Source organism: Leucopleurus acutus (genome assembly GCF_964270905.1).
Source record: "Leucopleurus acutus genome assembly, chromosome: 5".
Taxonomy (NCBI): Eukaryota; Metazoa; Chordata; class Mammalia; order Artiodactyla; family Delphinidae; genus Leucopleurus; species Leucopleurus acutus.
The window spans coordinates 129249703-129355871 of NC_139147.1; the positions used below are offsets into that span (position 1 = coordinate 129249703).

The 106169-nt window shown below is 50.1% G+C and overlaps 1 protein-coding gene across 1 annotated transcript; it reads left to right on the top strand.

Moving 5' to 3' along the window:
* The first annotated feature begins 6466 nt into the window (after window positions 1-6466).
* On the top strand, window positions 6467-84558 carry SLCO2A1 (solute carrier organic anion transporter family member 2A1). Its single transcript, XM_082839911.1, has 14 exons — window positions 6467-6915; window positions 42419-42556; window positions 48963-49125; window positions 64607-64834; window positions 65603-65701; window positions 67587-67723; window positions 69550-69628; window positions 70149-70313; window positions 71346-71535; window positions 73130-73295; window positions 75613-75776; window positions 79089-79153; window positions 81632-81755; window positions 82578-84558. The coding sequence occupies exons 1-14, from the start codon at window positions 6820-6822 to the stop codon at window positions 82696-82698; spliced, it is 1935 nt and encodes a 644-aa protein (XP_082696037.1). The 5' UTR covers window positions 6467-6819; the 3' UTR covers window positions 82699-84558.
* Window positions 84559-106169: the final 21611 nt, after the last annotated feature.

Consider the following 106169-nt stretch of genomic DNA (forward strand, 5'->3'; position numbering starts at 1 on the left):
GGGAAGGTGCCCACACAAGGTGCCGACAGTTCCTTCTCCAGAACTGGGGATGGGGGACAGAGTGTTGGATCAAGGCAGCCACACCACCTGGCATCTGGGGATCAGCCCTGAGTTGGCTCTCTGAGTTCCAGGGCTTTGTCTGGGCTACTGGAGACAAGAAAGACCCCAGGAGGTTCCCAGGGCCTGGGTGGACTTTACAGTAGCAAGTCAGGCCATTCCCCTGGGGTGCTGGCTTTCCTCTACAGGGGCCAGTAGGGATGTCACTGGTGAGGAGACAAGACCTAAGGGGTAGAAATGCAGCAGGAGGAATGATTTTGAATATCACAGAGGAAAATATCTAGAGGTGTTTGAATTACACTGCTGGCCAGCAGTCCAAAGGCAAAGAGCTTTCTGCAAAAAGTTATCCATCAAGTCCCTGTGTGTAAAAGACAAAAGTTAGAGACACCCCCAACATTCAACAACAGCGGAGGGCTTAAATAACTCCTGGTTGCCCACTCAGCCATTCAAAGAGATGGTGACAAGCCCCTCTCAACGTGGAAAAATGCTTATTGTAAAAAGTAAGAGCTAAATGCTATACTGTGATCTTTCTAAGTAGAAACATGCTTATTGGAAAGAAACGGGAAAAATAGAAACCTGAGTAAAGTTTTAACAGTGGTGTGGGATGATGGGTGGAGTAGAGTTCAAACACAGTTAAATTAGTTTTGAAAGACTATAATATAAAGATTAACAAACAGTTCAAAAACAAGCGTCATGGCAAAGAGACAAAGCATTGGTTTTCTGGTTACTTGGTAACATCCAAACAACAGGATCCACGGGCCCCAGGCCCTCAGGGGCCAAGGGCACTCCAGATGCTCGTGACAGTGTGTGGCATGACCCCCAGCAGGATCAGGACGGTGAAGTCCGAGCCCTGCAGCGAGGCTGGCTGGTGATCACGCAGGAGGACGGGCTATGATAACACTGCCTGGGGACAACCTGAACCCGGGTTGATGGAGCACAGAGGATGGGGCCTGGCTGGGCTCCTCGCTCACAGGGAGGGGTGCAGGGCCAGCCCTGTTGTGGTCTCTCTTTTTCCTGCGCCTGCTGCATCTCCTGCCATAGCAGTGAGCGACCTGCACTGGGTGAGACCTAGAGCTGGAACAGGACACCAAGGCCTTGAGAAGCCCTTCCCGGAAGAAAGCAAACATCCCATCTGTGTGCCCCACCCTGAGCGAGCACTGGTGTACCCCAGGTAACATGCGACGCAGCTGGGGTCCCAGGAGCAGGACCCCTGCCCCTTCCTCTCTTTGCTGCATTTTCTCATGGGGAGTGGGGAGCTAGGTCAACCCCGGGAGGGGCCCAGTGGCCGAGAGAATGGCGTGCAGCAGGTGCTGCAGGAGGGAAGGTGCCAGGTAGAGGGGAGAGGGATGGAGGGCCCTCAGAGCTGGATCTAGAAGGGTCCCGGAGGCCCTGGGCTGTGCTCAGACCCCCACTCGGGGAGAGCACTCTGGGCTGGGTGTGTTGCTGGCAGCGGAGGTTCTGAGGGGGCAGGGATGGGTGAGGCCCAAGGTGGCTTCGGACCCCTGAAGGTCCATCCGGTGGGGGACTACACTTGTCCTGCCCGAACGCTGCGAGCGGAGGCCCCCAGGAGCTGGGACTCTATACCGAGAGGCCGGGGTTTGAATCCCGGCTCTGCTACCTCCTAGCTGTGTGGCCTTGAGCAAGTTATTTTAACCTCTCAGTGCCTCAGTTTCTCCAAATATAAAATGGCACTAATAAAAGTAATCCCTCTTATTGGGCTGTTTTGAGGATTAAATGAATCAGCATTGTGCCAGCACGGGGCAAGGACTGTCAACACTGCATGTTTGTCCAATAAAAATATAAACTAGTGGCCAGGGCGGCTCACAGGGGACCGGGCCTCCCCACCAGTGTCACTGACAACGTGGTGGAGCACTTGGCTGCAGGGGTGCCCTCCACCTTGGTGATGGGGTGGTCGTTGGGCCCCCCTCACCACAACCCCCCCCAACTTGGCACACAAGGAGCTAGGTGGGCAGAGTTAATGCAAGATCGTAGTTGCGTCCAAATTGTCAACAGACCCCCATTAGTGGCTGCAGGAGTGTTGGGTGTGGCTCGGGGACTGATAAACATACCGAGGGGCCCCTGGCCAGCCTCCAGTGACGACAAGGCTGATGAGGGAGGCCTCCAGGGGGCAGAAGGGAGGGGCCCGGAATGCAGGCAGTAGGGGGTTGACAGAGACAGCAAGGGCTTGGAGGCCTCAGGAGCAATGAGGCCTTTCCCAGTCACTGGGTCTTTTTGGACTTCATTTCAGCTCAGTTCCATTAAATAAACATTTTAAAGCAACGGGATGTGCTCGGCCAAATGGGGGATGCAAAGAGAATGAACACAGAACCGTTGTCTCAAGGAGCTCACAGCTGATTTGCAGCAAGAGAACACCATCAATTCCACCAACCACCAGGCACCGGCAGCTCCCACACCAGCACCAGGAACTCTCGGCACCACCTCACACACTTATAACAGCCCCAGGATGGGCACAGAGAAGCTGAGAGGTTAAGCAGGCCAACTAAGGTAACGCAGCTTGTGAAGGGTAGTGGCATCTATGTCTGACTTTGGGGTCTGTGCCCTCAGCAACACATGTATTGTCTCCACTGGAACCTGTGAAAATAAAGGCAGGAACACATGGTATGTGTTGGGGAAGAGCCCCAAGCCTCAGTTTACTCATCTGTGAAATGGGCATAATGACCTCTAGTTTCCTGAGTGACAGGGGATACTGTATGTGACAGGTTCTATTGTTTTTATGGGGGCCCAGAATAGGCAGTAACAGGAGCTGCCCTTGAAGGGTAGAAGCCCAGTGCTATGAGGCAGGCAGCAGGGCAGGAGGAACAGCATGAGCAAAAGCCTGGAGGCGGGACATGTAACTGCTCCAGTTTCAAGAGGAGAGAAAGCAGGAGGTTTCAGGGCTGAGATGAGAAGCTGCTCAGCTCCTTTATCTTTCTTCTTCCCTCTGCACTCCTGGGGCAAGTTCTGCCGGCCTCCGTTGGCACTTTCTCCCTTCCAGCTCCTCCTCAGCCCACGTAGTCTGGCTTCTGCTCACATCACTCACCGGAAATACTTGCCAAGGTCCTCGGTGCCAGCCTATAGCCAGCCCGATGGCCATCCTTGGGTCTTATCTTCCCTCCTCACCGTCCTAGGCATGCTCCTGACCTCCTCCTCCTCGAAACACTACCCCGGGGCTATATCAACATGTGGACATGCACTCTCGGGTTTACTTCCCTCCATGCTGGACTCTTCCCCTCTGTCTCCTTTGCTGGCTCCATTCCCTGCGTGACCTGGATGTTGCTGTGGCTGGTCCTGGACCTGTTTCTCCAACACATTCTCACCAGGAGACTCATCCTTTCTTGAGGCTTACCCACTGCCTCCATGCGGATGTCCAGGCCACAATCTCTAGCTCAGCGTCCGCCCTGAGCACTGGACCCCTGTACCAGTCTGCCTGCTGGACGCCTTGCCTGCATGTGCTCCAGGCCATCTGAACTCAAAAGGAACCTAGGAGGACGCATCGCATTCCCCCAGTTGCTGCTGCCCCTTCTCGTCCCCTCTGCCAGTAGTTGGTGTCACTGATGCAGGCTGCCCAAGTCAGACCCTGGGAGTCATCCCCGCAGAGCTCCTGAGATGCCTTCTAGACTGCCCCACTGCACTCTGACCCCGCTGCCAGAAAGGCCCATGTAAAATGCCAACAGCCCACGTCACCCCCTGTTCAGAAGCCTTTAAAGGTTGTCCATTATGTTGGGGATAAGACCTACACTTCACTGCATGCTGCTCGTGTCCCAACCTCTTCATCGCACACCTTCCCACGGTCCCCAGGTCTCATGCTCCAGCCAGAGTCAAATCATGGAGCAGATTTACCTTCCTTCACCTTAATCCTCCCAATCCTGGCAGTCCCTAGGGCTCAGCTTGAAAGTCACTTCCTCCAGGAAACCTCCCTGCTGCCCCAGGACGAGTTAGGACCCCTCTTCTGTGTTCCCATAGCAGATGTGCACAACAGCTCTTTTCCTAGGTCACACTGATGTTTCCTCTCCTCACTCCCCACCCTGAGTTCATAGAGTTCACAAGGAACTGTCTTTGTGCTTTGTTTTTCTCGTGCTAAAAAGTATTTGCTGAAATCAAAGGATCTGGGAAGAGTCTTAGAAACAGACCCTCGGGGTGTTCTTTGAGGGAAATGGGTTACCCTATGTGTAGACGCTGAAAGGAAGCAGCTAGAGTATTAACTACAATTCTTAGCCACCTTCTAATGGGTGACCATGTGACCCAGTTTGGGCCAACAAGCCTTAAGGAAAGGTAGCTGAGCGTGCACAGGAGAAATTTGCTTCCCTGATGTGCTCACGGCCCCTTCCTGTTTTCTGTCTTCCACTTCCTCCCTGGAATTAGGAGAGGAGGCTGGCGGTGGAACAGCCATCTTGTGATGATGAGCCAGCCATAAGGACGGGAGTCACACACTAAGGAATCTTGAAGGGACCTAGGTCATGACCCCTAGACTACCTACTAGTGGCTTCTTACTATGAAAGACAAATAAATCTCATTGAGGCCCCAACTTCAGCTGGGTCTCCATTACATTTAGCTGCACTCCCCCATAGAAAAGGCAGATGATGGCAGATAACCATCTGTGGGCATTTCTGAATAGACCTTTTCTTTAAAGATGATGCTAGTCCTGACAGTGGGCAGAGGCAAGATGAATGGATCCGGACAAGGTGAGGGCTAGAGAGGCCGACCCTGCCTAGGATTCTGTCAGAGGACCATGGCAAGGACTCACTCAAGGTTTGAGGAAGAGGCTCCAGTCATGGTGGCCCTAATGTGACCATGACCTTGGCCTGGGCCTTCTCTGGTCTCTGCTTGGTTTCACTTGTGAGATGGGGCTGCTGGGATAGATAGCTTTTCAAAGGGCATAGTGCTGCAAGTCTGGGCTTTGGAGTCAGGAAAGCAGGGTTCAGGTTCCAGCTGCATCGCTTACTGGGGGTATGACTTCCAGTCACTCTTTTTGGTTGACCTCATCATCATCCATAAAATCCAGATTGTGACAGTGCTGATAACCGTTGGGCTAATGCTGGGGTTCTGTGGCATCGTGCCTGGGGGTGCCAGCAGAATGCCTGGCGCAGTCCATCATGGCTGCTACAGCCCAGCGCCCAGCACACATTGAGTGCTCTGTGGGGAAGGCCGTTCTTGTGTTGCAAGTTCTCTGAGATGGCTTACTGGTGACCAGAGTTTCATGCCTACTCTGGATCTGGGGCTGCTGCAGGGCTCTGGAAAGCCTCGCTGATGCCCCTCGATCTGTGGGTGAGTGAAGTGGCCCAAGGCCACCCACTGTCCAGCGGCTTTTCCTCCAGCACTGTGTGTTGTTGTGTCCAGGGTCCTGGGCCACAGGTAGAAAGGAGAAGCCCCTGGACATCGGACAGCCCAGACCAGGCCCAGAAAGGCATCAGGCCTTGGGTAGAAGTAAGAAACCTACATGGTCCATCTGTCCTGTGGCCCCTGTCTTAGCCAAATCTTCCTGGGAGTTGAGGGGCATCTTTTCCTAGGAATAGCTAGGAGGAGGATGTGAGGGTGGGGTCTTGAAGAGGTTGGTTCTGCAGATAACTACAGGAATTAGGGGGTTAGAAAAATACCCCCAGAACTGGATTCCTCACTGCAGCTGCTTTGGGCAGACCCTTCTTACCCTTCTCGTGAAAGTGTCACCTTCTTTCTCTTTTCTGCACTACCTCTCCTGGTGGAAGAGATCTTGGGGAAAAAAAAGTAAGCGTTTGTTCTATTCCAGCCCTGAAAAGGAGATCAGTGGGTGCATCCCATTTGTCCACGACCTCCCCCGCCTCCCCTCAACACTCCAGGCCAGGCGCAGCCATGCTGACACTCGACAGCACCTCCAGTTTACCTTGGCTCCCGTCCAGAGAGTCCAGGCCCAGCTCGGGGCGGCCCCCACCTCTCCACCTTTGTTACCAGGCCCCTCTACAGCGCAAAGAGCAGTTTAAATATAAATCAGTCCTGGACGCAAACAGAGCCTCGGCAAGTCTCAGAGCCATCACCGGAACTGAGAGCCCAGGTTTTCGACGAGTGCAAACAAGCAGAAACCGACTCCGTAAACCTTCCTGAGCGCGTCGGGAGGGGCGCGGAGGCTCCGCTACCCTTCACAAGCGTCGGCGCCTCTCCGACGCCCCTGGCTCCCGCTGGCCCCCCCGGCGCCCCTCGCTCCTCCGCCAGTCTCCTCCGGCCCCCGCAGCCCTGCCGATCCCTTGTCGGGGCCCCTGCAGTCTGCGGGCCCGCGGCATTCACCCCGCCCCGTCAGCGCCCCGGGCGCCCCCCACCCCCACCCCACTCAGCAGCCTCCCGCCCCCTCCCTCAGACTTCCCCCTCCCGGGGCCCGCCACCTCCCGCCCCCACCCTCCAGCGGGCGGGACCTTCTCCCGGGGCGGTCGAGCCTCGCGGGTCCCTGCAGGGCTGCGGGCGCGGAGACAACTCCGGCCGGAACGAGGTCAAGCGCAGCCGGCCACCGCGTCACACCTGTCTGAGGGGGCGGCGGCGGGGCGGGGGCTCGCAGCGCCCTTGACACCCGAGGGAAAGAGGGAGGAGGGAGCGCGCGTTTCATCATCGGCGGTGGCGGCGGCGGCCACTTATAAAACTTCTGGGCGCGCACCCTCGCGCTCAGTCTCCTCCGGCCGCGCCGCGTGCCTCCTCCGGCCACCAACGCCGCAACCGCCACTCGCCGGCCGCCCACCGCAGCCCAGGCGTCCCGGCCCCGCTCGCCCGGCCTCCCGCCCCGGGCCCCGCGCTGCAGCCACCATGGGGCTCCTACCCGAGCCCGGCGCGCGCCAGGGCAGCGGCGCCTCTGCGGGCCGAGCCGGCCGCTGTCCCCGCTCTATCTTCAGCAACGTTAAGGTGAGCGGAGAACCCGGGACGTCCTGGCCCGAGCCGCGCCGGGCGCACCTTCGGCGGGGTCCCGGCGTCAGTGCTGCGGCCGCTCGGGAGGCGCTGGGGGGGCGGGCTCCCTCCCCCGCCGTCCATCCGTCGGTGTCACGCTCCGGGACGCATCCCCGCGGGCCCCGCGCCGCCGGCGAGGGGGCACCTGGCCAGGGAAGCGCGTGCTGGGCGTGTGTGCGTGTGTGCATGTGTTTGTGTGAGTATGTGCTCGCGCGCGTGCTCACACGCCCTCGTCAGGGTAGGAAACAGGGCGATGAAAGTACTTGCTTATTGGGCCAACTATCTATTCAGATAGTCCTGGCACTAGCCGAGGGAATTGTTCTGTTCTTTGAAAAAGAACATCTCCGGGGCACCTTTTTGGGCTCCTGTGGGCAGTTACTTCGTTAAGGGAATGGGCTTGGAGTTTCCCGTGTCTGGCACCTTGTAGGGGACAGGCTGGGGTCCCTCTGAGATGAATATCAGAGCCCATCTCATCCTGGGTGGCTGGCAGAAGGGCTGTTCTCCGCTAGGCTTTCGTCTTCCCCAAGGGCGGCAGTGCGTGAGCTCTGCTACCTGAACGGGCTGCTGCCTGCAATGCTGAGAATTCCCCCGAGGCTGGCAACCAACACTGCAGCTCTTGGACCAGCTTTCCTGGTCCGGAACTGGCCCCAGGAAAGCAGCGGCTTTCGCAGTCTATTCCGTAAAGTCTAGGCAGGTGCCTGGCAAGTTATGGGGAGTAGGTGAAGGGGTGTAGGCAGTAGTGTGGTGAGGACCCCCCCAGGGGGTCAGGAATGCTTTCCACCCCATCACAGGTCCAAGAGGACTGGAATGGTTGAATCCACACTCGGGCTTTTTTGCCTCTTCTGGCAGGGCAGAAGCAACTGAGGAATGCACCTCCGGTGGTGAGGATGTGGGAGGTTGTAAAGCCCAGGTCACAGGCTCCTTGGGGTCAGGGTGGGAATTATGGTGCAGAGAGGTTGTTTCTGGCAATCACACAATCAGATGGGGCTAGGTAATGCCTCCAGTGGCGCAATTAAGGGGAACCCAGAACATACAAATGGAGGATGGGGGTCTCTGTGGGCCAGTTATGTGTGTCCAACAGAAAAGGATCTGGAGGTCACAGTGGAGCCCATCTATGTACTTACTCATATTGTTAGCAGTAGAGCTGGGCTCCCCACTCCTGCTTCTGCTCGTTCCCCACACCACACTAAATAAAGGTTGAATTGATTCCATGGTTGGACATAAATAACACATAGAAATTTTGAGATAGTTTAAAATAATCCTCAAATCTCCTCACCTTTGGCCAGACCCTGATGAGAACACTGTGTGTGGTTTTGGTTCCATCATTTAACGGAGTTTAGAGAAGTTTCAGCAGAGAATTGTGGAAAACTTGGGTTTATAAATTAGGAATTGGGAGGAAAGGGCAGGGGCAACAGTTGGGTGGTCTGAAAAGAGAGAGGCCCAGGAGGGAGCCAGGGTGGGGGCAACTCTCTCTGTTTTCACCACTCTTAGGGTTGGGAGCAGGAGGAACAGCTGACAGCGAGGGTAACGCCAAACGAGACTGATCCATTTAGACCCGCCCTGAGTCCCTAAAATAAATGAGTTTATGGCAGCAGTTTCTTTGAAGATCTATAAAAATAAGATAATGTATCACATGCTGATGATATAGCCACATGTGCCTGAGGCCTGGGCCCAGGCCAATTGGCCTCCGGAAGGCTCATACCAGTTAGGAGTTTTTCTGAACTCTAAAAACCAGATTCCTTTAATCATTGCCTCCGTTGATCCATAGTAATTCTAAGACCAGAGTTAGGAGCAACTTCCACTTAGCTTCACTTATCCGCCTGAAACCAGGTAGGAGACTGGATATCTCAAGGCACATCTGGGGGCTGGAATTCCATTAGTTAAACTCCCTGAAGTCATTTCTTCCAGGGGGTAGGGCTGGCTTCTGGGGGCTTTGCTATTTGATGAGAGATTTCCTTCTCCCAGTGAGAGGTTTGGTGGCTGCCATGCACCCTGCCAGGGGGGTATGGACTGCACATGTCATGACATGTGTGACATGGGAGGAACACAGGACACCCAACCTGAGGACCCATCATTTTTCTAGGTTCCTCGTTGTTGGGACAGACTAACCAATAGGCTTTATGACATTCCTGCAAAACGCCACATACCACATGGTTTAGGGAAAGAAGATGAAGCCAGGGGACTCAGATCCAAGCCCCATGCCATCCCCTTACTAACTAGGTAACACAGGGAAGTATCCCTGAGCCTCGGAGTCCTTATGTGAAAAAAAACTGGGTAACATGAACAGTTCCCTCCTCCCGGAGGCAGGGTAGAGAAGGCCTTCATAAGGATTATGTGGAATGAGGCAGAGGAAATGGCTTTGTAAACCATACCGGGCTTTCTGGGATTGGCATCATTGTGAGGTCAGTTCTCGCCTCAACAAACAAGACTGTGAATTCAAACGTCATTTAGGATCGATTATTCCACCAGTTACGCCTCATTCTATGAGACATAGTTAATAGTTAAGAAAAACTAAAGTTAATAATAATATCCAAAAATAGCAATAGTAGCGAACAGCAACAGATCTGTCTGAATTTACTGGGAACTATGGAAATATCTTACCCATATGCAGTCCTCATTACAGCTCTGTCAACTGGATGCTGTTACTGTCCCCATTAATGATGAGGAAAACAAGGCTTAGTGAGGCTGGTCCTTTGGGCTTGGATACATAACCAGAAAGAGTGGAGTGTAGAGGAACCAGGAACGTGAGCCTCCAGGTCAGAACCCCTAACCCCTGTGCGCCTGGCCCTCTCTGTCGCACGGCACTGGTCAGCTCAGCGTTAGCGCGTGGAGTTTCCTCAGATGTGCTTGTTCCGAGTGGTCAGGGCTTTCTCCAGGCCCTGGTGACACACACATCTCAGCTGTGACCAGGGGCCACTGCCATGGCTGCAGCACAGATCCACGTAAGCAGTAACAGGCTCAGACCCTTTCACTCCTCCCGACCTCATCTCGAGCCTGGTGACTCTCAGGCTCAGGCTGAGTTTTTGGTACTTCCTTCTGCAGGAGTCAATACAATCGTGTTTAATCTAGAGACAGTCTCAATTGCCTCTGGGTTACAGCATTCTTAAGAACTAGAGGACCTGCTTGCCAGTCATGGTTAGAGGGAGCAGTTTGGCACCCAGTACTCCAAAGCTCTAAATTAAAAACAGGTTCATTCAGCAATTATGGGGCAGGGGTGGGGGAGTTAGCGGGGAGCCTTTTGGCTAACTTATCCTGGCAGCCTCAAAGAGATCTGTTTCTTCTGAAAATGAAACTTTTGGGGCCAAACTGAGGTTGTCTTATAGAAGGAGTGGTCGATTGGTAATTGCTGCCCAAAGTTTGGGAACTTAAACACACCCAGGGCCCCAGTGTAGGGAAATAATGGATATCCAGTCAGTGGATGGAAGGCTGGGGAAGAACAGTGGGAAGAAAGGGATAGACGAGTCTCACAGCTTGGCCTGGGTGGCCCTGGTGACCTGTGACCTGTGACCTGGAGGGAGGCCCCCGAATGAGGGAGAGGTGCTTTGTCCTGGCCTGTGTCCGTAACGTCCTGAGGCCTCTGACTCCCAATCATGGGGCAGCAGTTTGGACTTAACTTCTCAGTTTCCAGAGGAAAGTGCTATATCCCAGCAACCTGCAATCCATGCTTGGGGACACACTCTGAAGAGAACCCTCTGGGCCAAAAGAATTCCTTCATCAACCTGGTGGATTAAGATATGCTCCTCCCTCCCCAGGATGTATTTCTCTGACATTGGGGACAGCATATATTATGATCTCCAGGGTGTCTGTCCCCTGAGAGGCCCACCTTGCCCTGCTTGTGTGTGTGTGTTGGGGAGGCAGTTTTGGGGGATGGTTTGGGGGGTGGGGAGGGAGAACCATGGGAATGGGTGGGGTGGTGGTCAAAGGTCACTTAGACCCTTTCCTCCTGTAACTATGCTCAAAGCCCTTCCTAGCTTTCCTCGTGTCTCCTGGTGATGAATTCATGACCTGTGCTGCCACAGAACAAGTGGCAGAGGGATTTATTTTAAATAATTATAGATGCATAGGAAAAACAGTGCTGAGAGGTCCTGTGTTTACCCAGTTCCTCCCAAGGATTTCATCTTACATAATTACAGTGTAATACCAAAAGCAGGAAATTGACATTGCCATGATGTGTGAGTATAGTTCCAGGCCATTCGATCGTGTGTACAGATTCAGGGAGATACCACCCCACTGCTTCAAGACAGAACTATCCCATCTCCACAAAGGTCTCCTTCTGACTCCTATCCTTGATATGTTCTCTAGCACAGTAATTTTATCATTTTGAGAACATTATATAAATGGAGTCATGAAATATGTGTGTGACCTTTTGAGACTGGCTTTTTTCATTAAGCATAATGCCCTTGAGATCGACCCAAGCTGTTCCATGTATCAATAGTTTGTTCCTTTTTTGGGGGGGTACGCGGGCCTCTCACTGTTGTGGCCTCTCCCGTTGCAGAGCACAGGCTCTGGACGCGCAGGTTCAGCGGCCATGGCTCACGGGCCCAGCCGCTCCGCGGCATGTGGGATCCTCCCGGACCAGGGCACGAACCCGTGTCCCCTGCATTGGCAGGTGGACTCCCAACCACTGCGCCACCAGGGAAGCCCTTTGTTCCTTTTTATTGCTGAGTACTATTCCATGGCATGGATGTATCGTGATTTCTCCGGCCATTCACCTATTGAAGGACCTTTGGGTTGTTTCCTGTTTGGGGCTATTACAAATAAAGCTGCTATGAACAATCATGTATAGGTTTCGTGTGGACATAAACTCTCATTTCTCTGGGGTGAATGCCCAGGAGTGCCTTTGCTAGGTCATATGGTAGTTGCACGTTGATTTTTAAAAGAAACTGCCAAACTGTTTTCCAGAGTGGCCATAACATTTTACATTTGCACCAGCAAGCTATGAGAAATTCAGTTTCTCTACATCCTGGCCAGCATTTAGTGTTACTGCTTTTTATTTTAGCTATCCTTTTTTTTTTTTTTTTTTTTTTTTTTAAGAATTCCACCCCTACAGAGAGGCACTGCCTCTGGTGAAAATAAACCAGAGGACCCCATTTTTATGCAACAATAGAATGTAAACACCGGAAGGAACCTCCTCCAGTTAAAGAAATGGGCCCAGGAGGGGAGGTGACCTGTTCAAGGTCTCAGGGAACTGGAAGTAGAGTATTTTAGTTATTCGAATTGGTGTGTAGTGAGATCTCATCATGGTCTTAATTTGCATTTCCCTAATGGCTGGTGATGTTGAACATCTTTTCATGTGCTCACTTGCCATGTGTATATGCTCTTCACTGAAACATCTGTTCATATATTTTGTCCATTTTTCTTTTCCTTTTTCTTTCTTTCTTTTTCTTTCTTTCTTTCTCTCTCTTTCTCTCTCTCTCTCTTTCTTTCTTCCTTCTTTTCTTTATTATTTTTGGCTGCATTGGGTCTTTGTTGCTACGCTCAGGCTTTCTCTAGTTGCAGCGAGCTGGGACTATTCATCGTTGCAGTGCGCAGGCTTCTCCTTGCGATGGCTTCTCTTGTTGCGGAGCACGGGCTCTAGGCGTGTGAGCTTCAGTCGTTGTGGCATGCGGGCTCAGTTGTTGTGGCTCATGGGTTTAGTTGCTCCATGACATGTGGGTTCTTCCCGGACCAGGGATCGAACCCATGTCCCCTGCACTGGCAGGAGGATTCTTAACCACTGTGCCACCAGGGAAGTCCCTCCATTTTCTAATTGTATTTTTAAATTGTTGTTTTGAGAGTTCTTTATATATGTGAGATACAAGTCCTTTGTTGGGCATGTGGTTTGCAAATATTTTCTCCCAGTCTATAGCTTATGTTTTCATCCTCTTAACAGAATCTTTCACAGAGAAAAAGGTTTTGATTGTGATAAAGTCCAATTTATCAATTTTTAATTTTCTGGATACTGCTTTTATTGTCATGTCTAAAAACTCTTCACCAAATCCTAACTCCTGAAGGAGAAATCCTCTGTTTTCTTCTAAAAGTTTTATAATTTTGCATTTAAATCTATAATCCATTTTGAGTTAATTTTTGTAGAGATGTGAGGTTTAGGTAAAGGTTCATTGTTTTGCCTGTGGTTATGCAATTGTTCCTGCACCATTTGTTGACAAGACTCTCCTTTCTCTATTGAATTACCTTTGTATCTTTGTTGAAGATCAGTTGGCCATACTTGGGTGGGTCCATGCTGGGTTTTCTATCATGCTTCATTGATGTATGTGTATATCTCTCTGCCAGTACCACAGTGTCTTGATTACAGTAGCTAAATAGCAAGTCTTGATATCAGGTAAAACTTGATTTTCATTCTGCAATGGAATGATTACCAAACCTTATAACCCATTCAGTTTCTCTTCTACTTTGCCTTTTAGGAAGATTTAAGGACAGATTTAAAGCTTGCTTTTAGTAGGTGGATGGGATCTTACATATTTACATGTTTCCAGCTTTTCTTCTGGCCTTAGCTGAATGGTTGTCTTTTCCCTTGAATTTGATTTTTCAGTCTAAGTTCTTAAGCTTTTTCTATGCGTAATGCCAGCCCTGCAAGGGAGGTGTCAGCATCTCCATTTCATACTTGAAATCGAGGCACATCCAAGACCACATATCCAGTCAATGGCAAAGCAGGATTCCCACCAGGGTCATCTCACTCCCAGCCCCTTTCTTCCCATGGCCCCAGAATGCCTCTCAGTTCTGGATTCTTTCGTCCGTGAACCTTGGGGCCTGAGCGCAGTGATCTCTGAGGTCCTTTCAGGTTCTCAGATTCCCATCTCATGCTAAGTTGCTGATTGAGATGAGACCAGGAGCAGGGCCAGCTGGGTCTGAGCTTTGCCAGGAGACCTGCTCTGAAACCTGGCAAAAGAGGAGGGTGCGGCTGGCCCGGTTGTCTGCGATCAATCCCAGCTCTCTTGGTTTTGTGGACCTTGATTCCCTGGGATGGATTAAATTTGATTGGGGTGAAGGATGAACCCAAGGCCAGGAGTCTCAGACTACACTGTGGACTGGATGGATGGGATGATCCTATCCAGAGAGCAGCCGTCTCCCAGAGCTGTCTTCCCAGCCTCGTTGCCTTGTTGGGTGGAGATGCTATGGAGGCTGTGGCTTGGGGAGAAGGCACCAGCCGGCGCAGTAACCCCAGGACTTGTGACCTGTGGGACACTCAGTCTGGTCAGCATTGGCACTGACCCCCACAGGGCTGACCACTGCCTCTATAAATATGGGCAAACTAACCCTTTCTTTATCATTTAGTGTGCACCAAGTCCTATAGGAATCTGATGACAAGTTTTATTTTGTTTACCCAAACATCAGCCATACCTATTTATGTTCTGAAAGATGTTCCATCCAACACCCTTGAGAGATGCTGGCCTGGAGCACAGAAGGCCTCAGTTAAAATGCAGAGGGCACCAGGGAGGGTATAGCAAGCTAGTGGTTGTCAATCTGCCCACCAAGATGCCCTGAATTCTAGAAGGGAGTGACCGGTCTCCACAATGGAGTAGGATAAGGGGATGAAGGGTGGTGTCGGGAAATGTGGTTTAACTAATCATGGATATTACATTTCTGTAGAATTTTATGTTTCGTCCTAGAATCAAGTGTATTTTATATTTTCCTCCACAATATATCTACATGCTTCCAAACAATATGTTGTATTTCCCCCCAAATCTTGGAGTAACACTGATGCTCCAGGAAGCTATGCCATGTCTAGCTCACGTCTGCCAGATGTGACCCCAGGTGGAGTTTGGGAAACAACACAGCAGGCCTCAAGTCAGAATTAGTTTTTCTAACCCAGCCAGCTTGTTGGGCATAGAGGGAACCTAGGAAATGTAAGTGGGACAGGTGTGGGGTGTGAATAGCAGACAGTTCCTGGGCTGAGCCTGTGGGACACCCCAGGAGAGGAGCCGGCTAGAGAACGCAGTGAGGCCCCTGTTGGCCTGGGGAAAGGGGACAGTGGCAGAGGGGAGGGGGAGGACGGCAGGCTGCCGGAGCCACACTGGTCCTGCCTGACTGGCTGCCAGAGAGATTTCAGGATGGAATTAAACTGACCACATTCTCAGTCTGTTTTACATGTCCTTCCTGCCTGTGCTCCAGGCCCTTCTGAAACTGTGCTGCTTTGCCTTTGATTCACAGTGCATTTGAGGGAAGTGGTGGGGAGCTGAGTGTGGATGTCGGAGCCTGGGCTTCGCTCACTCGTGAGCCTTTACTGCATGTTTGTGGTGGGAGGCTCTTCCCCAGGCTTCGCTGTTTGCACTCAGCTCTCGAAGAGACACCCACGTTTCCAAGAAACAATGGCCCGTAGGGCCCTGCTTCTCAGTGTGACCCACTGCCTCGATTTGCCCAAGACCGAGGGGGTTCCTGGGACACAGGACTTTCCGTTTTAAAACTGAAGACTTCTAGGCAGATTGGGTTAAGTTGGTCACCCCACTGCCATTTTACAAGAATGGACTTCCACCCACTGACTGTGGGGCAGGGGAGGTGCCCATGGAGAGCCAGGGATGGTGCCCAACAATGGAAATAAGCCTCAAGGACTCATGACAGAAGGAACTGGAGGCTTCCAGGGAGAAACCAAGCGGCAGGGCCCACTTCTGCCTCTTGTTAGTACATGGAGGTTCTCCCGCCTGGCCCTGCCTTCATTGCCCGTTGTGATTTGTGCAGCATTTTTTTTTTTTTTTTGCATTACGCGGGCCTCTCTCTGTTGTGGCCTCTCCCGTTGCGGAGCACAGGCTCCGGACGCACAGGCTCAGCGGCCATGGCTCATGGGCCCAGCCACTCCACAGCATGTGGGATCTTCCCAGACTGGGGCATGAACCCGCGTCCCCTGCATCGGCAGGCGGACTCTCAACCACTGCTCCACCAGGGAAGCCCTGTGCACCATTTTTAACCTCTTATTGTATAGAATCCATACGAGTAATGATAAAACTGAGCTATAGAAACATGGTGCCCCTCACTTACAGAATTACTGAATTTCAGAATTGTATACCCCCAGAGTGAAGCTAGCAGAGCCCCCTCTTCCTGGCCACTCTCCTCATTGCTTCTGGTAGAAAGCAGTCTCCCCTCTCCCACAAGTCCTCTAGCTAGGTTGAAACAGAAAGCCACGTGTCCTGGGCTACCCTCCTCTAAAAGCCAGGCCAGGCTCTGAAGGTGGGTGTTGCTGAGGGGCACATGTGACCCTCCGACCCTTGTTGTCCCAGATCACAAAGGTTTCCTCGCTGGCTCTGGTTATCACTCACGAGGGGACCTCAGGCTTTAGGGAGGCTGGTGGGCCCGGGGTTTCCTGGAACCAGCAGAGACCTTCCCATGATTGGGACCCCACAGTTTGTTATGCTTTCAGGAGCCCAAGGCCTGCTCCCGCCCCAGCTCTCACACTCTTCCGTCTTACCCCCATCTTTCTCTCTTCTCACCCCAGCTCTCGCTTCTCCCTGACTTGGAATTTTCATGGAGAGTCCAGCAAGAGCCCTGGACAGGTCACTGGGTCCACCCCCCGGCCTCCAGCTGGGCGACATCTCTCTGGAGCAAGTAGACAAGGACCAGAGTCCCTGACTTGATCATTAGGGGGCCTGACAGAGACCCTTAAGGAGGGCGTCCGGCCTAATGCCAGTGGGAACATTCCTGTGGACCCCCGCCTGTGCCCCAGGCTGTAACGCCCACATCCCACCCACGCAGACTGGCCGAGCCCAAGCGAGGTAGAACCGGCCCTGTCTAGCAGACTGTCTCCAGCCCTGGACCTTGTCACTGACTTGGAAAGTGAGCCTCAGGGCCCTGTGGCTGCCGCTTCATTTCCAAACTGCGCTTGCTGTCAGGAGGCTGCCCTCTCGGGCTCGCTGCCGCTCCAGCCTCCTCCCTCTGTGTCCCGGGAAAGCACAGGCCCACTGAGTCAACATGTGAAGTTAATACATAAACACGTACAGTTAACAAGGAGTGGGGACAGGTGTTAGTCAAGCCTGTATTGGTTTACCTTAAAGTCACAAATATTTAGAATTCCCACCCTCAGCACCAACACATTTTTAGCAGCAATTATGATTTTCTGAGCTATCATCACAAAGACGGACGCGTTTTATTAGGCCACATCTGTGTGATAAAGCATAAGGGGATATGTGGATATTTAGTTGTGAATGCAAATGCTTTGTTGGGGGGCACCCACGTGTGCCAAATTTAGTGAAATAACAAGGGCAGGTCCTTTCAGAAACACTCTCTGTGCCACGAGGTGCATGTTGTCCATGTTGTGTAGTGGAGGAAAGTGGCAGGCAGCTTGTGGACACTGCCACATCACACAGTGACAGAGCTGCAATTCGGGCACTCTGTCTTAAGACCCTGTCCTCTGTGGCTGCTCTCCATTTCCCACCACAAACCCCAACCAGCCGAGCCAGGACTCTGCTACTTCCGTGCCCATACTCACAGACACAGCAGGGCTGCTTGTTCCTATTTATTGTTTTATTTTCCTGAACCAAATCTGACACTGGTGGCCCGGAAAGTCCTTCTTCCTCAGTCTTCCTCTCTTGTGGCACGTTGTCTCACCCACAGCACACAAGCATTGAGACCAGGGACCCGGCGTGGGGTGGGAACAGCGACCAAGTGGCTTAGAAAACCTTCCTGAGCAAATAAATGGAAACTCAGTCTGCTGAACAACGTTTTATCATTTAACTCGTCTGTTCAGAAACTTGTAATGAGGAAATGACTCGTATAGCTAGTTATTGGCAAGGCAATAAATGAATCATGGGACATCCATCTATGAGATATTTACAAGACATGTTTTAAAGTTTTATTGCGAAAAGTTTCAACTCGAGGGAAGGGTTCGTTCTATAATGTTAAGTAGAGGCGGCAGGATGGACAACTGTATGAAGAGATGATCCAGATTTTTAAAAGTCACGAGACTTAAAGAGGGTATACCTAAACAGAGATAGTGCTCTGAGTGGGATCCTATAAATCGTTTCTTCTTCTTTGTGACGCTCTATGTTTTCCATATTTCTACAATAAACATGTCCTGCATTTATAATTAGAAAAAACTACCAATTAAAAGCCCTGAAGTCTGAGGTGACACCCACCTTTGCCTGGTGCCACGAGATCTGTCGTTGTGGTCTATGAAGTGAGACGTAAGGTGGGAGGAGGCTGATCTCCAGGTCCCTGAGGATGCACCAGAGGTGCGGCCAGGAGGGCAGCCAGGGGACAGGATTGTCTATAAGGACCACTCCTGTGCCCATCACTGTTGTCACTGCGTTTTTACATCTATTATTTCACTGGAGTCTTATGGCTCCTCAGTGATGGAGGTGAAGTCAGATAACAATGCCTTAACTCTTAAAGAGAGACAAAACTATGGAACATTTTCTTTTCTGGGAAGATTGAGAAGTGTTTCTGTCCAGGAAGGCCTCTCTGCTCTTCTGGTGCCCCACTCCCAGGGACTGGCTCAGAGTTTGGGAATCCAGCCCTAAGGGTTGGCCAAACATCTTAGGGGAGTGAGTGTACCTGATCAGCTCCGTGCCATGTTAGGAAGAATGGGCCTCAGGGGGAGGTGGTGAGAGCAGAGTCTGGGACAGAATCTGCTAAGGGCTGCCTGGGGTCTGGTCCTGAGCCTGGAGTTTTATACTTGGGATGATGTGATGACATCCCTGGGTTGGCTTTCACACAGTCATTTTGGTGAGTGTTGAGTCAGTTGGTGACCCACTGTTTGCAAGGCAGGACTCTGCTGATGTCATAAACAGCAGGGGTTTTAGAACTCTGAGGCTAGGAATGGTGTCAGGACAGCTGCCTGAGATGCATTCATTTGTTCATTTATTCATGCAACACGTAATTATTGATCACCTACCATCAACCATTGGAGGTACAATGATGAACAAAACAGAGTGGGCCATGCCCTCATGAGAGATGTAAACAGTGGGCAGATGCACAAATAGATGCAAAGTTATAAGATGTGTCAAATAAGAGGGGAAAGAACTGGGTTTTGTGAGGGAGGAGAAGGTAGAAACAGAACTGGGTTCTGCTCAATACATCTGGGACCGCAGACTCTGAACTCTAACATGCGACCTTCATGCTTCTGCTATTTAGCCGCTGCATGGGGAATACAACCATGAATCAGGCAAGGTCCCTGTCTTCCAAAGGCTCTGGTTAGTTGGGATAAGATGGGTCATAAAGAACTATAGTGAATTGTGGTTTTCATCCATATGACAGGTTTACAAAACATGGGACCCTCCTACTACAAATACCTAGAGTTACTGCATAAAATAGAACACCATCAAATATTTAAATGCAGAGCTGAACTTGCAAGAAAGAAAGTGAAATCTTCAGGGGCAAGAAATGATGAATGAGTTGGACACCCAAACAGTGACTGTAACAGCAGGGGTTGAGGGGAAGCTGTGTATAAAGAAACCCTCAAGAAACTCCTGTTGCAGATTGAGTATTAGTAATCCCACAGGCACCAAAGATGACATGGGGAGCCGGCACGAGGACTCACGCATGAAACTGGGTCCCTTGCTCAGAAAGGAACCCGTAAAACTTTGCCCACCACCCTGTTACAGGTTAGAGGTATATCTCTAACAGGACCTCTGGGTAAAATAATTCCGCTGAGAAATCAAAACACCAAGTCCATGCCACATGGACTTGGAAGCAGAATGTATACTATCCACACAGTATGGGAATCTCTAAGCATATAAATTAGGATAAGAAATTCATTCCGGGCTGGTGACAACTCTTTGTCATCTGGTAGACACAAGAGCAAAACCACTCTGGAGGGATACTTCTACAGTCCAGACCAACTGGAATCCCCAAGAGAAGACAATGTCCGTGGAACAGGAGCTTACGATAAACAGTTATACAGGAAATGACCCACCATAAGCCACAGGCAGTACATATATTCAGTGAGGAAGATTAGCACCTCAAGATTTTAAGATAATGGAACATTTTGAAAGAGACTATAAAAATACATTGAAATGTTTAAAGAAGTGTAAGAAGAAATAGAAAACACCAGGAAAGAACAAATGCTGTGAAAAAGGAACAGGCAGATTTGAGAAACAAATGGGAATTCTATACATACAGAAAGTAACAATTCAGCAAATGGTGAAATAGCAGATTAGATACAATGATTGGTTAATTAACAGATTAGATAATTTCCCAATTTGAAGTCCTTAACTTAATGACATCTGCACAAAATGATAATTAGTAAGTGGAAGATAGAGTTGAAGAAGTCACCTGAATGCAGCACAGAGGAATAAAGAAGTAGAAACTGTGACACTCCACAGAGGAGAAACCTGGCAAGCACTGCCTTGGCCAAGTGACCAAGGTTAGCGTTATCAGTGATAAGTCATCTTGAAAATATGTACCCTTTAACTAATGTGGTGAGAAGGGCGGTTTATCTCTGTGGCCTTCCCAAAAATCATCACCTCAGTGTAACCATGAGAAAATCATGGACGAACCCAAACTGGGGAGCATTCTACAAAATACCTGACCAGTACTCCTCCAAACAAGGAATGTCTGAATGTCTGAGAACTGTCACAGCCAAGAGGAGCCTAAGGAGACCTGATAACCAAATGTGGTATGGTGTCCTGGATGGGATCCTGGGACAGAAAAAGAGAAAAGCTAATGAGATCTGAATAAAGTATAGTTTCGTGAGTAAAAAAACAAAACAAAAACAAAAATAGTGGAAACTCTAAAAGGCAGGTTAAGAGACATGAAAACAGTAAAAATAAAGTCCAATATAAGTCTGAAATGAGTCCCCAAGAAAAGAATGAATAGGTGATAGTCAATATTGAAAAAATGACAGAGAATTTCCAGAATTAATAAGACATATGGTACCTCAAAATAAAAAAGCACAGTAAGTTCTGACAGGAATTTACAAAAAAGTACACCTATACATATCATACTGGAACTGCAGAACAGTAAAGACAGAAAAACTTTAAGAGCTACTAGAGCAACATTATAGTTTACGCATAAGACTCAATGATTAGACCAATAACAGTCTTCTCAAAATAAATAGATATACTAGAAAATAATGGAATACTTTTCAATATGCTGAAAGAAAATTACCACCAAATTCAAATGTTATAACTAAATGATAATTCAGGAGGACAAATAGAGATTTTCAAACAAAGGCAGAGAATTTACTAATCGTGAGTCCTACTAAAATAAACTACAAAAGGATGTAATTCATAAAGCAAGAAATCAAACACAGAAAAAGATGATACAGAATGGTAGTAATTATTGATTGTGAATAGACGAAAATAATAATGATTTATGGAGGGCAGAAAAGATGGAAGTAGAATAAGACATACCAATAATATGGAGAATTGGCAGGGAAATTTGGAGTTAAAATCTTAAGTCCTTGGCTTGCTTGGGAGGAGAGTGGAATAATTAATTAACTTCAGTCTTTCTTAAGTCAAACATTAAGTTAAAATGTATGGGTAATCGTTCAGTGTAAAGACATTGAATGCATACCTTCCAAAGCAGAAGAGTGTAAAAAGTAGAAACCTAATCAACCAAAAGAGGGTAGGAAAAGAGGAGAATAAAAGGCAAAAACAAACAGACAAGAAACATTATGGTAAATAGGAGCACAATAAAATGAAGTGGACATAAATCTAGGTTTATCAGAAAGTGGAGTACTCTCACCATTTCAAAGCTAGAGACAGACTGCCTAAAAGAGAGAGAGAGAGAGAATCTAGTTTCATGCTCTTTAAAAGAAACTGTTGAAAATCAAAGGACAAAAGAAGATATATCAGGAGAATACCAACTAAAGAAGGAAGATTTATCTACTTTAATAACAGAAAATAGTGTTTCAGGCAAAAAGAAAGACGGATTGTGAGATGTCTGCAATGTCTAAAACTGACTAGGATATGTGGAACCTAGAAAAATGGTACAGATGAACCAGTTTGCAGGGCAGAAACAGAGACACAGCTGTAGAGAACAAATGTATGGACACCAAGGGGGGAAAGTGGCGGGGCGGGGGTGTGGTGTGATGAATTGGGAGATTGGGATTGACATATATACACTAATATTCATAAAATAGATAACTAATAAGAACCTGCTGTATAAAAAATAGATAAAATAAAATTCAAAAAAAATAAAATTAAATTAAACTCACTAGGGACTAATATCTAGACTATACAAAGATCTCCTGCTAACCAACAAGAAAAAGACAAGAAACACAATAGAAAAATGTGTGAAGGATTTGGGCAGGTGGCCTGGAGTGCCAGCTGGCTCCATCTCCTCTCTCCTCTTAATTCCTCTCGTCATTGTCTTCCATTGTAAACCTCTGTCCTCTTCATGGCTGAGTCATGGTCAGCCACCAGCTTACCTGCTGCCCTTCATTTTGTTCCAACCTGAAAAACTACTGGGGCAGGACTCTCATTGGTTCAGCTGGGTCACGTGCCTTGAGGCAAGGTGGGGTCTCTGGGGGCTTCTCATAGTTGAATAGGTACCTTTTTCTAAAATAAGAGGGAGCCCTGTTCTCAGGAGGGGGGCTGAACAGACAAGACCGTTGAGTCTTCCTGTGGAAAGTTGGAGAACAGACCCCCGGAGATGTCAAAAAAGGGGAGGTGTGGTTCTGCCGAGGGAAAAGAAGTGGCCTGAGTGAGAGCATTGAAGCGGGGGAAGACGGGGAGGGTTGATATGAACCAGGGTTTGTATTAGTGTACTACTGCTGCTGTAACAAATCACCATAAGCCTAGTGGCTTAAAACAACATGGATTTACTCTCCTACAGTTCTGGAAGACAGAAGACCTAAAATCAAGGTGTTGGCAGGGCTGTGCTCCTTCTGAAGGTTTTAGTGAAGAATCTGTTTCCTTGCCTTTCCTAGTTTCTAGAGGCCACCACCATTCCCCGGCTTTTGGCCCCTTCCTGCATCCTCAAAGTTGGGAGTTCAGCATCTTGAAATCTCTCCTTTTCATCTTTCATTCTGACTCTGACCCTCCTGCCTCCTTCTTATAAGGACCTCTGTGATTACACTGGACCCTTTCAGATAATCCAGGATAACCTCCCTATGCTAAGAATCTTAGTTCAATCATATCAGCCAAGTTCTTTTTGCCATGTAAGGCAACGTATTCACAGGTTCTAATATCAGTACACAGGCATTGGGGAGGCCATTATTTTCTCCACTGTAGGGTTTAATCAAACCAGAGCCAATAGAAGATACAAACACACACACGTGTGTGTGTGTGTGTGTGTGTGTGTGTGTATGTGTGTGTGTGTGTATATATATATATAAAGAGATTAATTTCAAGGAATTGGCTTATACAGTTGTGGGGGTGAATAAGCAAATCCAAAAGTCACAGGGCAGGCAGTCAGGAAAGGATGATCACAGGCATTGGGCCAAAGCTCCTATTCAGGGGAATCAATCTCTCTCTCTCTCTCTTTTTCTCTCTACCCTGCTTTTAAGGCCTTCTGATTAATTGAATCAGGCCCAACCAGATTATCAGATTATCTAAAATAATCTTCCTTAAAATTATATATTTTAATTACAGCTGCAAACTCCCTTCATAGCCAACACCTAGATTAGTGTTTGAATAACTGGGGACTGTAGCGTGGCCAAATTGACACGTCAAAAGCACCGCCCCAGGTCAAAGGGCAGTGACATTCAGGACAAGTATGGGGCAGAATATCCTGCAGGAAGGAGAGGTGAGCACCCCTGGGCAATAGCCCTGAAAAAGGAGGGGCGTGGGGGGCCAGAGGTGCTTTGCTGACGTCACTGATGGGAGGAAGCTGTGCTTAGGGGCGAGCTTCCACAAGGAGGCTTGCAATGGGGCATTCCATCCTCTCCTTACCACAGTTTGAAAATTCCATGATCGGGCTGTGCTTCCCTCCCCTACACAGAGCAGATGCCCAGCATATCACCAGCGTCTCAATGACCCTTCCTACGCTGCCCACCAGTATTTGTTCTGTGACCTGCTGCTGAGGTCACAGCCCCCTGGGCTGCAGACATGAATCGCCCGCAGTGTTGGAAAGGTGGGTGAGCTCACGTCTGCTCCTCCCAGGGCTGCGGCTGGTAGGCGTCGAGTATTTGCCCAGCTAATCTTTCCCCATCTGAAGATGGTTACTGATGATTTCATTCAGGAGTCTTGAAACCTGCCAGGAGAGAGGCCAGCAAAACAGAGCAGGTGTGGAAGATGAAATCACATTCCCTTGCCCTTGCTGTCAAGAGCTCCATGCGAGGCAGTTCAAAGGAGTTGGGAGGTGGATGGAAGTTCCTAGTCAGAGCTAATTGTGGGGTGCTCTCGGCCCACACGACAGCGCGGACAGAGCCTCACTGTGCGAGCAGATCCCGTACCCAGATGGGCAGATGGCTAAGGGGAGGGCAGAGACATCAAGGGTGTGTCTCAATGTTACCCCCATTCCTTTGTAAAGGGTTTACACGGACGTTGGGCCTTGTCTCCAGGAAAGGAGTGCCCAGAAGTAAGGATTTGGGTTAGAGTTCAGGGGGACTTACTCGAGTCTGAGGCAGTGGTTCCCAAAGTGTGGTCCCTGCACCAGCAAGCCTCAGCGTCACGTGCGAGCTGGCTAGAAATGTGAATTCTTGTGCCCTATCCCAGATCTACTGAATCCAAAGCTGGAGGTGGGGCATGCTGCTTTAACAAACCCTCTAGGCGACTCTGATGCACCCAAAAGTCGAGAACCTCTGCTCTAAGGCAAGGCACATATCAGAGCACTGATTCACAGGCAGAGGGCACTGAGGTGGCTGTGATATTCTTGTCTCCAAGGTATTCGTTAAAGTGATTGATGGGAAGTAATCGTATTAAACTGAAATGGTTCCCAGGGAACATGAGTCTCTCGTGTGGAGAGGAACTGAAGGGAGGAAGTTTGGGAAGCATTCTAGACTGGCCAGCGAAGGCCTCCCAGAGCTCCCTGTGGAGAAAGGAAGGTGGGTGGGGTGGAGCAGAGCCTTCTTGGCCTTGAGGAGCACTGCGGCCACACGCTGACGTTCAGAGAATCTCCAGGGAGCTCAGGGCACACAGGCGTGCTCTGCTAGGCTGAGTTCCATTTTGCTCTCTTTTTTCCCACAGGTAGTTTGGAAATGGCAGATGTTCTCGGAGGCCGAGGTCAGGGGCATTGTAACTAATGCTATTTATAGCTTAAAGCTTACTGTAGGTAAACAGGGAATTTGAGGAATTGGTTTGCTTTCCCCTTGCTCCCACTCCTGCCCTCATTTCCTGTGTTTAGACTGGCCATTTCATGGCACAGAGAAGACCTTCACAGCCTAAAAGACCTGTCCCGGCAACAGTAGAGACCCCTGTGGCCCACTCCCCTGCTCGGTCCCTGGGGCCCTGGGCAGCGGGGGTTGGAGGGAGCAACGGAGGGTGTGGGTACCAGGAAAGGATGTTCAGTTGCTTTCATCTAAACGTGGCTTTGTGATGGGAAAGAGGCTAGCATGCCTCACTTGGCCCCCTGCCTTGACCTTTCCGTGTTAACAGCTTCCTTTCCTCTCTCAGGCCAAACCTGGGACCTGAGGAAACTTTTCCAAGAAAGGCTTAGGGCATTTTCTGCGGTGCTGACTGAAATCCTCTCCTGTCAGCCGAGGGCTGGATCCCACCCAGTTTCTTCTACGTTCCCCGCAACTGTTTCTCCCTCTTCCCTGCTCCTTGCTGATCTGAAGAGTGGAGTGGGAAGGAAGGCAGACACGGCAGAGGGCAAGGGGAACACCTTGGGAGGCACATAGGAAAGTCCAGGAGGTGAGGCCATGGAAGGAGCAGCCCTCAGCCCAGAAAAGTCCAGAAATACGTTGAAGTGATGGAGAGAGTAGAGCTGGAATAGAGGCTCCTTGGGACAAAGATGTCCCAGGCCACTGTGCTGGCTGGGGGTGACTACAGAAGACCAAGTAGATGCCTTGACCACCCTCATCCTGATGCAGCCTTCGGTGACAAAGCTGCCCACCCCTGGAGAAGGGGACCAGATGGGCAGACTTCTACCCATTTAAAGACTAGACAGAAGACTGGACTTGGACCAAATAATATTAGAAATCAAATAGCCTCTGTCAGGGGCCAGATCCTTTATCTTTCAAGTCAGAATTCACATGTCCCAGAGAGCCTCATCAAAAGCCCCTTTGTCCTCCTGATTCTTCTGCAAATTTAGCAAGTGAAGTTCTGTTAGGAGATATCCTTGGGGCTCCTTGCAGGCAACCTGTCCATCTTACAGACAGTGACTTGCAGCTGTGTGAAGTCTAACAAGGCATGAGGCTCTGACCTCTGGGAGAAGGAACAAAAGGTAACAGAGATAATCGGACAAGACATCTTCCCACAGCTGTGGTCTTGCTCAAAGAGTGCCAACATAAAGCCCTAGGGGGATTTATTTCAAGACCCCAAATAGTAGCTACTGAGTCACCATTTTAATGTAGTGATTAGTCCTTGGATTCCGTTTGGTCCTGAGGGGATCTCCTCCTTTCTTCATGGGGTGTGGGGTTAAAGAGCTGTCAGAAGTGAGGGCATCTTTCCCTAGAGGTACCTGCCGGCTAGCCTGAAACCAAGGATGGCTCCCTGGATGTCCACTTAGGTCTTCCCCTGCCCCACAGCCCACCTCTGCCTCCACCATTCACCTGCTCTGCATTGTCTTTTGAGCTCCTTGCTTCCCTTCCCTTGGTCTTCAGAGGCCCACTCACCATCCCCCACTTCTCCTTAGTCATCAGGTCATGACCTTCTCCCCTGCTGGTGTCCCTGCTGAATGCCACCCCCTGACTAGAGGCTTCTTGGACCTTGTCCCAAGATCTTTCATTGGCCTCCCTGCCTCTACTCTGTTACAGATTAACCTTTCTAAAAATGTTTGACATGCATTATCCCTGCTCAGAAGTTGTCGGTGATAGCCAGAGAGAGAGAAAAGTCTGTGGCTCCTCTCAGGTACCAATCCTCTTACTTGACTTGGTTTTCTCCTCTCACTTAGCCAGAACTTCCTCAGACAAACCAGATCATTTCCTGACCCCTAATCACACTTGTGTTTTTCTACTCTTCATTTTGCCTCCTGGGCCTGGGATGGCCCCTTTTTTCCATTCCACTTTCTGATGTTCTCCTCATCCTCAAAGACCTAAGTCCAGCCTCCCTTTCTCCAGGGGCCTCTCCCTCACCCTCGTGTGTCCTGAGCCCCTTTGGCATCTGCCATATTGCCTTGAGAGTAGTTGCCACTACTGTGTACACATACCTCATCTTATTAACACACTGCCCCAGAGGAGTCTAGCCCTGCTTGGTCTCCCCTGGAATATGCTTGGCCCATAATGATATTCAATAAATATTTGCTTATCACATTACTTCAAATGTTCCTTCTGGGCAAAATTAGCAATAATGTACCCCCTGCCACACACACACACACACACACACACACACACACACAGCCCCCAATAAGAGCTGTCAAAGCTGGCAGACCACAGGAACTGTAAACTGTGCTTGCACCTTTGCCAGAGGGAGGTTCCATTTCAGTCTTCATAGGGAGACACAGCCTCCAGTGAAGGATGTCTTGACTTGTGCGTGTTTTGAAGTAAATAAGGGTCTTCAGGAGCGGATGCCCGAATCACTGCTCTGGAATCACAAGTGTGATGGCGTCGGAGAGAGGGGTCCACAGGTCCCTGTGGGGGTATGTGTCAGCAGCGGAGTAGCCTAAATAAGGGACCAGGAAGCCTTCCTAGGGAAGCGATGTTCAAACAGTGCTTGACAGGGGAGTCAGGCCAGCAAGGAGGCAAGGGAAGGGGCAGGAGAATGTTCTAGGCATAGGGCAGCATGCACGAGGCGTTGTAACCTGGATGAAGAGGGCTGAGTTCAAGTTCAGTGTGACGGGGCTGCACAGCCCTGCAAGGCGAGGAGGTCTCTTTCAGGTACACATGTTGCAGGCTCAGGTTTAGAGCAAGTGTGGAAAAGCCAATCAATCTGGAGTTCTGTCTTTCACAAGGCCTAAAAAAAATGGTGGGTAGACATTCTCTGGCCTGTGGAGAAATGCCTGCAGACTGCCTCTGCTACCTGGGAGAACGTGCTATCAGCCGAGAAGGCAGAGCACCACCCTACAGGACAGCTTCGAAGGGAAGGAAGGAAGCAGTCTCAGCTTGTGGAGAGAAGGAAGGCCCCTCCACTCCACACGGGCTTCCTGTAACGACTTGGCTCCCACAGAGGAGAGGTCTGTGTTGGGGGAAAATCCTCATGGAACGTGAGCTATCAGGCCCCCCCAGGTGTGGACAGAAGGCAGAAGAGCCTGGGAATGAGAGGGGGGCACCCAGGGCAGGGAAGTGGAGCCCAGAGGCAATCAAATCAAGGGTGGGGGAGAGTGAGGCAGGAAAGGAGTGACCAGCGCAGGAGGCCTCAGCTGTCTTGGTGTTTGTCCACAGAGAACAATGATGAGTAATCGCGGACTTAAGAAAATAACTGGGTGAATTTGGAGGGACTCGAACAATTCAAAAATAAGGCAACCTGCTTCCTCAGTCAGCTGGAGAGCAGGTGAGCGCAGACTCTCTCCGAAGCTGGAGGAGGAAGGGTGGTGGGCCCGGGAGAGGTGAACCAGGTTTCTAGTAGGGTCAGCTGGGGACATCTGGGCCAGAGCGACAGGATTTGTTCACTGAACTGAGGGAAGAGGACCAAGGGAGTTGCAGGTGTGCCTCTAAGTGACTGCCAGAAATCCTTGGCTTTTAGCCACATCACTCCATTCTGTGCCTCCAGTGTCTTGTGTCTCTGTACCCAAATTTGCTCTTCTTATAAGGACACCCGTCTTTGGATTAAGGCCCAGCCTAATCCAGTATGACCTCACCGTAACTTGATTATATCTGCAAAGGCCCTATTTCCAAATAATGTCATATTCACAGGTACCAGGGGTTAGGCCTTTGACATCTTTTGGAGGACCCAATTCAGCGCATAATACCCAACAAAGAGGCTGGGGACAGCACAGGTGATAGGGAATGTCCTTAGCAGAGGCAGAGGGAGTAGGGTGGAGAGAGAGGTGAGATCAGTCGTGAGGATCGTAACGAGGATGCTGGGGGACCACCTGGGGGGTTGGAGGGGAGAGGGGCTTGTGGGGAGGTGAAGTGGAGGCCCACAGGGCATGGTGGCGACAGATATCCTGGTTTCCTTGCCAGAGTCACCTGCAGGAGGTGCAGCCATTTGGGTCAACATCCTTGGTATTTTGACTGTCAGTGGTCAGTGGGGAGCCGGGACCACCAGGTTCCATGCCCCTCCAGGGACCTCCAGGAGGGCAGGTGGTGGGATCTGGATTTGTGCTCAGCACTTAGGGAGAGCACGTCATCCTCTTGAGGCATCTGATGGGATAGAGAGGTTTGAATGTTGGACAAAGCCTTTTCCTCCTGCCACCCTTCCACCTGCCGCCAGAAAAGCAGAGGGAGGGCATGCCCACGTTGTGTGGCGATTGTCCTGTGTAGGGACCATCGTCTGGGAACATCTTATCCTGGCTGCCGGGGGCCTCTCCTCTTGGGACGGAGTTTTCAGGGAGCTGCCGTGGCTTTTGGAGTGATGGGGGCGGTCTTGGAAGGAAGCAGGCACCTGTGAGAACAGCCGTGGTTATGAATGTTGGATATCCGGCAGGCAGAGGAATGCCGGGGTGATCAGGCTGGGGTGTGGGAATGCTTCCGTGCAGGAGAGCGTCGCTGCCAGTGACAGCCTATTGAAGGGGAGTCCCCGCCTTTGTGAGCTCAGGCGGTGGCGGCGGCGGCGGCGGCGGGACACGCCTTCTGCGTCCGTGCGGCTCCGGAATGCCACAGCCTCAGGAGGCGCTCTGACACCAGAGCAGCCAGTGAGAGGGCCAGTGGGACGACGAGCCGACCCAGCGTCGTGGCGTCCACGCACGCCTGTGCCTTGGCCTCTCTTTGTGGGCGATGGGCCCACCCTCGTCTCAGGCGTCTGCTGTCTTTGACTCTGTTACAGGTTCTTGAAACTGGGTTCTCAGACCTCCACAGTGGCTTTGAAGGGGCTGGGCGTGCTGTAGTCCATCAGGAGCTTGGCAGCCTCTGAGGGGGTGGGCACAGGCTGCCGGGCAGCGCTTCCCCGGGCGAGGGCTCCTTTCTTGTCCCAGCGGGGCACCCACTGTTCCCGATGGAACCTCAGACTCCCCGTCGGGCAGCCTTGGGGGGACACCCAGACACGCCCTCCCTCACTGCTCAGTATGTCTCCAGTCTCTTTTCTCCTAAAAAATCGGGCAGGGCCAAGAGGTGAACATAAGTCCAGGGGTTCATTTCTCCAAGTGGAGATGTTTGGGAGCTCTGATGCACAGCTGGCTCTGGGTGTCAACCTGATGACAGTGAAAGAATTTACAAGGGTTTGCTAAGAAATTGATTTACCTCCTTGGGAGATAAATGGGCATAGTAGAAGGGGGAAAAAAAGAAAACCTATTTCTTCAAGGAATTCATGATCCACATTGATAATTTTACATCCACTTACTTACGGCTTACAGGTGTCTGTGTAACGGGTGGTGTCATTCCCTGAAATTCATTCTTTCCCGTTGATTTGTTCATCGTCATATTTGCTGAGTGGACTGCCTCTTCCTCATAAAGTAGCAGCAGTGCTTCTGTGGTCATTTTCTTCCTCCGCCCCGCTGGCTGGCAACAGCTATGCTCTGGGTGCCAGGATTGCCACAGGGCACCAAACACTTAAGGTGGTTGTAACTGTAATCTGGGCTCAGGGCCATGAAGTAACAATGGAGAATGTGTAACAGGAGGGACATTCTTTGCCATCATATAGATAGGTGAGTAGAAGCTAAGCAAGGGAGGGGGTGGGAATGAAGAGCCCCTCCCTCCATAGAGAGAATGGGCCCCACCACCAAAGGCTCTGAGGCAACACATCGTCTCACATGGGCCATGAGTTTTCCAAACAGCTTACAAATTTCAACAGCCTGTTACCCCAGACCGAATGTAGGTAGCTTAGTACCCGAGGAGAGGCCATGGTGGTGGGAAGCTCAGCGAGGCTGGAGGTGGATGGGAGCTGGAACAGGGAGGGCCCTGTAGGCTGGGGTGCTCTGCTTGATTTTGATCTGAGCTGGTGGGAATCCATTGGAGGGTTTTTTCACAGTGTCGTGACAGGCTCTGGTCTCCATCTTCAGAAGGTCACGCTGACACACTCACTATATGATCGTATTTCTGTAAAATACAAAACTGGCAAACTAACCTGTGCTGCTAGAGGCCAGGAGAGTCACTCCCCTGGGGGGTGGGGGGTGACCGAGAGGGCACTGGAGGACGTCTGGGAAGCCGGAAATGTTCTGTTTCTCTGTCTGAGTGCTGGTCCCTCACGTGTCCTCGGCATGTGACATTTTTATCAAGCTGTACCCTTGTGACTTCTGCCTTTTTTTGGTGAATGTTATACTTAAATAAAGTTTCTTAAAAGATCACTCTGGCTGCTGGTTAAAGAATAGATTGGGAGGAGGAAGGAGTGGGCTTGGGGAAAGGGTAGGAACTTGTGGTAGTGGCCAGGTGGTGTCTGGACGGGAGGTGGCAGTGGAGGTGGAGTTGCAGCGTGGGCTGGAGCCTTGGTTTGGAGGTCAAAGCAGCAGGGCGAAGACTGGAACCCAGAGGAGGCAGCGCCGGGTAACGATAGTCGATAGTCATTTGGGGCGTGAATTTCAGATACTGATCATTGGGAGTAAAGTTGAACTGCGTGGGAAGCAGGGGGTTGAGGTGGGAGGTCCACAGCCTGGCTGTGGACTGGAGGCTCCAGCACACTGCCAAGGATGACCTCTGGCGTGGACGAGTAGGACCCCCAGGGTGAGTGTGTGCAAAGAGATGGGCAAGGGGGCTGAGGACAGAAGTTCGGGTGGGGTGGCAGGAAAGAGCTCCCACAAGAATTTCTAAGGAGAAACACTTAGAGAGACTGCAAGAGCTCGGGGGTGGCAATGACATCACAGATGGTGAGGGGAAACAGGAGTGTCAGATGCTGCAGGACTTGGGTAAAGCCGTTGTTGGAGAGCCCACTGGATTTGGCAGTTAGGTAACCAGCAATCTTGGTGAAAACAATGTCAGCGATGCCTTCTTTTGCCCAGACTCTCATGCGCTTGGGCTGCTGGGTGGAGCAGAACGAGGGCGTGACATGGCTTCAATCGGTTGCTACAATTTACCAACTGTGTGACATGAGAACTTTGTAAGCTTCCCTGAACCTCAGTTTCCTCAGCCATAAACCAACAGAATCATATTTGCCTCTTAGGGTGGTATGAGGATTCACTTTATGCAGGAGATATTTATTGAACATTTGTTATGTGCCAGATAGGCAGCCAGATGCAGAGGATACAGGGTGACCAACAAACAGGAAGACAGAACAAAGAAGATGAGTGAGGAAAATAGCCCCTCAGTGCTTCCCTGTGGCCATGAGCCAGGCTTCTGGGGCAGTGGGGTTCCTCCTTCCTGGCCGGCTTCCCAGGGATCAGCTCCCAGGGTCCTGGGCTCTTCTGATACCACGTCCCCACACCCCGCCTTCTCTCTCTCTGAAAAACTAAATTCCCCTTCCTTGAGGGCAGGAAGGGAAGAGCTTAATCTGCAAACCCTTCAGGGAGGTGAGGAAAAATATTAACATCCCATCCTGTTACACAAAGAATAGGAAGAATATAAAATAGGTGAAGTTTCTATATTAATACAGTTTGAATGTTCTTTTCCTGCCATAAATGGATTCAAAGCAGTTTCCCTAATGGCTCCTTACTTCACCTAACAAACTGCTCTTGTGCCAACTTCCAGAGAAGACACATGGCACTTGTTTTCTGTGAGGGAAAGCTTTTCCGACTTAAAAAAAAAAAAAAATTTGGAAATTTCTGAAGAAGAATTTGGACACATATTTACATAAATGTCAATGATAATTTTGTTTCAAAGTTTCTATATTTCTGGGAAACTTTGAGCACCATGCTTCTAGCTAATCTGATAAATTCATCTAGTCTCATGCGCTTATGTTTCATCTCTTCCAGAATTTTTTTTTCATCTATGATTTCTAAAGCCCACACTGCAGGTCCCGGTCACCTCAGGCGGTCTCTCGCCCTTTGCTCTTTCATCTTCCCTTGCAAATGCCACCAGGTCAACGCAGCCATCTGCCTTCTTCATCCCTGGGGCTGAGCTTCAGACACGCACCACCAGGAAAAGCAGAGCAAAACAACCACAGCCAAAAGCGTGTGAGAATTTACTGGTATTAGGAGCTAGGAAGCTCGTCTGCCTTGCTTTTCCGTGGCCGTGTCGCTTCCAGCAGGGCCGCTGCCATGGAAATCCATGTGTTTCTTTACAGATAGTGCCCATCTTTGTACTTCCAAGGGCTCTTAGGACTCGGTCTTATCAAAGGCCTTTCCTAGCTCACAATAACAACAAAAACCACAGAATTATGCGGATTGGGACTTCCATTGTCCAGTTAAATTTTCTCTTACCTAGAGGCCCAGGTGAGATTTTTTTCTAAGCTGAGTGGACTAAACTAAAAAATGGCCGAAAGATCCTGGTCTAACCCAATTCCTTGGCCACCTGGCTCCTAGAGGTACTTGGCCAGCCCCACCCCGCCCCCCAGGAGTATGAACGGTGGATTAGGCCACTTCAGCACCGTGGTCCTCTGGGCCTGTTGTGGTTTCTGGTGGCCTCCTGGCCTCCACTGAGGCTCCAGTCCTCCCTGGAGCAGCTCCCACAGACCTCAGAGGAGAACCTGCCGGACAGGAAGGTCACGGTGTGGACAGTAGAGGCTGGCTCGGGGGCCCTGGAAAGGACAATTACACTGAGCAGAGGTACTGTCGGGGCCCTGGCTCAGCTGGCCTCCCTTCCCAGGCAGGATCCCAGTCCCAGCTCTTCAGCCTGGCCACTGCCCTCTTAGGGAACAAGGAAGCTGTGAGGAAAATCTGTGTTTTTCTTTGATTGTTCTGATTTTTATACTTCCAAGGGTCCCCAGGACTGTGTCTTATCAAAACCTTTTTCTAGTTCATAATAACACGAATGATACTAAAGATGCCTTCTATTCCTGCTACTGTGACTACCACCACCTTGGACCCTAGGCTAGCTATTTTGAATATCTGAACTTTATGTTTTTTCCAGCATTCTTGCTACACAGGAACATACTTGATTTTCTGAATCACTTGGAAGAGACATTCCCTTTTGTGGCCACTGGGCCATGGTTCGGATCCAAAGTCACACCCTGCTGAAGGTACAGGAGGGGTGAGTAGGCCGAAGGCCTTTACTCCAGGACACACCTTTGCTTTGCTTCCTTTTTCTTTTGGCAGGATGGGGGAACGATCCCCTCTCTCCTCCAGCTCTGAGGGGCCTCAGAGGAGCCAACCCACAGACCCTCTTCCCCTTTCAGATGCTGCCTCTCTGAGATCTTTGGGAAACAGCCGGAGTCACCGTTTCTGAGTTTCCTTCTCTGTCCCCATTGCATTAGGGCCTCTTGAGCCCTGAGCCTCACCTTCCAGGTCTTACCCATTTGGTGAACTTCCAACCAGGACTGAGCATGGACTATGAGAATAGAGACACTAAAAACATAGAAATATTTAAGCGGAGATGGGGAGACACCCCAAGCAAGCATCACTCTCCAGCCATGTGCCTTCTGTTGGAGACATGCCAACCATTTTGGAAGATTCTAGTCAAATCATGAGGTGTCAGGATGCATGAGTGTCCTGGGGGTGGGGCAGGGAAGGTTGTGGAGAAGGGCCTGGGTACACTTTTTGGTTTGACCACTTAGTCCACTTCTTTTCTTTCCCATTGAAAAAGTGGGGACAGAATTGTTAATTTGTGTCCTGGAGTCCTCATCAGGGGGTAGGTTGGGTTCATAATTCAAGATGGTAGGCTCATCACGTTTGTCTCCCCTCATCTCCAGCACTCTCATTAGGATAAGAGCAATGAATTCAAAAATGGTAAAGACCAACAACAGAAAAAAGAAAGGGAGAGGGATTATGAGTGGATGAAATGGTCCAATAGCTTCAGCAAGATGGAAGTGTTGATGGATGGAACAGAGTGGCGGAGGGTGGGCTCTTAAGTGCGTGGGTGGGGCCGGCAGCGGGGGAGCCTGTGGACCTGGGACTCGGCACAGCCATGGGGAACAGCGCATTCAGAGTGGGCAGACATGGCAGAAGGCAGAGATGACACGTGAAGCTGAACCCGAGGGGCTAGTACGGAGCAGCCCTTTACCCCAGGGAAAGCACAGGTAGCGTTCTCTCCATGAACCAAGGGGCCGTCAGCTGGTGCGGGTGAGCCCCCAGGGCGGAAGCCCTGCTCCTGGCTCCCAGCTTGCTTGCCACACAGTGAAGTGATTCAATAAGGATACAAATACTGATAGAACTATTAAAAGTTGGGGGGAATAGGAAGAGGGGTGGGACCTGAATAAGTGAGCTAAATGCTCTTCTATCATGGCACACAGTCAAAAGTGATAAATCAAGGAATTGCAGAACAAGCATATTATTCTAAGATGCGTGGATGTAATCAACAGAAACACTAAAAACAGAGGTGGTTGATTGTCCTTGCACTGCAGTACTGGCGGTGGGCTCCAGTTGAGCCCAGGGCTGGCCTTATCGTTCTAAGCCCTTCCATATTACTTAATTTTTTTAAACATGCGCATATGATACATTGATTCAAAATAAAAGAAAAAAATGAAAAAGTGAAAATAAATGTAAGTGGATTTATGATTGTAGGAGGGATTCCAGCTGACCGTGAAAAAGAGCTTCTGAAAGCCAGTGTGGCTCAAACCCAGCTGGGTTATCACCATGGCTGGGCAGCTCTGGTGCTGCCCCAGAGACATGGGAGCCTCCAGCTGTTCCTGCCTCTGGACTGCAGTCCGCTCCAGCCCAGAGAGGAGGAACCGCACGGGCCCTGGGGCCAGATTTTGACCCGTAGAAGCTGGAGGAGCTAAAGCAAGCGGCACTTCGGAGTCTCCTCGCTCACTCAGGAGAGCTGCAAGCAGCCCTCAGCGCTCCTCTGAGCCCTCCCTGCACTGCTGGGCAGGGTGAGATTAAGGTTTCCCTGAGCTCTTTTTCATCTCTGTCTCCTTCCCTCCCGTTTCTTCCTTCCTTCCTTCCTTCCCTCCCTTCCTCCCTCCCCTCCTTCCTTCCTTCTGAAGAATAGTTCCATTTAGACTGTTGACACCTGCCATTTATGGATCAGAGCATTGTTCCAAACTGGGAGGTCACAGCCGATGTCCCAGTCCAGCCCCATCTCCTGCTCCTGAATGAGTTTCTTCCCACTCCTGGGCTCCCTAAGTGTATTAAACTATCTCAGAGACATCACATCCTAGTGGACCTAAGGCATCAGCTGAATTTTCTAGAGTTTTGCCTTTATCAGGATGAGTGTGGATGAAATCAGAGTTGGTTAACAACAGAGTCAGTGGTTAAACAGGTAATAACCCTGTGGGGTCCACACTGCAGAACTTCTCCCAGTGTCCCTGTAACTCGAATTAGCTGCCTCAGATCATAGTTCTTATGTCTAGTTTGGAAAAGAGGGTCATGAACGTGTAGAGCAGAGGAAACTACAGCTAGGCTGGACTTTGATCCTTTCTGATTCATCCTGTGCTGTGAGGGTTTCACCCCTTGTCCTAATGGTTTACCCTTATGGTCTGATTACTTACTTATTTACTTACTTAGAGGTCTGAAGTTTGGCTGGGGCCTGGGGCCCCACTCTGAACCTTCACTTGGCATCTCAGCATCTTTTCAACCTTTCTTAGCTCTCTGGCAAAGGTGGTAAAAAGAGTCCTCATTGTTAAAGAAAGATCTTCATGACCATTCCAATCTCCCTGCTTCCTTCCTCGTCGAACTTCCTCTTCATGTTTGTTAAGATTGGAAAAAGAATAGAGCTGTGAACATGAACAGTTAGAAGTTTTAGAGCTTCCTGCCCACCACACCCTACAAGAATGTTGTTCTCCCTGCATTAACTTTCCCTTCGAGCTTTCTTCTATAAGATGTGCCTAAAGACATGTATAGTTTTAACACACGCGCACACACACACACACACACACACAAACCTAGATGTTTATGTTAACACACACACACATAGATATTTACATGGGTTTTGATGGTTTCAAAGTGAACCCCTTAAATAAACAGATATACTCCAATGAAATTGCCCATGCTCATAGTATTTTTTAAAAACTGTTTGTGGAATTCCCTGCAAAGGCTCAGAACGTTATTTTGAATACCTTCCTGGTTGCAGATCTTTTTTAAAAGATCCTTAAATCAACTTTATTAAGGTATGGTTTACATAATAAAGTGCACAGATTTTAAATAATTGATGAGTTTTGACAAATGCATACACCTGTGTAAATACCACCACAATCAAAATATAAAATATTTCTACCACCCTAGAAAGTCTCTTCATACATAAATGCAAATCTTTAACTTTTTAATTTGAGTTTAGAAATATCCAAAAATGATTTCAAGCCGAGCCAAGTGAGTAGGTGGGGCAGCTGAGCTGACAAATGATGTTTTGTACCTTGTAAACTCTGTGGCTTGTAGACTGATTAAAAGCAATGCTGAAGGGGAAATTTATGATTGAGGACAGATCATTGGAACAAATCTGCAGCTTCCCAAATGGGTACTCTGATGGATGTATATTCTGGAAGAGGGTTCATCAGTTAGACTATTTAAAGACATATTCATTCACTTGACAGTGAATGAGCCCCATTTAAGGACCAGGCATTGTTCCAGACAACAGGTATGTGGCATCTTAAAAACACATCATTTTTCCTCTGTGAAGTCTGCATTCTGGTGGGGGTAGATGTCCATAAGTGAGAAGTCAAATGCATGATGTAATTTTAGCAAGCAATAAGTGCTATGAAAAAGGAAAAAAGTAGAGTGAGGAGACAGAAAATGCTGGTGTGCTATTTTTAAAAAGATAATACAGCCCATGTAATATATCTTTATTTTCTTTTCCTTTTGTGAAGAAATCTCAAGACCCAGATTCTACCATAAGCTTCTTTCAAAAGGGACATGGAATCTTTCCCTAAGCTGTATTCTGCAGAATGCTAGAATCTGTTTTATATATATGCAGGGGGTTACATGGCTAAAGAAGCTATGGAGAAAGTTGGGTAAAACAAAGCTAAGACGGTCTTTACCCAAGGTTTCCTTAGAGCCTTTAATATGCTAATGTGAATTGTAAATATTTGCAAGGGAGGATTATAGCATGCAAAGTTTTCCAAACTTTTTTCTCCTGGGAATCCTTTCAACTTGGAGCATCTCAAGCAAGTGGTGATCTGCCTAAGACATTGTGGGAAATTCTATCCTAGAGTTTTCATGCCACGGGAGACGTGAAAGCAACAGAAAGGTTCAATTATTTGGGCAAGAGGAGGGAGTGGAGGAAGCCTGGGCTTATTACATATCCCCCCCAGAATGTGGAGCACTCTCTGTGGGCCAGGCAGGGCGCCAGGCCTTTAAACACAGACTCTCTCGTGCAAGCCTCACAAGGCAGCGGGAACAGGTATTATCACAGCTTCCACTTACTAGCGCGGAAACTGCTGTCAGAGGGTCAAATACGTGGCCGAAGGTCTTGCCGTTCCTTACAGTCAGGATGTGAACTTCGGCTTGTTTGACTCCCAAACCCAAACTGTCAAATTCCACAACACTATGTTGTCTAAATGGTGGTGGCAGGAGGTGGGTTGCAACCCAACGAGCGCACCTTTCCTTCTCCCACCAATCCGTCTGCTTATGCTCATAAGCCCCATGTTCTCGCGAGGGGTGGAGTTCTGCGTCCACGCATGGTGTCCTGCCTGGTGTCGAGTGTTTGCTGCTCCATGTCATGCTGGCCATGGAGTGGGTACTTGGTAAGTTTCAGCAGCCTGGGTCCTGTCCACATAAGCTCAGTAGATGGGACCACATGGCTGTGATTCTGAGCGGCTCAGGCCAGAAAGCTCTGCTGGAACCACCCATCCACTTCTTTCTCTTTACCTGGCATCTTCTGCTGGGGCACCCATAAGGCACCCCGACCTGACAGGACTGCAGTGGCTGAAAGCTGGCCGTGTGGTTGGCTCTTTGGTGTGTGTGTGTGGGGGGATATGGGATGAGGAGGCACCCGCTGGCTCTAGGTGGAGTCTTCCACCTCATATCTGAAGGGATTTTTGTATTTACTGGAAAAAGCAAAGGCTTATCTTTCAGGAAAAGATCTGAGACAGATTTTCCCCCCACTATCTTCACCTTCCTCTCCTGAGACTGCTCGGGAACTGAGGAGAGATTGGTCACTCCTGTTAATTCATTACTAATTTGGTTAGAGGGAGACAGTCTTTTCTGAGCTTTATGCTCAGAACCTCGGGTGTTCCAAACCTGAACTCACTGACCACCCTCTCCATCTACACTCCTCCTCATGGGCCCCCGTCACACACAGCCTTGCCCTGTTCCTGGCCCTCAGGCTGGAAACACTGCCCCTTTTCTTCCACCTGGGATCAGTGACAGCCTTGTCAACTCAACCTCTGCAGGAGCCTCTGATCGGCCCCTGCCCACCTCCCCACTGCCCTGGACATTGGTTCAGCCCTCACTGTCTCTCCCCCAGGCTGTTATGACAGCCCTCATCCTCTGCTGGATGTCGCCCTAAATGCCAGCCATGTGCCAAGGCATCAAGATACCTCTTCGCAGAAGTCAGTATCAGGTGCCGGGATTTTCGGAAGCCACCTTGAACTTGACACATGCCTGAGCCCTGTGCTGGGCAAGGGGGCCACCGAAGGGTTATCCAGACAAAGGCGGGGAAGATGATTTTGTGCAGATTGTGAGCAAAGATGCAGACAATGAGTGTGTGCTGTGGGGTGGTGTGACCTTGATGCAGTTTGAAGGACAAGGTGTTCTAGCTCTAGTGCTGCATAACAAAGCAGCCCTAAACTTAGCGCTTAAATCAACGGCAACGTTTAGTTTGCTCACGGATCTGCCATCTATAGAAGCTCACTCTTGCTCCACTTGGCATTGGAGGCTGGAATCCTCTGAAGGCTCTCAGTAACATGTCTGGCCGCTGATGCTGGCTGCAGGCTGAAACTTTAACTGGAATTGTTGGCTGGAACACCACCATGTGGACCCCCCGTGAGTAGGGAAGACGGGGCTTCCTTATAGTGTGATGTCTGGGGTCTAAGGGTCCCAAGAGAGAAAGGGCTGGGGGTTCACTATCAACTTTCAGGACTTGGCTCCAGGGGTCACAGAGCATCACTTCTTCTTCCTTCTCTTCCTTAGAAGCAAATACCTAAAATTGGTCCATATTGAAAGGGAGGGAGTACAGAGCCCACTTCTTGATGAACGAATGTCATTGTCCCATCGTTAGAGGTGTGTGTGGGACAGGAGATATTGGTGTAGCCATCTTTGTGAAACTTGATCTGCCACGGCAGGATGTGGAGCCAAAGAGGCAGGCAGGGTCTAGGACCTGTAGCATCTTGGATACCAGCCATGAGCATTGGTTTATATCTTGTAGGAAGTGGGGAGCCAGTGAGAGGTATTAATTTGGGAGTAACCTGCTCACATTGGTGTTTGATAAAGCTCTTTCTGGAGTGGTGGGATGGAAGGTTTGAGGGGATGGCAGGAGATCTGTGAGAGGAATCTGAAGGAATCTAGGGGAGAGGGGAGAGGGCCTGAGGGAAGGCATAATCTGGAGATGAAGGGCCGGTCAAATACAAGAGATGCCAAGGTGAAATCACAGGGCTCAGCAGTGGCACCAAATGCCAGGGAGTGACGAACAGGCATCCAGGAGGATTCCCGGTTTCTGGCTTAGGGAACTGAGTGAAGGTGGTGGGGAATGAATGAAAAACTAGAGAGGTTTGTGGGGGAGGGCCCTGAGCCCTATTTGGGAAGCGATTAGCCTGAGGGGTCTGAGAACGTCCACGTGGACACGTCCAGCACACAATGAGGTGGACTTGAGGGTAAAAGCTCTGGGGGACGTTCTGGAGGAGGGTCTGAGATGTGGGCACCACAAATGGGGTTTCCAATGAGTGTGTGCAGAAAGGGTGCCGTGCGCAGAGAAGGGGACTACAGACAGAGTCTGGGGGGGCATCAGCCTTTAGGGGACGGTCAGAAGAAGAGGATCTGGCAAGGCATCCAAGACCAAATGGCCTCTGTCCTGCATGTGGCAGGCACTGTGGGCTTAGTGCCAGGCACTTGAGATGCCTGCCGAGGACCGGTTCTGGGCCTGCCTCTCACACAATGGAGCAGCCATGGCCAGTTCCCACCCTCGCAGGCCCTTGGTTTCCCCAACTCTGGGGCGCTAGGATTCCCCCTCTCCCTCTCTGAACTTCTGTTTCCCCATTTGTAAGAGAGACTAGATCATTTTCCAGGGTACCTTTATCACAGAATATTAAGAATTCTAGTATATGAAATGAAGCAGAGTGGAGCCTCCCTAAGGGGGCAGGGGTGGCGGGCTGCCCCTGACTCCAGGTGGACAGGCTTCCTTCTGCCACTGATGAGGAGTGAGGAGGCCCCGCGGGCTCCGGGGTCAGGGGGCCGGTGGTTCGGACAGGTGTCTGCTTTTGTGGCCTGATGACCTCCTTGGATCTGGATGCACGGGCAGGCAACTAGGGCTGCACACTGGCCTCACAAAGGCTCTTCCTTGACAGGTAGGAGAGGGGAGGTCAGCTCTGATCCCACAGCCTGGAGCCGGGCCCCTGCGGAGGGGCTGGCTTGGCTTTACAAGGAAACGGAAATGAAGGTGGAGCCCCAGTTGCTCTCCTGAGATGCCAGCCCTTCAATTAAGGGAAGAGCTTTGGCAGACTACGAAACATAATGGCACTCCACCCTTCCCTGGAGGAAGAGTGAATCTCCAGAAGGGGCAATTCCAGGGGGCTCAGGATGTGGGGCCCTGGGCTCTGAGCTCTGAGCCTGCTCTCAGCCCAATAGCCGAGGACCCAGGAGAGCTCCGCCTGCAGCCGACTCCAGATACCACAAGCCCTCTCCACCCTCCCCATCAACCACATTTACTTGTCACATTTACTCATACCCACAGGACAAGGCATATGGGGCAGGGTGGGATGCCTTTTCCAGGCCCTCATCATCCACTCAGGAGAGGAGCCGGCACAGTCACAAATACCCCGTATAAGAGGTGGTAACAAGCTTGGCTAGTGTTTTCATTCAAATGCGCTAGTGTGAAAGCCCATCCTGGAGCCTCACTGGGGTGTGAGAGGTGGGCCTGGGAGGATGGGTGTTGATGGAGGGAGAACGGAAGGCAGGTCAAGAGGAATGGAGCAGTGTGACCCCTGGCTTGTTTGTGCCCCTGGGAGTGACATGAATGTGGCCCTCAGCCCTCACAGGACACAGGAGGGAGGGCAGAGCTGTCAGAGAACAATTCCAGGTGCTGAATGCCCTGGGCCATGGCTGATGAGTCAGGCCTTTCCCTCAGGGATGCTTCTTCAACCCTGTGGTTTTCCTGCCATTGATGATAATGTGACAAGAATGGCAGGAATGATGGGAATGGTTCACATGTGTTGACTAAGGCTGTGGGTGAAACTGGTCCGAGGATGATGACATTTCACCCTAGGACCACCTGATGGAGAAAGTGTTCCCAGCTAACAGGGGAGCGGGGCCAGGCTGCTGGGCCTCTGTGCCCCCGAATGGAGGGCCAAGCTGGGTGGTCAGGGCTCACTGTCCAGAGGCCTCACCGTCCAGGTCTCCTCCCCAGGTGTTCGTGCTGTGCCATGGCCTGCTGCAGCTCTGCCAGCTCCTGTATAGCGCCTACTTCAAGAGCAGCCTCACCACAATTGAGAAGCGCTTTGGCCTCTCCAGTTCTTCCTCAGGTCTCATTTCCAGCTTGAATGAGGTAAGCAGGATGCTCTAGTCCATCAGACCCCACTTGTGCACCACCCTGATCACGGCATCCAGGAGGGGCCTTGGGAGGAGCAGAAGAACGGGGTGGGGGGGGCAGGGTTGGACCCATGGGGGATGGAGACAGCCAGCTACATTTCCCAAGGCTGCCCTGCACCAGGCGCTGAGCTGAGAGCCTCTGGAGGCACCTGACCTCCTCACAGCAGCCCTGCGAGCAGGTACTCTGCTCCTCCCTGCTGACAGCTGAGGGCACCAGGGCTCAGCAAGGGCAGCAGCTTGTGCCAGGTGTGCAGGCCTGCTGCCTCCAAACTCTGTGCCTCTAATTGAGTTCTGTGACCATCCACGAGGTTATGTGGCCTCTGCCCATCCCCGGTCCAGGGGAAGACGAGCCCCAGGCATGCAGCTAGGGAAGCAGCCCCAGGCTGGCAGCTCCTGTCTTAGGAGGGCAACAGGAGACAGAGCTGCTCAATGGCCCTGACTGCCAGGCAAGGTCAGAGGTCTATGACCTCCCAGCCACGTGGAGTTTACACTGTCCCTCACTGATGGCACGTCAAAGTTAGAGGAAGATAGGGTGGGCCAAGAGGCCAGGGTGAGAGGTCAGAGGGCAGGGTCAGCTAGGAGTCACTGGAAGCCAGGGAGAAAGGGGCAGGGGAGGCAGCAAGCCCCTGCATCGTGGCTGCAGCATCGTCGGCTCCAGGTGAGGAGATGGGCCCTGGGCCTGGCTCCTGTCTTTTCTTCCCACAAGGCCCACTGTTCTGGGATGGAGGTCTTGGCCTCCCCCTCCCAGGAGCCCAGATGCAACTAGATCTTCCCTTGACATAGCGAAATTCAGGCCAACAACCGACCCAGTAGAGTCTGGGCTCCCCAGACAGCTTCTGCAATGGGCTGTAAAGAAGGTGGGAAGTGTTCCAACGTCCCCCAACCCCCACCTTCCAGTCTCCCCATCCCACAGCCTGCTGCCTGCTGGAAACGCCCCTTTCCCCTTGACTCCTGCTCCCTCCACGGCCCACACGGCAGTGCCCCTCAGGAGCCCTCTCCGCCACGCCTGTGCCAGATCCCCCTGCCGTCCTCGGAGGAGGGCTCTCTTCACAGTCACGTCTTCCAGACAGGAAGCTGGCAGCAGAAAGTCTACCCCCATCCCAGTGGCCGCACATGTGTGTAGTGCGGCCAGGATGGGAGCCCAGGTCCGTCTGACGGTCGCCACGCACTCCTCCTCCCCATGGACTGTTCCTCCACCCTGTGACGTGCACGTACTTGCACACGTACAGCCCTGAGGCCCATCAGTCATGCCTGCTGGCCTCATGGGCCTCAAACCCCCTCCTCTGAACCCCCAGGCCCACGTGGATGCCTTCACTGCTTTCTGGATGTGTGTCTGTGTCCGTGTGTTTTAATGTATGTGTGTGTGTATACACGTGCTTACATATGCCTCTGTCTACCTGATTGTGCATCTGTGTCTTGAGCTTCCTGGTGATGCCCAGTGACGGGGGTCTTCCCCTGCACATAGGCTGTGCTCTCTTACAGGACAGGGACCTGGCGCCACTCACACAAAATGCACCCTTCTGTGTGTTGGCCTGTGACTTTGATAATGCTTCTGGCACATGTTGTCTTCATTCACGAAGGACACGAGAAAAACAAATCTCTGACATTTGTGTCATCACAGTCCTATCCCATGACCCTGGCAGACATCACTAATCAACTGCAGTCTTCTTTTCTGCTGAGTCCAAACTCTGAATCCTTCTCAACACAGTGTTCTAGGCACATCTACTAATCAATATCAGAGCTGGTGTGTAGGCTAATCCTCTCTTCCACTATGGCTCGCATGATAGTTGAATCTATGATCTTTGATGGTTAAATTTTCATTTTTATTTTTCCCATGCTTGGAACAAAGATGTGGGCCCAGGAACAACTGGATTTTTCAAGGGGCAGGGAGTAGCTAGCTGGGACATGTGAGACTGTGTGTGTATCCGTGTGTCTGTGGCAGGAGACTGATTAGGCAAATAAGGGGCAAAATATTTCCCCAGGTTATAGTTCAATAAAAAATGAAAATAATTCACCCATTAAATTTTCTCTCTTCTAAACTTAGATGAGCTTTTCAACAGTCAGGTTTTAGAACATGCCTATGGGCATGGTTTGAGGCAAACATCATAAGAAAGTTAATTCCTTGAACCTAACAATCTTGTGTGTGTGCTTAGTGGGAAAATGTGTGTCTGTGTGTATATCTGTTTCTCCGTGTGTCTCAGTATTTGTGTGTGTCTGTGTGCATGACTATATGTGTGTATCTGTGATCTGACACTGTGTGTGTATCCGTGTGTCTGTCTGTCTGTATTTCTGTATCTGTGTGCGTCTGTATGTGTATCTCTGTGTGTGTGTGTGTGTGTGTGTATCTGTGTGTGTTGAGGGGGAGTGGATGGGTGATTGTGTGGAGGAGAGGAACTCAGCCAAAGGGCTTTCTACAATCCCGTTGATTCTGACCGAAGCGTTTAGAAACAGACTGAGTAAGAAAGTAGGGGTCTTACCGGAAGAGCAGAGAGCAGCCAAGTCAGAGGGGGCTTCATGTTCAAGCTCGAGGCTCCCAGCTTTTGAGGTGAGCAGTAAGGGACTGGCCTGGCTTCTTGAGCAGAGCCAGGCCCGGGTGCACAGTCTCGTGAAGACGAACCCTCTGGAAGAGGTGCCTGGTAGACACTTGAGTTGAGGGACAGTGTATCCCGAAGTCAGATGGCTGGGCGGCTGTCACAGCCAGGCCTAAGCGGCTGGGGGAGAAGAGGACCCCGGCAGTGCTGCAAAGGAAGAAAAGGCAGGATTTGGCAGCACCGCAGACCGCAAGGCGGCTGCCTATCAGAAGCCTGAGGGGTGTGAGAAAAGAACCAGGCCTGGTGGAGGGGAAGGTGAGCCCATCTGGATGCCTGGAGTGTGCAGCCAGCTTCCAGGAGACGGGAGCCTTCACGCTGGACCCAGTCTCGCTGGGGTTCAGAGGGTGAGGAGAAGGGGAGACCAGGGCTGGGTGTAACAAGCCAGCGGCAGGAGGAGGGCTTGGCTGGCAGGGAAGACGTGGGGCATCCAGCCCGGTGAAGTAGCGGCTTCCCTGGCCCACCCACGGCCAGGGCTGAGCAGATGCAGTCAGCCACCCTTAATGCCCCCTGTCAGTTTGCCCTGGGCCCCTTTGGTTTGAGGCATGGGCAGGGATGTGTTACAAATGGGCTGTGTGATAACCTTCAGATGCTCTAACACGAAGTCCACAGAGTTGTTTTAGGGGCCATTTCCGGGCCGAGGGGCTGAGGCCCAGGCTGCAGAGGCCCTGTTCTCCTCAGCTAGAACAGCTTCTTCTTTTTTTTTTAGTATTAGGGAAAATAATTTTTTTCAAAGGAAAGCCACAGCTGAAGGAAAGTTTGGGAACCAAGGTCTTAAGCCAGCATCAGCCGTAACAGCTGTAGAGGCCCAGCTTCCCTCCTAGAAGCCAGCCCAGGCCCTGGGGGGAGCGCAGGAAGGGCCGCTCCAGGTGGATGGGGTGGGACACCCCCCAATCCTTCCTCCCTGGGTCCCTTCGGGGCCCTCTCCCGTCCCTCTCCCAGACCTTTTCAAGTCAGCCTCAGTTAGCTCAGCTGATAATGGTCTGACATTTACAATCATTTCATGCAAAATGATGGGGAAACAAAAAGGGAATGAAATCTAGGAAGCATAAGGATAAAGCTTTGTTTCCAGGTGCTGGTTTCAGAATGTCCTAGAACCACGTCTTTCCCGATCAGACTAGGCTGCCTCCTCACCCACCTTCACATCCCCTTTCTCTGTGTGTCATAAACCATTCTTACTCTTGGCCACACAGGAGGGGTCTCTGGGCAATCGTGTCCTCTTCTTGAAAAACCTACCATTTACACCAGCTATGTGTCAGACACCATTCTAGGTGCTGGGGAGACAGGAATGAACAGACGGACAAAAATCTCTGCTCATATATATCATTCTACTGATAAATATGACATTTATTTATAGAAATAAATAAAACATTGTGGATCAGATTGGAGTAAATGCTATGAAGAAAAATAAAATCGTGGAGGGGCACGGTGGTTACATTTTAAATAACTTTATTCTTTAAATTATATTTAAATTATAAATATATTTTAATATATTATAATTTATTTCTGTTAATTATTACAAATATAAGTTATATTTAAAATAACTCCTTTTTAATTAAGATATCATGGATATTTAACTTTATATTAGCTGTCCAGGTGTACGACATAATGGTTCGAGATAAGTATATATTGCAAAACGATCACCACAGTGTCTAGCTAACAACCAGTACCTCACATGGTTCAAGTGTTTTTCTTGTGATGAGAACTTGCAAGATCTATTCTCTTAGCAACTTTCAAATATACAGTACAGGGTTATTAACTATAGTCGCCATGCTGTATGTGACATCCCAGGACCTGTTTATTTTATAACTGGAAGTGTGTACTTTTGACGCCCTTCACCCATTTCACCCACCCGACCCCCTTCTTTTTCAGAGAAGGCCTTAATGAGAAGGTTCGACCTGAGCAGAGATCTAAAGTAGGGCTCGTTGAGAAGGGAGCCCCCCGCAGACATGTAAGATGAGGGAGCAGCCAGAGGCAGAGTGGCTGGGGTGGAGGAAGTTGGGGGGACAGAAGGAGAGCAGGTCGGAGCAGTGATGGGGAAGGGGACAGGCTCCTCAGGGCTTCAGAGGCTCTGGGACCGTATCGGATTTGGGCAGAGGGAACACGGTCTGACATTTCAGCAGGACCACTCTGGCCGCTAGGAGGAGAATAGAGGGCTCTGAGGCAAGAGTGGCGGTGGGTAGAAGGCAAAGCTCAGAAGGGTGCCATGGTGGCTGAGACCAGGTGGTAGTGGTGGAGGTGGTGAGAAGTGGTTGGCTTCCATTGAGGGCCCGGCCAATGGGATTTGCTGGTGGTTGGATGTCGGTGTGAAAGGGCAGTCGAGGATGATGCGCAGACGTTTTGCTTGAGCCACTCATAGGATGAGGTGCCATCTACTGAGAGGAGGAGGACTGGGGAGGGGGGCACCGGGTTTTGGGTGGAAGGTGAGGAATGAGCTCTGGGATGCGCCGGGCCTGTGGGAATCAGAAGCGCATACAGAACAAGGAAAGCCGTAGGACTGGCTGAGCTCCCAAGACAAGAGCAGAGGTATGGGGACTGAGCTCTGAGAGTTGAGAGATCAGGGAGGCGAAGAGGAACCAACCAAGAAGACTGAGAAGGAGCAACCAGGGGCAGCAAACTAGGAGAACATGGTGTCATGGAAACTTAGCGAAAGGAGTGTTTCAGGAAGGCAGAAACAGTCAACTGAATCAAATGGTGCTGAGACATCAAGTGAGAAGAGAACTGAGAATTGGCCAGCGGACTTGGCAATGAGGAGGTCATTGACAATCTTGGCAAGAGCCACATACCAAGACTCTGGTCCCTATTTCCCGAGACAGGGACACCTGCTTTAACGGCCGGAAGGAGACTGTGGTGTGGACAGGGTAGGGGTTATGAGTGCTGACATCCAGGGCTCCTCTGGTTCAGGTGGACTCACCTTCTGGGGCAGAGGACCATCTCTTTGGATGGAGTCGAGGTCAGAAGATCTGCCAGCACCCCTTTTACCATTTAAGACCCTGCTCCCCAAGCTGGGGCCTTCGGTTCCCCTCTTTGGCTCTGGGTGTGGCTCAGAGAGCACTCTTTCCAGGGAGCACCAGGAACATGAGTTACTGGTGTTTCCACCCGGGAAGGGACTTAGGGCGCTTTAGTCCTCATCCCTCATTCACAGAGGTGGAAGCCAACCCAGGGAGGGCCAGAGCCGATTAGGAGCAGAGCTGCTGGGGCAGAAACTCACTTCTCCAAGGGGCAGTAGACCACTGTAGTTAAGGCGGGGCCCTTTAAACTCAGGCAGTCCTTGTTTGAGCCACCTCCTGACCTCATGGACATGGCAAGTTACTTACTATTCTGAGCCCCAATTGTGTCGTCTGCAAACATGCGACTTGTTGCATGATGAAATGAGATAGTGAAGGTTGCTTGGTGGTTATTCTGACTGTGAACTCAGAGTCCTTAGGGAGTTTAGTTAGGGAACACGTACTGTTCCTAGGAGCCAGCCAGAATAGGAAGCTTTCTTGAATTTGGCCCCCAAAGCTTTGGTCCTAATGGTTGAGCTTCCCGTGGTCTCTAGAGACTTCTCTTGGTCTGGTCTAGAAGGCTGAGGCTGGGAAGGGTTTCTGACAACAGGGGAAAGCTGAAACTGCATGCTTGGCCCTCCCGGCAAAGCTGGCACCACAGCTCTGCCTGGGCCCTTGGGCGACACCAGGCAGCTTCTTGCCTCTCTGCTGTGACAGGCAGGTCCACTCTGTGGGTGGGTGAGGACAGAGCCTCTGGTCTCACTCGGCTCCTCTACTCTCTCTGCAGATCAGCAACGCCATCCTCATCATCTTTGTCAGCTACTTTGGCAGCCGGGTGCACCGTCCGCGTCTGATCGGCATGGGGGGTCTCCTCCTGGCTTCGGGGGCCTTTGTCCTCACCCTCCCACACTTCCTCTCAGAACCTTACCAATACACCGTGACCAGCATGGGTAAGTGGCCTCCCACTCTTGCTTCAAGGGGATGAGGGTACATGATTCTGTAGGTTCTGACTTTCAGATACGCTCTGGGGAGAAAAGCTGAAGAAACTTTCTGGTGGGAGAGGACAGCATAGCGCAGAGTGGTATCCATTGCCCCAGAAGCACCCCAACCAACTTTGTGAGACACCCGCTCAATCCTCCTGTGCTTTTGGTGGGATCCTGGGATGTTTGGATGCCCAGCATCCTCTCCCATCTTCCATGTTATTGTTGACTATATTTTAGCTCTGCTTGTCTTTACCCTCCTCCCAGTGGTCATTATTAATACAGTTGTTACTTATAAATAGTTCAGTACTTATTTATATTTACCCACAAGTTTACTGGTTTCTTTGCTCACCGTTGCTTCTTGCATTTCACCCACCCTTGTTGATTTAACTTCCTTTTTCCTGAAGTACATCCTTTAGCATTATTTTCAAATAGTTTTTCAAATCTATCTGCCCTATTTTCATGGTTTCTTGGTATTTCCTTATGATTTCTATTTTCATTTTAGTTTCTTCAACTATTTTAAATGTATTTATTTTATAGTCCTTTCTGGATTGTTTTATTAGCGCAAATTTTGAGATTGCTAATCCTCCCACATTCTGTGTCTGCTTGCTCTTGTTTATGGTGGAGTGTTTCCTTTATGTTCTGTAATGTTTGATGGTGTGGTCATTGGCAGTGGGATTTTTTTCCCCCTGTGGAAATTTTGTGTGGTCTGGGTAGGAAATAGCCCCAAGGGTGGTTTTGTATTTGCATTTACTTGGCACCCTGGGAACATCACTGCTTTGGAGCCAATTTTATGATAATGTATTGGCGTGGGATCAATCTGTACTTGTTTTAAGGGATATGGTATGTGGCAGTGGTTTTGTGAGGAGCAGCAAGTGAGAGGCCCAGTCCCTAAATGCTTATTCTCGGTCTGCTGTATTGGAGTTGAAGATGTCTGAGGATAGCCGGGCCACCCGGGGATGCGCGGAGGGCTAACTGATTCCTGTTCGCTTAAATACCAGGCTTGTTTTTAGTCATATATGCAGATCAGATCCAAGAGGGGAGTCACTTAGAATGCCAAACAGGAATGCTTTATAGGCTGTGAGACCTACAGTGGGGAGGTGGGTAGCTGGAATGGAAAAAGAATGGAGGAACAGCGATGTGTAATGATGAAATGTTTGTTGGGTTGGGAATCTTCTCCCCACCTCCCTTGTAATCACCAGTAGACTGATCACTGATGATTACCATAAATTCACGGTGGCCTTGGATCTATTTGGACTCTTTAAGCCTGAGTCTTGCTTCAAATAGGCCCAGGAGGAAGACAGACCCAAGCTTAGGGGTCTAAGCTCTTTCTCCCCCTCGGTCTAGACAAGGGGTCTGAGGCCCGCTCTGAAGGAGAGTCAGGAGTTGCTGGCCACCTCAGAGAGCCATGTACCAAGCCTGCTCCAGACACATGGTCCCTGCCCTTCCCCGTCAGCATGAAGACTGGGCTAATGAAATCAGCAAGGGAACCTGGGGTGCTGGGGCCAGGCTTCGGGGAGGGCATCCTGCTAGGCGCCTCACACCATGGCCTGCTTAGCCTGGGGGCTGGCTCCCCCAGCCTGGGCCAAATACCAAGGGCATTTGCATCACGCAGAGCAGCCACCACAGAGCGTGGCTGGAGACCTGCGGGCCTCTGAAAGCAATCACTCTGCTCCTTGTTAGGGATGGGCGGGCGTCTTGGGTCCTTTCCACCACCATCCTCCCTGCTCTGAGGCACACTCTCTGCCTCAGTGCTCTTAGCCCACCTCCACTGAAAGAGGGAAGAAGGGGACTGTGAGAGGGACCACAGCTCGCCTGCCAGCCTGCAGGGAGGAATCGCTGTCCAGGAGCGTGAGCTTTGTTGTTTTTTGTTTGTGTAAATTCTATTTGCAACAATAGGACACAGTCTCCTTTACGCTGGCTGGGATCAGAGCAGCAGCTGCAAGTGCTCAGGGCTGGGCTACCTTCAGGGCATCTTCCCAGTGCCAGGGGGTTGGGATAAGGAGGACTTTGGCCCAGGAGCCACATCCTTGGGATCTAGCTGGAGCTGTGGGTGCCCGTACGGCGGGGGCATGTGCTATGCTAATATGTGCAAACAAAAATATTCATAAAATCTCACTTCGTGGGAAAAGTTTGAAATATGACTCTTACTTCAAATGTATTCCTATGGGAACTTCAGTTTTAAATTATGCAGGGCCATCAGGCACACACAAATTTCATTAAACGTGCCACCCTGAATCATGTCATGAATCTGGACGGTCCGGGGTCTGAAGCTGGGCTTTGAAACCCCCTAACAGCATGGCCTTGGGCCACTTCCTCCGCAGCTGAGTCTCAGTTCCTACCTGTATAAAATGGACCCTCCCCCGCAGGGCTGCGGAGGCCGAAGGATGCATGCTCTGAATTTAGCCAAGGGGCTGGCACATGCAGTAACCATTAAGCGGCGGCTTTTATAACAAGCGGTGCTGGGAACAATACGTGTAATATGCTGGATAACTAGGGTCCCAAATGAGGAAGCGCCTGCTTCCTCTGGAGAGTCTGACAGCTCACAGCCGACGCGCTGGGCGTCCTGCGGGCATCTGAAGGCAGCTTCTCCCTGGTCCTCACTGTACGGCTGTCCTCTGCTCTAGCCGGAGCGGGGCCCCTTCCTTGGTGTAGTCCTTGCTGCGCCTTTACGTGTGAGGCATAGGATTTCTCTTGGTTGAAGCGTAGGCTGCTGTTCTGCTCTATTTCCAGACCCTTAAGTGGGAGCCACCTGGTATGCTGGGTAGAGAGAGCATAGACATTCAAATCCCAGCTCAGCCATTTAGGTGCTAAGTCTGCTTAGGCAAGCTGCTGTTCATCTTTCTGAACCTCAGTTTCTTCATCTGTAAAGTGGGAACAATAATACCTCCACTTTCAGTGTGTTCTGAGGGCAAAATTAAAACTACATAGTACAGGTAAAGTGCTTCGCCCGTGTTAGCTGTTCAGCACATTTCTCTTTGCCTGCCCTTGATGTGGTATTTGAAATCTCTTCCTCATGAGCAATGACCCCCAGACCTATTATCATGTGTTGACGGCTGACTCTTTCCCCTTGGAGCAAAGCTGCTCCAGAAATGAACGTGGGAAATGAAAAGTAACTCTGTATTTCAGGGAAAAAAATTAAAGAGGAGCTGAATACTGTGGGAATCACAGAGACCTTTAACAACTCATGGCTAATTTTAAAAAGGCCATGCAGACATTTATGAATGTTTAGATTTTCTAAATGTCAGTGGGGTCCGGAAATACGCCTGGCGCCTTTCGAGAAAAGCCTAGCCACCAAGCCAGAGCCTCTAAGACCACTTCTGGAAGGCCCAGAGAGGTTTGGATAGGGGGGGAAACAGGCCAACCCGAGACCAGTTCTCCCGGGAGACAAGAGCAGGGGCTTCGGAAAAAAGTGTCTGGTAGGAGTAGGTGTAACCTGTGAGAGGTCCTGAGCCAAGTCCAGAGGGAAGTCAGCCCCACCCAGATGGTGGATGCACACAGGAGGGGCTTCCTGTGGGAGGAGCAGGGCAGGGGGGAGTCTGTTGTATTTTTGGAGCAGTCAAAAAAAGAAAGGGAAGAGTGGCTTTCCAGTCCTCTGCTCATGAAGTTGCCAGTCCCTCACGCACTTCCGTTCATCAGAGGCGTCCCTGGGCAGGAGGGTGGTGGGCAGGCCTGGGGACGGGAGCCTTGGGCTCCTGAGTGACGGCACCCCTTCCTCGGTGGAGGACACGCAGGCCTGGAGCAGAACCCCAGTGCCACGCAGGGTCCTTCCACTGGGGGAGCCGCTCAGGGGCCCTGAGCTCAGGGCAGTTCAGCGGGGAGCACCCAGCCCTGGTGCCAGAGGGACCTGCTGGGAACTGTGGGGGAAGGGAGTGTGTCTGCAGGGGAAGCGTGAGTGTGTGTGAGGGAGGCGTTCCTCTGTGAGGAGGTGGCCAGCAGTGGGGGGGGGGGGGGGGGGTGGAAGGTGTGGGGTCTGCGTGGGTGTGGAGGTGGAGGCGGGGACGGACGAGGGGGCAGCAGGGCCACTGTTAGGGTGGAGGTGCCTAGGGAGGCGGGGGGAGCATGGGGGTGCTGGGGGCGGAGAGTGGGTGGACGGTCGAGCGGGAGGTGCATGGCCCTGCCAGCTGGATCTGTTTAACCTGAAAAGGGGGGGAAAGCAGCAGGGGGGGCGAGTCACAAAACACATGGGTATTATCAAGTCAACTGAGAGGGAAACAGCCCTGAACGGATGAGCACAGCTAAGCTAACGAGACCTGATGTGGAACACATTTTCAACACACAGTATAGGAAAGAAGAGAAACGCGTGTGGAGAAATGACAGAAGACACCAGGCTGCTGTGTTGCGTGTCAGGGGAAGGCCGGGGAAGGAGCTGGGGCCGCGGAGAACGGGCATCTCCAAGGCATGGCCCCAGCGGCTGACCTGAGAGCGTTTGCCTCTGTCAGACTCTCTTAACGTTTGTCTTGCGGGAGAGTCACGACCCATCCTGGCTGGCCTGGAGGCGGGGATCCCTTGTTCTGGGTCTCCAGCCCTGGCCCCAGGACAGACCTGGGGGTGACTCCCCCTCCCCTGGAGGCTTGTTCCTCACTTCCCTTGCTCAGGGGTGAGGCTGGGGGCTGCAGGCCTGCTCCATGTCTGGTGAGGAGAGGAGGGACGCCTAGGGGCCAGGCTGCGTCCTGCGTCCTGCTCCTCTGGGGAGAGTGGCGTCCCAGGGACCCCTGGTGGACTGTGTGTCTTGGGCCCACCCAAGGCAGCAGGGAGGGTCTCCTGGGGAGAGTCATCAGCCAGGGTGGAAAAGGAAGGCTGGTTACTATTCCAGTGGCTATGGTTGCCCCAGGAAAACAGTCAGGGAGTCGGGGATAGCCCCACAGAAGCAGGGTGCCAGCCCCTGTCCCCTGGGGCACTGTGGTTTGAAGAAACCATTGATGCCTCCTGCCTGAGGCCTTGGGCCCCCAAGGACCCCCAGAGGACACAGGGAGCAGCTTCTGCTCTTCTTGCCACACTCGAGGCTGCTGTGCCCAGACACCTCCTGTGGCCCAAAGGCTTGACTAGGGAACCAGCAGGCACATTCGGGCAGCGAGCGACCCACACCATGAGGCAGGAAACCAGCAGAAGCAGTTTCTTTCTCTCAGGAACAAAAGGACTTTTGAGGATTCAGAGCTTGGATTGGCCACCGTCACGGGATGTGAGGCTCAGAGAGCTAAAGGGGGAGACGGCAAAGATAAGTCAGGTATTTGGAGGCGGGGAGGTCATGGAAGTGGAGCCCCGTGTTGGGATTCGTGGCCCTGTAGAAGAGGCCAGAGAGCTGTCTGCACCCGTGAGGGTGCAGCGGGAAGTCAGCAGTCTGGCTCTCACCAGAGCCCCACCAGGCTGGCACCCCGATTTTGGACTTCCTGCCTCCAGAACTGTGAGAAATAATTCCGCTGTGTGTGAGCCTCCCAGGCTATGATTCTTTGGTACAGCAGCCGCAGCTGACTCCAGAAGATTCAGTCCCTTTGGCTGGAGCCCCTCCTTGTAGCCTGGGATCTCATTTTGAATTTTCAGGCTTTGGACTGTCTCATTTGCCATTGCCACCGGCTTCACACCATTCATGTCCTTCGCAAATCTGTCAGCTGCTTTCAGCTGTCCCCAGGTCCGGGACAGCGGTGCTGCGTGGTGTCTCCCAGGTCACACTGGCCCATCCACGCCTGCATTGGGCACGCCTTGAGCAGTTCTCCCTCGAGGACTCAGCCACGTGTCCACCTCTGGTCCGGATATCTGTCGGGATATCATGACAGGCTTTGTCAGAAGGCTTCCTCCACTCAAGTAACACCGTGTTCTGGCTTCCTGCCAGTCTGGGAGCCCCATTAACAAAGGAAATGAGCTTGGCTTGGCAGGACTGACTCTTTATGAACTCATGTTGGCTCAGCTAATCCCCTTTTTTTTATTTCCCCCTTCAAATTGCTCCTCATTAGCCTGTTAATAAATCTGTGAACAATAAGTTCTGCTTCACTCCCAACTGGGGGGTGCACATTCTGTTTGAATAGTAAAATTAAATGGCTCTGAGCTGCCATCCTGTTGCCTCGGATGTGTCTTGCTTCCCTCCTATCCACTAAGAAACAGGGTTGATGATGAGCTGAGCTGGGTGATGCCTCTTTCCGAGGCCTGGTGGCAGTTCCTCAGGGGCGGGCGCGTGTGCGGGGAGGGGGGTAGGGTGGGGCTGAGGCAAGCCCCTTGCCAGCAGCGTGGTGCCCAGCCTGTCACACAGCGCACAGTGGACCTGCCCTCTCATGCCCAGCTCACTGGTCACATGGCCTCCTCAATACAAGTAGGCATTTCCCCAAGGCCCCTCTAGTGCCAGGGTGGCGGTGCGGAAGGGGCGTCCAGCCTCAGTCTCAGTCTCGGAAAGTCAGTCTTGAGAGCAGAGCAGGGGATCCCTCTTCTTCCACTCACCTAAGCTCACTCTTTTCCTGCATGGATGTGAATCCTTGCAAGCAACCCACTTGCCCTCAACCCCTCTATTACATCCATCCGTTGCTAGTGACCAGCGCTGATCTTACTTGTCTCTAAGTTTCTGGATCCAGTGCCCAAGTCCTTAAACACCTGGGCCATAATGCCTGTCTCCAGGGTTCTGCCACCTCCCTCATCTGTTTAAATCACTATATCCCAGGTTATGACATTGTTATTCATTTCCATCTGAATAAGAATGTTACAAGGTAGGTATGATTATCTGTATCTGTTTTGGAGATGAAGAGACTAAGATTCTGAGAGTTCCCTGACCGGTGAGCAGTGGAACCAAGATTTGAACCCGGTCTGTCTGACTTCAAAATATGAATTCCTTGCACTGCTCCACCAGCTGTCAACCCCCAGCTAGTGCAGAAGGATATGCTCTCCTAGTTTCCCAAAATAAAAGTCAGAACGCACGTGCGCATAGAAATCATTTTCTAAGTGGAGGCTTAGTCTAGTTGGAAGAGAACACGTGTTATCACAGGGGCACGATGGACTGACAAGGCTTTGTGAACTCCATGGGGACCCAATCACTTCTGATATGCAAACAGGTCACTTTATAAATGACTTTGAGATCTCAATCATGGGTAAGTTCGGGACAGCCTGTTCCAGGCCTGCCGGTGGGCGTGGCCAGGGTTTCGGGAAGAACTGTTGAGTGGCCGAATTTGGGAGGATGAGGAAATAGGTCTTTCAGAGTGGAACATTCTGAATGAGCTTCCAGGAGTTTGCTGAGAGCTCGAGGCTTGGCATTTTGGCCACGCTTCCAGAATACTCTCTGGAAACACCGCTGCCTTTCTCTATTGTTCTCTTATGGGTCGCTTCTGAGGTTTGGGCCTTGCTAACCTTCTCCTCATTTGGCCCTACTCACTCGCAAACGGTGCCCCCTTCCGAGCAGGGAGGTAATGGGTGGCTCTCAAGGTGCTGCCCTCTTGTTTCCTGCACAATTCTCTCTTTCCTCTACCAGGCAAGAAGCACTACTCAAAGGAAAGCCCACTCACCACAGCCTTCCTATGTTGCTCAACCCTTCTAGGGTCCTCTCTTGGCCCCAGCGCTGGATCTTTGTGCAGAGACCTCTTATTAGACCCTTGACAGCCCGCTGGCCTCAGCCTGGCCGCACCTGGAACGTGTGTCCTTGAACAATGGAGAGGCCAGGCCTTAGTCTGCCCAGCTCCACCCATCTCCGTGGGTCCCATTCCAGGGAGGTAGCCCTTCCTGCCACCGCGTCCCCACTTTGCAAACCCACGGAGGGGTTCAGAAATTAGAGCTGAAATTCTGCGTATGTAAATTGTGGGATGAGTCAGAGGGTTGATTGGCGTGCATCTGGGCTGGTGGGGGGGTAGCTGGAGGAGGGGAGAGGTCCCGAATTGTTTCTAGTTAGCCCTGTGAAAACTGGCACGGCTAGACCTCTGGTGTCTTGTGGGAAGAAGAATGTGCTCTGACAAACTTGAGCCTTCCAGAAGTGGGCCTCAGGGAAGATGAGAAACAGACTGACAGCCAGTTCAAACATACCCCCTCCCTCCCTTACCCAGGCCCCTCAAGGCGGAGGCGGGTGGCCCCCGAGTCTGTGGTAGCTGGAAGAAGCAGGCGTTTCTCTGACCATATCACAGGATCTGATGGTGGGCAGGTAGGAGAAGGAGGGTGGTGAGCTTCTCTAAGTCCAAGGAGAGGACTGGGTGCGGGGCCTTTGCTGGAACGCCTCAGGAGCGGGGAGAGGTTGCTCTCTCCTTCACGTGGCCCGAGCTCTTCTGCTCCAGGGAGGAGAGGGGTGGGGTGGGCTGCAGAAAGCTGAGCCCCACAGTTCTGCCAGTGGGTCCTGATACAGGTCTTCTCACTCCATCACTGTCTTCTTTTTATTTTTTATTTTTTTTGCGGTACGCGGGCCCCTCACTGTTGTGGCCTCTCCCGTTGCGGAGCACAGGCTCCGGACGCGCAGGCTCAGTGGCCATGGCTCACGGGCCCAGCCGCTCCGCGGCACGTGGGATCCTCCCGGACCGGGGCACGAACCCACGTCCCTGAATCGGCAGGCGGACTCTCAACCACTGCGCCACCAGGGAAGCCCTGTCTTCTTCCTTTTAAGAGAAGAGCCTAACGTTTTAAACTCTAGAAGACTCTGTCTTCACCAGAGTGAGCTGGCCACGGCCATCACCGCAGGGAGGCCCAGGCGTGAGTTCCTGGAAAGCTCAGACTTTGTCTTTGACAAACACCTTCACCACAACACAACACGTCAGGGAGCAGCGGGTCCTCCCCACCGCCGTACCCCGCCTCCAGGATGGAGAGCAAGCCGCTGCTTCCCAGGTGGAGGAACTGATCTTTCCCTTTCGCCTGGTCTGGGGTGGATTTGGCCCCATTTAGGGCAGGCATAAGGAAAAGAGAGTTTGTTGGGAGATCTTGAATCAATTTGGAATGTAGAATAGCCCAAGAGGATCTCAGTAGACTTGGATTTAATTTGGGGCCAATTGATTATCTTTTAAAGTACACATTTAAAAAAATTTATTTATTTTAATTAATTTATTTTTGGCCGCGTTGGGTCTTCGTTGCTGCACGCGGGCTTTCTCTAGTTGTGGCGAGTGGGGAGCTAGTCTTCATTGTGGCACGTGGGCTTCTCACTATGGTGGCTTCTCTTGTTGGAGAGCAAGGGCTCTAGGCGTGCAGGCTTCAGCAGTTGTGGCACGCGGGCTCAGTAGTTGTGGCTCGCGGGCTCTAGAGCACAGGCTCAGTAGTTGTGGCACGTGGGCTTAGTAGCTGTGGCTCGTGGGCTCTAGAGCGCAGGCTCAGTAGTTTTGGCACACGGGCTTAGTTGCTCTGCGGCATGTGAGATCTTCCCGGACCAGGGCTCGAACCTGTGTCTCCAGCATTGGCAGGCGGATTCTTAACCACTGTGCCACCAGGGAAGTCCCCAAATACACATTTTTAATAAAGGCAGTTAGTTTCTGACATGTAATCTGACGTTCTACAAGTTAATGATAACAGTTAAAAGATCCCCAGAGAATTTTGCCTCCTGGACACTTCATTAGGTGAAATTTCATGAGGATTTTTGTGGCATTGGTGCACCGTGCAACATGTCATGTAAAGACTTAATAAGCCAGTCAACATTTTTACAATCTTTGATGACCGCTAAATGGCACACAAAAAATAATTTTGCCAGCAACAATGTTCTAATAAATGTGACTTTAGTAAAATAATAAGAATCAGCAAAATCAAGAACTAGAACTCTGAAAAGAAACACCTATTCTCTGGCCCTTTGTTTCTGAGGCTCCTGCTTCCGTACAGCCAGCCTGGCCTTGTGTATCTGACACACCCGCTGTGGGCTGAGCATCCCCGTGCTCGCAGCCGTGGAGTAGATCAGCACTCCCTACCTGCCTCTCAGGCAACCCGCAGCCTCACCTATTTTACCACCGAAGTAGCTCTTGGCTGGGTCAGTTCTGCTCTTTACACATGGGCCTTAGAAAACTGGTTAATCCCTCCAGTGTGTTAGCTGTACTGCCCCCCCCCCGATCGTCACCCTCTGGGCTCTCCTTAGGATGTAATCCAGGCCCCTTTGCGGGACACAGCAGCCCTCCAGGAGCAGCTGGGCCTCGCCCTGGTGGTGTTTGCATACCGACCCCGCTGAACCTCTGAGCTCTCCCCTCCTCAGCACTGCTCTTCTGTCTCTTGCTGATTCTTCTCAGCTCAGAGGCTATTGTCTCTGGGAATCCTTCCCAAACCCTCTCCCCAACAGCACTGGGTTTGGTGCCTCCCCACGTGCTCTCTGGTACGCTGTGGATACCAGGCTGTATTTTTTATTGTGGTAAAATATATATAACATAAAATTTGCTATTTAAACGTGTCCAATTCAGGGCATTAAGTACTTTCACATTGTTGTACAGCCATTGCCACCATCCATCTTCAGAGCTTTTTCATCTTTCCCAATGGAAACCGTGCCCCTTAAACACTAACTCCCTCTTCCCCCTTCCCCCAGCCCCTGCCTGGCAACCACCATTCTGCTTTCTGTCTCTATGAATTTGTCTATTCTAGGTTCCTCATATAAATGGAATCATGCAATGGTTGTACTTTTGTGTCTGACTTGTTTCTGTTAGCATAATATCTTCAAGGTTCATTCATTTTGTATGTAGCATGTGTATTAAGCCTTCCTTTTTAAGGCTCAGTAATATTCCATTGCATGTGTATATCACATTATGTTTAACCATTCATCTGATGGACATTTGGGTTGTTTCCACCTTTTGGCTATTGTGAATGATCTGGCTATGAACACCAGTGTACAAATATCTGTTCAAGTCCCGGCTTTGAATTCTTTTGGGTAAATACCCAGGAGTGTACATGCTGGATAATATGGTAGTTCTATGTTTAATTTTTTTTGAAGAGCTTCCATACTGTTTTCCACAGTGGCTGCACTATTTTACATTCTTACCAGCAATGCACAAGGGTTCTAATTTCTCTACATCTTACCCAACACTTGTTTTCTGTTTTTTGAAGGGTATGAAATGGTATCTCACTGTGGTTTTGATTTGACCAATATTTTGGCAACATTGCGGTTGCTTCTTTGATGATGTGTGTAGCACAGCAGACAGAAAGCTTTGGAAGGTGTGTCCAGGTGTCTTTTCAGGTCTTAGCATCCCAGCTTTTCCCTGTGAGGCAGGCATCGTCCATGGGAGCTGACGGGCCTGGGTGTGGTCCTTCAGTGGCTGCCCTGGGAGCAGGGGCCAATTCTTTGCACCTCTTTCCCAATGTGGTCATTTGCCTTTGGGGGATCTTTACTCCACCCTTGCACTTAAGGGAGACCTGGCCCTGCCACCCCATAGCCCATAAGACAACATGTGACAGGGAGCTGCTGTCACACCTAGACAGAGACAGGCAGCTCAGCCAAACACATTGGCAAGTGACAGCAGCCCACGGTTTTAGGGAACTCCAAACTGTGCTCGTTTCCTCATACAAAATCTACTCGAAATTTGTTTGAACCTTCTGAAAAGAAATGCCCATTTGAGAACTTGCCCATTTGAGCAGCTTTTTAATTTACGAGCCCTTTGGATGTGTGTCACCTCAGTCAAAGTTGGCGGAGGGAGGTGAGCAGGGCGAGTGGCCAACCGTTTTTGAGTGACCACACAGCTGCACCTGGCCAGTTGGTAGCACGGGTCAGAGGGTGGCCAGGGCCAGGCAACCAGCTCTGCCCTCATTCCTGAACCTGCCCTTATGGTCTTGAGAAGGGTAGTGGGGTCTTTTTCTAAAGACTAGCACAGCCCACAGCGTGTAAACGCTCACCTGCTGGGGTGTCCGTGTGGCTGCCGCACTGAGGGCACGGAGTGTGCTGTGAGCCTGGCCCTCCGGCTACCGCCCACCCTCTGCAGTGCATGGCCCCTTCCCCAGAATCCTCTGAGGTCTCTCAAAGTCAAGGTCACTGACGTGAGGAGTCAGATCCAGGACTAGAACCCAGGTCCCAGGCTCCCAGTCCAGCTGCTCCAACATCTATGGGCCTTGCCAGCCCACAGCCACCTGGGCCTCCCCCTGGGGATGGGCGTGAGTCTGCCAGCACCACAGCCCCGTCTCTGAGCGTTGGACATGGGGCAGTGTTGGTGGGAGGGTTCCTGAGTGTGGTGAGGAGTGGCTCTTTCTCAGCAGGAACATTTCACAGCTTTGTGCTTCCAGACTAAAGTGACGATCCTGAGAATCAGGCCCTTGCAGCATCACTGAGGCACACCAGCCTTCCTACAAAGGGGTAGGCACAGCCATCAGCCATGCTGACTAACCAGCGGGCCCAACTTTTCATGCCTGCTCCCCTTTCTGGAACCATAGCCTTCTAGCACTTTAATGACCCATAGGGACTCTCCCTATCCGGCCACCTTATGGTCTCTGCCTAAAGGGAAACTGAGGCTCAGAGAAGTTCAGAAACTTGCTCAAGATCACACAGCTACCTGGGGCTAAAACCAGTTTTTCTTTCTTTAAAAAAAAAGAAAACCTCTATTGAGATATGATTGACATGTAAAAAGCTGTACATAGTAATGTATAAAACTTAATGAACTTGAGGATGAATATACCCATGAAACCGTCACCACCATCAAAGCCACAGACATATCCATCACGTCCCAAAGTTTCCTCCTGCCCCGTTATTACTGTTGTGTGTGTGTTAAGAACACTTAAGTTCTACCCTCTTAGTAAATTTTGAGTATACAGTGCAGTATTGTTATCTAGAGGCGCTATGCTGTCTAGTAGATCTCCAGAACTTATCTGACATAACTGAAACCTTATACCCTTGACCATCACCTCCCCATTTACCCCTCCCCCAAGCCCCTGGGGATCACCATTCTACTCTCTGCTTCTTTGTGTTTGACTGTTTTAGATTCCACATATAAGTGAGATCATACAGTATTTGTCTTTCTGTGTCTGGCTTATTTCACCAAAGCCAATTTCTTGACTCTTTATACCATGTGTTTGTTTCGTCTCTTTGTCTCGGATTTCAGCAAAACTCCCAGCAGCCAGCCCCTTTCCAGGATACCTCTACCTGGGAGGAAGTTCCCAGCCGCTTACAGAGGTCAGAGGGCTCATGTGTTTGAATGTAACTAGGGATGGGTAGAGGAATCTCCCCAGGCCTGGCTCCTCCATCCCTGAAAAATGTGTGTTGTGTCATTTCAAAACTGCCATTTCAGATTTGATTTCATTCAGGACTTTGAGTCAGGCACATATGGGTTCAAATACCAGCTCTGCCCCAGATCAGCCACTTATGTGGGCCAATAACCCCTGTGAACAGGACAAAATGTACGTCACAGCCTTGGCAGTGTCTGCCTGTGCAGTAAATAGAAGCTTAAAAATTCTGGCGCTGGAACTTGGATCGCTACAGTAAAGCGTGTAAGTCAGAGAAAGGCCCAATACACAAGCAAGGAGAGGCGTCAGGGAAGCTGGGGTGGGCAGAGAAACTCAGCCCTAGTGTGATGGGCCTGACTTTTGCAGGCCTAGGGCAATGGCTGTGGAACAAAGAAATAAGAAGTGGGAGAGACATTGTTACATTTTGGCTATATATTTTTATGAAAAAAAATCTTTAATTTAAAAGCTTTCACTGTTGCTTTATTTCAAAAGTATCTTGTGTTCATTATAGAAAAATTAGAAAGTACACTGAGGCAAGCACACACACACACAAAGATCATCACAATCCCATCACCCTGAGAGAACCATGGTCTTCCAGAGTTTTTCTCTGCATATTCCATTAGGCCGCATACATTTTATAAATTAGGGATCATATTCTTCTCCAAACTACTAGTTTTTGTTTGTTTGTTTGTTTTGCGGTACGCGGGCCTCTCACTGTTGTGGCCTCTCCCGTTGCGGAGCACAGGCTCCAGACGCGCAGGCGCAGCGGCCATGGCTCACGGGCCCAGCCGCTCCGCGGCACGTGGGATCTTCCCGGATCGGGGCACGAACCCACATCCCCTGCATCGGCAGGCGGACTCTCTACCACTGTGCCACCAGGGAAGCCCTACTAGTTATTTTTTGACTCTACAAGATGATACAGCTGTCTCTGCATGTCAGTAAGGCTACCTCCCCACTCTAATTCTAAGAGGCGCCTCCTATTTACCCATGTGGTTAGACCACTCTTTATCCAAACCCTGAACTGAAAGGTGGGACAGCGGGTGTGGAGTGGGAGGGTGAAGGTACAGAGGGACACTCCCAAATGTCTGGGGCTGGCCGTTGGCCTGGGTGCACACAGCTCCCCTGCACACGGCTGGTGTCAGGTCTGGATGACCTTGACCAGACAGGCGTCTTGGCCCCCTTTGCCAAGGGGCCCCCTGATCGATGGGGGAGGCCCCTAGGCCAGTGGTTTTTAAACATGTCCTACACAGGCACTAGTATAGAGGACAGGAGATGCTGGGGCCAGGATGGACAAGCATGTGTGTCTGCGGGAGGTGAGGGGACGATAGGAGGGCAGATCCCTCCCCAGCCCCACCGTCCAGGGTAGCCCTGAGCTCAACAGCACTGGGCAGAGTCCAGTGTGATGGACAGATCCCGTCCACGGCCCTCACTTTTCCTCTCTGTGGGACTCTGAGGCCCACCAGCTCAGAGCTCTGCCACCTCTGTGAGGGCCACAAATGAGAGTGAAACAGAACTCCAAGGAGAGGGATCCGTGATGTTAGCAGTTTCCATTGGCTTCTACAAGGCTGGAAGAGAAGGTATCTCATGGAAAGGAGCCCTCAGGAGCCGTCAAGGCCTCGGAGAGCGGACAGTGCTCTTTGTTTAGTGTGAGCCAAATTGGAAACAGTGGCATGGGAGGGGCAGTCCAGCCTGGCCAGGTCCCCAAAGCCATAGGCACTGGTGCCCACAGGCCACACTGCGGCCTCTGGGGCCCTCACAGAAGGTGCAGTCTAGCTCCTGTGGGTGCAGCCTCGCCCCCCATCTGTAACAGGGGGGTTTAAACCAGAGGGTCTCAAAGTCCCTTCAGGTTCTTGATCCTTGGGAGCTGACAGGTGGGGTAAGCATGTTCAATGCCTTTGACAACAGGGCTCTTTAGTGTGACCCAATGCCGGGTTCATCTAGGAATGAGGGCTCTGGGGGTCATGACCCCCGGCGAGCATCCCAGGCTGGGGGTGACACCATCTTCTGTGGGACAGAATGACCTCTGTCCTGCTAAAGTGAACCACACCTTGGGGGCCCGAGCCTGAGACTGCGCACAGGGACGCTGAAGGCCGACAAGCCTGGGTGTTGACCTTGGCTCCCTCTTTCGCAGGGAGGAAGGTACTGATCCCTCCATGCCCAGCCCCCCACCTGTACCCAGAGAGGAGAAGGAATGGACCCCCGGGAGACGAGGATGGCTCTCACACCCGACAAGGGCTGCGCCGCCTCAGGGCAGGGAGCACACCCTCTCCCCTCCTCTCACGTTTGTTTCTGAAGCCGCTCCCAGAAGGCCTGGGAGAAAGTCCGGGTCTGGAAGCCAGCTGATGCGGCCAGGACTCCAGGGCGGGGGTGACCGGTGCCCGCTGTCTCGTTACAGGGAACAGCAGCCGTCTCCAGACTGAGCTCTGTCAGAAACACTGGCAGGGCCTGCCCCCCAGCAGGTGCCACAGCAGCACCCAGGACTCCCGGAAGGAGACCAGCAGCATGTGGGGTCTGATGGTGGTGGCCCAGCTGCTGGCAGGCATCGGCACGGTGCCCATCCAGCCGTTCGGGATCTCCTATGTGGACGACTTCTCGGAGCCCAACAACTCGCCCCTGTACATCTGTGAGTTGGGCTTGAAGAGGGCTGCGGGATGGGGGCGGGTCCTGACGTGGCCCAGCCAATGCGTGCAGAGGTCTGGGGATCTGACACACCTGGTTTGAGTCCCAGCCCAGGCCCCAGCTCCTCACCAGCAGGATGGGGCCCACAGTCTCTGTGCACTGGGGACGTGGGAGTACCTGAGGTGATGTATGTGAGCCCTTGGTCCCAGGGCAGGCACCGGGCAGCTCCTCGACCAGCAGTAGCTACTGCATCTGTCACGTCTGGGCACAGGCTGGGCACACGTGTTCTCTGAGCCATCCACTTAGGGAGAAGTTTGGCCTCAAAGAAGCATATGCAAAGCAGATAGCACATGACCATCTGACTGACCAAATCCTTCCCTTAGAACAAGCCACACTGAGCATCCTCAGGGCCCACGGCCCAGACCAGACAGACCACACCCACAGGCTCTGTGGCCCACAAGCTCCCCCAGGGCTGCCACTGCCACACTGTACCTGCAAGGAGATTTGCCCAGCAACACGCACCTGGGCCAGCATCTGCAAATGCCGAGGAGGCCGCTTCTCTCCCGGCAAGCGGATCTCTCTGGCATCTGGCTGGAGGAGAAACAACTTTGGTTCCGCACATCTCAGGATCTTGAGTGCCTGTAGTAAATGCCACAGGTGTGGACCTGTCAGGGCCAGGGGACAGATGGGGTGATGTCTCAGGAAGCCCTCAGCAAGGGAAAGAGCCCGAGGCTGCCACCCTCTCAGCCTCCTTTCCTCCTCCCCTTTCCAGCCATCTTATTTGCCATCTCTGTATTCGGACCGGCTTTCGGGTACCTGCTGGGCTCGGTCATGCTGCAGATCTTTGTGGACTACGGCAGAGTGGACACAGGTGAGTGTGTGCCAGGACCACGACCCCCAGCCAGTCAGGACAAGGATGAAGCTTGAACTTTAAATGCTCACGGCCCCCTCGCCACCCACTCTCTCCCTCCCTCCTGTAGTCAGCGGACAGGTGGGCCTCCTCTCTCCAGCGGGTGGGGGTGGGCAAGGGGGATGCGCTGCTGAAGAAAACACACTTTCTGCCCTAAGAAAGCACACTTTCTGCAGCGGGAAACCTTGAGACCTAGGGCAGGGCCTCAGGTGTTGCCACCACAGCTGCCTGTCTTGGTGGTGGTATTAAAAAGAGCTCTATGATTCTTTGATTCTAAGATGGTTTTGATTGCTTAAAAAAATATTGGTAAGAGCTCTTTTGGGGAAAAGAAGAAGCACTACATAGAGTACACACATGGATTATGACTCCCATCCAGAGGGGTGTAACATCGTGTTTAACCATGTGGGCACAGGTAGTAGAGAGCCTGTGTCTAATCCTGGTTCCACCTCCTCTACTGGCTGAGTGATCTTGGGCAAGTATCTTCATCCTTTCTGTGCCTCAGTTTCCTCATCTGTAAAAAGGGGCTAATGATAGGGAAATAGAGATGTTGCAGTGTTTAGAACATGCCTGATATATATTGAGGTTGACAGGAGTGAGCTCTTTAAAAAGTGATCTGGATGAAGCCACTGTGTATCTTAGGATGAGAAAGTACAGTCCATAGACAGGAGCACACGTACTGAGTTAACCGTTCAGGGAGCCGACCCCAGGATGGACCCTGCAAGGGCATATGGTTGTTGTGAGGTTGCCTTACACACCCCAGCCTCCCACAAGGCAGGGAAGGCTGGCAGTGTAACAGAGGGACAGACAAAGTGCTTGATGAGGTGATGAGGGAGGGCCTCCCAGGGAGGTGAGGTCTGCATCCCATGTGGGTGGAATTACACAGGTGGTGATGGGAGAGGCCTTCCCAGTGGAGGAAACCATCAGGGCAGAGCCAAGGGGGGCAATGCCTGGGGCGTGTGTGGGTGATATGTAAGTTCCCACAGGCCAGATGTAGCTGGAAGGCAGGTCCAAGCCAGACCTTCAGGAATAGCACCCCACCCCCACCCCCCAGTGCCCAGCACCCAGATCAGAACCTGCCTGTCTCACAAAGAATGTGGGCAGGCCTTAACCCAGTCATGCTGCCAGAGCCCATAGACTCCTGTCCCTGGGACTGTCTGACCACAAGGTCATCTGCTCAGGGTCATCCACCTGTACTTCAAATGAAAGGGCAAAGCTAGCAGAGCTGTCTGCTCAGGGTCAAGCCATCTTTGCCCTTCACTGGCACTTCCTGAGTTGGGTCCCAAAGAGACTAGCAACTGAGCTCCCAGGCCACCAGGGACAGTGCCCAGGACAGTGCTGGGCTGAGGGCTGTTCTGCTATCTTCTCCCTCCTTCCATGCCCATGTAGTTTCTTTACAGAGAGAAACACAGTGGCAGACCCTTAGACGTGGATGGGAGACTACAAAGAAGAAAGCATCGCCTTCAGCGGCCTGGTAGCCTACTCTGTTGGTGGTGGTTTTTTTGAGCATCTAAGGATTATGAGGCCTCCTTTCTTAGGGATCAATAGAGTTGGGAGGCAGTAGCATCCAGTGATTAAGAGTGCAGGTTTGGAAACCACGAATACATGCATGGGTTTGAAAATAGACCAGTGAAATGGCGCTTGCAGGCCAAAGTTAACCTCACTGATCCTCCCAGTGGCCTCCGTTCTCTGAGAAGACCAGAGTGGCCTGGAGAGAGAACGCCGACTGGACGAAGATGCTAGCTCACAGCTTACCTCTTCTGCATCATGGGAAGAAAGTTCCCCCGATCAGTAAGGTGAGATCATGCATTCATCCAACAAACACTTGTGTCCTTTGTTTTCTCTTCAGCTGCAGTTAACTTGAGCCCCGGAGACCCCCGATGGATAGGAGCCTGGTGGCTGGGCCTGCTCATTTCCTCAGCCTGCCTGGTTGTTACCTCTTTCCCCTTTTTTTTCTTTCCTCGAGCAATGCCCAGAGGAATGGAGGTAAGCTTCTACACACAATTCTACCTATTATAAGAGTTTCATAATAGTAGGTAGAGGTAGAAAATAAACAGAGCTGAGAAGTTGCAGCAGGTTAAGTAAATTCTGGGTGAAATCTAAACAAGTTTCATGATACAGGACTTCTGAGAGGCTTTGAGAGGTAAGAGTGCTTGTGAATTTCCAAAAGATGGTATCTCATCAGTGTTCCCTTACTGTGTTAGCATCTCACAGATTAGGAGGGCTCCAGGGAATGTAGTTTGGGGAAACACTGAGTTCATCTAAAGTGGGATAAAGAATTAAGAGCCAATAAAAGCTGCATATGTGACCTGGAGCAGTTGACTTTTGCATGTGATAGGGCCGGTCATGTCTAACCCTAAAGGACTGAGTAAGAAGGGGATTCCTAGTGCTGCAGAGCGTGAGGGTGGGCTGTGAGTAGAGCATACTTTGAGCCGACTGCCCTGCCCTGCATCTTCCAGTCATATCTGTTGGGGAAAGGAATCAGGGAAGGATGAGAATGGAAAACAGCAGGGAGAAGTCTGGGTGGGGGCCTTGCCCTTAGACTGAAGGGTCTAAAACTTGTTCTGATCCCATGAAATTCTGAGTGAATGGTGCCCACTCAGGTGACAGCATGGCAACTGGGTCAAGGTTGAGGTTGGAGAGTTGGGAAGGAATGAAGGCTGGAGATCTGATGAGGCCAGTGCAGAGATGGGGGATGCAGCTGAGGACCGAGGCCATGGCTGCCGGACAGATGAGGCAAGGGCAGGGGTAGATGTCCTCGGAGGGGGTGCCGAGAAGGACTCAGCAGTGAGCTGAGAGGGGCAAAAATTTGTGCCGAGGTTCAGAGCCAGAGGCAGAGCTGGACGTCTGGCAATGAGGTGTGTGAGATCTAGGCCCAGCTTGGAGGAGGGGTGAGGGGAGAGGGGCCTCCACTTGTCTTGAGGAAGAATTTCAGAGGTTGACAGCACATCGGGGTGGTTTTGCGGGGAGGCAAATCTGAATCCAGCTCTGCTACTTGTCAACTAGCTGAGGGATCCTAGGCAAGTTTCCTTGCTCCGGAGTCTCCTCTGCTTTAAAATACCGGAGATAGAGTCCCTATCTTGGGAGGAGGTTGTGAGGAATGGGAGGTTGCATGCAGAGCGCTGGGTGTGGTGCCCACTGTGGAGAAAGCACTAAACGAATGGGAGCTCCTAGGCCTGCTGATGAGTCCCCTGGGGGATCCTAATGGTGTCAGAGCTCAGGGGCCTTGCATCTGTGTGGTGGTTCAGAGCTGGGGGCCTCAGGCTGCAGCTAACAAGTTCAGAAGCGGAAGGCGAGTTCACTGAGGAGGTCTGCACAGAAAGTGCAGGCTGAGAGCCAGGTCAGAGCCTTGAACAGTACCCAGGTTTGGGCCCAGAAGAAAGAAGGGACTCCATAGAGGAGACTGAAAGAGAGAGCTGGAAAACAGAGGTCATTCTAGACCAGAGCGTCCCAGAAGCCCGCAGCCCCTGGAATCTGAGGACAGGGAAGAAGTGTAGCCATGACAGACAGACGAGGGGTGAGATCCACTCAGATGCCTTTTGGCATCAGCCAGCAGTTAGATACGAAATAATACGCCCAGGTATGAAATAACATCTTGGGAGGCCCTGGCATGGATGCGTTCTGGTCGGTGGCCAAGCACCGGGCTCACCGACACACAGGTGATGATGGCTTTGGACGCCCTCCCACACACACCCGGGGTGGCTGACCACTGCCCAGCCCTGAGCCACTAAGACCAGAGGGATCAAGGGCCCAGGGAAAGTGGCTGCAGGGAAACCTGGGTCATTAACCCTCACCCCCTTCGCTGCCTTCAGAGGACTCCCACCATAGCAGATGAGGCAAGGAAGATGGAAGAGGCCAAGTCAAGAAGCTCCCTGGTGGATTTCATTAAACGTAACTGAGTGACCCGGCAGCCCTGGGAGGGCTGGCTTGGGGTGGGGGCGGTCCGGGGTAGCCCAGCCCATGTGGTATTAGGTGTGGTGAGGGGCACTAAAAGCAGGTGGTCTAAAATTGGACAACCCCTCACGAGGGGCTCTGCCAGGGGCCCTGGTGACTGCTGCTGTGCAGATAGCAGGAGACCCAAACTCAGATAGAGGTAGCCCCACCCACACCGCCTGGCCCACGTTCTCCTCTCCCCTCCCTTCCCATGGATGCAGCCATCATGTACAATCACCCTCCGCCTGACTTCTTCCAGGCCTGTCCTCCTTTCATTCAGCCCATGAGCATGTTGAGTGGAGTCCGAGTGGCTGTGTGCCCCCAACAGGCCACTGAACAGCTCAGGGCCTGGATTCTGCCCTGAGGAAGAGAGAGGAGCTGCCTGGAGGGGGGCCGGGGGGAGGAAGGGCAGTGGCCAGTGTCGCGGACCCTGTGACCGCTGCCCGGAGGCCCGGCCCTGACGGCAGCCTGTTGGCAGGGTTCCCCCGCATCTTCCTGAGCCTCCTGATGAGCCCGCTCTTCATGCTGGTGGTCCTGGCCCAGTGCACCTTCTCCTCCGTCATTGCCGGCCTCTCCACCTTCCTCAACAAGTTCCTGGAGAAGCAGTACGGCGCCTCCGCAGCCTATGCCAACTTCCTCATCGGTGAGTCCCCCGGGTGCCGCCGCAGCTGGGCCCTCCCACCACCCACCCAGGGCTGGGAACCCCTAGACCGGACACAGGCAGGAGCCAGAGGGTTCTTGCCCGAGAGAAAGAATTTTAAGGACATTCTTCCAGGTTGGCAGTCTAGACCGTTCCTGGCAGATTTCTTAGGCCCTTATCATTCCAGACAGGAGTGGGCGGAGGCTGGGGGATGACTTCCACCCTGTCAGAGGGGCTGAAAGCCTGACTGCCTCCCAAAGGCCCTGACATCATCAGGGGCGACAAAGGAAAGAGAGAGGATTGAACTGGGGGCTGGGCAAGATGCCTCTGGGTTTTTTCCTTCTTCTCCAATGACTTGAAGACATTCACCTGGATAAGGAGTATGGGGCCCAGTGATTCTCCATCCCCACTGCACTTTAGGCTCCCATGGAGAGCTTTAAGACATACGGACGCCCAGGCCCCACCCTCGATCAATGAAAGCAGAATGTCCAGCATCCAGCATCGGTGTTTTTTGCAGCTGAGGGTGAGAAGCACTGATGTGGTCCCACCAAGTACCCAAGGGAGTTATGGGGCCCAATTCACAGGTGAGCTTGACCATGTGGAAGTGGCAAGGTGGTCAGGGCGTGACCCCTGACCTCCTGTGTGGCTCTTGGCTGTGACTTCACGCCTCTAGCCTTTGGCCTCTGACTAGCACATCAGGCAGGGGGCGCCACCAGTGCCTTGCTAACCCCATGTGATCATAGTTCAAGGACGGGCCAGGTAATGAAAGGCGCTTAATAAGTGCACATTCAACCCACATCCCTCTGGCTGCAAGGGCCCCACTTCTTTCTTTATTCTTGGCACAGGCAGGGCAGTCTGCCATGTCAAGATAACTCTGCAGTAAATGCTCAATTAATGTCGTTTATTACTATTGCAATTAATCATATTGAATGTCGCTTCAGGAAGCCATGCCCCCTTCTCTGTGGTCCAGCTCAGTGTGCGGCCCACACACACTGCGAGGCCTGTGCACCCAGACCAGCTTCTCTCCGTCTGTAGGTGCTGTGAACCTCCCTGCTGCGGCCTTGGGGATGCTGTTTGGAGGAATCCTCATGAAGCGTTTTGTTTTCTCTCTGCAAACCATTCCCCGCGTGGCTGCCACCATCATCACCATCTCCATGATCCTCTGTGCCCCTCTGTTCTTCATGGGCTGCTCCACACCAGTCGTGGCAGAGGTCAACCCCCGCAGGTAGTGGGAATGAGGCCGGGGCCAGAGCCTGTCTGTGGCTGCCACACGTCTTCCTTTCTGCTTCTTCAACTGTCCTCTCTCCTTTTCCCTCGTTGATCTAATCTCTTATGTGGCAACTGAGAAAATCAGATCTTGAGTAGTGTGCTCAATTATGAGAGGAAATCAGAGGGTCCTAGTGGGGCACCAGCAATCAGGTTAGGGTTCGGTTTTTTAAGAAGCACCAAAAACTAATTAGTTTGGTTTCAGGATGAATCTGTAGTGCTGTGAGCCTCAGAAACCAGGAACTGTCTACCTTTAGCATCCACTCTGTACCGGCTAAAATTACAGAGTCTTATTGAGCTGCCAAAGAAAGATGAGAGACGGAGACCTGCAAAGGTCTGAGAAAGAACAAGGAAGGTGATGGCAGACTTGAAAAATTAGGGCAGGTGAGGAAGAGGGCAGGTAAAGCATACCTGTCGGTTTGCATAAAGCAACATGGTTTTAAGTTCTAAGTCTGGCTTCATGTTCAGGAAGGGCTTTGAGGCCCATGAGGGAGTGTGCTGAGCAAGGAGCCGTTACTTTTTTCCTGGGAGCCACCTTGCAACAGCTCTTCTTTAAGATTTTGCCCGGTGAGGTTGCAATACTTGGAGATGCCATACTTTTCAGCCTTGGTGTTTTCTCTTTCTCTTTGAAAGAAACTCTCCTGTCTCTGGTGGGTATGAGGGAAGGGAGTGTCACTCAGGATGGGACCCCCCCACCCCCTGGTTTGTCCTGGTCTTGTGGCTGTGGATTGAGAGAGACCAAGAAGGCTTTCACTGGGAGTTTAGCACGGGGCTTTGTCATCAGACCAGGTCCTAGTTCTGGCACTGTTCTTTACTGGTTGGGGAAAGCTACTTAACTTATCTAATCTTCAGGTTCCTCATCCACAAAAGGAGCACCACTAATACTGCGATGGCTGGCACGCATGAAAAGCCCTCGGGGACAGTGCCTGGAGCATGAGGGATGCCCATTAACTAGGATTAGTGTAATTATTTTAGCAAAGCTCTGAACCCTGGTTTATCAGCCCCAATCCCGACCCTCCCCTAAGAAGATCAGGAATATCAGATATGGTAAGATTGGTGAGATCAGCCAGTGAAATCCCTTGGTTGAAGCTCAGGGGAATGGAGCGACCTGGGTGATGGCTACATAGACCCAGAGACGGGAGCCATCTAGACCCTGGATTGCCTCAAGGGGCCTCAGCCTGAGCTCAGATGAAAGAGAAGGGAAGGGAAATTATTGCCTGTAACTCTCCCATAGCATCTGCCATCTCTCTCATCAGAGTCCTGACTGGTTGGCTGTCTCGACCCCTTCCGAAGTGGGGGATTTGCCAACCAAGCATTTCCAATGACTAGTAGTTTGGGATCCTACTAGCAGGAGAAGTAGAGGTGCCATGAGCACTGGCCAAATTCACTGTTGGCTCCAATAGACATAATTCAGATCCCTGGGTGGCGCTGGCCCAAGACAAACAGAGACGCACAGGCACACTAACCAGGAGGGGAACTCACGCTGGGCTGGAGTGGAGAGGTTTTCCTTTGGTCTTGCTTTGTTTGATTCCCATTTCCTGTTTTGCTGGCAGCACATCAAGTTCTATACATCCACAGCCTCCCGCCTGCCGCAGGGACTGCTCGTGCCCAGATTCCATCTTCCACCCGGTCTGTGGAGACGATGGGGTTGAGTACCTCTCCCCTTGCCATGCTGGCTGCAGTGAAATCAACGTCAGCTCTATAGTCTCCAAGCAACCGGTAAGGGCCGGAGGGGCCCCGGGCCCCTGCCGAGTGTGTGCCCCTGCAGCTTGCTCCTCCACTCGGGATGGGCAGGGCTCCACCCCACTCATTCCCAGCATCCTGGCCTCTGGGCCACACCCACCCTCTCTCCACCTCCCCTTCCCTAGGGTCATGACCAGATGTCTACAGCCTAAAGTCAATTAAAGATTGGCCGATGTCCAACAAATTCACATTCCTGAGGCCTAACAATGCTCAGAGCAGAAACAAGCCAGAGCATTCCTTCAGCTGAGGACTGCCAGCCTCACCCTGAAGGATCCTGATGGGCCTGTCTGCATCCTGGCAGTGTTGCAAGGCCACATGGACTGGCCCACATAAATCGAAGGCAGAGGGCCTCTGTGATGTGGACCTGGAAGCTTAGAGCCAGAAGTGGTGATAGAGGTCATTTGGTTCAATCCCTCTCGACACTCACCTATGGCCACACAACTGGCTTGAAGTCTGCAGCTATTTGGGAGCAGATCTGAGACTAGAACTCAGGGTGCTGCCTCAGCCTGGGGCATGTCTGTGCAAGGCCAGGTATCTCCCGGCCACAGCCTCCCACTCAGGTAGCCCACACTCACCAGGCTAACTGGGTGAGGTCCTGGCCAGCCCTCAGAGCACTACGGCTCCCAGCCTCCCAGGACCAGACAGCAGCAAACCAAGTCCAGTCGTTTGTGCGGTTATTCAGCAAATACTTAGTAAACACCAGACACAGCCACGGGTGCTAAGTATTCAGGGGGGAACCCATCAGCCCAGGTCCCTGCCCTCATGAGTTTGTATTCTACCAAATAAATGCACAAGGGAGTTTTAGAAAGTAACCCATGCCATGAAGAGACTTAATGGGACAGAGAATGCCTGGGGGCCTCCCTGAGGAGGTGACATGAGAACTGAACCACCAGAAGAAAACACTATGAAGACCTGGGAGTGAAATGAACAGAATGAACATGAACGCAGCTGCAAGGCCCCAGGGCATGAATGAGCTGGCACAGGAGAAAAGAGAGAAGGCCAGGGCTGCCACGGAGTGAGGAGAAGAGTCATACCCAGCTCAGCCAGGGAGCCGGCAGGGGTCAGGTTAGGATTTGGATGTTCTTTTTCCTAAGAGCACTGGGAAGTCTGTGCAGTTCCCCTGAGGATGCCCTAAGGAGAGGATGCATCTTATTCCTTTAAGCCTGTGTGGAGGGCACAGGCAAGGCTAGACCCATTTACCATCCTCCCCTGAGAGGACAGGACAAGGCTGCTTCCACAGCCAGCTCTGCGGACAGAGGAGCGTGGTTCTCAGGCAGCAGGAGGACAAAGAACTTGGACAAGATGCTCTCTCAGTTGCCTTCTAGTTGGAGGAGCCTGTGGTGGCTTCTGTGGTTTTCTTATCTTTATTTACTTACCTCTGACTCATCTATTTCCAGAAATAATCTTGACAGGTTTCCAGTAACAGCACAAGCACATCAAGACCAAAATCCATTAGCATAACATCAAGAAAAAATAGCAAATTATAAGGAAAAGTATCTATGTTTAAAAAAATCCAGACTGAAGGAGGTAGCAGCAACACTGTATATAACTTAATTATGAGCTTCCTAGCAGCCAAAGTAAAAAGGGTACATAGTTCCAATGCCTGGTAGAAGGAAGCATACCAGTTCATTAGTTCTAATCTTGCCCCTATAACTGCTTTGACACTTACAGTAATTGGACCATAGGCTGGTCTATCAGACAATGTGAGAGAAAAGGTGAAGGCCACCTGACAGGCAGTGGCCACCAAGGAGAGCTATACAACAGTGTTGAGCCGTATGGATTCGCAGACTTGAGACAGAGATCTTTGCAGACAGGAAGAATTTCTCTCAGGCAGAAAGTACAGTAGATTCCTCTGGGTTCCCACTGCTATCTCCCCCTATTTTTATCTTCCTTTAATGTCCCTGCAGTAAACACACAAACAGCAAAAACAGCAACCCACAAAACCACTGCTGCTCCAGAGGAGGGCCCTCCCAGGCCCCGGTCCCCACTGGGTGGGCAGTGCCTGGCAGTGGAATCCTACATATCCTGATGCGGGTGTAACTGCGGGAAGAGCCCAGCCCACGCTGGACAACTGGTTTTGGTGAAGATGGTTTCTGTTGCCCAAATAGTGGTCAGAGGCAGTATCCATGGGGCACCTGAAACCCCCACCTGGTCTCCCGTCCAACCTCTGCATCCAGCATCACCAGCTCCCCAGGGAGGGCAGAGGAGCGAGAGCTGGAGCAGGCATTTAAAAGTATGTGGAGTCGAAATAATGACAGCAGGTTTCCCCTGTTCCCCTTCCTCTCCTTCCAAGACCTACTCGAACTGCAGCTGCGTGAGAGGAGGATCTGCTTCAGCAAAGACGGGCCCGTGCCCCATCCCCTGCGCCCACTTCCTGCTCCCGGCCATCTTCCTCATCTCCTTTGTGGCGCTCATAGCCTGCATCTCCCACAACCCTCTCTACATGATGGTGCTGCGGTGAGTGTGCCTCTCCTTCCCCACGCTTCCCTCACTTCGTGCCCAGCTGCCCCTTCTCAGCTCTCCTGCCTTTCGTGCCCCTCAGTGTCCTTGGACGTTCTTGGGGTGATACAGGGAGATAATGCTGGTGCGCCAGTGGCGGGGGCTTCTGTGCCGGGCTTGTTGGGAGTCCCTCGCTGCAGCCTCACTCCATGTCTCACGGGGTCCCTGTGCCTCCATCCCGCACAGGGAGGGCAGAGCCTGACGGCTGAGCCACGTGACCAAGCCAGGCTGCCTGATTGCACGCCTGTAGACTCATTTATCTTCAAGTCCTAAAAGAACTGAGAGGGTGGAGGAGAATTCAGTTGGATACATAAAATCGGGGAAGGAAAATGAGGAAAGTTCCAGAGACAGAATGAGGGCCACGGAAAGGATGGAAATGAGAAAAGCACAGTGTGGAGCTAGGAGCCAGGTCAGAAGGGAGGGGCCGGCCAGGTGGGAGGGGAGGACAGAGGTATCCTGTTACAGCAGCACTGAGGTGCCCCTGAGGTGTGGAGAGGGAATGACCTCCCTTCACCTCACCCTCGGCGAAGGAGAAAAAAAGGTTTCAACCAAGTGGGCATAATTCACCCCCTGCCTGCCTCCCTCGTGTCCTCATCCGTCTGGCAAGCAGAGAGGGAAAAACACAGGATCTGGAAGCCCAGGGCCAGGGTCAAAGGCCCACTTCTGCCATGTACTGGCTGAAAGTCCTTGGGTGTTGCCCATCTCACCGAGTCTCAGTTTCCTCGCGGATGAAAGGGGGTTAATGATATTGACCTCGAAGGATTGGTGTCAGGGTTATATGGTAAATTGCTTTGTAAATACAAGGTGCTCTGCATATTAGTTAATTATCACTATTAACCAAATTATTGTTATTGCTATTACTATTATCAGCTAGCTAGGTGGCTAGTTTCCCCAGAAGACTAGGAGATGAGGAAGGGTCTGGGATTTTACCTTATTTACAAGTTAGCTTGCAAACTACCAAGCTCCTGTTTCTGTTACTGTTCCACAAGGATGCTGGCAGAGGCTGGGAGACTCCCGGGTCAAAGCCAAAGGACTTTGCTGCTCACAGCACAGCAAGCAGTGTGAACCTCATGCTGCACCATTTATCCATGCCCCCCAAGTCCTACTGGGTGACGTGGAGGGGCTCAGGTGTATGTTTCGCCTGCAGTGGGTGTAGGTCACAGCTAAGGAACACTGAGCTTGGGAGAGCCACTGCTTATACAGACCAAGCCTGCTGCTGGTCTAGAAGATTTTACCTCATGCCTCAAGGATGCTTGTTGCAGCTACAACCCTGGGAAATGGCCCACGAAGCGAACAGTCAGGACCTTGCATTCTTAGCATACTCCGCAAGACTGTGTAGGGACGCTGGGAGCACCTTGCCTCCCAGCACCACCCTCTCCTCCACTGCTCCCCATCCATGCATTCCAAGTACCCGTGCTTTCACCCAAGGCCCCTGAGTGGGCTTCCCTTCTTACACCCCAAGTCAGATGGACCATGGTGGACCCAGGGATCCTGAGAAAGGTGTGTGGGTGGCCATGACGAGGAGAGGGAATAGGATAAGGAAGTCCCTGAGCAGCGGAGAAGGGCATCCCTGTTAGATCACCTCCCAGAGGGCTGTCAAGCCCCAGGGATGGGGAAGTAGTGGAGTCAAAGCACCATTTCAACCACAGGGTGGGCTTTTCTAGAAAATCTCTGGTCAAGGGCTGGAGTGAAATTGGAGAAGAGGCCCCAGTATCCCAAAATGATTTAAAGATAAATCCCACTGGGAAAGATGAAAGAATGGATGCTGTGTCGTATGGAGAAGGTGAGGCTTAACGATGGCATTGTAGGTGACCCAAACCTTATTTGTATCAGTCGTGGCCTCCAGCTAGGCATGGAAATACAGGCTGGGAGTGAAGGTTTGCCGAAAATGTATCAGGAAAGAGAGGTCAGAGAGCCAGCGTTAAGTCGGGGCTGAAGGGGCAGAGAGTACAAGGAACTCAAAATCTCTATCAGAAGCCAAACTGGGGTTCCCAAGTCCCATTTAGCTGAGAATCCAGAGGAGTCTGCCCAGGGATAAGGACCAAGACACGGAAGCTTCTCCTATGGATCGGACCACTGAAGGCATCTATGGGCAATTAAGGGAGCGTCCATGAGATTGAGATTAGAGGCACTTCCCACGTGGGGGATCCCAGTGGGTGCCTCCCCGCTGCTTCACCCCAGTGGGTATTCTGAGAAGCTGAAAGAAGGTCCCTTTCCAGTTTGCTAAGCAGAACTATGGAGGTAAAACAAAACGTGTGCAGAGACCTGGGGATTACTTCTGAGTTCCCTCCCTTGCTGGCCCCTCAGCCCCCGAATGCTTTCCCCCAGCCAGCTCCCGCTCAGGAGTGCGTGCACTCAGGGCACAGCTGGCCCGCCCCTGGCCGCCCCCCCCCGCCTCGTGGAAGGGCGTGTCCTCGCTCCGCTCCACGCCCAGCCGGGATGACAGGGCCTGGCGGTACCTCCTCCAGACAGCCTGCCTCCTTTCTCTCTGAACCTCCTTCCTCAGCCAAGCACTTTTCTCCTCTTTAGAGAAGAAGGGTGGGAGCACGACTGGCTGCATAACTTTCAGGACCCAGTGCAAAATGGAAATGCAAGGCTCCTGGTTTGAAAACTATTAAGAATTTCAAGCCAGCCACAGCAGAGCACTAAAGCAAACACGGGACCTTTCTGAGGGTGGGGCCCTGTGAGGCCACACAGGTCGCATGCCCACGAAGCCGGCCCAAAGTAGAGGATTCTTTTAGTTGCACACAGGAGCCGACAGCCCAGGGCCCCTAATTACACTTAGTATCAGGGCTGTCTTCTATTGCTGTAAACACCACAGGAGCTGTTCAGACCTGCGGCCATAAACACAGCCTTCAGTATCCTCTCCGCTCCCAGACGCTCTGCCCTTTGCTTCTTGAAGGGGGCTCTGGGCAGCCCAGAAAATCACAGAGAGCAGTGGTTCTCAAACCTGAGTGTGCACAGAATCTCTTGGAGGGCTTCTTCCAACACAGATCGCTGGGCCCCATCCCCAGAGTGTCTGACTCTTCTTCTGAGGCAAGGCCTGAGAATCTGCCTTGCAAATAAGTTCCCAGGGGATACTGACGCTGCTGGTCCAGTGATCATGCTTTGAGAACCATTGAGAGGAGCAACGGGAGCTCGGGGCCCCGGGGAACCCAGCCAGGCCATGTGAGGGCAGGTTCCGACGCGCCCTGAGGCTGTGGCTGCCCCGGTGGGGGGAAGGCACAGCCCTGAGTCCTCCCACTGCTGATTTCCTGTGTGCCTTTTCAGCGTGGTGAACCAGGAGGAAAAGTCATTTGCCATCGGAGTACAGTTCTTGCTGATGCGTCTGCTGGGTAAGTGTCAGAGATGCCCCCCTCCCCGTGGCCCCAGATGACAGGGAATCAGAGGGCTGTGGGGTGCAGGGTGGGGACGGGGAAAGCCCCGTCTCATCTCTGTCGTAAAGAGAAGCTGTACACAGTCAACACAACAGTAAATGCCAAATCCCATATGGGCGGTTTCCCCATCACTTGAGGTTAGGAAAGATTCCATCTATGGCATTAACACCAAATGAAAGTATGTAAGAAAAAGGAAAAGTGGACGCAGCTGAGAATGCCTAATAGAACATTGAAGGCAGGTATTTTTTCATCTCTCTCCAAGAATTCGCTGTAGGAACAAAACCTCGTGCTCCTGTCCCAAGCAGAACGGCAGCGGAGCCCAGCCCTGGCTTCCTTTCCATTTGACAAAATACACTCCTCCTACCTCTATTTAGCAAAGTGGGGCCCTCTGCCGACCAACCCTGCCTGCTCTCAAGCAGCCCAGAACCCAGGAGGAAGGGAACTGTGCACAGCAATCAGGACTGGCTACAGGAGGACAAGCTGCCTGCAGGCATCAGGGAACACCCAGCTTGCCCTGCAGGTCCTTTCCCAGACTGCTCACGCTGGACTGTCCCTTCTGGACACCTCCAAGCACTAGATAAACACAGGGCACTAATATGGAGACCCTTGCAGTGAAGGTACACTAAGTAAAGGGACTGATTCCAGGACGGATTCACACTAAGTAAAGGGACCAGATAAAATGACAGATTTATTGAGGACCCGGGGGCATGCACCGCAGCGGGGAATACGGTGACTGCAGTGGAGGGATTTCATCTGTGATCAGGGTGCACTTTCTGACCTTAAACGCTGAAATCCCTGCAGAGCGCATGGTGCATTATTATCTGGGAGTCTGATCTGCACTTCACCCCGTAGCAGCTTCCACGATCACACTGGGGTGTGTGGGTGATGTCTCTCCTGGGCCTGCTGAGCAGGAGGCCCTCTCCGACCAAATCTGGGGGAGCTGTGGGGTGATGAGGAGTGAATCAGTTTTTTCAGTGGGATTTCTCGGTGTCTGGCCACTTGCTCCTCTCGCCCCAGAAGCCCCCCTTCAGACTCTGCTCCTCTGGCCTATATTACAAGCACACAGGACACTGGACACTGGGATCTATCCTGTCCTGGTGGCAGAGGTATGGTCGTCACCACAGTGCCTTTCCATTTATAACTTGCTCTGAAACCTCCACTGGGAAGGAAACCTTACATTCCGCCCAGCCCAACAGCAGCCAGGATGGGCTCTGGAGAGCCCTGCCCTGCTTCTTCCAGCCACGGTGAAAACAGCCCCTCTCCTGAGGCTCAAAGCACCTGCTGCCTTTGTTTTGTCATTTGAGCTCAGATAACTCAGTGTGGCCACCACAGATAGAAAACCCAGGCTGGAGGGATCCATTCATCACCTGAGAAGGCAATTCCACCCTGGGTAGAAAAAAGGACTTGGCAAGTTTCAAATTACCCACTGGGACTTGGCTGAAAATTTTTCTGGACTTTATTTCTATTCAGGGAACAGCATTCAGGAAGGTCAGTCCTTGTGTCCAGTTTCCGTCCCCTGTTCACCTGGAGATTAGGGAGCCAGCAGGTCTGAATAGAGAGGCTGGTTCTTGAAGGTTCCCACCTCTGGGCAGAGCCAGAAGCAGAAGCCTTTTTCTTTCCTCCAGAAGCAGCTTCCCACAGGGCCCAAAACAGAGTCTGAGAGACTGTTCAGAGTGGTTCTGAGAATGGGGTGGCCTGGCCCAGGTGTGGATCCGGCCGAGCCCTTCCCCAATCCAGTGACTGCCTGGAACTGTAGCTAAGGATGTGGGGCTCATCCGAATATTCAGCAGCCGTAGGGCATGGCCCCGATGGACCAGTTCTCGCCACTCAGCTGTGGGGAAGTTCAGGGGGCCTGGGAGGTTCTGAGCAGCCAGGGTATTGGGGGTCTGCTGGGGGTGTTGTCTAAACCAGCAGGGCAGCTTCGTGTAGTGGAAGAATGTGGGATCTGAACCTCCAAAAACGAGGGTGCAAAGTCCAGCCCTAACCCCGCTTGCCTATGCAAAGGTGAGCCAGCCAAGCCCACCTTCCTCCCCGTTAAAATGAGGACACCCACCCACCTCCGGGCTGCTGTGAGGACCCGAGGAGTTGGTGTCCTTGAGAGCCTCCTGCCACCCAGTGGAGCCTAGCAACCCCAAGTGTGGGAACTATGGTATCTGTCTGAGCAGGCCCACAGTGACATCTGCGACTCACTCTGCCCTGGAAGGATGGCTCAGGCCCCTTTTCTCTTCTAAGCCTCTGGTGAAAGAGTAATTCAGGCTTCATGGAAAGCTCTTCTGCTTTCCAAAGTCACTGTGGTTCCCAGGGTGGGGCAGAGCCGTGCTCATGCCCGTGAGCTGTGCAGGGGTGCTGGGGGGCTCGCTCCCCACCCTGCCGGGTGCCTCTCCTGGCAGCTCCACATGACCTGAGCTCTCTGAACTCTCTTCCCACTGATGCCAGCCTGGCTGCCGTCTCCAGCCCTCTACGGCCTCACCATCGACTACTCCTGCATCCGCTGGGGCGCGCAGTGCTCTGGAAGGCGAGGGGCCTGCATCTACTACGACAACGACGCTCTCCGAGACAGGTGAGGCCCCAGGCCCAAGCAGAGGCCGTCATCTGCTCCAGTGGCAACTGTGAGGCTCTCAGGCCTCCGAGGGAGAGGGCAGGAGGGGAGCTGCCTTGGGCAGGGAGCGGGGCCACCGGTGACCGGCATTTCAGGGCCCACAGAGAGCCGTCCAAGACTCAGGGGCTGCTCTGTTGTGGCCCCCCTTCTGCGGTCCCCACTGACCCTCGGGGGGTGGGAACAGCAGCAGAAAGGTTTTTCAAAGGGAGAGGCCGTGGCTGTGGGATGATGATGCCAGGCCAGCCTCCCACTGCTCAGAAAGAGGTGGCCCGTCACGGCTCCTGGCAGAGGCCAAGGGCAGGCGGCACCCAGCTGCAGCACCACTGAGTTTGGCACCTCTTCCAGCCACCTCACCTGCTGCCTCATCACACAGACAGAAACAGCAGGGAGAGTGGGCTTCAGGGGGCAGGACGGGATCTGGAAACGGCGTGGGAGTGGCATAGAAGGCCTGGAGCGGGGCAGACCAAGAGGCAACGGGAAGGTGCCCCCTCCTGGCTGTGCTGGGCAGCAGGACCCTCCAGTCGGCTGGGTCTGCAGTGTCTCTCTGGCCCTCCAGGGGTCGCCAGGGCAGGGACGAGAAGCAGTGGACTGGGAGTCCCACATCTACTCCCCGCCTACTCCTTGCGAGGCCTGTGGTCCTGGGGTTAAAAGGAATGAGGAGAGCAGCCCCACCTGGGTGGGCCCGGATCCTGCCCTGAGTGGTGAGGACACCTGGCCCGGGCCACTGTGATGCTGCCCACAGAGCCTCCACACCCCTCACAGGGCCTGTCTCCTGCCCCACAGGTACCTGGGCCTGCAGGTGGGCTACAAGGCTCTGGGCACGCTGCTGCTCCTCTACATCAGCTGGCGGGTGAAGAAAAACAAGGAGTACAACGTGCAGGAGAAGGCCGCCAGCCTCATCTGACGGGCGACCTCGGCCGCCGCTCTGCTCTCGAGAACGGACCCTGCCCCGCACCTGCCCACATTTACTAACGTTAACACGGCATCTCCTTTTCATTTCTTAAATAAGAGAGAAAACCCCACCAACATTTGCCTTCCCTGTCCCCCCCTCCCAGAGCACCCCAGGGTCCCTTGGGGCTGCTGTGCACCTGGGCCAGGGGGGGCACAGAGCTGGTGGGCTGGGTCTTCCCTGGCCCCTTGGGAGGGGCCCCCAGAGGCCCAGGCTCATCCTGCGCAGTAGGGATGCTCACTGAGGCAGCTCTGCACCCCCAGCCCCGTAGTGGGTGGTTTCCCAGGCGGAGAGATCTCTGGGTATCTGCCCAGAGGAAGAAGGGAGGGCTGAGCTCTTACTGGCCAGAACCAGACTAGGGGAGGGGGAGGCTGGCTGCAGCCCCCTCTGCCTCCGGGTTCGGCACCAGCACAGAACCCAGGAGGGGCTGGCTCCCTTCCCCTCAGATCCTCACTTCCTGCCCCGAGAGGCCACTTTGGAAGCTTCCCCGTTGGGAAGTACAGCCAGCTGTTCCCCTCTCAGTTACCCACGCTCAGGCGCCAGAGCTGGGACTGACACCCAAGGATGGGCCATCCAAATGCCGTTCACGTTAACTCTAGGCCCTTCCGTACACGGGTCTGTGCATGTTTATCTCTGTCTTTCTGGGGGTATATCTCGAACTAAGAATGCCACGCTGTGGTGAAGACCTGCGGCCGGCTGTGGATAGCCGTGATGCCCAGGCCCCACTCCACGGTGTGAGGACAGGACTCGTCATCTCAGAGTGGTGGGAAGAACCCCTCCCCCACAAGCCTCCCCAGGCGCAGATGAGGTGGCTTCACATGGGCTCCCTCATCTGGACTTTAGCCTGTGTGTCACGGAGTAAAGGGAGGCCATCAGGGATGTCCACAAAACAGGTGATGAAGCCCAGGGAATGTCAAAAGCTGCCAGGCTGCTCGGCCATCTGCAGCCCACAAAGTAGAGGCCCAAGAGGTTGACTCTCCTGGTCCTGAACACACTCATCAGCATTTTCTCAGCCTCTTCTCACCGCCTCCAGAGGGGTGAGCGCCTTCTCCGGACTTGGGCTGAGAGGTGCTGCTGCTGTGGGTGCAGGTTCAGAGTCAGAAACCAGCAAGGGAGGCCTTTCATCCACAAGTAATTTATTTATTGGAGACCGACCTTGTGCAAGGCGGCGCTGGCGCGTGGTTCTCCTGGAGCTTCCCCGCCCTCCATCTACACTAAGGCCTCCTCCCAGAGTGGGCTCACTGGGCATGGCTGGGACTGCACAAGCAAGAACCCGGAGACTGTCAACAAGACCTTGACCGTCCACGCCCCATCGGACTGAGCCCGCTCCTGGCCTTTACGAAGCAGGGAGCTGACTCGCCATGCCCTCTGGAGCAGCTGGACATTGGTTGTGGCCACATGCAGATCTCTTGAGTGCCACTGCTCTTGGAAGACCCGTCCAGAAGCCACCTCCAGAAAGGCCTCATATGGTGGAATGTGAACGGCCACACTGCCATGGGACCGAAGTCTTTGTGAAAGCCACTGTCGCAGACAGCCTGATTCCAAAGCCACCAGCTCTATTTCCACAGATCTCACTCTGGAAGGGAGGCTCTATGCAACCTCAGGCCCTTAAATGGCCTGCTTGGAAAATGATTCCCTGCAACTAACCCTGGTCCTTCTCGCTGCCATTTAACCAAATTCTGAAGGCACTACCTTCAGCTGAGCTCATGAAGAATGAATGCCAACCTTCAGATTCTGGAAGATGGTTGCCCTCCCAAGCCTTTTTTTCTATTATGATATTGCTATTAATATATTATAATTCTGCTGTTGATATAATTTGGTCATGAATTTGTACTGTCATGTATATTGGCTAGAGAGCAGACAGAACCTATACCTTCTGGCCAGAGGAGCTGCCCCTGCCCCAACCCTTGGGGGCCCAAGGCCATGGGGATAGGAGGTGATGCCACTCTAACCCATCATCCTGGTACAGAGCAGCAGCAGGTACCTCTTGTCCCTTCAGTGAATCTCTGCAGGTGACTGTCAAGACCCCACAGTGCTGGGCTCTCAGGAGCCCTGATCCCTGCCCTTGAGTTTATATGCAGAAGTGGGGTTGGACATGAACAGCTAAGTCCATGACACAAAAGAGAACTAATATCGTAATCATCACCGACCACTTGGTCACAGCCAGTACAACTGGCCCACGGCAAACCTGCCAGCTGGGACTATAATGGTGTCACCTTCATTTCACTTCCGGTGCAAAGCTTAACAAGCTTCCTTGAGTGTTGGACTCTCATAGAGTGTGTTGTTAAAATGCAGATTCCCAACCCTCTCCACCCAGCCCCAGAGGCCCTTTATATGGGGCTGAAGGGGGCCCAGGAGTGGCATTTTTAACTGGCCCCTCGTGTGAGGCTGATGTGGCTTGTTAGACCCTGTGTGGTGGGTCATCAGGGCCTCAAGGATGTCCACTTATGCTTAGACCACTGAGACACGGACCCACACTGGGCCTGTGGTCAGCTCAAAGGTGGCTGGAGGAGGAGAAGGCTCCAATCAGGGGCTAGTGGACATGGAAAACAATGCAAGAGCCCACATTTATATTGGGTTCTACCAGTCCTAAGGGTGGAACTCTCCTTCTACAAGCTTGAGAGTGCAAAATGTGTCACTGTCATTTCTTCATATTGGTTGTGTCTGACTTCAGGCCCTCATGCTGCTGACTGGCCGGAAATTCAACCTCAACCAGCCTTGTGTTTGGCTCTCAGAGCCATCTGCATGTCCTTGGGTCCTGCCACTGTGGGTCTTTGGTCCCTTCCCAGTCTGAGGCCTCCTAGAAGCCCTGCTTCTTCCCTGAGCCTGGAAACCCTAAAGAGGCCAGATCCCAAGACTAGGGTCCTGTGTACCCGCAATGATGCTCCCCATCCCCACATCCAGTCCTAGGAAGTCCACCCCTCTGCTCCACTCCCTCTCCCAGCCCCTCGGGGGCTGAATGAAAAAGCCAGGAAAGGAAGGGTATGCAGGAACCTTTTTATCCCATCCTTCCTTGAGCCTTTTTGGCACAGGAGAGGGAAAATGCAGTGAGAATTAAATGCCACATCTCCATAAATCATCCTTTGGCCCACAGCCCTTTGGGGTGATCCTTACCATAGCCCCATGTTGGAGGCCAGACTGGTCTTAAGGCTCCATTTGAAGATGAGGAATCTGAAATCAAGGAAGTGACCGTGTAGTCAAGTTTATGCAAATAATAACTGGCCGGATCTGGACTCAAACCAGGCTGTCCAGACCTCTCTGTCTGCTCCAGCTCCCCTACTGAGTCAGTCTGTTCCCTCGGAAGTTCACTAGCCCATGGGATGGAGGTGGGGGAATCTACTGAGGGCCAAGCAAGGTAGGTAACGGAGGTGGAGAGAACCAGGTAATATTTCACTTACCACCTGCTTTTCAAGTAATGAACGTTACAACTGTTCATTAACCAGGGCCACGTCAGCCCTATAGCATCAGAAGTTAAAGGAGAGTCACGGAGAAAAGGGACAAAGAGGAAAAGGCTTTTAGGAGAAAAGGCCTTGAGAGAGCTGCACACAGACAGACCTTCAAGGAGACACGCCCACCTGGTGACGGGTTAGCAGAGTCTCGCTTAGGAAACAAAGCCACGTTGTGCTTTTCTCCAGCTGCGTTCAAAGATGAAGAGATACATTTAATCTGGGGGTGAATCCAGTCACTATCAAATTAATATTAAAATATTATATTACAGATTCCCAGGGGCTGTGTGTGTGTGTCTGTGTGTGTGTGTCTGTGTGTGTGTGTGTGCGTGTGTGTGTGAGAGACAGAGACAGAGAGCGAGGAAGAGAGAAAGAAAAAACAAAAATAAAAACTCTGTGAATCCAAGAGAGAAATACTATCTTTTACAACCACAAGAACTAAATAGCTGGGAGAAATGTCCATCTCCTGCCAACAGCACAGAATTCATTATAACCTTTAACCAGAGATTAAATATGTAAACAGGTCGTGGGCAAGCCCTTGGCAAATTATAAGTGAGAGAAAGTTTTTCTCCCAAGATACACCCTGCCCGCTCACCCACTCATCCGCTCTCCACCCCACCCCTGCAGTGTCATTGCCGTGCCACACAGGGGTCACCACAGCTTGCTGAAGTCCCTGACCCCAGGCACCTGCTACAGCTTGATGACAATAACAGTAACTAAAATGTGCACAGATCTTTACAGTTCACAAAGCCATCCATTCATTTAACAAACTCCTTTAACTGGAAACTCAGTCAGGATAGGCTTGGCTGCGCTGGGTAGCAAACCTCACCAATCTGTCACGTGACACAACAGGAGTTTACGTCCTAGTCTACTGTGGCTCTGGGTGACTCTCAGGGCAGTGGCCTCCAAGCAGTGGCTCAGTACCTCCACTTCATAACATGCTGCCATGATGGATGAAGCAGGGCCAGGCAGTCCTCGAAGGTCTTGCGCTAGTAAGTAAACGTTTTGGCCCAGAAGTAACATGCTTCACCTCTGCTCCCAGTCCCTTGGCCAGAACTAGTCAGTGTCCCTGCCTAACTGCCACAGGGATGGGGAAAGAGAATCCTTTTGTGAGCTCAGAAGAGACAGCAGATATGGATAAGCGCTAGGCTCCTCCACCACTGGGGCGAACCTGGATGGAGGTAGGTGCTCACTGGGACACTTAAGTGCATCAGGTGTTGGGGGAGGGGGTCCAGCAAAAAGAAGTTCTCCAAAGGAGGCAGCATCAGTACTGGGTCCCCAAAGGTGAGGAGGTGATTTCCAGGCAAAGCTGAGCCCGTAGGCAGTTTGCCGAGGAATGGGGAGGTGGGCAGGAAGGTTGGCTCAGAGGAAGCAGATGGAGTATTGGCAGAGGGAGATGCGGGGTCGGGGAAGGGTTCTCCTGAGATGGGAGAGACTTTCTGGGGCAAATGGCCAAGGGAGCGGGGAGGCTGAGGAGCCAGAGAGAAGGGGTCTGAGGAGGAAGAGGGGGTGCGCCAATCCTCTGTGCAGGAATCTCACCCAGAGCTTCCACCAGCCCTGAAAGGCCAGCACGACTAGTTCTACCCTACAAATGAAGAAAACGAGGCCCTCCCAGTTGTGACTTGTGCCTTCCTTTATTCACTTAGTACCTGATGTAGATGAGGACAAAAGATGATACACACATGATCCCTAACCTCCAAGGTCACATAATTAAGAGCAAGAATTAGGTACAAGTGCTGAGAGCTCATTCGGCTGAGAGATCAGAGTAGGGGCTTGATCCATCCTTGCAGGATGGGCTAGATTTCAGGAGACCCCAAGGTGCAGGGAAAGACATTCCAGGCAGAGATCAGGAAGCAGGAAAACCTGTGGGAGTTCTGAGAACTCACTGGACACAGGGTGCATGAAGGAGAGCAGGGGTCATCTCTGGAGAGGCAGTCGTGTCTGGGCTTAGCGGTTCCTGGAGGGTTTTGAGGGCGGCCAGGAGTGGTGGGGCCCCCTGGTCCTGACTGAGTCAGCGCCCACCTCTTCCCACTTGGGCCTGGAAGGAGGACCTCAGAGCCCCAGCCAACCCATCCCAGGAAGGTCCTTCTAGCTCAGGTCCCCTCCAGGGCTCTGTCTACACTGGGAAAGGGCTCCTGAGTGGGCCCTGCCGTCCCTCAGGGAGCGGTCCTCTCAGTACCCCCAGCACACCTGGCATGCTCCCAGGGAGCCCCCACGTCTTGTGCTTGGAGGAACCACCCATTTGCGTCCTCCCTCTTGGCCAGAGCTCCAAGGCTGCCCCAGCCCAGCGCGGGGTGGAAGCTGCTCTATCCCCTCTCTTCCCCTCCCACCTCCTCTTTCTCCCTACTTGAGCCTGTTGGAACTCCAGACTTGGAGCTGGGAGTCAGAAAGTCTGAGTCTCAGGGCAGAACGGGGCAGGTAATTTAAAGGGGCATCCATCCAGGCCTTTAGTGTTGCTACCCCCTTCTCCTTTATCTGTGGTCCATCAGCGTGCAGCCCCTTCTACAGACACCAGCTCCATAAACGTGACCTCAGAGATCCCAGACGGGGCCCAACATTTGTTTAAACCTCAGCCCTCATTACACCTCACTACCACCAGCTTGCGGAAAAGGAAGCAGCGGGTTCGGATGAGTTCTCCCTTGGGTCTCCCACTGCGAAAGACCGAGGCAGGTTTCACGCTATTCCCGTCTGGCTCCTTTCCTCTCCATTCACACCGAGATTCCAGAAGGGCTCCTGCAGCCCAGCGTTTCAATAGATCAGGTGTGTTGAGCGCCCACTCATTCTGTCCTAAGAGCTTCACATACGTTTGCACCTTTAATCGTCACCACAAGCCCAGTGAGATGTAATTATCCTGCCGTTTCCCATGAGGAACCTGAGGCACAGCGGACTGTGGTCCGGGGCCCTTTTCTCTCATTTCCACCGAAAGGCGGCGCGGGGCAGGCGCTGGGGTCTGCAGAGCCGCGCCTCGCGGGCGCCATGGGAGCGAGGCCGAGGGGCAGGCGGCCACCAGGGGGCGCCGCCCGCCGCGCCGGGCCCGGAGTAAGACGCCGGGCACCACGCCCCGCCCGCCGGAGCGGCGCGGGGGAGACCGGCTCTGCGTCCCCACCAAGCGCGTCTGGGGGCCCCCCGAGGCCCGGCCCCGCGCGCCTCCCGCAGCTCAGCGTCCCCGCCCCGGCGCCCTGGGGCCCGCCGGGCTCCTCTCGCCCACCCCACTCCCGCATCCTGGACACCCCGGGACCGCCCGGGGTCTCAGCCCGCCGGCGCCTGCCTCTGGCGTGTCCTTGAGAAGATTTCCTTCCCCCGCCGCGCGATAAAGCGCCATTTAGTCTGTTTATCTGTATTTTCAGTACGAAAGTGCAGTAAACACATTCAAGAACGAGGAAGGTAGAGAAAAGGGTGCCAGGAAGCACCGAGAGGGCCCGCAGGCACACATGTCTTCCCCCACGCTCTATGACGTGTCGTGGGCAGGGCGGTCACCCCAGCCCGCCTTGTGGGGTCACAGCCTCCCCGCAGCGTCGCCGCCTGGGAACCATCGTTCTGTGGCTGCAGGGCGCTCAGGTATCCTCCCATCCCTCCTTAACTCCGGTTCTTGGAGCACCTCCTGGGGTCTGGCCCTGAGACAGAAGCGGGCACCAGAGAGAAAGCTATGTCCGATTCAGGCCCTGTCCATCTCGGGGAGTGTCCAATTGCCCAACCTGTCGCAGACTCGGGCATCAGGCAAGTGCCGGGCACCAGGCTTGTGGCGGTGAACAAGACAAATAGAAGCCATTCCCCGGTGGAAGACAGACGTAACCAAGAAGGCACACACATTTTGTGGTTGGGATTGGCTAATAATTCCAGTTGCAATAGTGCCATGGAGGAGAAGTGCAGACAGATGCCTGCATCGGAATGCAGGGCAAAGGCGGGTATGTGGTGGTATCACAAAGGTGAGAGAGGCCAGTTCCCTAGTGGATTAGGGATCAGGAGTAGGGGAGGTGAACTCCAGCTGAATCTTGAAGGGTGGGAGCAAGTTTGTGGAGCAGGGGCCTTAGAATGAAGGTGTTCTGGGCAGGGGGAGCTACAGGCTTGGAGACTCACAGGGGAGAAGCTTGTGGTATGTTTGCCTGGAGGGGGGTCGGGGGTGGGTAGCACAGTTACAAGTTGCTGGAGGCGGAGTGTAGCTGGGAAGCAGGCTCTAGAGGGAAGGTGTGCCACGTACCGTCTACACCTCCTTTAGTAACTGGATGCTGCCTGTGGGTAATGGGAAGCCACCGACACGCTTTTAAGAGGCAAGATGCAACCAGATTTCTGGGTTTAAAAGGCCTCTGGGGCTGCATTGTACTTGGGAAAGGGAGCCGGGCTGGCAAAGGTAGGTTCTCAGGAAGGAGGCCTCCTTCCTGTCTTGGTGGCTGCTGGGGGCACTGCTGCTAGAGAAGGTCAGAGCTGAGATGCCCCAGCAGGTCCAGAGCCGAGGGTGGGACCAGCGAGAAGCAGGAGCCTCCCAGGGGCCCACAGGCTCCCGGTGGCCAGGCTGAGCTGCCCAGAGTGTGAGGGTTCGCATGAGACCTGCTGGAGCGGGTCCCTGCACCAGAATGTGCCTTGTTAAAAAATAGATGTTGGGAACTGGCTGTCTCTGGGCCCAACACATGGGGTCTAATTGGCCCACTTAACATTTGTTTTTAAATTAGCTGCAATCATTGAGAGAGTTTGAATCTCGGGAGTTTTTTCTTGGAAAAACCCTGGGCCAGTACTCAAGTCCTACAACAAGGAACTGGAGCTGAGTAGAGACCACCCTTTCAGGTGGTCCCTGTATTCTTAGGGTTGCTGAGGTCCCCACATCACGTGCTTAGCCCCTGTGGGTATTTAAATTTTCACACATACCTACACCCCTAAAGCTTCAAGCTAAGCCACCAGAAATCTGGGTGAATGTTGGAAAGGGCCAGTCCAGAAGCAAAGGGCTGTGTTTGAGAAATAACCTCCAGATAGATGACTGCCTGCTAGAAGCCGTGAGAGACAGTGGTGACTGCAGGTGGCTGATTGGGACCTGCTGGAGAATGAAGTCCAAGCAGAACTCCCACCTTTCTCCCCAAACCTCCTTTCACTGACTTTCCCATCTCACTTAACAGCACTCTAGCCTCCTAGTGATTAGACCAAAACCTCGGAGACAATGGAAAATAAGCTTAAAAAAAAATCAACTTTATTGACATATAATTTGCATACAACAAAAAGCACTAATTTTAAGGCTACTTACTGTTCAGTGAGTTTTGAATCCAGATATAGAATGTTTCCATGACCTCCAGAAAACTTTCTGATACCGCTTTGCAGTCAATACTACACTTACCTCCCTACCCCATCCTCTCACCTCATTCAACCACCACTGATACGCTTTATTTCTACAGATAACTTTACTTGTTCTAGAATTTCATATAGATGAGATCACACAATACATAGTCTTCAGTGTCGGGCTTCTTTTGCTTAGATTCATTCATGTGGTTGTGGATATGTACAAGTTCATTCATTTTTATTGCTGGTTAGTATTCCGTTGGATGAGTATACCATAATTTATCCATTCACCTGGGCATTTAGGTTGTTTACAATTTTTTTTACTACTATGAATAAAACTGCTATGAACATTTATGCACACATCTTTTTATGGATCTATGTTTTCATTTCTCTTGGGGAAAAACCTAGGAGTAAAAATTGCTAGATCAAAGGGTATGTGATGTGTAACTTCATAAGAAACTGCCTGTTTCCAAAGTTGAAATGGAAGTGGAAGACCTCAGTAATGATCTGTTATGTAGAGTACAAGTAGCACTAACTATTAAAAAGATTGATAAATTGAACTACATGAAAATTAAATACTTCTTTTCAGCAAAAACACCATTAAAAGAGTGACACAGCAAGCCACAGAGAAGAAAAAGAGTTCCAACTTATATAATAAGTAAAACACTTGTATCCAGAATCTGTACATAAAATTCCTATACATGTAAACAAGAAAAACATACCCCCAACAGAGAAATAGGCAAAGTACTTGTATATTTACTTCCCAAAAGAGGATATCCAAATGCCAACAAATATATCAAAATGTACTTAATATCATTATTCATTCAGGAGATAAAAATTAAAACTACAGAGTGATTCTACTACATCTCTACCAGAATGGCCACAGTTATAAAGACTGATGATACTAAGTGTTGGCAAGAATAGGAATGCTCATATGTGGCTGGTGGGGGTGTAAATTGGTGTAATCACTTTGAAAGCATTTTGGCATTTTCTACTGAAGCTGAACACATTGCATATCATCTGACCCAGAAATCCCACTCCTATGCATATACCCACAGAAATACACTGCCTGTGTGCAAGAGACACCAGCAAGATGTTTCATAACAACATCATTCATAATAGCCCCACCTGGAAACTGCACCATACACATACATGAGCACATACATATACAATACATACAGCAATGAATACAGTAACCACAGCATCATGGATGGATCTTACAAACATTTCGTTGAGTCAAAAGCTGAAACCCAATAGAATTCATACCCTGGGCTTCTAGAACCACTCAAATGAAACTGCATGTTGTAAGTCAGAAAAGTGGTTAGTTTGGGAAGAAAGGAAGGCTTAGTAACTGGGAAGGGCATGAGGATACCTGCTGTGATTGTAGCAATGTTCTACTTCTTGAACTCCTGGTGGATACATTGTTTTGTGATAATTCATTGAGCCATGCAGTTATGCTTTATGTGCTTCTGTGTATCATAGTTCACAGTATAAAGAGTCAAAATGACATGGATGCATCTCTTTTGGCACCTCTGTAATTGCACCATTGCCCCATGGATGAAACACAGAATCGTCCTTAAAGTAAAACTCACACCTAAGATTTGATTTTACAAGGGTTTATTTAATTAAGTTTTTTGAGTAAATTTTAGATTAAAATCAACACTTGTGATTTTATTGTACAGTAACATGTTACTATCTTTTAAAGTAAATGGTCTTTGTATTGAAGTGCCTCAAATAGAAAGCATTTCCAATTGTAAAACTTGCACCAATTTACCTTTATATTTATGATTTTTTTAAAATGAGGGCCAATACTATCATGTTATACAGCACCACCTGCCCTGCAACTTATTTTAGACAGAGATGGCTTCAAGCCAAAAGTCTGATTTGTTTTAACTTAGTAGAATAAAGAAGTGACATTTTTGTTCCCCACTTCCTCAGTCTGCACTGTCTGATAGGGGAAAAAACATTATGTGAGAAAAAATAGGATTATCAGTTTTAACATTCAGCATAAATTGTAATAAATTGTAATAAATTGTAATAAATTACATAAATTGTAATAAATTTTAATACTTATTGTTCAAAATTCATCTTCCTCTTAAAATGTTCTAATTAATAGCTTTTTACCCCAAAATATCTGCATACATTTGTTCTGTCTTGTCAGAGCACAATATTTACTTTTTAAATGGGAGCTTAATTGTTTATACATAGTTTAATTTTATACTCACAAGCTACCTATTACAAGAACAAAGTTTTTGAGATAGACTCATCCACCAGAGGGCAGACAGCAGAAGCAAGAACTACAATCCTGCGGCCTGTGGGGAAAAAAACTGCATTCACAGAAAGATAGACAAGATGAAAAGGCAGAGAGCTATGTACCAGAGGAAGGAACAAGATAAAATCCCAGAAAAACAACTAAATGAAATGGAAATAGGCAATCTTCCAGAAAAAGAATTCAGAATAATGATAGTGAAGAAGATCCAGGACCTTGGAAAAAGAATGGAGGCAAAGATCGAGAAGATGCAAGAAATGTGTAACAAAGATCTAGAAGAATTAAAGAACAAACAAACAGAGATGAACAACACAATAAATGAAATGAAAAATACACTAGAAGGAATCAATAGCAGAATAACTGAGGCAGAAGAATGAATAAGTGACCTGGAAGACAGAATGGTGGAATTCACTGCTGTGGAACAGAATAAAGAAAAAAGAATGAAAAGAAATGAAGACAGACTAAGAGACTTCTGGGACAACATTAAATGCAACAACATTCGCATTATAGGGGTCCCAGAAGGAGAAGAGAGAAAAGACCCAAGAAAATATTTGAAGAGATTATAGTCGAAAACATCTCTAACATGGGAAAGGAAATAGCCACCCAAGTCCAGGAAGCACAGAGAGTCCCATACAGGATAAATCCAAGGAGAAACACGCCAAGACACATAGTAATCAAATTGGCAAAAAGTAAAGACAAAGAAAAATTATTATTAAAGCAGCAAGGGGAAAATGACAAATAACATACAAAGGAACACCCTTAAGATTAACAGCTGATTTCTTAGCAGAAACTGTACAAGCCAGAAGGGACTGGCATGATATACTTAAAGCGATGAAAGGGAAGAACCTACAACCAAGATTACTCTACACAGCAAGGATCTCATTCAGATTCGATGGAGATATCAAAAGCTTTACAGACAAGCAAAAGCTCAGAGAATTCAGCACCACCAAATCATCTGTACAACAAATGCTAAAGGAACTTCTCTAAGTGGGAAACACAAGAGAAGAAAAGGACCTACAAACACAAAACAATTAAGAAAATGGTAACAGGAACATACATATCAATAATTACCTTAAACGTGAATGGATTAAATGCTCCAACCGAAAGACATGGGCTCACTGAATGCATAAAAAAACAAGACCTATAATATGCTCTCTACAAGAGGCCCACTTCAGACCTAGGGACACATACAGACTGAAAGTGAGGGGATGGAAAAAGATATTCAATGGAAATGGAAATCAAAAGAAAGCTGGAGTAACAATACTCATATCAGATAAAATAGACTTTAAAATAAAGAATGTTACAAGAGACAAGGAAGGACACTATGTAATGATCAAGGGATCAATCCAAAAAGAAGATATAACAATTATAAATATATATGCACCCAACATAGGAGCACCTCAATACATAAGGCAACTGCTAACAGCTCTAAAAGAAGAAATTGACAGTAACACAATAATAGTGGGGGACTTTAACACCTCACTTACACCAATGGACAGATCATCCAAACAGAAAATTAATAAGGAAACACAAGCTTTAAATGACACAATAGACCAGATAGATTTCATTGATATATATAGGACATTCCATACAGAAACAGCAGATTACAATTTCTTCTCAAGTGCACATGGAATATTCTCCAGGATAGATCACATCTTGGGTCACAAATCAAGCCTCAGTAAATTTAAGAAAACTGAGATCATATCAAGCATCTTTTCTGACTGCAACGCTATGAGATTAGATATAAATTACAGGGAAAAAAAGTAAAAAACACAAACACATGGAGGCTAAACAATACATTACTAAATAACCAAGATATCACTGAAAAATTCAAAGAGGAAATCAAAAAATACCTAGAAACAAATGACAATGAAAACACGACGATCCAAAACCGATGGGACGTAGCAAAAGCAGTTCTAAGAGGGAAGTTTATAGCTATATAAGCCTACCTCAAGAAACAAGAAAAACCTCAAATTAACAATCTAACGTTACACCTAAAGGCACTAGAGAAAGAAGAAAAAACAAAACCCAAAGTTAGCAGAAGGAAAGAAATCATAAACATCAGAGCAGAAATAAATGAGACAGAAACAAACAAAAACAATAGCAATGATCAATAAAACTAAAAGCTGGTTCTTTGAGAAGATAAAATTGATAAACCATTAGCCAGAATCATCAAGAAAAAGAGGGAGAGGACTCAAATCAATAAAATTAGAAATGAAAAAGGAGAAGTTACAACAGACACCGCAGAAATACAAAGCATCCTAAAAGACTACTACAAGCAACTGTACGCCAATAAAATGGATGACCTGGAAGAAATGGACAAATTCTTAGAAAGGCAAAACCTTCCGAGGCTGAACCAGAAAGAAATAGAAAATATGAACAGACCAATCACAAGTAATGAAGTTGAAACTGTGATTAAAAATCTTCCAACAAACAAAAGTCCAGGACCAGATGGCTTCACAGGTGAATTCTATCAAACATTTAGAGAAGCGCTAACACCCATCCTTCTCAAACTCTTCCAAAAAATTGCAGAGGAAGGAACACTTTCAAACTCATTCTATGAGGCCACCATCACCCTGACACCAAAACCAGACAAAGATACTACAAAAAAAGAAAATTACAGAACAATATCACTGATGAATATAGATGCAAAAATCCTCAACAAAATAGTAGCAAACAGAATCCAGCAACACATTAAAGGGATCATACACCATGATCAAATGGGATTTATCCCAGGGATGCAAGGATTCTTCAATATATGCAAATCAATCAATGTGATACACCATATTAACAAATGGAAGAATAAAAACCATACAATCATCTCAATAGATGCAGAAAAAGCTTTTGACAAAATTCAACACCGATTTATGATAAAAACTCTCCATAAAGTGGGCATAGAGGGAAACTACTTCAACATAATAAAGGCCATATATGACAAACCCACAGCAAACATCATTCTCAATGGTGAAAAACTGAAAGCATTTCCTCTAAGATCAGGAAGAAGAAAAGGATGTCCACTCTCACCACCATTATTCAACATAGTTTTGGAAGTCCTAGCCACGGCAATCAGGGAAGAAAAAGAAATAAAATGAATACAAATTGGAAAAGAAGAAGTAAAACTGTCACTGTGTGCAGATGACATGATGCTATACATAGAGAATCCTAAAGATGCCACCAGAAAACTACTAGAGCTAATCAATGAATTTGGTAATGTTGCACGTTACAAAATTAATGCACAGAAATCTCTTGTATTCCTATACACTAATGATGAAAAATGTGAAAGAGAAATTAAGGAAACACTCTCATTTACCACTGCAACAAAAAGAATAAAATACCTAGAAATAAACCTACCTAGGGAGACAGAAAACCTGTATGCAGAAAACTATAAGACACTGGTGAAAGAAATTAAAGATGATACCAACAGATGGAGAGATATACCATGTTCTTGGATGGGAAGAATCAATATTGTGAAAATGACTCTACTACCCAAAGCAATCTACAGATTCAATGCAATCCCTATCAACTTACCAATGGCATTTTTTACAGAACTAGAACAAAAAAATCTTAAAATTTGTATGGAGACAAAAAAGACCCCGAATAGCCAAAGCAGTCTTGAGGGGAAAAAATGGAGCTGGAGGAATCAGACTCCCTGACTTCAGACTATACTACAAAGCTACAGTAATCAAGACAATATGGTACTGGCACAAAAACAGAAATATAGATCAATGGAACAGGATAGAAAGCCCAGAGATAAACCCACGCACCTATGGTCAACTAATCTATGACAAAGGAGGCAAGGATATACAATGGAGAAAAGACAGTCTCTTCAATAAGTGGTGCTGGGAAAACTGGACAGCTACATGTAAAAGAATGAAATTAGAACACTCCCTAACACCATACACAAAAATAAACTCTAAATGAATTAGAGACCTAAATGTACGTCCGGACACTATAAAACTCTTAGAGGAAAACATAGGAAGAACACTCTTTGACATAAATCACAGTAAGATCTTTTCTTTTTTTGACCCACCTCCTAGAGTAATGAAAATAAAAATTAAAAAAAACAAACGGGACCTAATTAAACTTAAAGGCTTTTGCACAACAAAGGGAACCATAAACAAGAAGAAAAGACAACCCCCAGAATGAGAGAAAATATTTGTAAATGAATCAATGGACAAAGGATTAATCTCCACAATATATAAACAGCTCATGCAGCTCAATATTAAAAAACATACAACCCAATCCATAAATGGGCAGAAGACCTAAATAGACATTTCTCCAAAGAAGATGTACAGATGGCCAAGAAGCACATGAAAAGCTGCTCAACGTCACTAATTATTAGAGAAATGCAAGTCAAAACTACAATGAGGTATCACCTCACACAAGTTAAAATGGACATCATCAGAAAATCTACAAACAACAAATGCTGGAGAGGGTGTGGAGAAAAGGGAACCCTCTTGCACTGTTGGTGGGAATGTAAATTGATACAGCCACTATGGAGAACAGTATGGCAGTTCCTTAAAGAACTAAAAATAGAATTACCATATGACCCAGCAATCCCACTACTGGGCATATACCCAGAGAAAACCATAATTCAAAAAGACACATGCACCCCAATGTTCATTGCAGCACTATTTACAATAGCCAGGTCATGGAAGCAACCTAAATGCCCATCGACAGACGAATGGATAAAGAAGATGTGATACATATATACAATGGAATATTACTCAGCCATAAAAAGGAACGAAATTGGGTCATTTGTAGAGATGTGGATGGATCTAGAGACTATCATACAGAGTGAAGTAAGTCAGAAAGCGAAGGACAAATATCATATATTAACGCATATATGTGGAACCTAGAAAATGGTACAGATGAACCAGTTTGCAGAGCAGAAACTGAGACACAGATGTAGAGAACAAATGTATGGACACCAAGTGGGGAGAGTGGCAGGGTGTGGGGGTAATGGTGTGATGAATTGGGAGATTGGGATTAACATATGGACGTTAATATGTATAAAATGGATAACTAATAAGAAAATAAATAAGTAAACATTAAAAACAATTCATGTATTGAAAAAAGAAAAGAACAAAGCTTTTGTTTTTTTTTATAAAGTCCAGTCCTCTATACATGAATTTTCTTTACTCATTTAATATGCTTACACACATTTTAGAATTTAAAAATCACACTCTTTCACTGGACTTTGTGTGAGATTGCAAAGATGGGCCCTCTCAGGCCACAGGGACACATGGAGGGCAGGGGGACAGAACAAAACTTTTGTGGCAATGAGTCAGGAATCTACAAATCACTGTACTATCTACCTGAATACTACTGAATCTTATTCCACGTCTTTGGATGGATAACCTCATATGACCATGTTTTTTTTTAATAAATTTATTTATTTTTGGCTGCCTTGGGTCTTCGTTGCTGCATGTGGGCTTTCTCTAGTTGCCACGAGCGGGGGCTACTCTTTGTTGCACTGCACGGGCTTCTCATTGTTGCAGAGCACAGGCTCTAGGCACAGAGCCTCAGTAGTTGTGGTTCACGGGCTCTAGAGCGCAGGCTCAGTGGTGTGGCACACGGGCTTAGTTGCTCCGTGGCATGTGAAATCTTCCCAGACCAGGGATCAAACCCGTGTCCCCTGCATTGGCAGGCGGATTCTTAACCACTGCACCGCCAAGGAAGTCCATGAGCCTGATTCTTATGTGTTGATCGGGCATCTCTGGAGACACACCCTCCTCTCTCCTCCCACCTCACTGCACTGGGACGTTCGTGGGGCACATAATTCACACTTTAAAAAGGAACACTTTTCTCTAACAAGCGTACAAAATAAAGCGAGTATGGCAGTTTCTATGCCCTGAGATTAAGGGTTGCATTCCAGAGAGAATTAATAGTAAGCCTGGAGCTAGAGGGTTACAGAGCACGCCTACAAATAAACTACTTCAGGTAATGATGAAAAGATCTGAATAAGCAGAGAATTAATTTTTTTTAAATGTTCTCTTTCATATGAGGTAAAACCAGTATGAGTTTTGTAGAAAGAATGCATACTTATTATAAATTATTCAAGCACTGTGTAGAGGTTAAAGAAATTCAAATGCCACTACTCATAAATAATTAATATTTACATTAGGAGGGTATCATTCTAGACATCGTTTCATGTATGTGTTCCAGAAAAACTAAATAGATATACTGAAATATTTTATCACTTCTCAGCTTTTTGGCTAAGATCAAGTGTATATATATTGAAATATTTTGATAAATATGTGACTTTTAGTATGTTATTTGTAATGTTATTGTATTTCAGTTCATTTTTAGTTAAAACCTGAAAAAGAAATCAAAAGGAACATGAAACAATGGTAAAATTTCAAATAAATATTTATTCACTTCAAGAGGGTTTTGTAAAAGATCCTTCTATAATTACAAAAAGAGAGTTTAGAGGGAAAAAACACATTGATATGAGAGTAATCATTTTTACTTTCCATACTTCAATGTAGGCATTATCATTGGACTCCCTGATATGAAAGATGAGGACACCAGATCCAAAGCCTTCCTTCTCCTCCCTCACATCATCATATATTGTGATATTAATATGTTTACATAAATAGTATTTATATTTTAGTTTGTAACTACAATTTGTAAAATGTTTTGTATTACTATTATTTCATAGTTAAATATTTCCAAATCTTAACACAGCTTCTCCACTCCTGAAATCTACATTTTGATTTACAGACATTTAACTCCAAGTAAGACCTTAACTCCTCTCTGATATTTATTTCTTGAATGTTTTTATCCTTGGAAGTATTTATTTTCAATAATACTTCCCCTTAAATTTTTCACTTATGGCTTACTTTTTCTTGAATATTTAAAATTTTCCCAAGGCTTAGAGAAATTAAAGGATTTTACCCTATGTCACAGAGCTAGGATGCAAAGTCAAGATGAAAACACAGGACTGATTTCAAAGTTTACCCTTTTGTCATCCATCCATTATCCACTGCCCTCATCCACTTACACACTCGCTCATTATCCATCATTCCCACCTATGTAGCTCTGACTCTATCCATCTGTTATCCCCATCCATCCATCAAACATCCACCTGCCTACTTCATCATCCCTCCATTCACACACATGATGCAGACTTACATGCATGTATATGTAGCCATTTATCCACCCCCTATTTTGTCTGTCAGTCCACCCACCACCCTTCCATTCATCTGTCTATCCATATATCTACATTCATTTACTCCAATATCCACCCATGTACATAGATCCATACATAATTACACCCACTCTTCCGGACAATCTTCTATTCAGCTATTCACCCACAAAGCCACCCATTCAAAAATTAGTCCATTCCATCTCCCATGGATCCTTTTATCCTTTCTATTAATTCATCTACTCATCCAGACAGTTTTTCAATTCATCCAATCACTGATAACTCTGAAATCTAGACCTTCCATAGAATAAGGAGTGGTATCCCTCTAAGGTTCTCTTGTGATCTCATTCCATTTCACATCATCAAAAGAAGACCACATACATATATACAATGGAATATTACTCAGCCATAAAAAGGAATGAAATTGGGTCATTTGTAGAGACGTGGATGGACCTAGAGACTGTCATTCAGAGTGAAGTAAGTCAGAAAGAGAAAAACAAATATTATCTATTAATGCATATATGTGGAATCTAGAAAAATGGTACAGGTGAACCGGTTTGCAAGGCAGAAATAGAGGCAGATGTAGAGAACAAACATATGGACACCAAAGGGGGAAAGCGGGGGTGGGGGTGGTGGTGGGATGAATTGGGAGGTTGGGATTGACATATGTACATTAATACGTATAAAGTAGATAATAAGAACCTGCTGTATAAAAAAAAGAAAAAAAATTGAACAAAAGAAGAGAAGACCACAGCATTCCATGGAAGCAATAAGGAGGTCTGTGAGCTCACACCCTAATCATCTCTCAGCCATATGAAAATTCTTACAACAGAGACTGTGGATCTTATGGCTCTAAGCATGGAGCCCTCTGTTAACAATCTCCCCAATAACTGAAACTTCTGATCTTCTCACAATAACCAATCCCCTCTTTATTGAAGGGTCATCAGCAAAGATGACAGCCGCAGACCATGAGGCAGAAATTTTGCCCATATTTGGATTGCTTTAGACCTCCTCCAACATTGGCCTGATATTTTTGTTGTGGGCAAACCTTTCAAAAATCCACCCACTGCTCAGCTCTCTGGCCATCCAGCCACTATTGAACATGACCTGCCAATTTACACATAGTTTAACATCTACTCCACCCCACCCTATGTAGGTTAAGCAGCCTGGAAGCCTCACTTCAATGGACCGCAGTAAGAACTTGATGGGAGAGAAGCTCAGTTTCTCACTCAGATGAGTGATTCATAGCTAGAATGACTGGATAAAGGCGATTTACGAAAAACACACATCACAACAAATCAAAAGGAAATAGAGTAGAAATAAAAATAAATTTTAAAGACTCTCTTGCAGAGTAATTTGCAAAGTAGAGATAAGGAAACTCTAATCAAACCTAAAGTTGAAAAAGGAAAGGAGAAAGAGGAAGAAGGAGGAAAAAGAAGGGAACATTACTTATGATGATAAGGAATTCAAGGAAGAGAAAGGGAGGTGCGAGATAGTGAACCAGCCCTGTCTTCTGGTTGCCTCCCCCAAGAAATCAATGACAGAGAAATTACAGAAGTAAGATGGAGAAACTAATATAAACACCGTGACTAACCCCTGGGAGACTAAGCTGGGTGACTAATGTGAAACGTTAGTAGCAGTCTGAGGCGGGGGTGGCAGGTACACAGGTGGGAAGAAAGGGTGGTGGAGAGATGTTAAGTTCTGTTCGTTCCTTGCTGCTGTATTTCCCGGAGGATGGCTGGAGCCTCTGTCACGGGAGAAAAGGAATGAGCGGCAGCAACTTGGCTGCTCGGGGTGCCAGGCTCATAGCAGAGCCACGCCCATCTGGGATTCTGATGAAGCACATGCAGGCTGCCCAGATGCCCAGACATCTGCTCTTCCATCCCAGTCTCCTCCAGACCCTCATGGATGGCAGATGATGGTTTCAAGGACAGTAGGTGATCCCACTCATGAGACCATTCTAAAGACTCTGTCTTCTATCATTGCTGCTTTTTTCGAAGAATCTAGGAGTCCCTGACTAGAGAGATTTCTCTGTGACACAAAAGCAAGAAGGAGGTTGAGTAGCAGGTCTGGAGTACCCAGGGCTCTCCATCTGGTGTGAGTCATCCCCACACCACCCTTCATACTTACCAGGAGCGACAAAAACAGACCTTCATCGTATCCCTTACTCATTATCTGATTGGACAGCTGATAACCACAAGGGACACGGGAGTTCACAAGCCAAAACCAGGAGAGACTTGAGGATTAAAACCACTATAAAAGATATACAACAAACTGGACACAATGCATACAGATCAACTGTGTAAAATAAGTGTAGCAAATGTAGCAAATATATTCAAAGGTATAAGGGAGAATATCTGTAAAAGGAAGAAGGAACAAGAAGCAATTTTTTAAAAACCCCATGCCTCTTCTGATAGAAGTTTAGGTGATTCATTCCGGACACCAAGAAAAACTAGGCGCAGTTTTTAAAAATATACTTGAAGGTATTGGAGAGAGAGCAAAGTAGCAAAGATGTAGTGGGCCTAGATTTTGGAGAAAATGGGAATCCAGGAAGGTGTGCCCAACATTTGGACTACTTCTGGCCCAGAAGCATTTACTAATTCTGGACAAGTCAGCCGAGAGTCTGGGAGGTGTACTAGTCAGGCTCAAAGGAATGGGGTGGATAGTTGGAGTCTAGGACTCACTGAAGAAGAGAGACTCATGTTGGGATGGGAACCCAGAGAAGTGCAGCCTAGTCATCAGTTCGGACTGCAAGGAGACCAGCTCTCACAGAGACTTCAGTCCAGCTCCAAAGCATTTCAGTTTCTGAAACTGAATTAAGTGAATACAGTTTGCTGGGATTCCCTAGTGCCTGGCATAAACAAATGTAAATCCTCCTTAAAGAAAGATAACACCTTCCTAGGCATCAAGGAAAAGCAAATTAAAGCTACTGTGAGAAATCACTACCTATCCACCAGAATGTCTAAAATTAAAAGACTGACAATATTAAGTGTAAGCAAGGATGTGAAACACTGGAACTCTCATATATCACTGCTGCTTGGTACAACTACTTTGGAAAGCTGGACGTATATACTAAATCTGAAAATAGACATACTCTATGATTTAGCAATTCCACACTTAGGTATATGCCCAGAAGAAATACACGTGTATATCTGGCACATATATTCATCAAAAAACACATCTAAGAATTTTCATAACAGCAATATTTGTAATAACCAAGCACTGGAAACAACTGAAATGTTCCTCTACAATAGGTGGATAAATAAACTGATATATTCACACCGTGGAACACTATACAACCTCAAAAATGGATCAACTACTACTACATGCAACACCATGGGTGACTCTCACAAACCCAGTATTTAATGAAAGAAGCCAGAGATGAAAGAGTATATATTGTTTGGGACTTACCTGGTGGTCCAGTGAGTAAGACTCCATGCTCCCAATGCACGGGGCCCAGGTTCAATCCCTGCTCAGGGAACTAGATCCCACATGCATGCCACAACTAAGAGTCCACATGCTGCAACTAAAGATCCCACATGCTGCAATGAAGATCCCGCGTGCTGCAACTAAGACCCAGCACAGCCAAAACAAATAAATAAATAATAAATAAATATAAAAGAAAGAGTACATATTGTTTGACTCCACTTATACAAAGTTTAAATATGGGCAAAACCAGTCTTTGCTGAAATACCTGAATAGTTCTTTCCTTTGTGGGAACAGAAAAATGCCTGGGAAGGGGCATGACGGAGACTTCTGGGATGCTGGCAATATTCCTCTTCTTTTTTTTTTTTAATTGAAGTATAGTTAATTTACAATGTTATGTTAGTTTGAAGTGTACAGCAAAGTGATTCAGTTATACATATATATATAAAATATTCCTGTTCTTGATCTGAGTGGTGGTTAGATAGATATGTTCACTCTGGAAAAATTCATTAAGCTGTACACTTGTGATTTGTTGACTTTTAGGCATGCATGATACATTTTAATAAAAGTTTACATTAAAATATGTAGGTAGAAACGTGGAGCAAACATACTCTTCCCTGTTCCGCCTGCTAAATACAATTGAATACTCTAGATATTATGTACAAAACAAACATAAGAAAACTCTAAAAGGTGGAGAGAAGAAGGCAGACCAGCTTTGGACCTTAGGGCCTGAGGAATGACATGGTGATGAGTTCCCTGGGTTTTCCTTTTATCTCTTATGTCCTGGACTTGGAGCTGAAGAAGCTAGTGACTAAAAAACACCACTGAGCACAGACAAAAATAAAGCCCCAACCAAAGCTTGCTCTCTCTAGTCAATGGAGCAGGAGAGGGGCAGCTTAGGAAGACAGAAAACTTTTAGTCAAACACTGCAGAAAAACTGCGAGGTCCCCCCACTCCCACCTACCTACCTCAGTAAAGTCCAAGCGGTGAGTATAGACTTCTACCATCTCTAAGCTAGATCAAGGTGCCCCAATCCTTCAGCTGGGATGGGGGCATCAGAGAAGACCACGATGGGAGCTGGGCCTGTTGTCCCCACTGGGCAGTATGGGGTGGGGGGAGGTGGGCAGTGACTCCCACCTGTAGTGTCAGCGAAGACCATGTGGGGAGACCGGATGTTCACCCCCTCCTCAACAGTAACAAGGCCCAACTGATCTTTGACAAATGGCCGAAAATAATTCACTAGAGGAGGAACAATGGTGCTGAAGCAGCTGGACATCCATAGACCAAAAAAAACCAAAATAAGCCTCCAACCTAAGTTTCATAGCTCATACAAATTTAACTCAAAGTGAATCATGAACTGAAATGTAAAACATAAACCTATTTTTAACCTTTTAGGAAAAAACATAGAAAATCTTTGAGACTTAGGGCTTAGTCATGACAGCAAAAGCACAATTCTTAAAAGAAAAAAAATCAGTAAAGTGGGCTTCATCAAAATTGAAAACTTTTACTCTGCAAAAAACCCTGTTAAGAGGATGAAAACATAAGCTGCAGACTGGGAGAAAAATATTTGCAGACCACATATCTGACAGAGGACTAATATCTAGAATATATAGAGAACTCTCAAAATGCAACAGTAAAACAGCAAACAATCCAATTAAAAAATGAACAAAAGCCATGAACAGATATTTCAGAGGATATACAGATAGCAAATAAGCACATGAAAAGATGTTTAATATTATTAGCCATTAGAGAAAAGCAGATTAAAACCACAGTGAGATATCTCTACACACTTCACAGAATGGCTCAAAAAATAGTGACAAAACCATATGCTAGTGAGGATGTGGAGAGACCGGATCCCTCATGTGACGTTGGT

Coding starts and splice junctions, on each gene's coding strand:
- SLCO2A1 (XM_082839911.1), top strand. CDS start 6,820: ATGGGGCTCCTACCCGAGCCCGGCGCGCGCCAGGGCAGCGGCGCCTCT. Junction 64,835..65,602: donor CAACTCGCCCCTGTACATCT/GTGAGTTGGGCT, acceptor TCCCCTTTCCAG/CCATCTTATTTGCCATCTCT. Junction 75,777..79,088: donor CTCTACATGATGGTGCTGCG/GTGAGTGTGCCT, acceptor GTGCCTTTTCAG/CGTGGTGAACCAGGAGGAAA.